Source organism: Arvicanthis niloticus, chromosome 7, assembly GCF_011762505.2.
Source record: "Arvicanthis niloticus isolate mArvNil1 chromosome 7, mArvNil1.pat.X, whole genome shotgun sequence".
Lineage (NCBI taxonomy): Eukaryota > Metazoa > Chordata > Mammalia > Rodentia > Muridae > Arvicanthis > Arvicanthis niloticus.
In genome coordinates this window covers 45,931,602-46,075,780 of record NC_047664.1, presented here as the reverse complement: position 1 = coordinate 46,075,780, position 144,179 = coordinate 45,931,602, and the positions used below count along the sequence as shown (strand labels likewise).

At 40.2% G+C, this 144,179-nt stretch overlaps 1 protein-coding gene across 10 annotated transcripts; it reads left to right on the top strand.

Annotated features, from left to right (window-relative positions):
- Nucleotides 1–87,898: 87,898 nt before the first annotated feature.
- On the top strand, nt 87,899–143,038 carry Bod1l1 (biorientation of chromosomes in cell division 1 like 1). Of its 10 annotated transcripts, XM_034508364.2 has the most exons (28): nt 87,899–88,250; nt 94,031–94,155; nt 98,367–98,557; nt 99,025–99,639; nt 100,261–100,410; nt 102,930–103,096; nt 104,760–104,871; nt 105,166–105,304; nt 107,701–107,773; nt 109,194–114,372; nt 114,850–115,158; nt 117,593–117,666; nt 118,596–118,680; nt 121,705–121,748; nt 123,039–123,099; nt 124,620–124,702; nt 125,729–125,801; nt 127,210–127,289; nt 130,955–131,033; nt 131,374–131,450; nt 132,254–132,326; nt 132,412–132,446; nt 133,751–133,796; nt 135,456–135,505; nt 135,614–135,695; nt 136,233–136,401; nt 138,695–138,835; nt 141,851–143,038. In XM_034508364.2, exons 1-28 carry the CDS (start codon nt 88,014–88,016, stop codon nt 141,966–141,968), a joined length of 8,667 nt encoding a protein of 2,888 aa, XP_034364255.1. In that variant the 5' UTR covers nt 87,899–88,013; the 3' UTR covers nt 141,969–143,038. The 10 variants fall into 10 exon arrangements, with proteins under 10 accessions (XP_034364255.1, XP_076794548.1, XP_034364256.1 ...); XM_076938433.1 differs by lacking the exon at nt 114,850–115,158 and having other exon boundaries at nt 117,602–117,666; XM_034508365.2 differs by lacking the exon at nt 114,850–115,158.
- Nucleotides 143,039–144,179: the final 1,141 nt, after the last annotated feature.

The window sequence follows — 144,179 nt, the reverse complement described above, 5'->3', positions numbered from 1 at the left end:
AATAATCCCCAGCATCTTGCCCATAAATGTCTTGCAGCTGCATGTAAATTTATAGTTATCTCCACATGAAATTCTACATGCATATATATATATATATATATATATATATATACCACTGTCAGACATGTTGATGCAAGACTGTATTTCTTTTTGAGAGCTGAGGCAGGAAGATCACGAAAAATTTGAGAACAGCCTGGGGCTACATTGCGAGACTCTGTTTCAAACAAACCAAAATAACTTTAAATTTAAAATAAATTAAAAATAAAAATATAAAGACAAGAAAAAGCCTTAAAAATAGTATTCCATATGTTGTCAGAAAGCTAAAGTCTCTACTGATACATGCCACCCCTTGTCATATTGATTATCTTTATGTAATTCATTGATTCTAGTTTTCTCTAATAATCTTAGAATTTATTTCAAATTATATTGATTTAATTTTGTATTACATAATTTTTGCTAAATTAAACATTTGGTAAAAAAATAAATAAATAAATAGCCACTTTAGACTCCCCAGTTACATCCAGGACATCACAGATTTATACAACTCTGTAAATCCAGAGATTTACAGATTCCACTTCCAGTCATGGTTCCTCCAGCAAGCTTCTCCTTATGACTAAACAGTCCATGTATCTCGTACATGGTCCACACACAAATACACATACACACACACACACACACACACACACACACGAGTCATTTGTTTTTTTGGACTACCACTCCAACCCTAATACATTGTCTTTTGATCATGCCTTAAAGTTACTCCTCCCTTCTGCTCCATTTGTAATTCTTTACTTATCCCATGGATGGCTTTGATCACCATGTACTTATGCAAAGTCTGCAAAGTGACCGTGGATATGACCCACATACTATCTGGATAAGATATCCACTAGAAACATAGATAATCCTCCTTATGGCTCAGAGGACCTAATGCTGGTGTCTGGCAGATGCAACTTCTCCAGTATGCTGATAATGCCCCAGCCTATGTTAAATTGTTTTCCAGGAACATGAAGAGGTAGGGGCAATCAATGACTCAACATCCCCATACATCTGGACAACAATAAGAGCCATGCCAACTCCAAAGCGCATGATGGACTTATCTATTGCAAATGCATCAACTTCTCCCTCTAACCAAATCAACTTCCCCCTTCTTTATCTAGTGTGCTATAAAATGTTCTCAATAAATTGTATGCACATTTTCTAGGAAATTTTAAACTACAAAAGAAATTCTAGGGATTCTCTGAAAAAGGCGATTTTAAACTGGGACTGAGGAGCAGGGCCATCTGAACTGGTTGACAGTGGTAAATCTGTCATAGGTAGTAGATGAGGTGCTGGGAGTCCTCGGGATATTGCAGCTGCTGCTGTTCCATTTCTCACTGCTGTAGAACTAAAATGGGATGCTGCAATATCTCAAGTATTTCAGATGTTCAGGAAAAACAATTTCAACAACTATGAAAGTGGATGGTTTCTTCTGGGAGAATTTATTGATTGACTGAAGAAATACAGTAAAAGGTTGAAGATGATCAATCACACATACAAACCAAAGTATAAAGACCTTGGAATGCCTTTGGGGTAATATAGCAGAAGATTTCTCTTATTGTAAGTCAGAAGACAAAACAAATACAACTAAAGATAACACCCAAAATTTAAGTACATTGGCACAAAAACTTCAGACAAGTCAACTGTGACTCAGACAAGGCTGCCCCACTGATGTCAGAGCTCCAATTTAAAAAGCCTGTGGGAGAAGGAAACTGGTTAGAATACATTGTATGAATTTTTTATTTAAAAGGAAGGAAGGGAGGAAGGAAGGAAATAAGGAGAGAAGAAAGTGTCACCAAACCTTTAACAGGTTCAGATTATAGTGTTCCCCAGCTAAGAATACTTAGCCTTGTAAGAGTGTAAAGTCACATCCTCTGAAGGAGTTGTAAGACCTTGTTCACACACATTAGCTTTTGCTCATTACATACATATAGGACAGAATGCCTGAGGGTACTGGATCAAACTGGCTATGCCTAAAAATCTAAAGTTAGACCAAGTATTTAAGTCCACTCTTTACACAATAGATTTATGGAGGATTGGGATGATTTCAAGGCTCCATAAAGGTCTTGCATCATATTATGAGTGCATGAAATGTTTCAAATAAATGAGAAAGATTTGAACATTGTTGCTTTCCCAATATTAATAATGGAGATGTCTACTATAAAGCATGATGTCACATATTGAGAAGTGTAACCAACTGTATGGTTGAAAGACCAAATATGGACCAAGAAATCTAACAAGAGGAAACTTACCATACCCCATGAGTACAGAGTTCTCAACAACGATGTCACCTTTGAAGAAGAAATTTTATGCTTATGGTAGAGTTATTAACCAAGTTAATAATATACAAAATAGAACTAGCAAAGGAAGAAAGTAAACTGGAAGTTTTTCATAGGTAAAAGAAAAGTTTCCTTATGGAGAATTTAAATGTAGTATTTAGTATGTTGGTGTATTATGATATATAATATATAAAATGGTCTTGTTCCCATTTCTGGCAGAGAATTCCTAAGCACATTGTAATTTATGTCCTTGGTAATAGGAATGAGCAGAGGATCTTCTTTTGGTCATGCTATAGTTTGTCAGTCATACCTGACTTTATGCTAATGATGTGTTTCCTAATGAACACTTTCAGGACGAGGTACAGCTTTGCAAAGGAACCAACCTAATAATTGGAAGGTTGGGACTTGAAAGCTTTCTTTCCCAAACTTCAGTAATGTGAGTGGGATTTGGACCTGGATTAATCACCACTGGACAATAATTTAATTAACCATGCTAATGTAGTGGTCATTCCATTAAAACACTGAAAAGTGGAGCTTGGCTTCCCAGTTGATAAATTCATGAACATATTGAAAAGGTCAGATGTCCAGAGAGGATGAAAACAACTTTCTCTTATACTCACTCTGCATCTAGTTACTCAACTGCAGGTGTCAGATTGACTGTACTGAGGACTACCTAGACAAATAATAAAGGAGTGTGAGTGTGTGTGTGTGTGTGTGTGTGTGTGTGTGTGTGTGCACGCGCACGCATGCGCATCTAGAGAAGAAGGATGTGTGAGCTGGAGGACTGAGTAAAGAAGATCACCATCCAGTCAAATGAGATCTATATCTTTATCTGTACCATATCTACATCCACAATCTATAGATAGATAAATAGAGATATAGATAGATAGATAGATAGATAGATAGATAGATAGATAGAAAGAAAGAAAGAAAGAAAGAAAGATAGATAGAGAGAAAGAGAGAGGCAGATTGGTAGAATGACACTGTTTTAAGTACTTCTGCTTTAAGGTATATGTATATATTATACAGTAATTTAGATATATAGATATCTATTTAGATATGTAGACTATGATAGATGGGAGAGAGACAGACAGATACAGAGATGGAAAGACAGATAACAGACAGGTCTTATTGTTTGAGGTTTTCTGGAGAACCCTGACTAATGGAACATTTTCTCTATTCAGTGGCTCTTGAAAATAAGCTAGTAACAAGGAAATTACTTTCCAGAGTTCTCAGAGCCATTCCACAAGATAATCAAACCAGAAAAAGTTATGGGAACTACCAACTATATGGAATAGGGTTGCAATTGGCATCTGAAGTGAGAGTACTTTTGTTGAGAAGACCCCAGACACTCAAATACTGATAGAATTAAACCAAATCACAGGCAATCAAGTTGGTGTACAAAGATTGAAAGACTCAGTTTATGCAGAAAATTAAAGTCTACACATTTTGGAATTAGAAATGAACTGTGAATGAAAACTAGATCTTAATGTTCAAGTTGTTAAATTAAGTTGCTAATTGAAAGAATTAAGTAATTACCATGTTAGTTGGGTGATGTAGAAATAAATCTTTAATTAAGGCAAGGGGGTTCTTTTACTTAATTCTTCTGAAAAATAACTTTATAGATAGATATATTATAAAATATATGGCTGTGCATAAAACAATGTATATTCAGAAAGGTTTGATTTGTCATTATTTGCATTGAGCAAGAAGTACAGGACACATAGTCTCTGAGCCTACACATGCAATGTCAAGTTGATGTGTCAACCAGAAATCCCCTAAGACAGTGACTATGATCCATGGTTTTGCAAAAATTTACACAGGAAGTTTTTACATAAATATAAAATGAACATTTAGGCTGACCTATTCCCCAGTGTGATGAACAATACCTTTGAAATTTATAATTCTGTATCATCTGATTTGTAGTACTTCAAAATACTCACTCACTTGCTTTTAAAAATAGAAAAGTTTATAGTTTAGGGGGACAAAGGAGAACCAATACATTTGAGCTAATCATAAAATCATGGTGCCTCTTAAAGTGTCAGCTTACACTAGTATACTTTTCTTTGTACCATGACCTCTGTATCCGTTGCTCTCTGTATACCCCGTCTTCTGCTTCCATGGCCCTCTTCTTTATGCTTGGCCTTCTTTCACACCTGACCGGACATGCCCTCTGTGTCCAGTGCCCCTTTTGCCTCTGATCTTTCATGGCCTTCACTATGTCTCAAACTCCTGCCCAATCAAATTGAACCTCTTTGCAAGATCTCTTGGGTCCCTTTTGTTTTCCAACTTCCTTCCTTATGATAAAACCAACAATTCTTGTTTTAATGGGTAGGTGAAGTGATTTCAACTACTTATAAGTGATATGTTGGGGAAGGGAGAGATGGATTAAGCTTTGCTTCATACATGTCAAAGATATTTATGACATTTGACACCTCATCATTAGCTCTTGCCTATCCATAGTTGTTACTGATTTAAAAAAAAATTAAAGCCTCCTCTTCACTAGCTAAGGGCTAACCTAGTATATCAATCATCCGCTTTTACTCAAGTTAGAGAAAGAAGGCTGTCCCCACTACTCACCTCTGTTAGGGACAGAAGAGCAGTGTAGGAATACTATCCTTGTACAGCCTAGCTTACAATGACAGGGCACACTTGCCTCTCATTTGCCATTCTATTGGAAGGAAAGTCTTCCCGTGAGCCCTCTTTTCCCCATTTCTAACATGTGACAAGGTATTTGGAGTCTTGGGGGATAAGCAGGAGACTAGTGCCTCTAAATCAACAAGGACACATCATTCACATGATTGATTCGCCATCCTTAACACTATTGCGCACTCTGGGTGTGGTCCACAAGGCCCCAACTCGATACACAAAACATTTGCATCACCATGCTGCTCTCCTAGATCATCTGTAACTACTCAGGCACTGAATCACAGCCTCCTCTCAGAGATGTGCAGTAATGAAGGAAGAATAAAATCATTGTGTGAGTCAGAGAACAGAGCTTCCAAAGACTTGTTTTGCCAAAATAAAAGATTCAGAACTTAGACTCTTTCCATTAGTCATTTGGGGTCATTGGAGGGTTTCAGGGTTTTTTTATTATTATTATTTTTATTTTTATTTTATGTACATTGGTTTTTGCCTACACATATGCCTGTGGGAGGGTGTCAGATCTCCTAGAATTGAAGTTACAGACAGTTGCAAGCTACCATATGGGTGCTGGGAATTGAACAAAAATGAACTCTAGAAGAGCAGTCAGCACTCTTAACTGCTAACCCATCTCTATAGCTCCATTGGAGGATTTTACATAAAAATGGGATAATATAATTTTCAAAGGTATTTTGTTTGTTGTGAGGGGTACTTTCACAGAGTAGCGATGAAGAATCGAAGTGGGGGATAAAAATGAATGACTATTTTAACCATGGCAAGTATTGTAACGGGTTTGGGGAGTGAAAATCAGAGGCTGGGCAGATGCAGGAGTGAATACTCACAATCTGGGATGTCAAAGTAGCTACACAGTGGCAATGGAAAGAATAATTCTCAGTGCTCATAGACAAGTTGTGAATGTTATCAACTGGGTAAAGGCACTGGTTAAAATGAAAGCAAAATGCTCAAAACACACAAAAGGGGGGGTATTTAATACATGTCACTCTTTCTTACTTTCCTTCTTTAGTTCTGCCAACACTCTACAAAGTGGCAAAAGGTGGGCATAAGAAGTAGAAACCATGAGAGAAATCTGAAGGATGGATATGATGAAGGTCATGCTGATTTGAGAAACATAGCATTTTACCTCGGTGCACACAGAGACATTAATTAGTCATGGCTCCCTTCTAAGGATTTTATATGTGAGCTGAAAGAGCTTCTCTACCTAGTAGCCAATACCAATTCAATGGCTTGGTTTTCAAGTTAAACTTATTTTTGTCTTTAAAAAGCAAGAACATGAATAGAAGGTATTACTGAACTATGTCCTCAATGGAAAGAGAAAAAAAAAAAAAAAAAAGACCGATTTCTTGTCTTCAGTTTTTCCTCTTATCATTATAATTGACCACAAATTTCAAAGTAATTGAAGCAAACCTTCCAATTGGGAATCAAGAAATTTTAGATCATTTTTGTGTCTCTGACACAATAACCAAGCAATGTGAGTTTATGGCCACTTTAAAGTGAGCTGACACTATGAATTGATTCTAAGATATTACAGCTAATAAATCTATATGTTCATCTGAAGCCAGTTCTGAATAGGAAGAAGACAAAAACAATCTTGTCATTAAAAAAAAAAACATTAAACAAAGCTGCATTCAAAATCCTCTTTGCTCTTTTGAACCTTCTACAAGCATATTTTGGCCTGTATTGGTAATGGAATTCACCTGGCCACTGCTCAGGGAACCTCCAAGAACATTTTTTTTTATTTTGAATTGCCAGAAAAGAAAAAGAAACTGCAACTTAATAACACTAGAAGCTGATTGTATCATTCCCCAGAAGGCCTGTAAAATTCTCAGGAGCATTCCCAATAGCAGATGAGAGGAAACAGGAATCATATCAGTTGAGTAATTTTTCCAAGAATGCAGATCACCCCAAGTCTGTCTTTCCTGCTTCAAGATCACTTCACCAGAGAACACATGGACATTCTTAGAGTCAAATAGAAAGTCTCTATTACCAGGCAGCAGCTATACAGAAAACTTGCCAATCTGCGGAACCTCAAGCCTTACCAGTTTTTGTCTTAAACACACACACACACACCACATCTTATTTGACACACCTTTGTTGGCAAGAACAACGAACAAGAAACAAAACTACAGAAGTCAAAAGGCAAAGTTAGAATACACTTAGGGACTTTCTTGGATCCTGAAACTATGGAGTTAGGTTTTGATTAACTAAATCAAACTAAGCTTTTCCCATTTTGTCAGGTATTGGAGATTACATACTAAGCTCTAAGGTCAGAATGATGCCTCCAACATGGTGTCAATCATGATAAGTAAGGTCTGGGGACCTATTACAAAATAGTATAAATAAACTTAAACTATAGAGGCACTTAGGCCTCAGGAATAAAGCAGTTAGACCATAGGCAGGATTAAGCATTATTAAATATATAAAGGTTTAAATGCATCATAAAGAGTCTTTCTTTTTTAGTATAAAAGCCAGTGGGTCAGGTGGTACACCATGAAGTGTTGCCATCCTGATAAGACATGGCCACTGCAATTATGAACATTCAGGGCCCTACATCTGCTCATGGGAGCTATTGACTGTTAACAATTGTTGGTGGAGGGAGAGGAGTGTCATTTTCTTCAATTGTGCAACCATTAGGGGACTAGCTGGAAAGGAGCAGTTTAGAAAGAAAGGGAAGGAAAAAAAGAAAAAATGGGAAAGGAGAGAAGGGGAAAGAAGAAAAGGGAAGAGAAGGGAAGAAAAGAGAGCTAACAGAGAGTAGTAATGGTGAATACACTCAGAATAGATTGTATATATTTGTGTGACACAAAAAAAAAGTATTTTTTAAATCTTTCTGTTTTGTTGTTCTGCTTTCCAATGTGGAGGCTTCATCCCCAGAAGGCTGTTCCTCTATGGGGACGTCAAAGACACCAGCAGCAGCACCAGCTTCAGCGTTGCTTACAGCTAGCAATCTGAGTGCTGCTCTCTATCCACCAGTAACCAAAGCAAACTTCAGCCTTTCTAGAATCCCATTGCATCCTTGAACTAATAATCACTGCAAAAAGACAAGGCAAGGCCAGATCATTACCAACCCCACCAGAAATACAAAGAGATGGAGGAGAGTTCCCAGAAGGGTGGAATGTCCAATAGGATACACACTTCTGAAGCTGGCTGAAAACTTGTTTTTAATTTGGGATGTTTACAGATCTTGTGTTCATGAAGATCATACACCACTTCAAAAAATTTTTCTTATCTAAAATATCTTAACAAAATCAAAATCTCAAAGACTGAGAAGAAATAGGGTCTTGACTAGGACCCATCATGGAAAAACAAATACTGGGCTCAGCATTCTAGAAAGAACACTTGGGAAGGCTCAGGAACATGAAGCAGGGTGGGAAATCGGAGTCATTCTCACACACAGTCACAATGTCTTTGTTTTGGTTTTTGCTGAGTTGCATTCCCATAACACAATCCCCTACATAATCATATCTGATTCTCCCAACAGTCAATGATGAAAGGCACTATTATAAAGATTTGATGGTACTTTCTTCAGGTCAGCCTCCCACAATGTAACTGCGAACCCATCCACTGAGCAACCAAGAATCTACAAAGAATTCCTGGCAACTTTCAAAAGCACCTCAGCTATTCGGGAGGTAGGAAAGCAACCTTCCTAAGTCTTCCTATCCTTTCATGGTATACTTTAGGAAGAAATAACGTATCTCCTTACAGCTTCCCTCCCTCCACAAGCATCTACAACGGAATCTCCTTGCAGAACACAAAATGATCTCACCAAGAGGTTTTTTTTTTCTCCTCCTAAGTGCACTGAGCCCTCACACGTGAGTGTCTGACTTGTCCTTTGTAACCAACCAAATTTGATGAAGTTTACATGACACATTTCAGGCTTACAGCCTGCTGCCAAGCATCAGTAAGGACACATTGGAGAATGAAAATATTCAGCCCTTGAAATCAAATCCATGCCGGAATAGCTTTAATCCTGTCTAGTAAATTGTTTGGTGTGCAGTATATGTTAAATTTTTTTCTTTCTTCATCTTGTAGTTAGTTCAGTTCAAATGTAATGTAGTGGAAAGAAACCTGAACTACAAGCCAGAAAATTTGTATTCCAGTCCTCCATCTGGCACTAGCTTACTCTGTGACCTTGTTAAGAAGACATAGCTTCAATGTTCCTTGGTTTTGTCATTCTGAGACCAGTAGTGCTAGGAGAACCTATCTCCAGGCTATCATGGGGATTAAATAAATGAATGCTCATGAATTCACTGTGAAAGTATAAAGAGCTACACAAATATTAGAGATCACACTGGGCCATACCCCTCATCAATAACCTCCAGGACAGCCTTTGGAGAGCATGAATATTGGCAGAAAGAAATGCAAAGTGGCTGTTTCATTTGACAAGGTGACTGCTAAGCCACGGGCATTGACAAGCATGAAGAGCATGGAGGTCAAAGACTAAGGAAAAATTTTCACACAGCAGAAGACTTTTGTCAGAAGAACTGAGAAAACCACCAGCTCTCATCAGCATCCTTGAAGCATGCTAATGCACTGAGCAACACTTGAAAGTAATTTGGAAAAGTTATTGTAAACCAGAGACCTAGAAGCTTGGACTTGGAAGAGAACCTTAGAAGTCCTAAGTCCAAATGTTTTATTGTCTAGTTAAGGAAACTGAGGCCAATGCCACAAAGCTAAATTCAAATCCAGAGTTCTTTCTGTGATGTTAAGTATGTCCTTGTATACATATATATGAAATTACAAAGCCTCAAAAATCTCAGAACACAATTAACTATACTGCCCAGAGAGCCTGTCTTAGCTTGGGGTTTTCCTGCTGTGAACAGACACCATGACCATAAAGGACAACATTTAATTGGGGCTGGCTTAGAGGGTCAGTGGTGCAGTCCACTATTATCAAGACAGAAGCATGGCAGCTTCCAGGCAGGCAAGGCACAGAAGGAGCCGAGAGTTCTACATCTCAATTTGACGGTATCTAGGAGAAAACTTACTCTTCCACACTGGGCAGAACTTCAAGCCCACTCCCACAGTGACACATTTCCTCCAACAGGGCCACACCTACTCCAACAAGCCACACCTTCTAATAATTGCCACTCCCTGGGCAAAGCATATTCAAACAACCACAGAACCTCAAACTGAATGTTGTACCTCCATGAAATTTGGAAACGGGGAGGAAAAAACAAGAAGAGCTGAATATTCCACAGACAATTTATGAAATCAGCATAGCATCTGAAGCATTGCAGATGAAACACATCAAATACACAAAGGAGTAGAACATTTCATGCTGTATTGCCTGTATTATATCTCTCAAGGTCTCCAGGAAATTTCATAGTTTCCCTATTTACCTAAAAGAGGACAGGATTTTCTGAAAATAATAAACTTATGATTTTAACTTTCTTACTATACTTTTCACATGACCCTGTAATATTTTCCCCCACTCTTGGAAACAAGAGATTTGTCACTGAAGAGGTGTTGCAAGAATAAGGGAGACCATTGAATGTGGGCTGTGACTCACTGAGGTGTGATTTCTACTTGTTCTTGGTTGGATACTGACATTGTACTAAAATTAGAGACTGTTATCACTGAAACAAACATAGCTCAAAGAAAGTGCTCAAGCCCAAACATAAGTGCACACAACTAGGTTTGAACCCAAGCCCTTGTCTTTCCCCCTATAACCTACAATAAACACAATGAAAGGGGAGGGTGTGTGTGTGTGTGCGCGCGCGCGCACAAACACTGAAGGCTGGAGATTGACCTCTGATGCCTTCTCACTCTCTTACTTTTTGAGACATGGTTTCTCACTATGTAATCTGCAGATTACAAATTTGGCTAGAATAACTGGCTGAAGAACACTAGAAATCTTCCCATTGTAGCTGGACTTTGGCTACTCTCTGGGTTCTTCATTCCTCCACCATTCTCCACCCTTTTTCTACCCTTTCAAAACCCTAACACTAGATGGGAAAGAAAAAAAAGGATAGAGGGGAAGGGGGCAACATAATTGTTAGATTACATTCTGCTGATTAGTAGTGTCAAGTTTCTTGGGGCAAGTTTGATCTTCACTGGCAGGATATATACTTTTTTCTTCTTTCCTCTTTGTACAAGACTACTTAGCAAAGAGCAAACAACCAACAACCCACAAATAACTCCCGCCTCTTGGTGCCCTAGCATTTACATACCTGCTGAAAAATCTTGAGAATTTGTAACATCACACAACAGCCAAAACTATCTGCAGCTGAAAAAAGTCACACCCCTGCTAAAGCATGAGGCAAATTATAGTCACCTGCTGTAAAAATCTGAAGCAGTTCCGTATCCCACATCTGGGTTTAAAATGAAAATATATTCCCATAATACTTCTGTGGTTTTTCAAACAAACCAATATTCTCACTACAGACTATCTCTACCACCCACCTGAGTACTGGGGTGCCATGCAGATATATGCCACAGTGTGTAACTCTTACAAGCATTTTACCCAATAAGTTGTCTCCACAGGTCCCAGTGAACACTCTTCAAGCAGCTTTTAACCAGCCTCAATCCTGGGAAATAATAAAAAGACATCCAATAAATAAAGTATTCTTCAGTGCTTTCTGTTATAATTTTAATTTTTCCCTCCAAAATAATATGCACATTCTAACCTAGATTCCTTATAAAATATGACATTATCCACTGTCTTAGTCAGGGTTTCTATCCCTGTACAAACATCATGACCAAGAAACAGAAACAAGTTGGGGAGGAAAGGGTTTATTCAGCTTACATTTCCACATTGCTGTTCATCACTAAAGGAAGTCAGGACTGGAACGCAAGCAGGTCAGGAAGCAGAAGCTGATGCAGAGGCCATGGAGGGATGTTACTTACTGGCTTGCTTCCGCTGACTTGCTCAGCTTGCTTTCTTATAGAACCCAAGACTGCCAGCCAAGGGATGGTACCACCCACAATGGACCCTCCCACTCTTGATCATTAATTGAGAAAATGCCTTACACTTGGATCTCATGGAGGCATTTCCTCAAGAGAGGCTCCTTTCTCTGTGATAACTCCAGCCTGTGTCAAGTTGACACACAAAACCAGCCAGTACATCCACAAACAATTAGTTGCCATTAGTTAAGATAAAACCAAAGAGCAGGATTAGTCCTTAATGTAATATAGCTGGTGTCTACATTAGAGAAGACACACAGACACAAAAAGAAGAGTAACTGACAATTAAGGTAGAGGTTAGAAAGGCACCACCAATCTTTCCCTGGACTGTAGAGGGTCCACAACAGAAGCAGGGGGGAAGTGGACCTGGTCATTCCCTACAGCTGAGCCATGAAGACTCCATCCCAGCTGCCCTAAAGCACTCAGCTTGTTGTACTTTGGTATATCAACAGGAATACTCCAAGAAAAGCAAAACATAGGATGCGGGAAATTAAGTGCAAGGAGAAAGAAGGCAAAGCAGCCCAGCCAGAGGGCTCCAAACTCCTCTCTGACAGGCTAGGCATTCATACGCTGTTTTGAGAAGTGGTCTTTCTTTTTTGTCACGTGGCTCTGGGCTAGAAAACAGCAGGAAAGACAACTTTATAACTAACCTGGCATCACAAAATAATTAGCAAAGTAGCACAAGGTGCTCCTGGAAGGTGATTCAGTCCCACTGCTGTTCAGCCTGAAAGAACAGCATGGAGCAGCCAGTCTGGAAGTGCACTGCTTCGAGAGGAGATGATTGCATTTGGGAGCAGATATTACTACACATTGTTCTTCACAGCAATGGACTTTTTTGCACCTGGTACAGACATATTTGGCTCCCAGAGAACAGCTGCAGATGTGGAATGAAGGTCGCATCCATCCAAATGAGTGAGGATGATTACTCCAGTCCAGGTCCAGTCAGACAGCTACCAGAAAAGAGTGTTGTTTCGCATGCACACTAGACCCACTCTATGAGCATAGAGAATGCAAAAAGCCAAGGTCTTCTCTCCAAATATGCCAACTAAGGTACTAACATTTGACCTTCTACTCCTCATTGACTCTAGTGATCAAAGTTCTCATTCCTTAATGTAAACCCAAATGTACCTGGTTTCTACAGATACATGGAAACAAGGATTCATCCTATTAGCATTCTTTCCATTTTTACCTTCTAAACACTGACACTGTGTGTAGGAATAAGATAAGACAAAGAGGTAAAACGATCCTCACTATCATTCATTGGCTGCTTTGACCTTCCAGGACCAATCTTAACACTTAGATAAATTGTCTTTTAGTCCTTGCCAAACCCCATGGTCCATTATTACTACTAAACTACAGATATGTAAGTTAACATTCAGAATATTTACATGAAAAGGACCCACTGCAAGTCAGGGGCAAGGTGAGATTCAAGTAACCAACTGCTACTTGCCTTTCTCATCTGCACTGTCTCACGCTGTGCTGTCCACTCTATTTCACCTTTGAAATGAGAAGAAAAAAAAATCCTCAAATGGGCTCCCAGTTATGAGTGAATCACAGTAGACCTATAATCATTTCTCTCTGCCTTCCTCAGCACAGGCTAGGATTCATAAACCATAAGATGCCATCTTAGTCACTTTTCTATTGCTGTAACAAGACACCATTACCAAGACAACCTATAGAAGAAATAGTTTATTGGGGCTTACAGTTTCAGAGGGTGAGTATATGACCATCATAGTGGAAGAGCGTGGCAACAGGCAAGTAAGCATGGTGCTGGGACAGTAGCATCTTGAGGCAACAACCACAGCAGAGAGAGAAAGGTAACTGGGAATGGCATGGGCTTTTGAAGACTCAAAGCCCATTGAAGACTCAAAGCCCACTCTCAGTTCCAAACCTCTTCCAACAAGGCCACACCTCCTAATTGTTCCCAAACAGTTCCACCAATTGAAGACCAAGTATTCAAACACATGAGCCTATAGGGCTCACTCCCATTCAAGCCACTTGAATGGAACTTGCTTCATGAAGAAAGTTTCTCAAACAAGTTTCTCATTTACTCTCTTCCATTTTACTTAGCTGGTTTAAGATGTTGATACAGCAATGTGACTATAGCGAATGATGACATATCATACATGTGAAAACTGTCTAAGATTACCTTAAATTTTATCCCTGACAAAAATACAGCAATGTGAAGTGATAGATGATATCATTAGCTTGACTGTGAGAATCACTTCAAATGGTCTATAGACATAAAAGAATCACATTACAATGGTAAATATATGTGATTTTTATCTTTCAGTTATGCCTTATTAAAGTTAGAAGAGATGGAGGGAAAGAAAGAGGAAAAGAGGAAGAGAAGGAGCAAGAAAGGAAGAATGAAAGGAAAGAAGGAAGTAAAAACATAAGTTAGGATTAACAAAACACTTTAAAGACAAAGAAAAAGGGGTGGATGGTACAGAAGTCAGGCAGGATAAGCAAACCATTGGTTTTAAAATGAGGTGGTTTCCTAAGAGGAAGCACAGAATGAAATGGATTCTATACTGTTTGTGGGAACAGGGTAGGGGCAAAAGAAGTCACAAGAAACCATGGTAATTAAAGCAATACAATCACAGCAGATTCATTCTTTCCTTGATGTGTGAACATCTGTGACCTACAGGGAAAAAAATCAATCCAGAGCTTTGAACAAAAAGTAACACATTTAAGATTGTTGAAGATCATTCCCCTCCCCTTGGGGAACAAATAAAATGTCTCACTTGCCCACTTTTAAATTAAAAATGGAAACTATTAAAGACTGAGAAGGTGTGGGAGGTGTAAAGATAAAAGCAGAGTGTACATGGTCAATGCCCAGTATAAACGTGCACAGAAATACAGCAGTAGTACCCACTAATTTCTACAATTAACATACAAAAGAAAAGAGTGGAGGAAGGGAGAAGGTAGAAAGGGAAGTGAGAGTTCTTCCATTCCATGCCACAAATATTTAAGCAAATTATGGCATAACCACAAATCAGAAAACCATTTTCTATTAAAATCTATTTCTATTAAAAAATCACATTCTCAAGAATTTTTAATGCCATATATAATGCTGACAAGAGAAAGTTAAGCATTAAAGCAGAAAGCAAAGATGCCACTGTTACAAAAGCAAATTTTGTTAAAATAAGTGTAATTCTATGTGTTTGAATAGAATAGAGGTAGGGAGAAAATTTTCTCACACTGGTAAGGGGTAGTTGATTGTACCTGAGTGGATTGCCCACACTCATGATCATAGAGGCAGCACTAATTGGACTCTGGGGATTAACAATAACAAATATATTTAAAGGTAAATATGAAATTGGAAGAGCGATGAGGTGAGGGCACTGGAGAAGATGTAAATAAAAAAAAAGGAGAAAATGGTATATGGACATGATCAAATACACTGTACATAGGGCCAGAGATAAGGCTTTAGCAGAAAGACACTCTCCACCTCGCCTAAGGACCTGAGTTCCATCCCTGGGTCCTATGTGGTGTAAAGAGAAAGCTGACTCATGCAAATTATTGTCTGATATCCATGGGTGCACCATGGCATGTGGACTTCCATACACATATACATAATAAATACTACATGTCCTAAAATATAAAATAACATGTAAATGTATGAATTTTTCAGAAGATAAATGAAAATATAAAAAGAATGGTTATCTGTGTATAAATGAATAGTTGATCTTTTTTTTAATTTTTTATAGTTTTAGATATTTTACAAAACTCATGTAATATTTTATACAATGAAAATTAGTTGATGTTTTTAGGTGAATTGGACAAACTTTAAGAATATTAAGTGGTGAAGAGGATGGTAGGGGGCTAAAGAGATGGCTCAGCGGTTAAGAACACTGACTGTTCTTCCTAAGGTCCTGAGTTCAATTCCCAGCAACCACATGGTGGCTCACAACCATCTATAATAGGATCTGATGCCTTCTTCTGGTGTGTCTGAAGACAGCTACAATGTACTCTTAAATAAAATAAATAAATCTTTAAAAAGAAAAAAAAGAGGATGGTAGGGTTGTGTGAAGAAGATACAGGCTCAGGATTTAGTTCCCTGCACACAAAACATAGAAGTAAAAATAAATGAAAATACTGGATGAGTGAGTCACAGGAAGAAAGTTCCCGTTCTGGTTCTGCTTCAGATCTCTTTCTCAGTCTATATATTGGTATCATCTGTTTGTCCAAGAGATGCTCATAATATCTAGGTTTGCTGTTCCCATTATGCATCATGGCTAATTTGTAAATATAGGAAGAAGTGTGGAAAACAATGAAAGGTGGAGCCATGGATACATATCAGTGAGCAAAGTAACTGCTGCTAAAACAGGAAGACCTGAGTTTAGATTCCCAGTACCGATGTAAATGCTGAGGAGTTGAGACAAGCAGATCCCAAAGGCCTGCTGGCCAGTCAGTCTAATGAAATCAATGAACAAAAGACTCAGTAAGAGCCCTATCTCAAAAGATAAAGCCAACAATGATGTGTTAGATACACAACCTCTAGCCAACAAATGTGTACACATAGCAAGTATACAAACACACACACACACACACATCATGGTGGTGAGAAAAGGGTGGAGATGGGAAGGAAGAGGATGTAGAAGAAGAGGAGGGGAGGGGAGGAGAGGGGGAGAGGAGAAGAGAAGAGAAGGGAAGGGAAACCAAGAGAAGAACCAGACCATACCAGCAGGTGTGAACTAAGAAGGTTTGGAACAACATGAAGTTGACTTGAAGGACTCCCAATGCTAGGCAAGCTCTGTACCCTTTTATCCTTAGAATCTGCACAGATCTTCTGTTGCTTTAATAATTAAACCTTGAAATATCTCAGAGTGATTTCCCCACACCCATCCACCAGGATAGAAATTAATCTCTATGCCAAAGCAGGAACAATACAGAAATGTAATGAAATCAAACTGAGATCCACATCTAGTGCCCCAAGCCAAAAACGACTCACCCTGAAAATAAAGCAATTATTTGTGGTATCTGCCCATTTCACCTTTAGCCCTCAGATTTGGTGGAAAACAATTCAGTTAAAGATGGTACTGATTAACTCCATCCCCCAAACACTCCCATGTGCTTTCACTCTGGACCCCTGGCATTAGAAACTCGTGAACAAAACTTGTCTCCTGTCTGAGCTACTAGGACCTCAATATCTCCAGAGACGGAATGTGAAAAACAGAAATTTTCACTCTGCTAATAAAATTGGGATTTTCATTTTCAACTTTTTGAAACACAGAACACTCAATCATGACCTTACATCTCAGAAGATCATGCTGAAGCCCAGAGTGTTTCATGGAAAATCAGAGTCCATCAGTAGCAGAGAGCTAGCTAGGTGTGGAAGGGCTTCACTGGGAGCCACAGAATCGAAGGACTACTCTCTCAAAAGGACATTTTCAATTTTTTTCTTGGAAGTAGCGTTGCAGTGTATAATCATATGTAACCTTGGAGTGGGAAAGGACAGCAGTGAACTTCTAACTTTACAAGCACACAGAGATTTACCGTGGTATACGGATGGTTCAAGATTGAATCTCCTAATCAGATTTTTCTTATTTCGGTGAAAAGCATTGATAAAACAGGCGAAAGATGTTGCTCTTGGACCAAATCACCTGAGTTTAAACTCTGCTTTAGTGTGTACTTTAAACCCAAAATTTGTCTTGCCTACAAGATGTGTAGGGATAAAGATGGAGCAGAGACTGAGGAAACAGCCAACGAATGACTGCCCCAACTAGAGGCTCATCCCATGTGAAACAGCCAACCCCTGTTTCAATTTGTTTGTCTTGGTGCTCTCAACTGCTTAATTGGGCAGGATGATGATGCTACATGCAGTCATTATAAAAATAACCATGCTACGATCCACAAACCCAAAGAAACTGGGTAAAAAGGAGGCCTCAAGGGAGGATGTGCAAATCTTGCTCAGAAGGGGAAACAAAATATGCATTGAAGGTGGATGGAGAAGAGGAGGAACTGGTAAGGAGGCAGGGTGAGGAGGGGAACAGAGAGGCCATGAGGTGGGGGAAGGAGCAAGAGAGGGCTGAGAATGAGAATGGAAATGTGGGTGGGGAGTATCTCTGAGACTAGCTGGAGGCCTGGGATGGGAGAGGATACTGGGAGTCTATGGGAATTACCCTAGCTGAGATTTCTACCAGAGAGGGGAAGTCACCACCTTCTGTACCAAGTCAGGAATTCCAGAGGACGTAGGGGGACATCAATCCACCCACAAAACTTTAAACCCAAAATTTGTCTTGCCTACAAGATGTGTAGGGATAAAGATGGAGCAGAGACTGAGGAAACAGCCAATGAATGACTGCCCCAACTAGAGGCTCATCCCATGTGAAACAGCCAACCCCTGACACTATTCATTAATGATACTCTGCTATGCTTCAGACAGAAAACTAGCACAACTGTCTCCTGAGAGGCTTCATCCAGCAGCTGATGAAAACAGATACAGAGATCCACACCCAAACGTCAGGCAGGGCTCAGGGAGTCTTGTGGAAAAGTGGGGGATAGAAGTGAGCAAGTCAGAGGGGTAAAGGACACCATAAGAAGACCCACAGGGTCAACTAACCTGGGACCATGGTTGGCTCACAGAACCTGGGCCACCAACCAGGGATCATGCAGGAGTTGAACGTAGACATCCTACACATTTGTAGAAAATGTGCAGCTTGGTCTTCATGTGGGTTCCCTAACAACTGGAGCAGAGGCTGTCTCAGGCTCTGTTCCCTGCCATTGAATCCCCTTCCTCCAACCTCGATTGCCTGGTTGGGCCTCAGTAGGAGAGAATGTGCCTAGTCCTGCTGGGACAAGATGTCCCAGAGTGGTGTGGGACTCAAGGGAGAGGGCTCCCTTTCTCTGAGAAGAAAAAGAGGGACAATGTGTGGAAGGATTTGTAAGAGTGGAACTGGGAGAAGAGGAGGGAGGGGGATTGTGATCAGTATATAAAGTAAATAAAAAATAATTACAAAAACAAATGATCAAATGTTTTTGGCTCAGGCATAGTCTTTGTCATTGTCTTAGAGGATCATCAGTCCTCTTCAATTAGACATGGGCCTGTGGTCTAAATGTTTGTGCTCCAACACAGTTTATAAATTGCATAACCCAATATAATGATGGTATTTAGAAGTGGGACATTGATGGGTATTTATAACACAAGGTTTGAACCTTTATCACTGAGATTAGTGCCCTGCCAAAGAAATCCAATGTAACTCGTTTACCCACTCTGCCTTTTAAGGTATATCACAATGTTGGTAATCTATGAAGAAGAAAGACATGTTCACCAAAATCCAACCATGCTTCTTCCCTAATCTTGGGCTTCTCAGCATCCAGAACTGTAATTTATAAATTTCTGCTGCTTATAAGTCACCCAATCAATGGCACTTGGGTAGAACATTGTAAAGCAACCAAGACAAGATATTTAAAATTTACTTCTCTTCCTACCCCAAAGAATTTGAGAAAGTAGGTGGATATAAGGGAAGAAAGCATTGGCATATGCAAACAAAATAAAATACTCCCTCTACCAGTCACATTAGTAGGCATCTGAGCCCAAAAGGCCTTTCAGCATGAGAATTAACAAAGGCAGTGTATTTCTACAATGGAATACTCTCTTTGGGTGAGGGAAGTATAAACAAAGGAGCAGTGAACTAGCAAACTGGACCACTCCACACACAGAAAGAAAGGTTTATTAAGGATCAAACTGCCAAGGCCATCTCTGGGGGGGGGGGGATAGAGAGAGCCAAAATGGCAGAAAAGCAAAAGGATTTTATATCATAGTCAGCAAGTGTGTGTGTGAGGGGGTGTCTTTGAGCTGATACAGGCTGTTCAGATTGCATATCCACAAACTGCCTATCCTTGCTCAAGGTAGTTGACTTCTGTTCAAACCAGGCAAAATTAGTTAAAGATGACTGAAATCAGAACTGTGAGGACTGTGGAAAAAACTGAGACTGTGGACTCAGGCAAGTTGTGACTGGTCCCACAATGGTCATCCTGAAAAAAGACAGGAATGTGGCATTGTTACAAAGGAAACCTGAATTAGGCTAAAATAGCACAACATCTAACCCTTGGACCCCAAGCCCTGGCAATAGGCCTGATCTCAAGGAAGGCAAGGTATTAATGATACTAGAAGACCCTAGTTGAAAACATTCACAAATAGACAGTTAGCATTCTCCTAGGGAGTCTCACTGGGGATACAAACAACTCTCAAGGGTAGGTCCATGCCCAGCAGTAGATGTCCAACACAAAAATAACTCAATGGCATTCTTAGAGGTTCTTTGCTTCATAATAGACATTAAGATGTTTTGTTTTCTTTAGCTTACAGGTTCTTTGTGTATATATTATGGTTTCTGATTTGTGTTTTAATGGGACTGTATGTGTGTATATGTGTGTGTTTGTGTGTTTGTGTGTGTGTGTATGTGTGTGCACGTGTGTGTGTGAATGTGTATGTCTCTGCATTCATGTATCTGTTTTTTGCACTTTTTCTTTGGCTCCCTTCCTTTTGTTAATTTATTTTGTCTTATTCTGGTTTTGTTGTTTCTATTTTATCTTATTTTATTTTATTGTTATTTGTTGATGCCTGCTTCATATTGGAATGAGAAAGAGAACAAAGGAGTGGGTGGAGAAGTAGGGAGGACCTGAGAGCTGCTGAGGGAGGGGAAACCATAATCAGAATGTATTCTATGGAAAAAAATTCATTTTCATTCTTTAAGGGATGTTAGAATTTGCCTACTTAAGGCATTTTATTCATGGTCCAAACAAAGTGTACACACTGAGAGCAGCACAATCTTCACAAAGCCCCTGGTTCTAGAGCTTCCTGAAGTCAGAAGTTCAGGATCACCTCCTAAACCAGTTCTTGATTCCTCTGCCCAGGTTTTATCTGGCTCCATCCATGTTTTCATGATGTAATTTCCACTGCTGTCCAGCCTCTGAGAAGGAAGCCTCAATCAAACTATTTTTATCTCTCTTAAGCCACCTGCACCTCTGAAAGCTTCAGGGAGAAATGGAATCTCCTCTTCAGTCCAGTATGCCTGAACACTCCCAGCACCTCCATAGTGGTGCTCTCACTGCTGGAGAAAACTCATAGCATCCATGAGAATCCAATTCCTATTGTCATTCTTCATGCAAAAAACCTCACCCAGGAGCAGTAAACAAATTATTTGGATGCATGCCTCCAACCCACCCTCTCACAACCTCCTCAGACATCACTAATTGATGCTGAGTATCTCTTCTTTAAAGAAGGGTAAGGTCTTGGTTGTGGGTAAGAAATAAAACCTGTTTGTTTCCCCAACATGTGTTCCAAATTCACAGAGGGATTTTCTTGGCTTTCTCTTTGGCTAGGAAGTGATCAATAACATTGACGATGCCTCTGCTTTAGTCATCACTACTCAGTGAAGACCTGAATAAACTGTCCACTTCTCCAAACAATAGGTCTTGTACTGGGAATTCTATGGCTTATCAGATTCAGCACCATATGGATATGAGTCTGTTGCTAAAAGAAAAATAGTCCTCCTTCTTTGGTTTTTTTTTAATTGTTTATATGTTTTTATCAGGGCCCTAATGTCAATAGAACACACTGATCATTAAGTAGCTCATTTTAGTGAATTTTAACAGGTAAACAGCCTCATGTAACTATCATCTTGAGCAAGACAGAGCATAGCTCACACAGTCATAGGCTCCCTTGCTGGGGAAATATTCCTTCGCATGGTGAAAGGCCAGAAAGAATTATTTATCTCTTTCCTTTATGCGGTTGGAGTCAGATTCATACTGGCTGGTAAAACATACTCCTTCAAGGCCCTACTCCAACTCCAGCTGTAAGCTATAAGTGTCTTGTAACATTCTATCTAAAACACAGAAAACTCTAGCCCCTTTTCTATCTATCCCTGTACTACTGAGTTTTATCTCCCTAAGCTCCCTTGACCTTCTAAATGTTTTCATATTTCTTATGTCCTTGTTCCTCCACTCATCTTATTTATTGAAGAGCCTGTTTTTCAGAATCCAGCCTGAAGGTTCTTTTATAACATTGCACATAAGTTTTATATATTGGGTATCTTGTAGAAAGTGATAAGCTCAAGAGACTGTTATGTGCCAATGCTATATTTTCTGTGTACTCGAAAATATTAAAGTATGTACCTTGAAATCCAGGTTTCTCACATTTTGGCATGTGAGAGATGTTCTACATAGTCTCTTCATAAAACTCCAAGTTTGCATCAAATTCATCAACCTAGAGAACAAGAAGGACCTTTTATAAATACTTTATAGGTTGTCCAGGCCTGGTGGCATACCCCAGATATTTGGAAGGCCAATGTCAGCAAAATTGCAAATTCATAGCCTGTCTTGGCAACAGAGTGAGTTCAAGGCCAGCCTAGCCAACTTATTGAAACCATCTCTCAGAACAAAAAGACAAAAGTCTAGTATTCATGAGATGCTGGAGTCAATTCTCAGTACCACAAAATAAGTAAATTATGTAAATAAATAATTTACATAATATGAAGCCCATGAATTTTGCATGTTTAGTTTATTGAACTATGAAAAATGTATATACCCATATACCACCATCCCAATCAAAGCCCAACTATCTTCATCATTCCAGAAAGTCCCAACTTTTCTAATCTAGTCAGTTGCATCTCCAAGAAATAATCACCTTTCTAATCTCTACTCCACAGTTCTTTGGAGTCCATTCTAAAATGTCATGGAAATGAAACTGTCCAGGGAGTCCTCTTTTGTTTCTAGGACATTCCCTCAGTGTCACAATTTGTGGTTGATTTGTGTTTTATTACTATTTTTTCTTTTATATTGCTGAAAGGTATTCCATTGTATAAAAACAGAGTAAGTAGTTTATTCTTCTGTGGACAGCTATTTGGGCTGCTTTTAGTTTGAGGCTTTTACTTCTAAAGCTACTAAAAAACATCTTCATAAAATTGTATGTTATAATGGTACTTATAATAGTCACAGGTCATTTAAATGTCCAGAATTAAACTAGTATATGATAGAATAATACTAAGTATCATATAATTTATATATATATATACTTAATTATATAATACTTAGTATATAAGAATATAAACTAAGGATACTATACAATAGAAAGTATGTAATCATTCAAAATTATGTTTGCTAGCAACTTTGTGGAATGGAAAGCATTTGTAGTAGAAGGCTAAAGGTGGATAGTAGAATAAAAAACTTCTTTTGCAATAGCATATGATCAACTGTGGTAACTATATGCCTAAAAATACATGTTGTGTGTACATATTAATGAAACACACTAGTATATTAATGAAAAAATTAATGTGACAAAGAGTTATGAACTGTAGCCTACTATTAATAAAGCAGAGTCATTTGCAGATGATGGAGAATATGCCACGTTCTGTTGTTCTAGATATTTGTCAATCTCTCTACCTAAGCAAGTTGGAAATAAATCATTTGTTGATGCTGCCATGTGCTATGCAGCACATTTTGACAGGACAAGTATGAACGACATCAAACTTGATTGTTCTGGAAGAAGACAGACTAGGAATAATGGGAAGTAAATAGAAATGAGGACCCCTCTTGCTGACGCATCTCCATTCTCTCTTCAGTGGCTCTCATCCTACTTAGCTTCGCCCAGATTGTTTCAATAATGTAACCACTAGTCTCACCTGTATTCCCTTCTTCTGTACCATTGGCAATGTGGCCTTTCAAGTCACTCTCTAACCAAGGACCTCACTGTGTATGGCTCCTCCTGTCTACAGAGTGATGCCCATACTATACTGCATCCTTCAAATAACATCAAAGGCAAAACTAAAAGATTATATTTAAAACACAAAGAATCTGTACAATGTTTTTATAGATATTATTTCTACACCTTTTTTGCAAGCCTGAGAGGAGTTGCTAAATAAGAAATGTAGACAGACTAATCATGTAAATGTGCACATGAATACCTAGAGCCAATAGACACAATAGTTTTGCCAGGGAGTATTCTCCATAGGGGATTAAATTGCTGTTTCTCTTAGGTTTAGTATTACATATTCTCAATTTATTTCAAGATATGCAAAGGATAATGATGTCTTTTAAATAATACATTAAAAACAGATGGGCCGCTGGAGAAAGGAAGCCAGTTTAGGAGCAAGCAAGACAGAGAATTTGGGTGTTTTCCCCACAACTATATCAAAGGACCCTTTTACATTTTTCATCCCGAGATTAGGCTCCTACCCAGCCTACTAGGACTACCTAATCCACAGCTTTCTGGGACAGCCATTTGTTAGTGACCTTACCAACTTGATTGAATTTAACTTCTTTTAAAAATAAATGAGCAAACTTTCCTTTTTGAAACCTCTAATGTCCAGGCAAAATAACTTGTCTCTTGCTTTGGAGTTTATACCCTGTTAAGTAATTATAGTTGCTAAGACAGCTGTCCCTGCATCCTTATTGATCAAGGTTTTGATCATATTTAGTTCTTAATCTTTCATCATGGAAGCTTTTTCATCATAGCCTTTTAATTAGGCATTCTTGTTGCTGGATTTTGAACTAGTTCCATGGTAATAAATCAATTTAGAACTATTTTTAAAGTGCTGCAAATGAGTAGAAGAATGCACAGGAGTTGTATATTTCAGACAGAGAGAAGTGGACTTAAAAATGAGCCTGTTGTTCCAGGTATGACTTTTACCTGCATGGGAGTTTGTATCTAATAAATTTCACAGAAATTGCACTAAGGTGGATTGATTCATTTCTCCTTTGATATTTCTCTCATTTCATAGAAGCAAAAACAAATCATATTTTTTGAGATACTTGTTCCAGTTGAATGATATGGACAGCACAATTTTCACTGCAGGGGAGGCTGTGTTTGGATATAAGGACTTCCTGGAAGAAAAAAAAAGGATAAAGGAAAGACCAGCTAAGGATTGTGGTACCTCCATCCCTGGAGATTTCTAGAACTAATATGCAAGCCAGAGTACTATAAGAAACATAGCATAATCTCTGTTAATAGCAAACAGTCATCAATTTAAGAAGCAATTTTGAAAATTTGGTCATATCTGCTAATAAAAGAAGCTGATTCTTTTAAAATATGAAGGCCAGGTCTAAAGAGGTGACTCTGTTGGCACCTATGTAACAAGCTGGGTGTTTCTGCTGCAAACACCTGTGACCACAGTTTGAAGGGCAGTGCCAACCAGAGGTTTCAGTAGACTTTGCAAAGAGTCTCAGGGGAACAGGTAGAGAATGATGGAGAGGAGCATAGGACGCACCAGCCTTTGCATACCCCATATGTACATGCACATGCATTCATGTACACACAGGCATATGCAATAAAAAAAATAAGTAAATAAATATTCAAAACTATGGAAGCCATGCCTGGGATCCATGGAAAATCATCATGTTAAATTAACAATGTTTATGTTCTCCTATTTTACATTTAATAATTCAATTAATTGGTTTTTTTCAAATTTTACTTATGTTTAATGGGTGCAAGGTTGTATATTATAAAGTGGATATACTCAATAGACAGATAAATAAAATAAAATTTGTTCTTGTCTCCTGAAACAAAGCTGTGGGGAGAATTTAATTGTGAAATCCCTTTTGGCAATTAAAAACTGATATTAATACAACATGCATGATTCAAGAAAAATGGCAATGCAGACATCAGGACTCCAGCCCCAAACTCCCAATCTAATTTAACTCCTCTTGCTTGATCCTGTCCTCACCCCCCTTATTTTATATAGCTCCTTATTTCGGACTCATAGCTTTCTATTTCTACTCTTCTGATTATCTAGGTCCATGATTGGATACCAGCCATATGTCCCGTCCTGCAGGCCCTGATGACTGGTTCAAAGAATGTCACCCTGAGTCTGCATCAAAGAAGGTATCATTCATTGTCTTCAGTCAAGTCTTACTTGTAATAATACTGAAGATCTATAGTGCAGAAAAAAAGGGGCTTGCTCTTACAGGGTGGGGCAGAATAAGAAACATAGCATAAAACCATGTGGAATGGTAGAAAAAAATCACAAAACAAGTATACAAGTTCATGGAACAATGAACAGACTGGCTTAGTTTATTCAAAGAGGAGGAAAGAATGTGGTACTTATTGAGACAGTACTGGTGCTGTCTGAAAAATCATTTCATTGATTGATCCCCACAGTCACCTGAGCTAGAAAGACGACAGCCTCTTTCATTATAATAAAACTAATATGAATCACATAACCAATGTGAATCACAGGCCAGTATCTTATCCATTATCACAGGCTAATGAGCAGCTGTCAGAATTTTAGCCCCAGCTTTCTGTCTCCATATCCAGAGTGCCTTCTGCTCAGAGCTCCATGATCAAGTGCACAACATTCTCAGTGAACGTGAGTGTGAGATTTGTGGGAAAGGTAGAATTGACAGGTACACTAGACTGAAGGAAAGCGACTAGCTTTGCCAAGTTGGCAAGTTGTCCTTGTCTGACATGTGCTATGAGTTTGTTTGTTTGTTTGTTTGTTTGCATCCTAAATGCTGCCCACCTCCTGATCCCTCCTCACACAGTTCCTCCCCCATGTCCCCTTCCTTTTGCACTGAGAGGGCCAACCTCTTTCAGTATCCCCTCCCCCACATGGTACAACAAGTCTTTGCAGGATTAGGCTCATCCTCTACCACTGAGGCCAGACATGGTATCCCTCTGCTACGTATGTGCTGGGGGAGCCTCAGACCAGCTCATGTATGATCACTTCCCTGGCTCTTTAACAGAATAAAGGGGACAACGCACAGCACAGGGGACAAATGTCACCTATACACTAAGGTGTATATACCACATTCTAGAACAAGGAACTGGGAACTAGGGCTGTAGAGCCACGTTGACCTTCTTCTTTGAGGAGAGTAAAGTGGCTGAGTCTCTGGGAGATCCCAGAGGTCCAGGTTAATTGGCACCGTTGATCTTCCTGTGGAGTTACCATTTCCTTCCGTTCCTTCAATCCTTCCCCTAACTCTTTCATAGGGGTTCCTGATCTCCATCCAGTGTTTGGCTGTATCTACATCAGTCTCTGTCAACTGCAGACAACTGCAGTAACTTTCAGGTAGAGCCCCTGAAAGAATAGTCATGCTAGGTTCCTGTCTTCAAGCACAACATAACATCAGTAATAATGTCAGGGATTGGTGCCCACTCATGGGATGGATCCCAAGATGGGCTGGTTACTGGTTGGCCATCCCTTTAGTCTCTTCCCATTTTTGTCCCTGTATTTCTTTTACATAGGACCATTTTGGGTCAAAAGTTTTGTAGATGGGTTGGTGGCCTCATGCCTTCACTGGGGGTCCTGTCTGTCTACTGGAGATTGTTTCTTCAGGTTCCATGGATAGAACTAGAAAATATCATTCTGAGTGAGGTAACCCAGACCTGAAAGGATATGCATGGTATGTACTTATTGATGAGTAGATATTAGCCAAATGTTCAGAATACCCACAATATACTCCACAGACTCAAAGAAGTAAAACAAGAAAAAAGAGCCAAGTGAGAGTGCTTGAATCACACTTAAAAGGAAAACAAAACAGTCAAGGAGGCAGTGGAAAGGAGGGATACGGGTGGGAGAGAGGAGGGCAAGGGGAATAGGGAAACAGATATGGGGATAGACAGGAGAGAGTTGAGAGGCCCAGAAAAAATGAATGGAAATAAGCAGCTACCAGGAGTAGGGGGTGGAAGGTGCTGGTAGAGGGAATCTCTAGGAAGTCCCAGAGATCCGGGATGAGGGAGGCTCCCAGGAGTCAATACAGGTGACCATAACCAAAAAACCTAACAGTGGTGATATGGAACCTAAAGAAACATGTTCTATGTTAAGAGACAGAAGACAATTAACTCTTTCATCAACAAATCCAAACCACAAGAAGGAAGACCCCTCTACTTCAAAGAATCTTAGACCCTAGCAGCAGATTCCTAATAGGCTTTCTCTTTTCTCTGATGTCTTTTCTATGTTTACTTCCTTGTTAACTCCGTTCTGATTGCTTCTTTATAAAAAAAAAAAAATACCCCTCACACACACAATTAATTGTTTCTACAAAGTCTCACATTATTTTATTTGTATCCTTTTTTCGATATAAGGTCACAGCATCCCAAGAGAAAAGATATGCCCCCTCCTTCTCCTTATAGTGTTGATGTAGGTGTATACAGTCAGGTTAATAAGATGGAAGGGTGAGCCTGTTGGATGTCTCTAAAGAAACGAGTTACTCTTGAATAAATGTCCCCTGCATTCTCAGAATGCTGCTCTGTTGTGATACCTGGAAATGTGACAGCCATGTTACAAACATGAAAGAGGTAGGCAAAACAAAGCATCTCTGCCAATTTGAAAATGCTGTTCTTGCCTGGCTGGTGATGGGTGGAAAGGAAGATGGTGCTGGAACCCTTTGTGTGGCAGTGGCTTTGCAAAAGAGTTCTAGCAACTAAGAAGTTATGAAATGGGAGTTTGCACTAAGAGAAAACCAGATAGGGAAAAACAAACAAACAAACAAACAAAAGCTCATTTTTTTGTAATGAACAGGTAGTATTAGACATCTTTGGAAATAAAAGGAAAAGGGTGGAATTCTTCGAGAATTTTGTTTGCAAATTTGCAATGTGTTGCCTCTCAGAAAGTGGACCTCAGTGTTCATCACTTCCCTGGCTCTGTAACAGGAAAAAGGTGATAAGACACAGCACAGGAGACAAATGTCACCCGTATATTTAGAAATTACAATCTAGAGCAGGGAACTGAGAACAAAGGCTGTAGAGCCAGCCACGTTGACCTTCTGCTTCTTTGTAGAGAATAAAGTTCTACTGAAACACAGCCAAGTCTATCTGTTTATCTATTGTCTGTGGCTGCTTTCATGCTGAAAGGTCAGAACTGAGTAATTTCAGCAGAGACTGTGAGGCTAGGAAAAACACTACTTTATATCTAGTTCTTTTAAAGAAAGCTTGTTGAGCCCAGGTCTTGACAGACTGAAAACATACCCAACGGTCATATCATATATAAAAATGACAAACATGGACTAAAAGAACTCTGAACCATAGCCTGTAGCAACCAGCCTTGGAAGATAGATGTTATCCCTAGCAACAGGGCCAGGAAGCCAAATAATAACCTTCAAATATCACAAGACATCCAAGACTTGATTAATAACTGGCAGCTTCCTAAATGTTTCCCTTTTTCCCAACTTAGGACCAACCAAAGGACACAATTACTCACACCTAACCAATCACATAGGATGCCCCACTTCTACTCAGCTTACTCCACCATCCCCAAAGCACAGCCTCCAGTCAAAGGTACGTCTGCACCCTTTCCCCCTTTCTTCCAATATCAAAGCTTCCTTTTTGCCCTTGAGTTTGCGCCAAAAGATAAGTGCCAGTAGCTAACTTTTTAAAGATTTATTTCATTTTTATTTGTGGGAGGATGGTGGGGTGGGTCTATATACATGCCACATGTGTAGTGCCCAAGAGGGTTATACACAGGTGTTGCATTTACTGGAGCACAAATTATAGACAATTGTGAACAGGAACCCATGGCAGCTGGGGATGAAGCTCAAGTGTCCAGAAGAGCAGTAAATTCTCTTAACCACTGAGCCATCTCTCCAGTCCCATAAATAAAAATTCTAACAACAACAACAAAGTTTAAAAGAGTGGAGTTGTTGCTTACCAGTAAATCAAAAACCACATATATTCTGTGGCTGAGATCATTGTCATGCCTGAAACATGTACAAAACACAGAAGATGTTCTAAAGACAGACTCATAGATTGTATCTGGGCCAGGTAACTAGTAATTGTTTGGTATTTATTAGTTAGTAATCATTAAATTTGCTTATTATCCAGAAAAAAAAATGGCTTTTCCCCAAATTAACATGTTCTCCTTTTTAAGGCACAACAATAAGCTACATTTCAAAACACAGGCAAGCCATTTATTTGGAAATCCAACACCATAAATAATACTATTCTAACTTTATAGTTGGTGTGTGCTATTGTTTGGTTAACAAATCTCATCCACTGGCTCATATTTTAAATTTCTAGTCTCCAGCTGCTTGTGAGAGGCTGCAAAAACATTAGGAGATAGACCTAAGCTAGGGGAAGTGCATAATGAGAAACATGTCCTTGGAAATATATTATCTGTGGGCCCTTCCCATTGTACTCTCTGGTTATTGTCAGCTGGGTTGTGAACAGTCCCACGGCACACACCTACTACCAACATGTTTGCCCAAAGGGTCCAGGCAACAATGACTCCTTTGAAACCTTGAACCAAAATAAATGTTTCCTCCCCTTAAGTTGTTGTGTTGAGTTTCTGGTCATAGTAATGAAAAACGTTAAGTAATACTGAAAATTGTACAAGAGAAGTAGGGTGATGATTAAATGTGACTGTGTTGTTCTGTAGACTATGGGACTGATTTGTAGGAGGGATTTGGAAGACTTTGGATAAGTAGAATTAAAAAGACCTAAAACACCATATGCATAGTTTAATGAGTGATTCAAGTGGAATCCACAACTATGCCAGAAGGAATATTAAATAGTGAAACCCAGGTTCATAATTTTTAGATGGAAATGAACTTATAGGAATTGTACCAGAGACCATTCATGTTATATCCTAGCAAGGATTTTCTATAAATTTTGTTCATCTTCTGAAAGTATGAGATGCTGAGTTTAAAGGTGATGAACTAGACAATTTAGTAGAGGAAACACTAAGACAGCAGAACATTTAAGCTTTTGAAATGCTTGTTGCAAGCCAGTTTTAGCTGGATTTAAAATGATAAACAGAATTGAAATGAAAAGCAAAAGGATTTTTACAAACATTCAGTCTGGTCAGAAAAGGGTCAGGGAATAGTGTGGAAAAGGAAGGTGTGGTTGTTAAGGAGATTAGAGCAAAGCACAAGGAAAGGAGAGATGAAAGAATCTTGGGACTTGGTTGTCACCTGTTCTATCTGAAAAAGTCTATTGAGAAATACTGTTTTAAAAATACGATAGAGAACTGAGCAAGACATGTAACATCACACACTGGCCTCCAAAAGTCAGTCTCTCTCTCTCTCTCTCTCTCTCTCTCTCTCTCTCTCTCTCTCTCTCTCTCTCTCTCTGCGTGTGTATACCCCCAAAAGTCCACATGTGTGTATGTGCACAAATGCACACACAGAAACAAGCATTTTGCACTGGGCAAATAGTAAAGATGAATTATATTGACACTACCCACTGAGGCTCCAGAGTCCAAATTGTACACTAATTTGAAAGATCTCCCTTTAAAAAGAGAGAATCACAGGGATGTCCTGGTCATACAGGGTCACCTAGGAAAGAGTCGCTGGTTTGTGCTGTTCAGACACTTAGAGATAACTACAACCAAGATTGAGGGAGACTCGGTGACTATGTTAAGGATGATGACAGACACTGGCATCATCCTCATCAAGCTTGGTTTGCTGACATGAACAATGAAGAGTGAGAGGATCATAGAAGCTTCCACTGATATATTTAAGGAAAGCCTTTGGAACCAGGAAATGTACACCAGAATGAGATTCTCTGAAAGGAGCCATGAAAGAGCAAAGGGTGAGGCTTTGTATATGAAGTCTAGTCACAATGCAACCAAGGATATTGGATAAACAAAGACCATGGAATGTCTGCTGAGAAAAGCCACAAGCAATGAGTGAGAACAGTCCAACAGAAAGGCTGTGTAGGAAATAGATAACAAGACCACAGGGGCAGGGCTGTTCAGGCCTAAAGGAATTCAGCTTGTAATACTTTATACCAAGACACTGAACATGGACCTACAAAATGTAGTGGTTTTCTTGCTGGACTTTGGTCTTGCTTTAGTCTGACACTTCTTTACTGTCCTTCTGTTCTTTGATTTTGGAATAGAAATGTTGATTCTGTGTTGATTATGTTAGAAGTACATAATTACCTTTTGTAATTTTACCTAGCATGGTGGTGCACACCTTTAATTTTAGCACAGGCAGATCTCTGTGAGTTTAAAACTAGTCTATACTATGTCACAAGGTCTAGGCCAGCTAAGGATATATAATGAGATCCTATCAAAAAAAAAAGTTAATAGTTAAGAGGAGTTAGTTCACAGCTAAATTGCCTTGAGTCTTAGATATTTTAGACTTGTGAACAATGCTGACATTAAGACCTGAAGACTCTTATAAATGAACTGAATCCTCTTCACACTATGAGCTACCTATAAACCCTTAGGAGCCAGGATGTGATGCTAAGTTTGACTATGAAAGGCATTGCTATAGGTTCATGTTTTGGCTGCCAGTCACTCCCATGTACTGTTTTTTTAGGAATGTCACTCCTGTGTGTCTCTATGTCACTCCTGTGTGTCTCTATACACACCTTCTCCCTAATTCTGCTAGCCCATTTCTCCTTTGAGGCCTGTGGCTTCTTTCTATTCATCTGACTCTAGTGCAAAAAAAAATTTTCCCTTTGTAATAAATTATAGTAGTGACTGGGTATCCTCAGAGTATCTGTTCTAGTACACACACCTTTATCAAAATCCACAATGCTCAGATCCCTATATCAATGGTGTAATGTTTGCATATAAAGTATGAACATCCTCCCAAATACCTTAAATCATTTTTATATTATGTAGATTAACGAATACAATGTAGATGCTATGCAAAAAAGCTGCTGTGCTGTGTTGTGTATAGGATAAATGACACTGGGAGAATGTGCATGCTCAGTACAAACACACTTTTCATTTCATATGTATTTCCTACCCCCAGTTGGCTGAATCTGTAGAAGCAGAATCTGTGGGCAGGGAAGGTCAACTATCTTGCCTTGACTTTACTTTATAACAATACTGGATTCCAGCCCAACTCTCAAAGAGTCTAAAATATCTACCACCCTTTCTCATTAGTTTATTTTATTTCTTAGGCTGCCCATTTATATGGAGATTTGTAGACCATAATTCTATCCTCCTCTAAAACTGTTTCTTGCTGGAAGTCCCCAGACACTGTCTGTACCCCCATTCTTCTCTCTGAGTCATACTTATTATCAAACAAAGCAATTACTTTCATGAACGTTCCACACTTCCCATCTATATCAGTTTCTTAAGGCTGTTGTTATGAAGTTCTACAAGGCTAGTGACTTTTAAACGACAAGATTTTATTGTCCCAGAGTTCTGGAGGTATCTTAGTTAGGGTTTCCATTGCTGTTAAGCAACACCATAACCAAGGCAACTCTTAAAAAGAATGTTTAATTGGGGCTGATTTACAGGCTCAGAGGTTTAGTTCATTATCATCAAGGCATAAGCCTGGCAGCATCCAGCCAGGTATGGCGATGGAGGAGCTGAGAGTTCTACAATTTGTTCTGAGGGTTAACAGGAGAAGACTGGTTCCCACTTGGCTAGGAGGAGGAAAGGTCTCGAAGCCCACCCCCTCAGTGGCACACTTCCTCCAGAAAGGTCACACCTATTCCAACAACACCACACCTACTCCAACAAGGCCATTCCTCCTAATGGTGCCACTCCCTGGGCCAATTCACAACAGAAGGGGTATAAGTACAAATCAATATACAGGCAAGCTGGCTTGTTCTGCTGGCTTTGAGAAGTCCTGCATCCCATTACTCTCTCCCAATTTGTGGAGATTGGTGGAAATCCTTGGTGTTCATTGACATGTCAATACATCTCTCTTCAGGCTGGCAAGATTAATTCAGGGGGCAAAAGTGCCTGCCATTAAGCCTGATGACCTCACTTTTATCCCTGGAAGCCATTTAGTCATAACTAGTCAAAGCACAGAGATTAAAGAACTACTGAGAATGGGATATCTGCACCACACACTCTGAAGCCCAGGGAATGTTGAAAACAAGACAGAAAAAAAGATGATAAGAGGTGGAAGATGAGGAACAGTTCTAAGAATCGGTCCTCTGGATATGATGCAGCATTGCAATCAGAAACAAAGCAGTTGGACCCGCCCACTATGACATGAAAGTAGGAGGGGGACTAGTTAGGAAGAAGGGATGAAAAGGCAATGGGGCCATACGTGATCTCAACAGCTGATAAAGATAGGAAATAAATTTAAAAAAAAAAAAACTTTAAACTAATAAGAAAAGTAAGATCTGGAGCTGGGGATGTAGCAGAGTTGGGAGAGCACTTGCTAGCACAGAACTCTTGGCTTGATCCCCAGAACGTCACACAACTAAACATAATGCAGTACAATTCTAGCAATTCTAGCACTTTGGACAGAGGAGGATGAGAAGTTCAAGGTCACCCTTGAGTACTTAGGGAGTGTGTAGTCAACCTGGATATATATGAAATACTGTCTCAACCAACAGCCATAGCAAAATTATTAACCATACCTACCTTCTTTCGCCCTAGACTTTACATGTGTAAAATGATATTATTAATAAGCATACATTATTGTATCTTTGTTGCATTTATTATGCTAAATGCTTAACTTGATGCCTACCTGGAAGCTAAATTGTGCCTTCTCCCCAAACAAAACATTAATATACAAATCCTCAGAATGTGGCTGCATTCGGAGAGAGGTTTAAACCAGAACATAGCAGTGGGCCACAGTTCAGTGTGACTGCTGTCCTTACAAACGAAGAAAAATTGGACACACACAGAGAAACAAGAAAAGTGCTTATGTGGGGGAGGACTCCATATGGATACACTGAGAAAACAGCCCTCCAAGTGCAAACAAGGAAAGCCACTGACAAGTCCAGAACTGCCAGCAGCTTATCTTAGTCCCGCCATCTTCAGAACTGTGAGCAAATAAATGTCTGTTACTTAAGCCAGGTCTGTGGCCTTTTGTTCTGGCAGTCCTAACAAGCTAACAAAAGGGCTGACATCTATTGAGTTTTGGGTTATATTTACCTGTTGGTGTTGCCTTTAGCCTTGTGGGTACAGCTTTCTCCAAATCTGTGGAGCAACCAGTGCAGCTCCTGGTTGCACGTATATACTAAGCACTTGAAATGTGGTATAGCAAACCGAGATGAGTTGTAGCTATGAAATATACACAAAGTTACTAGAGAGAAAAGCATAAATATCTCCTAAACAACTTTTTTGACTGCTGCTGAAATTATGGTTGCTGGGTGTACTGAGTCGCATCAGCCATATTATTACATGAAATTCATATGTTTCTTCTTTCCTTTCTCATGAGGCTAACAGAGAATTTAAACTTGCATACCTGGCATCCTATTCCTAGTGGTTAGCACTAAACTAAAGCCTTTAACGGGCAGTCACCACCACAGCGCTACTCTTGCTCTCTAACACCAAGAGAAGCGTTCTCTTTGCCAGCCATGGGAGAACCTTCTAACACGTGTTGACATAGCTCAAGAAATAGAAGAATTAAAGTCTAGCACATCTGGGGTAAGAACCAAGTCCAGGGCTGACTTGCTTGTGATGAGAGACTTGTGCCAGTTTTCTGGGCCTCCATACATTCTCACCTATAAGATGGGAGCAGTAAACAGGACTTGAAAACAATGATAGAGAAAAATGTTCACTCTTGTCCTGAGCACACAATGAGTGCATTCTCCAAACTGAATGTTTGCGTCTCCACCAAATTCATGTATTGAATCCTAAGAATGATAGAACAATGTTAAGACATGACGACTTTAATATATGAGCTACCTATTTCAGGTGTTTCTGTTATAGAAGCCTGAACAAGTTATGACAGTGCACACCAAATGGCAACTGGCAACAGCTCCTATTGCTGCCATAAAATACACAAAGGGTCCCATCTTCTTTGATGATGCTATAAGTGTTGCCTTCTGTATTAGTCATGGTTTTCTAGAGTCATAGAACTTATGTAATTTCTCTATATATTAAGGGGATGTGTTGTAATGACTTTCAGTCTGCAGTACAACTAATCCAACAATGGGCAACTGTGAATGGAAAGTCCAAGAATCTAGTAGTTGTTCAGATGCATGAGGCTAGTTGTTTTAGCTGGTCTTCTATATAAGCTGGAATCCTGGAGGAGTAGGTTTCAACAGATGTGCTGGCAAGTAGGTACAAGTAGGCAAAGAAGGGTGAGCCTTCCTTCATTCATAATCCTTATGTACGCCTCCAGCAAAAGGTGTGGCCTAGATTTAAGGTGTGTACCACTTCGACTGGATTTTTAACTTGCTCTGTCCCAGACTGGCCTTGAAATCAGACATCTGCTTGCCTCAGTCTCCTGAGATTAAAGGCACGTACTACCTTGCCAGGGCCTAAGCTTTTCATGCCTCAAAATCTGGATAAAAAGCGTATATCATCCCATGTCAAGACCCAGGTCAGAAGCCCATGTCTTCCAGCCTCAAGATCTGGATCACAAGTGTGTCCTCCATTTCTGGATTGCAGTTCATTCCAGATCTAGGCAAGTTAACAACCAGGAATAGCCATCACACTATCCCATAGATAGAACACGTGAGTGCCCCATGCTGGAGCCACCAGCAAACAAAAAGCAAACCAAAGAGCAGCAAAAATCTGTTCTGACTGATTTGATGTCAACTTGACACAAATTAAATTCTGAGAGAGAATTTAATGTCTGAGAGAAGGGACCATCAATTAAGGAAATACTTTTATAAGATCGGGCTATAGGCAAACAAACCAGTGGGTCATTTTTTTTTTTTCAATTAATGATTGTTGGGGGAGGGCCCAGCCTTATTAAAGCAGTGCCAGCCCTGGGCTGGTGGTCCTGGGTTCTATAAGAAAGCAAGCTAAGGAAACCATGAGAAGCAAGCCAGTAAAGGGCGCTCTCCATGGCCTCTGCATCAGCTCCCTTCCTGCATTGTTTGAGTTCCTGTTCTGACTTCCTTCGATGATGAACAGTGCCATGGAAGTGTAAGCCAAATTAACCCTTTCCTCCCCAAGTTGCTTTGGTCATGATGTTTCATCACAGTAACAGTAACCCTAACTAAGACATTATCCTTTGTTCTGCTGCAGAAATGGCTCCAACTTGTCTGAAATGACTTCTTTATATCACCTTGACCTTCAGCATCCTAACTCCTCTGGCTTTCTTTGCTATACTGCAGTCTTCTTTTAAAACCTCAGTGTCTTTCATGGAAGGCCTGCCTGGAGTCCTACTTCCCTGATAGAACTGCCCCCTAGGAACCATCTGTTCCTTCTTTGTAACATCTGGAGATACAGTCCAGTCCCCTGCCCATCCCCAATTGCTTCCTCTATGTTGCTGAACAAAGCCTCTGACAGATAGAATCTTCATGGAATGAGGCAAAGAGAACATAAAGCTCCTGCCAGGAGTGGTGATGTGATGGGTGAATGCCAAGGCTCTGTCTGCTTAGGAAGTCATTTGATGTACTAAATTTTGACAAAGCAGGAAAGCCTTTACAACTTGGATTTCAAATCTCACAGAGCTAGTGTTGGCAGAAACAAACTGTAGCCATCTAGACGTTAGAAAGTGCTGCCTACAAATGTATCCTTGGGTGCTGTAGATGAGGATGTTCACTGGAGTGCAGGTTAGTGATGCTCACTGTGGATGAAAGTTGGAGCCCTTGACCATGTAGCCTCAGTCAGCCCAGGTGACTTCCTAACCACGCAACTTTGGACTAGCTACTCAAACCTTTCCAGACCTTCATTTCCTTCTGTCCAAAACTTGGAGTCTTACAAGCTAACATTAGTTAAGGTCTTACTTTAGGCTAGAAGCTGTGCCAAGTATTTTATGTGGACTATATACTAGAACTGAACATATTTTCAAAAACAAAGCTGCGGATTCAGGGATTCAGAACTTGACTGATATCTTCGGGATGTCTTTATTCCCCTAAAATTTATATCCCAATACCCAAAGCAATAAGATTAGGACCTGATAGTTTGGGGAAGATGATAAGCCAATGGAGCAAATATCAGAAACAAGATTAATCCCTATATAAATGAAGCACAACAGGGAAGCAGGTAGGCCAACTGCACATCTTCACCTGTCCCTCATCTCCTCGAAGTCCAATCCCCAGCCTCATCTCCAGTTCTGTGGCAGACCATCTCCTGCAGCCTTGCCTTCCTCTCTGGCCCCATTTCCATCAGTTAGGCCTTAGTCTCCAACTTCCTTCCTCCAACCCATAACATTATTCCAGCCCCAAACACCAACATGCATTCTCCAGGAACCAGCCAGCTAACCTGCTAGGGTAGTGTGTAGGCTGGTCGTGATCTTCACCTCTACATGTTCTCTTTAAAATCCAATCCTCCAGTCTCATCTCCAGCTCTGTAGCAGACCACTTGCCGCAGCCTTGCCTCCATCCCTTCCCACAACTCCAGTGGATCCCACAAATCTCCCACACCAACCTTCCTTCCCCATACTCACCTCTTTATCCCAGTCCCTAAATACAGCCAGCATTACCTAGGAACCTGGCAAGGAAAGCAAGCAACCTAACTGTGGGTCTTTACCTCTCTTGCCTTTTCTCTAAATCCACCACCCCAATCTCAACTCCAACTCTATAGCAGACTATCTACTATGGCCTCCCCCCACCCTCTGACTGCATTCCCAGGGCAACATACAACTACCTTACCCCTCTAAGAATCAGAGAAAGCAACAGAAATAATGGGACAAAATACACCACCCAACCAAGCAAGCCCAGATATCAGCACCTAGAATTTCAGTCTTCCCAATCTCATATGACAAGACACAACATAAGAACACACTCTGTAATAGCATGGACATTGTCCCTCCACTACAGCCCAGCAACACTACTACTGTAGGCCCTGAGAAATGTACATAGCTGAAGTACAAGACAGGGATGTTAAAAATAGCCTTTATAAATATGATAAAGGAAATGAATAAATTCTTTAAAGAAATCTAGAAAAACACAAACAAACAATAGAAGAAAATGAATAAAACTGTTCAGGAACTAAAAGTGGAAAATAGTCAACTAAGAAAACCCAAACAGAGGGAAAGCTGGAAATGTAAATTTTCAGAACCTTAACAGGAACCACAGAGGCAAGCTTCATCAACAGAATACAAGAGATGGATCTCAGGTATCGATGACACTACAAAAGATATGAGTACCTCAGTCAAAGAAATTGTCAAATCTAAAAAACTGCTGGCATAAAAATCCATAAAACTCTGGAACAATATGAAAAGGACAAATCTAAAAATAATAGGTATAAAGGAAAGAGAAAAAATAAACTAAAAGCATAGAAGATATTTTCAACAAAATCAAGGAAGAAAACTTCCCTAACCTAAAGAACAATATGCACATCAAGGTACGAGAAACATAGAGAACAGCAAACACACTGGACCAGAAAAGAGAGTCCTCCCAGCGCATAGTAACCAAAAATCTAAATGTACAGAACAAGAGAAAAATAATATTAAATAATATTTTAAAAACCAAGGGGGGAAGAAACCAAGTAACATATAAATACAGACCTATTAGAATAACACCTGGCTTCTCAGTGTTGACTCTAAAACCAGAAAGTCTTGGACAGATGTGCACAGACTCTAAGAGACCACAAATGCCAGCCCAGACTACTGTACCCAGCAAACCTTTCACAGATCTTGAAAGGATAATTTTCAGCTTCATATAGAAATTCATACACACACCCATGATAGTTAAAACAATTGTGAATAATAAAAGAACCACTAGAGATATCACCATCCCCCATTTCAAGTTGTGTTGCAGAGATAGAGTAATAAAAAGAACAGGATATTGGTGCAAAACCAAACATTTGATCAATGGAATTGAATTGAAGATCCAGACACAAATCTACACCCCTGTAGATACCTGATTTAAAAAAAGAAAAAACAAATACACACCAAGAAAAAAAGGCAGCATCGTCAACAAATAGTGCTCATCAAACTGTATGGCTGCATGTCTAAGAATCAAAATTGATCCATACACATCACCCTGCTTGAAAGTCAACTCCAAAGGGATCAAAAACTTCAATGTAAGACTAGATATATTAAGCCTGATAAGAGAGAAAGATTAGAATAGCCTTGACCTCATTGGCACAAAAAATTACTTTCAGAACAGAACTGTTAGCACAGTCACTAAGATCAGCAATTAAATGGAACCTCATGAGACTGAAAAGCTTCTGCACAGCAAGGGAAACCATCATTTGGACAAAGTGGTAGCATACAGAAGGGAATATTTTTTTTTTTACAAACTACATATTTGATACAGGGTCAATATCCAAAATACATAAAGAACTCAAAAACCAGACTTTAAGAAAACAAATAACCCAATGAAATAATGGGTATAGACTTTAAGAAAACAAATAACCCAATGAAATAATGGGGTATAGATCTAAACAGACATCTTCAAATAGGAAACATAAACAGCTCAGAAACATTAAAGAAATGTTCAACATCCTTAGCCATCAGCGAAATGCAACTCAACACTGCTTTGAGATTTTATATTAACATTCACCAGAATGGCTAAGATCTATAAAACAAGTGACAGCTCATGTGGTGAGGATGTGGAGTAAGGGAAACACTCCTTCATTGCTGGTGGGTCTACAAACTTGTACAGCCACTATGGTAATCAGTGTGTCAGTTCTATTGGGGTTTGTGAATCAAACTACCTCAAGATCCAGCTATGACATTCTTAGGAATATACCCAAAGGGCATGTCATTCTTACCCTACAGGTCCTTTGTGTCTATATTATGGCTTCCACTGTAGTGGTTTCATGTAATTCCTGAGTGTATGAACAGGTATCTCTGCATCTGTATCTGTTTCTTGTGCTTTTTCTTGGGTTCTTTTCCTTCTGTTTGTTTTGTCCTATTCCAGTGTGTCAGATTTGTTTTGTTTTGTCATACTATATTTTTTATTATTATTATTATTATTATTATTATTATTATTATTATTATTATTGTCCCTTAGAAGACTGGTTTTTTTCTAATGAAAGACAGGAAGGGGTAGATCCAGATGCAAAGAGAAGTAGAGAGATGTTGGGAGGAGTAGAGGAAGGGAATATCATAATTAGAGTATACTATGTGAGAAAAAGTCTATTCTCAATAAACAGAAAAATATAATAAATGGAACCGAAGGGGGATGTCTCACTTATCCCACCGTTTCAGGATACAGCAAGGTATGATATATAAACCAGAGCCTAAATTGTCCAGCACCTAGACCTTGGACATCTGTGTCTCCTAAACTTTAACAAATACATTTCTCAGGAATTGTTGTTTTGTTAGGTATGTGTGCATGCCTTGGGTAGATGCATGTGCAGGTGTCCATGAAGAGAAGCACTGGATCCCTGTAAAGCTGGAGTTACAGGAGGCTGTGAGCCATCGGGTGGATTTGGCCAAGAGTAAAACTGTATCTCAAAACAAAACAGTCAAGAGTCTAACTGGGGACCAAAAGGTGAAAACAGTAGAGAATGGGTAGCAAACACACAACAACACAGAAGCAGCTTTGGGGCGGGGTAGTAGAAAAGCTTAGACTATTTCCAGGTGCATTTAAGAAAAAAAGTGACTTTAATTTAAAGGATTGTGTGGTGGCTTGAATATTCTTGGCCCAGGGAGTAGCACTGTTTGGAGGTGTGGCTTGTTTGTTTGTTTGTTTGTTTGTTTGTTTGTTTGTTTTTCAAGACAGGGTTTCTCTGTGTAGCCCTGGCTGCCCTGGAACTCACTCTGTAGACCAGGCTGGCCTCGAACTCAGAGATAGCGCCTGCCTCTGCCTCCCAAGTGCTGGGATTAAAGACGTGAGCCACCACTGCCCGGTTTGGAGGTGTGGCCTTGTTAAAGGAAGTGGGTGTCACTGTAGGGGTGGGCTTTTGGAGATTTGACCTAGCTTCCTGGAAGCCGGTCTTCTATTTGCCTTCAGAACAAGATGTTAAACTCTTCAGCTCCTCCTGCACCATGCCTGCCTGGGCACTGCCATGCTCCTGCCTTGATGATAATAAACTAAACCTCTGAACCTGTAATCCTGCCCCAATTACACGTTATCCTTATAAGAGTTGCCTTGGTCGCAGTGTCTCTTCACAGCAGTAAGACGCAACTAAGACAGATTGTTACATGTAATTCTCATGAGGGCCCAAAATGAAGAAAAGAAAGCCATAAAGAAGCTTCTGTCTTCCTAGAATGTATTTAAATGGCTTTGAATATGATAGTGTTATAAACTGGATAGTAAAGACTATCCCAATGATGTTTCAGAGAGGAAAGGGGATCCCACTGGAAACTAAAGGAGAGGCCATCCTTATGCAAAAATAGGGTTAAGTTTTTTTTTTTTTTTAATATATACATATATAGCTAGTGTTTTCTGGAAACTAAAACCTTCACATCATGAAATGAGATATTTGACTGAAGAAACATTTAAACAAATTGTAAAAGGTGCAGTCTGGCTGTTCCTAAATATTTCTAGAAAAACATACAAGAAAAGAAAAATGATGTAAAGAAAGAACTTTTTCAACAAAAGAAAGGAAACATTTAAAGGTTGAGGAAGCCACAGCCTATCCATATTCAAAAGAATGAACAATGAAACACAGAATAAAGTTAGGGCCAAGCCACCTGTTAATTAACATTAATTTGGATTACCCAGGACCTATTGTCTAAAACAATGGACTATTCACTCTAAAGGTATATCAAAGATTGTTAGAGATGTCCCTTTTTTTCAGACCCTGAGTCCCAAGGCTTAGAAGACAGAATCAATTATAATTTTTTTTTTTAATTTTTAAAAAGAAAGAAACTTACTTAGCATGGGCTGCCTGGCTCCTTTTTAAAGCTCTGCTCTCATAATTCATACAACTCTTAGCCATGACAGCTGTGGCTCCCAAGTGCCAAGTATGGAAGGCACCTTAGCAAACCCTAGCAGCCTCCATGAGATGTATCTGCCAGGACAAAGAGCACATGGATATAAGGGTGTGGCCACTTGGAGGAAAATGAAGAGTGGTGGAATTACCTAGAACCTTGTTCAGAATTCAGGAAGAGAGCTGCCATAGAGATCAGCCCAGAATGGCGTACCAGGTCATTCTCAGCAGTCCCATATAGGCAGGACTTCCCGAAGTCACCCTAACAGGCCTTCAGTCATAGAGTGTTGAAGGCTGGGGGCTCACGTGTGACCTACCATCTCAATCTCTGTCCTGTGTCACCTATCACTGTGTTTTGGAAGCTTATAGCATATAATGTCACAGGTTTACAGCTAGTAGGAAAATTATTTTCTGGTGAATCACATCTTGAAAACCACACACATGTCCTATATCTAAATATCATATTTAGATGAGACTTTGAACTTTAACGTTGGTGCTGGGATAGGTGAGAACTTTGTAGGGGCAGGAGGTGTATTGGAATGAAATAAATGTATTTTTAATGTAAGACAGAAATTAATTTTGGATAAAGGCTACAGGACAGGAATCTATAGGGTGGATATTTATGTCCTCAATGTTCATATGTGAACACTATAGCCCTATGAGTTGGTTGTTTACTTGTCAGAAACAACTAAAAGGAACAGAGATTTTTTTTTTTTTTGGCTCAGTTTCTAAGGGTTACTTAGAAAGTTACTTGGCCCTGTGTGCTCCATCAAAACATTACCACAGCAGGAACACGTAGCAAAGAACCTTCACATCCTGATATACAGGAAGAGGCCAGGGCAGGATGTAATACCCAAGAACATGTTCTCTCTCACTCCACCCCCCCAACCCCCAGCCTCTACCCCAGGTGACCTTCTTCCTCCAACTAGACCTTACTTCTGTCTTTCACTCCTTCCTGATACTGCCATCAGATTAAGAATTTATTGAGGAATTAAGCTTTCATTACATCAGAGCCCTCCTCAATATCCCTGGAGATGTCATCACAGACACACTCTGAGGTATGCCCACTGACCCTGTGGATATTTCTTAATCCTATCATAGTTATCTGATCAAGATCAGCCATGGCACTCACCAAACTGATGGTATTAGAAGGTGGTATCTTTGAGAGATGATGAGATGATGGGGGTGGGGGGAAGGGCTGAGAAATGAAACCAGTGTCCTTATCAAAGATGACCAAGGGAGACCATTCACCTCTTCCAATAGTAAAGACCTAATGAGAAGAAATCATTAGTAAACCCCCTCAAAGCTGTCACATCTGCCTACTGCTTTACCTCCACCTTTCAAGCCTAGAGATCATAAAAAATAAATGTCTATTGTTTGCATGTCACATGTTCAGTGGTATTTGTAACAGCACCCAGAACAAACCAAGACACTGGTCCAGGGGAAACTGTGACTATTTTCACTGTTAGGCAACACATTTCTATAAACTGATCAGGTTTTTCATCTCCCAAAAGTGTGTAAGCACTGACTTGCTTCGACCCCACCAACTGTATAACCTTGACTAAACTGACACAGCTTAGCCTGTTTCTCTGGGGTCTGAATTCTACATAACAATCTTTATTCTGCAAGACTATTGGAGGACCCAGCTAGGATACTGGAAGCAAGAAGCTGTGAAAGTTGCTGTGCCCTGTGCAGAGATGAGATTGTTCCAATTTTTGCCGCCACCACTGGGTAATTTTCTGTCCCTTTCAATGGCAAGCAGCATAACTAGGTCTGACAGACTATAAGAAAGATAACCACCCTCTCTGTGGGCAAATGCACAGTGATGAGCCATTACTCTTTATCATGTTATCCTATAGGTCTAAGCTTTGTGTCTTTCAGACTCCAGGAGTGTCTGTCAGTCAGCTACATACGGGAAAAATCGACACCCAAGCAAGTGGGACAAATGCATTTAGCCAATCTGTCTGTCACTTCCATGTCCTGCCATACTTCAGGCTTTGGGAGGGGCACCCAGGTAGAAGGTATTTGCCACGACGATGAGCAATCTTGTGACCTTCACAAAACAATAGTGGTACAGAGATGGGGTGAGTAGAAAAAGAGGTGTGCATTTTAGAGATACACAGAAACATCCTTCTGACTGTTGCTTAAAGGTCACCTCCCAGAGACTTCTTTCTAGGTTTTGTTATCTAAAATAACCAAAGCCTTCCCATCCTTTCCAGCTGTATGCCACGATTTCCCTTTGTAAAGGGAAACATAGTAATTGTAACTAATCTTTTAGTGTGGTGGTGAGGATTAAATGCACAAGGAAATGTTTCAAATGGTGTATAACTCATTGTATTTAATAGTTGTCACATTTATCAATGTTATTGCTAGTGTTTATTCATCTAATAATTATTTCGTTGTGGCATGTGTAATGGCTGGAAAAAATGTAATCTTGGTTATCTTGGTTATCCATTTATGTACATGGTTATTATCTAACTTCCTCATTCAATTTCAGGAAGCACCTAAGCAACATTTTCATGAAGTACTTATTACATATTAGCTGGCAACCAAGTGCAGTGGCTTAAGTTGTAATCTCAACATTTGAGAGGCTAAGAAAGAAGTTCAAAACCTATCGGAGCTACCCAATGAGATCCTACTTCTAAAGAAGTGTGTGTGTGTGTGTGTGTGTGTGTGTGTGTGTGTGTGTGTGTGATTAATTATTTAATAAACAGGTAACCATCAACCATCACCCTCAGACTTATCCCGCATAGCTCAAGAACATTTGTGTAAGATGGTTTATTTGAATTTTGGGCCTAAAAAAATGATGACACTGAAAAGTGACCAAACTTATCTATAAAGGGATGAGGGTTTAGGTGGATATTAACGCTTAACATATTTTGTTTCTACACTGATTATTATGCATGATCGATTGATTTAGCCAGGCTGCTAATCATCTATTATGCAAGTATGTTCTAAATTCCTGCTCTGGACCTTACCATCTGCAGAAAAGGAGCTGCCTTTTACCCTGCATTATGTCGCACATTTGCCAGTTTCCATATGTCCACAGGAAAACAAGATTCAGCTCAGACTGAGGAAAACCTAGGAGCTACAAGCCCCCCAAAAAATCAGGGTCTGAGAATGTTAATGTCATTTCCACCACTGACACCTAATTTCCTCAGAGATGACCATTTTAGCCAGAATGAATTTGCCTAAGGCCAGGATATGTGGGTCCAGTTTTGTCACTCTGAAGATATGGCTTGCAGCTGTGTTTGTTCCAGTGAGCGTGTGAACAACCATTATCACGATCAGGATCTGTCATCCATGGCTTACTATTCATTTCCTAATTTGTCATCACATTTTGTTCAAGCTTGATGCTGACCCATTGCATTTAACGCCACATTCCGCAGGCAGGACAGATCTGCTGCTGTGTTTATTGGAGGAAGTCAACCATCTCTCCCCTTGTCTGCTGCAGTAACACAGGAGAGAGAGAAATGAAGGATTTTTTCCCCTCTTGTTGTCTAGGAGCCCTGATTTGGTGAAAGCATTTCCTTTTTCCCCATCCACAATTTCCTTTTTCCTTCTATCCACAATGCCAAGCTACCCCAAAGTGCTTAAAGCCCTAAGGCATTCAATACCCAAGCCATTATTCTGCTTTGCTTCCTCCGTAGCATAGTAACACACTCACATGCGCTAGTATACACACAAAGTATGAGGCAGTGGGCATTGTGTCACCTCATAGCAACTCCAGCTAGCTAAACCTCATTATTGATGTAAAATAAGGTAGGCAAATTTCATTGTCTCCATATTCCCTAATGATGCCTGAGATGAAAGACATGTTCAGCGACAACACAGTCCAGTGTCCCTACATTTCTATCATTTTCACCCAACATTCACCATTTATGATACATTGTTCAATTATCATTCTTGAAGCTGACATCCTAAATTTTAAATATAGTTATTTAAATAGGATATCTTGATGAACACACTGGTCCAAGACTTTCACCCCAGCACTTGGAAGGAAGGGATAGGCAGATCTTTGTGGAGTGTGAGGCCACCCTAGTCTACACATTGAGTTTCATAGCATCCAGGTCTGCATTGTAATATGCTATCTAAATACATAAATAAAATCTTGTCATTACCACACACACATATAGATCCAGAATAATTGCCTAGGAATACAATCATAAGCAAAGAAAAATAAAAATCCTAAAAATACTACAGCTAGAAACCATGTCTAACAAGGATGCAGCCAGGAACTTGTCTTCTGTTTAAATGGCAGTGTAGCATGTGTACAAAAATTCTGGAGTCCTGATTTCAACAAAGAAGACTCTTTCAGAATTGAGAAGGGACATGCTGTCTCCAAAATGATGATACCACTTAACAGAGATACCAGGAGCATCCAAGGTCACCTCTAAGAATTTTACTTTGGTAAAATATCTGGGTGGCTGATCCTTATGCTCACTGTTGCTAAAGGACCACTGTCTTCCTCCTCATCTCCTTGCCTGTGAATACAACCAGGAAGCCTGGCTAGGAAAGGGGATACTCAAAAATACATCCCCACTCACAGGCATAGAGTGCTCCAGTATTATTTTAAGAGATTGGTGCCTTTCCTGGCACTTCCCCAAGTCCACAGCTCTAGGAATCTCAGACCGTGGGTATCTGCGTTATCACTTTTTGTAAAGGAATCACTGCCTGTGTACAACAAAAGCAGCTTCCACTGTGTGTTTCTGCAGCTTTTGTGAAGGCCGTCCTTTTTTCCTTTCATGTCTTTATAGGCGTGTATGTGGAGCTGGGAGCAGGAGGACACCCTTGTGAGAAAGCAAGCACACAGCCTGCTGTCAGGAGAGGAATGACTGAGACACACAACGGACAAGCTGTCTTCTGCTGATTCATTGGCAGGTGAGGGCAGGAGACATTTAAATGCTTCGGCTTTGAGTGGAGTCTGGGCTTACAGTTCTCTCATTCTATCATTTTCAAGCAGCACAAGTACTCAGCCCCCTTGAGCACCCTCCTCATTCACAGAGGAGTCCTAATGACCTCCAGTCTACCCTGGTGTTGTCAGGACATAAGGACTTATGGAAGATATGGCACCAGGCACATCAATAAACATTCATCCATGACCAGCCTCTTCCTCTCTGACCTTTATTTCTCTTTTTCACTTTGGCATCATTCACAGAGGACCAAAATAAAAACCCTCTTTTTACTTGTTTGCTTGTTTGTTTTGCCTTCCAAACCCTGAGTCTTGTCTGCAAAATGGAAAAAAAATAAGCTGTGAATTTCCATAATTTACTTTTGTTTCCTATGACTTGATGATGGCAAGGATACATGGGAGTTGAGTGGAATGACAAGAAAGGGACAGGGTGAAGAGGGGAGGACTTTGTGCCAACAAGCCAAAACACCAGCCTCCTTTGTATAATCATTAGCTGACTGCTGGAAGCTCGTGTCCCCTAAAGAGCTGGGGGAAAGAGAGAGTGATGACGAGAATCTATCAAATGGGGTGCATTTGTGAACAGATTTGAATTAAAGAATTATTGGTCTCTTCCCTGGCTAAACTAGGGGGGTAGAAAGTGAGTGTAGGAAAAAAAAATAGAGAAACACTTCCCCCTGCTGCCTGGATGCTGGATAGCAGTATAGATATTAAAGAAAAGAGGAGTCACCGTTCCAGAAAAACATCCACTAACTGTTTGCAAAGAATACCTTCTGAGCAGACATTTAAACTTTGTGTAGTATGTTGTCCCTGTCCAAAAGCTTTTTTTTAACCTGTGAGGGTTGTAGAAATAATGATAAGATATTGTTACAAGGATTATGCTGTTTGCATGGTATTTTATTATTTATTTCATTATTTGAACAAAAAAGTGGTCCTTTATCAAAATGACATAACCACTATGAATTAAAACTCTTGTTTCTATCCATAATACTTTGAGTTGCAATTGTCTCCTACCTATGCCCCCCCCCGCCAGTATCCACACTGATGTTACCCTCTTATCTCTGCAGCATAGCCAAGCTTTGATTTCACTGAACTTTAGACACCAGTGCTCAGAATTAGAAGGGCTTGATGCCACTTGCCACCAAGCTTTCTCTCAAAAAGCCAAAGGAGACAGGAAAAGAAGTGTTCTGGTAAAGGCAGATTCAAACACTAACAACAATGATTTTTAGCTGCTTGGACACCACTGACGCAGGCACCTTCCGAAGATGGCACGTCTGCCAGCCCTTGATGCAACCTAGGTTTGGCGTATTGTATTCCAGAGAGATAGAAAACTGTCTTCCAATATAGAGAGTGTGCCAGCAAGCTTGCCAAGGTCAAGGAAAAATCCAATTACCCACAACAAACACTCATCATACAATCGAATTACACTAGTCAGAAAAACATTTGATCTTGCAACTGACTTTTCCAGAAAACTTACCTTTGAATCACTCTAAGCCACACGTCAGCATCCAGTTGACAAATTTCCTTCTGATGGCCCGCATCCTAAAATAGCAAGTCAGTAAGACTTGCCTGTCTACCCACATCCCTTTGGCTCCCTCCAGTGGCCAACTTCAGCCTTAGCTGTCAATTTCCACACACGGACTTCTTACCATTAAGAACCTACTTTGCTCTGCCTGAGGGCCTGTGTCTTGAACAGTCTAGCATAAAACAAAGACTCAAGGGGGGTTATGGTCCCCCAACAGCAACCCCAGAATGATAAATCACTGTATAAAACAGCTATTGTTTGTTCCTTGCTGACACTCAGCGCACTAAAAAGCCACACTCACTAACACACTGTGTTGGCTTCTCTCTGACTTCCTGGAATGGTCTGCTAGGACAAGCCAACTAAGAAACAAAACACGAAGTTCAAAATAGAACACACATACACTCGATAACCGTGATAAATACTAACTACGATAAAAAGAAAATTTCCCAAGAACCCTGGGGCTGAAGACAATTAACTAGCAAAAGACAAACTTGTAACTTATCCCTTTTGGGATAAGTTTGTCTCTGCCCACAAGGTATTAGCTAAGTTACTACTTTAATCAGGCCTCAGAAGGTCTGGAATCAAGCACTGCAGAGTGCAGATAGAGAAGCATTCAGCCTTTAATGGTGCAGGTTAGGGTCCTACAGCACTTTTAGCAGAAGCCTTTTTGAACTTGCTGGAAGCGGCAGCTTAGTGCTCAGCCCTGCAAACCAAGCCAAAACTGCTTGCATACTGAGTTGCAAAGGGAGGTTTACTGGTCCACAATGCAGCCCAGAGGGTAGGCAGCCAGCAAGCAGAGACTAGGGCGTGTGATTACTTATGGGCACCAGTAAATTCAAGAGCCTTTCTGAAGCCCTCCAGAAGCACAGAACAACTAGGGGGCTCTACAGTCCATGCTGAGAAAGCAAAACAAAGATTATCACTAATGCAAGGTTGCACTGTCACAAAGTGAGTCTGCATTCTCGACAATTATCCCCCCCCCCTTTTATTGGGTATTTTTTTATTTGCATTTCAAATGTTATTTCCTTTCCAGGTCTCTCCCCTCGGGAACCCCCTGTCCCATTCACCCTCCCCCTGGCTCTCCAACACCCGCCCTCCCACTCCCGCCTTCCCGCCCTGACAGAACTTCATTCAACTTGGGAACCCCCGCGACTCATGCCACTGCAGTATCCTCCAGCGTCCCCTACTGGGAGAGTCTAACACCACGCTTTTTTTTTTTTTTTTTTTTAATGCGGAATGGTTTGAGCATCCTTTAGTTCATCATAGTGCACATCTTGAAGGGCATATTTACAGCTGAGATGCAAACAATAGTAAACACTGCCCTCAGATACATCATTTACACTCAAATCGTTGTCGCAGAGTCTGTGAAACCAGACGATGTCTATCACACCTGATTTCCCTGTGTGCTTGGGTAACATGAAGAAAGAATCTCCATAGCTCAGTTCCCATTCTCTCTTCTGTAAAGTCCAAGTAATAAATGCGATCCCTAACTCACAAGATTCTTTTCCCCCTTCCAATACTTTAATACTTTTTTTTTTAACTCACTTTAGATCCGGATCAGACCACTCCCTCCTCTCTTTCCAGTCTCACCCTTTCTATCCCTCCCTCCACTGTCTTCTCCCCTTCTCCTCAGAGAAGCTCCCCCTTGGATACTATGCCATCCTGGGATATCTAGTCCCAGCAGGACTATACACACTCTCTCTCACTGAGACACAACCAGCAGTAGAGATTGAGGAAAGGGGATCCAATGGCGGGGAACAGAGACCTAGACAGGCCTGCTCCACTTCTTAGGAGACCCACATGAAGACCAAGCTGCACATTTGCTACAGATATGTAGAGGGTCTAAGTCCAGCTTCTACATGTTCCTTGGTTGGTGGCCAGCCCCCATGGTCTCAGGTTAGCTGACTCTAGATCTTCTTGTGGTGTCCTTGACCCCTCTGACTCGCTTTGTTCTGTTCCCCACGCTTCCACAAGATTCCCCAAGCTCTGCCTGATGTTTGTGGATCTCTGCATCTGCCTCTGTCTGCTGCTGCATAAAGCCTCTCAGGAAACAGCTATGCAGACAATTCCTGTCTGCAAGCATAGCAGACTGTCATTAATAGTGTCAGAGGCTGGCCGTCTCTCGTGGGATGAGTCTCAGGTTGGGGTAGTCATTGGTTGGCTGTTCTTCTCTCTCCCTCTGTTCCATCTTTATCGGGGCCCATTTTGTTGGCAAGACAAATTTGTGGGTAGACTGCAGTCCTCTTCCCTCCTCTGCAAGTCCTGCCTGGCTACAGGAGGTGGCCACTTCAGTCTCTATATCCCCCTCTGGTAGGAATCTCAGCTAGAGTCACTCCCATAGATTCCCTATATCCTCCCCTGTCCCAGGCCTCCAGCCAGTCACCAGAAATGCTCGCCCCATTTCATTCTCATTCTTAGCCCTCTCGCAACCCCACACACACCCCTGATAGCCACTCTGTTCCCCTCCTTGCCCCCTCTCCTACCCAATTCTTTCTTTCTACCCACCTCTGATGACTATTTAGTTTCCCTTTCTGAGTAAGAGTCCCAAATCTTCCCTTGAGACTTCCTTATCGCCTAGTTTCTTTGAGTCTGAACATACAGGATTCTAATAAAGTAAACAAATCCAATGCTTAATGCATTGTTCAAGTTTATTGAGTGTGAAATATATGCTCAAAACCTGTCACTTCCTTCTTTCTTTTCCAATCAATTCACATCCTTCTTCCATAATTAAAAACCAAATTATGAGCATGTCTGAACTGTTCAGCTCAAGACATTTCATCCTTGGATGTGGCCCAGTGCCCAAGGGGAAAAGGTGATTAGAAGGACACTTTGCCCTTAAAGGGCCTGAAGCACTGGGAACAATGAAGATCAAAACATGTTTCTCTTCAGAGAAAAATTCAAAGGGACAACTTTAAAATATTTATTTATTTTTATTTGTGTGTGAGAGAGTGAGGAGACAGAGAGGAGATAGATAGATAGAGAGATAGATAGATAGATAGATAGATAGATAGATAGATAGATAGATAGGAAGACTGCATCCTGAATACATGTATGTACATCCCATTGGTGCAAGTGCCCACAGAGGCCCCAAGAGAATGATGGCAGCCACAAAACTGTGGTTGCAGGCAGTTGTGAGCAGACTGATGTATGTGGGTGCTGGGAACTGAACCCCTGGGTCTTATGCAATAACAGGAAGTCCTCTTAGCCACTGAGTTATCTCTATGACCCAAGCCTGAGAATTTTTATTGATACACAATAAATAGGTTTTAAAAGGTATGAAAAGTAGTCTGATATCTACTATTCATTGAAAATTGTGTCAACTATTTCATATTTCATCTTCCTTGATAGGTAAAATTAATATTGTGAAAATGACCATTCTAGCAAAATCAATTTACAGATTCAACAAGATATTAGTCAAAAATCCCTATTCACTCTTCACAAAGATAGAAGAAAACAAGCCTAAAATTCATATGGAATCACAAAAGACTCTGGGTAGCAAATATGGAAACAAAACGTGGGACAGAAACTGAAGGAGGGGCCATCTGGAGACCATTCCACCTGGGTATCCATTCCATGTACAGTCACCTAAGCTAGACACTGATGTGGATGGCTGGAAGTGCATGCTGACAATAACCTGATATAGCTGTCTCCTTAGAGGTCTACCAGAGACTGACACATTCAGAGGACGATGCTCACAGCTAACTACTGATATAATCAAGGGTTTCCCAATGGAGAGGTTAGAGAGAAGACTGAAGGAACAGAAAGGGTTTGTGACCCCCATAAGGAGAGCAACAATACCAACCAACCAGAGCACCCCAGGGTCTAAACCCTGGGAGCACATAAGGAGGGACCCATGACTCCAGCTATATATATAGGGGAGGATGACCTTGTCGGGCATTGGTAGGGGAGGAGATTCTTGGTCCCGTGAAGGCTGAACACCGAGTGTGGGGGGGGGGGATGTGAGGGTGGGGAAGTGGGAGTGGGGGGGTAGGTGAGGGCACAGCCTCATAGAAGCATGAAGAGGGGGGATGGGATAGGAGGTTTCTGGGTGGAGGGGGGAAGTGGGGTAAAGGAATAAAATCTGAAATGTAAATATAATACCCAATTTTAAAAAAAAAATCCTGAGCAGCAGAAAGAATAATGATAGAGGGATAGCCATTCCAAATTTTGAGATATGTTATAGAGATATAATAATAGAAACAATAAAGTACTAACACAAAAACAGGTATGCAGGCCAGTGGAATAAAATAGAAGACCCAAACATTGATACACATAGATACAGCCATCTGGTATTTGACAAAGAGGCTGGAAACATACACTGGAGAGAAGAAAACATATTCAACAAATGATACTAAAAACATGGAATGTCCACATAGAGAAGAATAAAATGAACCTTATCTATCACCCAGGATAAAATTAACCCCACATGGATCAAAGCTCTCCATCTGAAACCTGAAATGTCAAAGCTGCTGGAAGGAAACAGAGTATACTACCAGATGCAGATGAAGGAAAGGATTTTCTGAATAGAACACCGTTTGCCCAGAAATGAAGCCCAAGATTGACAAATGAGACCTCATAATACTAAAAGGCTTCTGCACAGCTGAGGAAATGACCGAGTGAAGTAAAGTAAGAAAGTGAAGACCTGAAAAAACACAGAGCTGCAAAGACTCTGTCAGCCATGTGGCTGACAAAGTGCTGATATCCAGAATGCACAAAGAACTCAAAAAACAAAGAGTCAAGGGAACAAATGACTCAATTAAAAAATGGACAAGCAATCTGAGCAGAGAATTCTCAAAAGAAGAAACAAAAAGTGGCTAATAAATAAAAAGTGTTAATCATCTTTAGCAGTTAGGGAAATGCAAATTACAACTTAGAGATTTTATCTCATACCAGTCAGAATGGCTAAGGTTAACAAAACAACTGAAGCACTTAAAGAAATGTTCAACATTTTTAGCCATCATGGAAATGCAAATCAAAATGACCCTGAGATTCCACTTTACACCAATTGGAATGGCTAAGATCAAAAACTCAAGTGAAAGCACATGTTAGTGAGGATGTGAAGAAAGAGGAACACTCCTCCATTGCTGGTGGGATTGCAAGCTGGTACAACCACTCTGGAAATCAATCTGGAGGTTCCTCAGAAAGTTGGAAATAGTTCTATCTGAAAACCCAGCTATGCAACTCTTGGGCATACACCCAAAAAATGTTCCACCTTATTTATAATAGCCAGAAGCTGGAAACAATCCAGATGTCCCTCAACCAAAGAATGGATACAGAAAATGTGGTACATTTACATACTAGAATACTATTCAGCTATTAAAAACAAGAACATCATGAATTTTGCAGGCAAATGGATGGAACTAAAAAATATCACAGTGAGTGAGGTAAACTAGACCCAAAAGTACATACATGGCATGTACTAACTGATATTAGTGGTGGGTGGGGAGCACCTCTCAGAAGCAAAGGGAGGGGATGAGGTGAATAACTGGTGGAAGGTGAACCAAGAAGGGAGGCAACATTTGGAATGTAAATAAATAAAATAATTTTTAATCTTTCACCTAGGAGCACACTCCTAGGTGATCTGCTCCTGTGAAGACACCATATCCTGACCCATTGAAAAGGATTCACTACACTCAGAGCAGTTGGTAAGAACCCTCCCCCAAGACCTGAAGTCCCAGAGCTGCCTTTTGAAGCATGGCACACTCAGGACCCATCACACCCAAAACCTCAAATACCACTCCCCTTCCACACCTTCTGCCTGGTATTTTGCTGGAGCAGACTCCTAGCTGGTTTGCTCCCATGAAGACAGCATATCCTGACACATTGACATGGGTTCCTTCCAGTCTGAGCTGGTGCCCTGAGCAGACCTTGAGCACTGGCTCTGCAACCAATCCTACAACATCCAGAGGAAGCTGGACTCTCAGGAGCTCCAACACACCCAGGATCATAGGATCATAGAATCATAGAGACAGCTAGACTCTGAGGAGTTCTGACAGAACCAGAATAATAGGAGAGGCAGGCTCTAGTTAGAGACAGGGCAGGTAGCACTAGAGATAACCAGATGGCAAAAGGCAAGCTCAAGAACATAAGCAACAGAAACTAAGGTTACTTGGCATCATCACAACCAAGTTCTCCCAATATAGCAAGTTCTGGATACCCCATCACACCAGAAAAAGCAAGATTCTGATTTAAAATCAATTCCCATGATGATGATAGAGGACTTTAAGAAGGACATAAATAAAGTCCTTAAAGAAATACAGGAGAACACAGGTAAACAGGTAGAAGCCCTTAAAGAGAAAACACAAAAATCCCTTAAAGAATTACAAGAAAACACAACCAAACAGGTGAAGGAACTGAACAAAACTATACAGGATCTAAAATTGGAAGTAGAAACAATAAAGAAATCTCAAAGGGAGACTACCCTAGAGATAGAAAACCTAGGAAAGAGATCAGGAGTCATAGTCATCACCAACAGAATACAAGAGATAGAAGAGAGAATCTCAGGTGCAGAAGATACCATGGAAAACATTGACACAACTGTCAAAGAAAATGCAAAATGCAAAAAGCTCCTAACCCAAAATATCCAGGAAATCCAGGACACAATGAGAAGACCAAACCTAAGGATAATAGGTATAGAAGAGAGCAAAGATTCCCAACTTAAAGGGCCAATAAATATCTTCAAAAAAATAATAGAAAAAACTCCCCTAACCTAAAGAAAGATATGCTCATGACCATACAAGAAGCTACAGAACTCCAAATAGACTAAGCCAGAAAAGAAATTCCTCCAGTCACATAATAATCAAAACACCAAGTGCACAAAACAAAACAAAAAAAATTAAAAGCAGTAAGGGGGAAAGGTCAAGCAACATATTACACCAGACTTCTCACCAGAAACTATAAGGGCCAGAAGATCCTGGACAGATATCATACAGCCCCTAAGAGAACACAAATGCCTGCCTAGGCTACTATACCAAGCAAAACTTTCAATTACCATAGATGGAGAAACCAAGATATTCCATGATAAAACCAAATTTACACAATATCTTTCCACAAATCCAGCCCTACAAAGGATAATACAGGGAAAACTCCAACACAAGGAGGGAAATTATACCCTGGAAAAAGCAAGAAAGTAATCTTCCAACAAACCCAAAAGAAGATAGCTACACAAACATAATTCCACCTCTAATAACAAAAATAACAGGAAGCAACAATCACTTTTCCATAATATCTCTTGACATCAATGGACTCAATTCCCCAATAAAAAGACACACACTATCGGACTGGATACATGAACAGGACGAGAATTTTGCGGCATACAGGAAACACACCTCAGTGACAAAGACAGACACTACTTCAGAGTAAAAGGCTGGAAAGCAATTTTCCAAGCAAATGTCCCAAGAAGCAAGCTGGAGTAGCCATTCTAGTATCAAATAAAACCGACTTTCAACCAAAAGTTACCAAAAAAGATGAGGAATGACACTACATACTCATCAAAGGAAAAATCTACCAAGATGAATGCTCAATTCTGAGTATATATGCTCCAAATACAAGGGCACCCACATTCATAAAAGAAACCTTACTAAAGCTCAAAGCACACATTGCACCTCACATAATAATAGTGGGAGACTTCAACATCTCACTCTCAGCATTGGACAGATCATGGAAACAGAAACTAGACAAAGACACAGTGAAATTAACAGAAGTTATAAACAAATGGATTTAATAGATATCTATAGAACATTTCATACTAAAACAAAAGAATATACCTTCTTCTCAGAACCTCATGGTACCTTCTCCAAAATGTAACATATAATTGGTCACAAAATTGGACTCAACAGATACAAGAAGACTGAAATAATCTCATTTGTCCTATCAGATCAGCATGGGCTAAGGCTGGTCTTCAATAACAATAAAAACAATGGAAAGACCACATACACGTGGAAACTGAACAATGTTCTACTCAATGGTAACTTGGTCAAGAAAGAAAAAAAGACCAATCTCCCTTATGAATATCGATGCAAAAATACTCAATAAAATTCTTGCAAACCAAATCCAAGAACACATTAAAACAATTATCTATCATGATCAAGTAGGCTTTATCCCAGAAATGCAGGGATGGTTCAATATTTGGAAATCCATCAATGTAATCCACTATATAAACAAACTCAAAGGAAAAAAACACATGATCATCTCACTAGATGCTGAGAAAGCATTTGACAAAATTCAGTACCCATTCATGGTAAAAGTCCTGGAAAGATCAGGAATTCAAGACCCATACCTAAAAAGTAGTAAAAGCAATATACAGCAAACCAGTAGCCAACATCAAACTAAATGAAGAGAAACTTGAAGCAATCTCACAGAAATCAGTGACTAGACAAGGCTGCCCACTCTCTTCCTATGTATTTAATACAGTACTCCAAGTCCTATCCAGAGCAATTACACAACAGAAGCAAGTCAAAGTGATACAAAAGAAAAGGAAGAAGTCAAAATATCACTATTTGCAGATGATATATGATAGTATACTTAAGTGACCCCAAAACTTCCACCAGAGAACTTCAGCAAAGAGGCTGGATATAAAATTAATTCAAACAAATCAGTAGTCTTCTTCTACTCAAAGGATAAACAGGCTGAGAAAGACATTAGAGAAATAACACCCTTCATAATAGTCACAAATAATATAAAATACTTTGGTGTGAATCTAACCAAGCAAGTGAAAGATCTGTATGACAAGAACTTCTAGTCTCTGAAGAAAGAAATTGAAGAAGATCGCAGAAGATGGAAAGATCTCCCATGCTCATGGATTGGCAGGATTAATGTAAGAAAAATGACCATCTTGCCGAAAGCAATCTACAGATTCAATGCAATCCTCATCAAAATTCCAACTCAATTCTTCATAGAGTTATAAAGAGAAATTTGCAAATTCATTTGGAATAACAAAAACCCAGGATAGCAAAAACTATTCTCAACAATAAAAGAACTTTTAAAAAAGCATGTCTGAGACAAGTTGGGGGATCTGTGAACCTCATTCCCAGACATTTAAGGAAGCATTATAAAACATTTGTTTTAAGGAGAAAAACTCAGGACACAAGTGAAAGCTCTCTGTCTAATACCAAGATGTTGACATCCGGTCAGGGTCATCTGATATCATGAGTAACTAAAGAGACAAGACAGGTTACGTATATAACATTATAATGTATTATATTTGGAAGGACACTGTCACCATAGTGAGAAGTCAACTCACAGAGAATAAATATTTGCAAAGCATCTCAGACTTTGGAGCACTCAGCCCTAAATATGACATCTTCATCAAACCCCTCCCCTCAAGGCTCCAGGACCTATGTGAAAGAGCCAGAGGTGAGGACTGACTCCAGGGAAACTGTCTTCCGGACACAATAGACTGAAATAGGAATGAATTCACAAGACCTGCACACATTCAAACCAGACAAAATTCTGTCACTGTAAAAGAGATGCAAACATAAAATCCTATCCATAAACAAGAAGCTATTTCTGACTGATGTCTTTGAAGAAAAGGAAAACCAGTTTTCACCCATGAAGTGACACTGGGTAAATCCCCAATACTCCAGGGCAGGCCCCATTTTCAAGAATAGTTGGCCAATGCAAAAAGGATTTCATGGCTCTTCATGTGCTTTTGTTTTGTTTTGTTTTAATCTTATTGGGTTTCCACTTGTTAGTTTGTTTTCCTCTTTTTATTTTTTTTTTCTTTTTTGTATTTTCAAGGTTTATTTTGGTTTTGGTTTTTTTAGAAACATAGAGAGAAACAACATGAAGTTAGGTAGGCAGGAGTGGAGAGAATCCGGGAACAGTACGAAGAAGGGAAAGAATATGATCAAAGTATTTTGTACAAAAAATTAATAAAAATTTAAAATATTGAAAATAAGCAGGCAAAATATAGTTCCTGAAATTTTTAAATAAAATAAGTTAATAATATAATTTCAGAATCATATAGCTAAAAATCAATTAAGAAAAAATAACTTGGAAATTGACAAATAGGCTAGCGAAACAGTTCAGAGGATAAAGGTGCTTACCACTAAGACTGACAACCTGAGTTCCATCTCCAGGTCCCAGGCAGTGAAGGATAAAACTGACACCCACAAGCTGTTCTCTGACCTCCACATGTACATCATGGCATGTACATACACACACATATACACATTCGTGCATGCATGCATACAGAAGTAAATAAATAAGTTTTGAAAGAAAATTAATGAGGAAAGAGTTGAATGAATATTTTAGAATTCACCAACAGATGGCAGATACAAACAACCTTATATAACCACTGGAAATGGGGTTGGAGACAACAAGAAAATAACTCATCACAAATGTCATGATGACTATTATGAAATACAAAACTTTTTTTTTTTATGGAAAGGCTGTGAAAGATGTGGGCCCCTAACATGGTGCTGGTAGGAATGGGAAAAGCTGATGGGAGAATGTATGGAGAGTCCTGAAATCATATGACATGGAACGGTTCTGCAATACAGCACTTCCATCCTTGACTGAATTCCCTAATGCAGCAGCACTAGCAGTGATCAAACAGTAGGAGCCTAATTGCTTTCACCAAAGAATGACTTCATAAGTAAAATGTGGCCTATGAGTACGTCTTAGCTTAGTTTTAAAAACACCCTGACAGAAGCAACTTAGGGGTGAAATGGTTTGTTGTAGATCACAGTTCTAGGTTATGGAAGTCACAGAGAACTGACTAGACTGCATCCTCAGTCAAAGGCAGAGAGGAGGGCATGCAAACTTGTGCTCAGCTTGCCTTCTCTACTCTTAAACAATTCAGAATGCCATGCTATAAAACCCTGTCACTCACAGCGATTGCTCTTTCCACCTCAACATAATCAAGACAATCCCTCATAGAGCCTCTCTTCCCAGATGATTCTAGATTATATCAGGTTGACAAAACTAGTTATTATCATAGTGTATATAACAATATTACTATTCTTTCAAATACTGAGTAAGTCCATTTAACTAAGAATCCTAAAGCAGACAAATTAATAGAGTCAGAAACTAATGTAGTATTTGCCAGTGTCTAAGACAGTAACTGGAGTGTGTTCAATGTTTCAGGTGTACAAACTTTCATGTGGAAAAGATAAAAATAACGGTGGGTTTTACAAATTAATATAAAAATGCCTAATATCATTGATATGTGTATGCTTACAAATAGCAAGAGTTTCAATTTTCATAGTTTTGTCTTCTTAGATGTTCATTTGCTTCAAAATTAGCATACAGAATAATGGATTTAGTTAGCATGTTCACAAATGTAAATCATGTATTTAAACTCATCCTTTTATTAGGATCCCAGTACAACTCTTAAACAGTTAAGTCACCCCTGCAATGGCAGTGTTCATTGGTTCTTGGAGGCAGAGCGCTTGTGATAGTATTGCCCCGTAAAGACCCCATCTCTCAACGCCACTACACTGGCCATTAAGTTACCAACACATGACCTCAGAGAGTCACATTGGAAATGCATCAAAGGGCATCCTATTGCTGGATTGGCTTGGACAGTCTCTTTACTATTTTCCCAACATCTTCTATAGTAATTTCTTTAAAAAGCCTTAGAGAGAAGGTCAGTTCACAGCCAACCAAAGAATTGCTCAAACAATAGTAGAAGCTTATTTGTCTCCAGGAGGTTGAGAAGTTTCAAGAAGTTCCATATAAACACACTTGTCATCATCCTGATGCTCATTCTTCTACACGAATTTCACACTGCATTGGCTTTGACTTCTTCAAAGCAGGTCTGTGACCATAGTTGTAAATATGTGTCACATGTGTTCCCAACTGCCCTTTCCTAAACCTTGGAAGGCAGCTAAGCATCTATAGCACACATTCCTGGTAACCTGTAACATCCATTTCCACGCTGTTCTCCATGAGAGCTGCCACATGAAAGACAACTTACCATCCTGAACTATTTTGTTTGCCTTGTGTGCAACACTAAGTACAAGGACTTGTCAAGATTTTTTTTTAATGGAAAAAGAACTGGTATTTTTTCAGCATTTAAAATGCAGCATACCAAGTCTGAAGTGTTTTGTTTTAACACAGTACCTTTCTTTTCTTTTTTCTTTCTTTCTTTCTTCCTTTTTTTTTTTTTAGTATAGAATAGAGTTTATTAAGGGCATACGGAGGGGAGTTAAGAGAGTAGTAGGGGCAGAGAAAGGCAGAGAGAGAGAGAGAGAGAGAGAGAGAGAGAGAACAGAGGAGTAGAGGCCCTCCATGAACATGTGAAGAGAGGGGGAAGGGACAAAAGGACAGAGCAAGAGAGCAAGAGAGGAGTATGGGAGCATGTAGTACCTTTCAAAGTTTAACCAAAACACATTATGGAAGAAAAAGGTATAAACAGCAGTAAACAATCAAGATGAGGAGGAGGGCGACCTCATCGGAAGACCAGCAGTCCCAACTAACCCAGACCCCTGAGGTCTCTCAGACACTGAGTCACCAACCAGGCAGCATGTACAAGCTGGGCAGAGGCCTCAGACACATATACAGCAGAGAACTGCCTGGTCTGGCCTCTTTGGGAAAAGATGTGCCTAATCCTCAATAGACTTGAGCCCCAGGGAAGGGAGAAGCTTGGTGAGAGAGCATCCTCTTGGAGACAAGGGGGAGGAGAAATAGGATGAGGAATGTGAGAGGGAAGACTGGGAAGTGGGCAACAACTGGATTGTAAATAAAATTAATAATAATAATAATAATAATAATAATAATAATAATAATAATAATAATAAAGAAAAATGAGACAGACGCAAGCTTACTTTGGAAAGTAATGGCAATGCATAGATCATATCCAGCTCAGGCAAGTTAAAATCCAAGTTTGTCTACATGGCAGGTCACACTTCACCAACTGTGGCTAGTTATATAAATTTCATTGGAGGAAATAGACATATAACCAGCCATGTGTGACTACAGCACACACCTGTAATCACAGCTATAGAGACATGAAGGCAGGAGTATCCGGAGCTAAAACTTACCATCAGCTATACAAGAAATTCAAAAACTGCCTGGCTAGGAGACTGTCTCAAAAAAAAAAAAAAAAAAAAAAAAAAATCTGAGTTCTCCACTTAACCACTACAGAAAAATCATCCAGAGTCCAGAACAAGGAAAGAGATGCATTATCTCATCATGAGCAAGCTTTTAAAAACTAATAATGTAGAAAATGATTGCATGCCAAAAATGAATAAAAATAACTCTGATAGCCAAAAGAGGTGGCGGGGCGGGGGCGGGGGGGGGCGGGAAAGAAGGAATCTGTGGTCTGCAAGGCTAACAACTTACTGGCAGCTAACTCTGCAGATCTGCTTTCTCAAACACTAGCACATTCTGCTAATGGAATAAAAAAAAAAAAAAAAATGCCTCTCGAATCCCAAGTGAAGTGCACACAGGCATTCTCTGCAGAGCTGTGCTTTTCTGACTTTTCTTCCTGTCTCTTCCAAGGACCTCATTAGAAACAGACAGAAGGAAAAGAGGGCCATGCCTTACAAAGAGCTCTCCCAGGAAGGACTGAGAACAACCACTGTCAACTAAGCACATCAAGGCCACCAGTTTCAATCTAAAAATGGGGGGGTGGGGAGGGGGAAATACCCTCCCTCTCCACATCAACCATGCCTGGTAGCTAAGAAAGAACCCTGAACCTGATCTTACCTTGGGGGGGTGGGGAGTATGCAAATAATTCTTAAAATGTTGTTTGCTGCCTAAGCTCCTAAAGTAGAAGTCTCTTAAGTGACTGTGAAGGTTTAGGGTGCTAAGTACTGGCCTCCTCTCTGGTTCCTAAATAACAGGTACTGGTTTCTAAATAACAAGAGCCTACCAGACCAAGGAACACCAGGAAAATCACACTACACTACTACATGCTGCTAAGGCCAGGCAAGTACCTCATGACTCCCACTTTACATTGGGGGGGGGGAGCCTCTAAGGGCACCTGGCCAGTAGTTGTCCTCTCAAACTGTGTAAGTAGGTCGGTCAGGAGAGGAGTGAGTGGGTAACACCACTCACTCACATTCTGCATGTCCTGCAGAGGCCACATCACCCCTAGTTAGTGTGACTTACACAACTGATGGTATGACAAGATCCAGGAACCCACTGAACAGTCCTGACCAGGGACCAGGATCATCACACAATGAACTCAGTATAGGAGTGGAAAGAGACCACAAGACACTCACCAATCAAAGTAAGGTATGACACTAATTAGATCAAATTAATGTAATTACTAATAATGACAGTCATTATCCTTTACAAATTGGATTTTCCACATTTTATCTAATTGCTTATTCTCACCAATCCCGTAAGATACACTTTCATATCAACCTTGGTTACAAGTTGTAAACTGTATGTAACAGACTGAGTGCAGGACTTATCACTGCAAACAGAATCTAAAAATTTGCAGAAGGTAAGAAAACCTTAGTGTTCTGAGTGGTTGTGGCGATACTTGAACTTAGCTTTCCACCGAATTTGTCCTTAGTCCTAGAAATAATCATTCTAACAATCCTTAAGTCATGCCTAGGCAAAGGGAGTTTATTCTGACCCTTGGATAGAAAATAAGGACATTTTTATGAGCTAGGAGGTGGGCCCTGGGAATAACCTAGGGGAGGAGGTCAGAAGAGAATAGTGAGTAGGCATGACAGATCTTCTCTCACATATATTTGGCATATGTGAATCTATACTTATATAGTAAGAAGACCGAGGAGAGTTCTGGAATAAGATGGTTTGGTATTTATTACTTCTACTAGAGCACATCTGAGGGACCCATGCAAGTTCAGTTGGCAAAAAGAAATAGAGCAATGTCCAAGAAGAAAAATATAGAAACAGGAGTTGGGGTGTGTATTGCCTGTGTGGTCAAAATAGGGTATTGGACCTTGGCAGGGATGCTGTGCTCCTCTGTGAGCTGTGCCCCTGGGTTCTAAGCTCTAACTTGGGAAGTGTTGTTGCATGTATATGAAGTAGAGGAAATGACTTATTACAGTCTGTGACCTTGGAAACCCAATATTGTAGAAAATATCTTTTACCAGGAGCAATCCAAAAGAATAGTAACCAACCACTGTGCTGAGGAACTACTTTGAGGACTGGCATTAGTGGTGTACAGAACACAGGGCTTTACCAATTCAGTAAGGCTAGACGAACCCCTAGAATTATTCTTCACCTGCAGAACCCCAGTGGGAATTCTTGAGCACTTCATGAAAATGCTCCTGAACACAATAGGTCAGAACCACAGCTAATCTGAACAAGCACAAGACCGCAGACTCCTTCTGCATTTGCATGTACTCTCAAGGTGTAGGTTTATCCCAGGGCCTAACCATGAGAGACAACTGAGGCTCACAGAGGATTAATAAGAGAAGCTTAACAGCCCTTGGTGTTCACTGTTCTTGGCATGCTCCTAAAACAGGCTGATTCTTGGGCTGAAATCCAATCCAATTGAATCTGTCTTTTGGAGTGCAGCCCAGAAATTAACTATTTCTGAAAAAACTTCCCAAATTATTATAATATGTGGACAGGTTGTATTGAAAACTAGACTAAGGGAAGGGGAGAGAGAGACAGAGACAGAGACAAAGAGAGAATAAGCAGAGGGAGAGGGAAATGGAGAGGGAGAGGGAGGGACAGAGAGAGACAGACAGAGAGAAAGAGAGGGAGGGGGAGAGAGAGGGAAGGAGAGAGACAGAGAGAGAGACAGAGAGAGACAGAGAGAGAGAGCACAGAAGGACAGGGACAGGGAGAGATTCAGGGAGAGAGATTGGTAGGACCAATTGCTCTTGGTTTTCCCTTTTATTTATTCACTTTACATCCCAGTACCTCCTCATGCAGATCCTCCCCTGATTCTTCCCTTCCTTTCTCCTCTGAGAAAGTGAACTATCCTCTAGGTATCACTCCACCCCCACCCCACCTCTTGGCTCATCAAGTCACTGCAGGACTATGCACATTTTCTCCCACTGAGGCCAGACATGGTGGTCCAGTTAGGGGAACAGCATCCTCAGGTAGGTAGGCAACAGGTTCAGAGACAGCCCCCACTTCAGTTGTTGGAGACACACAGAAAAACAAACTGTACATCTGCTACACGTGTGCAGGGAGCCTAGGTCCAGCCCATGCTCTCTCTTTGTTTAGTGGTTGAGTCTCTGGGAGACCCAAGTGTCCAGGTTGGTTGTCTCTGTTGAGACAACAACAATCTCTTCCTGTGGAGTTCCTATCCTCTTTGTGTCCCTCAATTCTTCCCCAACTCTTCCATAAATGTCCCCGACCTCTATCCAGTGTTTGGCTCTGGGTATCTGCATCTCTTTTATTCTGCTGCTGGGTGGAGCCTCTCAAGTTAACAAGCTTAATAGAGTATCACCGATAACATCGGGAAATGATTCTTGCCCATGAGATGGGTCTTAATTTATGTTGGAATTTTTCTTTTGTTTCCCCCACACCCCCACTGGTTTCATTTTTTAAATTTTTATTTATTTATTTATTTACATCCCAAACACTGTTCCCTTCCTGGTTACTCCCTCACAGAGTTCCTCCCCCATCACCCCTCCCCTTCTCTTTTGAGAAGGCAGGCTTTTCCTCTGGTATTCCTTCACCCTGGTACATCAAGTCTCTGCTAGATTAGGCACATCCTCTCCCACTGAGGCCCAGCAAGGCAGCCATGGAGACTAAGCTGCATATCTGCTACACATGTGCTAGGGGCCTCGTTCCAACTGGTGTATATTCTTTGGGTGGTGGCTCAGTCTCTGAGAATTCCCAGAGGTTCAGGTTAGTTTACTCTGTGGTTCCTCCTGTAGGGTTCCCAATTCCTTCAATGCTTTCAATCCTTCCCCTAACTCTTTCATAAGTGTTCCTGACCTCTGTCCAATGTTTGGCTGTGGGTATCTAAATCTGTTTCAATCTCTTGCTGGGTAGAGCCTCTCAGAGGGCAGTTATACTAGGCTCCTGTCTGCAAGCATAGCAGAGTATCATTAATAATGTAAGGATTGGTGCTTGCCCATGGGATGGGTTTCCAGTTGGGCTGGCTATTGTTTGTCTTTTCCTTTAGTCCCAGCTCCAACCCTGCATTTATTTTATACAGGATAAATATGGAATGGAAAGTTTTGTGGGTGGGTTGGTGTCCTTATCCCTCAACAGGGGGTTCTGCCTGGCTACAGGAGGAGGCCTCTCCAGGTCCATGTACCCACTGTTAAGCATCTTTTTTTATATGAATTGCATTCAGTCTGTAGATTGATTTTGCTAAGATGGCCATTTTCAGTATATTAATCCTACCAATTCATGAGCATGGGTGATCTTTTCATCTTCTGATAGCTTCATCAATTTCTTTCTTCAGAGACTTGAAGCAAAGATTTTCTTTTAGGAGGAAAACTTAATAAACACTACCAAACCACAGTTTTAAAATAGGAGTACACTTTGGTCAGGGTCATAAATAGGCTAACTCCGATTTTCACTTCTTTCTCACCTTCTCCAAATCCACCTCCCCAGTCTTACCCATAGCTCTGTAGCAGAACACCTGCTGAGACTTCCCTTCCCCCACTGTCCCCATCCACAGGAACCAAACAAATCTTCCCCTCCTAACCTTCTTCCCTTTGCTCATTGTTTTATCCCAACTTGCTCCAAGCAACTCCAGCAAGCATTCCCAGGGAGACCTCAGGCCACTCTGACCAGGAGAGGAAGCAGGTTAACTACAGATCTTCATCTCTCCCTTCATCCCTCCAAGTCCAATCTCCCAGTCTCATCCCCAGCTCTGTAGCAGACCTTCTGCAGTGGCTTCTCCTCACTCCTTTATTTTTAGAGGTATAAGAAAATCTTGGTAAAACACCCTGCCTTCCTAAAATATCACTAAATAATGGCAGAGACAGAGTCTCAACTGGCCATCTCTTGTCACCAATGAAACTTCCAGTACAGGGAATGAATTGCATCTAATTGAGCTGTTGGTCGAAGGAGATCCCACGGGAATCTTCTAACACCTTAGGTTGTTGCCAAGACTATATTTAGATTCTCCACAAACTGACAGCAAAGCCCCATTGTTGAAAGCAACACCTACCCAACTCACTAAACATGGAGAAGTCAAGCTGGTACCTGCAAAACCATCACCCAACGTTCTAGAATCTTTGGTACAATAAGGTTTGCTGACAGAATAGAAACATAAATATCAACCCAGTCACAAACCTTTCATCTACAATGCTGACCCGTCTGCAATACATGCTAGGGCAATGGTGCCACAAAGCTTGTGGGAGTAACCAACCAATATATGATTGGATTTAAGGCCCACACCATAAAGTGGAACTCATACCCAAAACTGCTTTAGTGAACAAAAAAAACAGAGACTAGGTAGCCCGGGATCCTAGGGTAAAACAAAATATTATTGTTCTAAAAAATTAATATTAAAAATAGTAGCAATTAAATGGCTCTTAATGATTGTAGTGGTTTGAATATGCTTGGCCCAGAGAGTAGCACTATTAGGAGGTGTGGCTTGTTAGAGTGGGTGTGGCCTTGTTGGAGGAAGTATGTCACTGTGAGGGTAGGCTTTAAGACCATTCTTTTAGCTGCCTGAAAAACAGTCTTCTCCTGGATGCATGGAGATATGAGAAGAGGGGCGGGGGTGGAGGGAAGAATAAATTGATAAGCCTCTGACGCTGTGTCTTCACTGCATCCAGCTGGAATTCCAGGACATCAGAGGTTTGAGCAGGTCTGCTCAGCTTGCCTGATGAGTAGATGCACCAAGGCTGAGTATTCTGCAATAGATAATTTTTTGTTTGAATTCTAGAATCTAGTCTTCTGGCGGTCTGCCTCTCTCATGTCTAATCCATATAATTCTGGGAGTTTCTATGAGGGTGTGCTCCCACAATCTTCCCATTTTTGCCTCCCTGCTCTCAAATTCCCCAACACTAGGGAATCCAAACTTTCAGGCACCAAGGTCTTCCACTTCCACTGATGCCTAACCCCTTACCCCATTCCCTCTCCTCCAATTACTATGAGGGTGTGTTCCCACCATCCCCCCATTCCTGCCTCCTTGCTCTTGAATTCCCCCAACACTAGGGAATCCAAACTTTCAGGTACCAAGGCCCTCCACTTCCACTGATGCCTGGCAAGGCCACCCTCAACTACCTATACAGGTGGAACCATGAATCCCTCCCTTTGTGTTCTCAGGCTGGAGATTTTAGAATGGCTACTCCAGCTTGTTTCTTAGGACCACTTGCTTGAAAATTTGTTTTCCAGCCTTTTACTCTAAGGTAGAGTCTGTCTTTGTCACTGAGGTGGGTTTCCTGTATACAGCAAAATGCTGGGTCCTGTTTATATATCCAGTCCATTAGCCTATGTCTTTTAATTGGGGAATTGAATCCACTGATGATAAGAGATATTAAGGAACAGTGATTGTTGCTTCCTGTTATTTTTGTTATTAGAGATGGAATTATCTTTGTGTGGCTATCATCTTTTGGATTTGTTGGAAGAGGATTTCTTTCTTGCTCTTTCTAGGGTATAATTTCCTTCCTTGTATTGGAGCTTTCCTGCTATTATCCTTTGTAATGCTGGGTTTGTGAAAAGATATTGTGTAAATTTGGTTTTGTCATTGAATATCTTGGTTTCTCCATCTATGGTAATTGAGAGTTTTGCTGGGTATAGTAGCCTGGGCTGGCATTTGTGTTCTCTTAGGGTCTGTATAACATCTGTCCAGCATTTTCTAGCTTTTATAGTATCTGGTGAGAAGTCTGTTGGAATTCTGATAGGTCTGCCTTTATATGTTACTTGGCCTTTTTTCCTTACTGCATTTAATATTCTTTCTTTGTTTTGTGCACTTGGTGTTTTGATTATTATGTGACAGGATGTATTTCTTTTCTGGTCTAGTCTATTTGGCGTTCTATAGGCTTCTTGTATGTTTATGGGCATTTTGTTCCTTAGATTAGGGAAGTTTTCTTCTATAATTTTTTTGAAGATATTTATTGACCCTTTAAGTTGGGAATCTTTGCTCTCTTCTGTACCTATTATCCTTAGATTTGGTCTTCTCATTGTGTCCTGAATTTCCTGGATATTTTGTGTTAATAACTTCTTGCATTTTGCATTCTCTTTGACAGTTGTGTCAATATTTTCTATGGTATCTTCTGCACCTGAGATTCTCTCTTCTATCTCTTGTATTCTGTTGGTGATGCTTGCATCTATGATTCCTGATTTCTTTCTTAGGTTTTCTATCTCCAGGATAGTCTCCCTTTGTGATTTCTTTATCATTTCTACTTCCATTTTTATGTCCTGGATGGGTTTGTTCAATTCCTTCACCTGTTTGGTTGTGTTCTCTTGTAATTCTTTAAGGGATTTTTGTGTTTCCTCTTTAAGGACTTCTACCTGTTTACCTGTTTTCTCCCCAAATTCTTTGAGAGTGTTATTTATGTTCTTCTTAAAGTCCTCTATAATCATCATTAGAAGTTATTTCAAATCTGAATCTTGCTTTCCTAGTAATACGGGGAATTCAGGACTTTCTTGTGTGGGAGAACTAGGTTCTACTAATGCCAAGTACCCTGGGTTGCTGATGCTTATGTTCTTGCACTTGCCTTTTGCCATCTGGATCTCCTTAGTGCTACCTGCCCTGTCTCTGACTGGAGCCTGTCTTTCCTATTATCTTGGTTGTATCAGAACGGTGTGGGGTGGGTGTTACTACTGGGGTTAGAGCTGGGGCCCAAAATCTACACAGTGCTCAGGCACAGACAGGAAGGAACTAGAGCTCCGAGCCAGGAGTGACTTCCTGGGTCCTAGTGGGTCCCAGTTACTCCCTGTTTGGGGTGGGCATTGCTGTCTGCTTACCTAAGATACTGCCCGGGTTAGAGCTCCTGGGAGGCCTGCTTCCTCTGTGTTCTGTGAGATTGGGGGCAGAGCTGCCACCTGGGATCTGCTCAGTGCTCGGGGCCCAGACTGGAAGGCACTATCAGACATCGTTAAAAATAGTTTTCTGAATCTTACCTTCTAATTGTCCATTACTAGGTCACAGATTGGTGTGAAACGCACTTAACATAAACTCTATCCAATACCAAAAAAAAAAAAAAAGATTGACAATTTAGTGTTACATGTCTAATAACTACTTGTAAGTATATTTATACAATTTTTTTAAAAAATTAGGCCTCACCGACCCCCCCACCTCCCCATCCTTGAATCCCCCCCCCACTCAGTGTTCAGCCTTCATGGGACCAAGGATCTCTTCTCTTGACTATGCCTGACAAGGCCATCCTCCCCTACATATACAGATGGAGTCATGGGTCCCTCCCTATGTGCTCCCAGGCTGTTGGTTTAGACCCTGGGGAGCTCTGGTTGGTTGATATTGTTCCTCTCCTCATGGGGCCACAAACCCTTTCAGCTCCTTCAGTCTTCTCTCTAACTTCTCCATTGGGAAACCTGTGATCAGATCAGTGGTTAGCTGTGAGCATCTGCCTCTGAATATGTCAGACTCTGGCAAATCTCTAAGGAGACAGCTATATCAGGCTCCTGTCAGCATGCACTTCCTGACATCCACATCAGCATCTACCTTTGGTGACTGCACATGGGATGGATACCCAGGTGGAATGGTCTCCAGACGGCCCCTTCTTCAGTTTCTGTCCCACACTTTGTCTCCATATTTGCTCCCTTGAGTATTTTGTTACTCCTTCTAAGTAGGACCGAGGCATCCACACTTGGTCTTCTTTCTTCATGAGCTTCCTGTGGTCTGTGAGTTGAATCTTGGCTATTTCAAGCTTTTGGGCTAATATCCACTTATCAGTGAGTAAATACCATGTGTGTTCTTTTGTGATTAGGTTACCTTATTCAGGATAGTATTTTCTAGTTCCATCCATTTACCTAAGAATTTCTCAAAGTCATTATTTTTAATAGCTGAGTAATACTCCATTGTGTAAATGTACCACATTTTTTGTATCCATTCCTCTGTTGAAGGACATTTTGGTTCTTTCCAGCTTCTGGCTACTATAAATAAGGGGGTAGGTGGGGGCACATCCTCATAGAAGCAGGAGGAGGGGGGATGGGATAGGAGGTTCCTGGGTGGTGGGGGGAATGGGGTCAGGGGATAAAATCTGAAATGTAAATATAATATCCAATAAAAAATTCAAAAATAATTAAATAAATAAATAAATTTTTAAAAGAAGAAGTAGCCATAGTTTCTCCTTCCAAATCTCTCTTGCTCCCTCTTGAAACACACTATTTAACTCTTTGGGAATCATTCTTTAAATCTTTCTAGCAAAAAGGTCATTGCTTTTAAAAATTCCCGACTAACCAATGCATGGCATCCATGAAGTAAGTAAAAGCCTAATACAAAAAGAGTAACTCATCTATCTTGACGAATATCAGATTTATGTTGACGGTTGATGCATGCCAGCCTCAATTAATAGAAAATGCCAAGGTTCAGTTTGTTTACAAAGGGGTAAATATTGACAAATGTGAAATTCATCATCCCCCTCTTCATGCTGTGTGTTTCTTACACTCTTGTGTGACATGAATACCCTTCTGTTCCAATAACAATGCACATTCTGTACAAGCAACACTGTTTATATTAGCTAGGATCCCCTCAGAGAATGTGTTCCATATAATAACCAAATGATATCTAAAGACAAATGAACTGGAGCATATGCTGGGTCGGGGGGTGGGGGGAGGGGTGTCTCTTACTGGCTTGCTCAGTCTGCTTCTGTACAAAACCCAGGACCACCAACCCGGGGATAGCACCATCCATAATGAGATTCCCCGTCCCCACAAACCCCATCAATTAATACTTAAGAACGTGATCCACAGGCTTGCCTACAGCCTGGTATTACGGAGGCATTTTCTCAATTGAGGTTCTCTCCTCTTTGATGACTCTAGCTTGTGTTGAGTTGACATAAAACTAACCAATACATCACGTATGCCTAGGTGTATGTCGAGTTGACAAAAACTTTGTCAACTTTGACACACAAGCATATCACTTCAAATCATACCTTTTTTTCTCTTTTATTCTCACGATCACCTGTAAATATCACAATATAAAAACAGTACAATTCTCACGTCAGACATGGTGGTACACCCATGCACTCAGGAGATCTCTGAGTTTAAGCCAGCCTGGTCTGTAGAGCAAATTTCAGGACAGCCAGGGCTACAACAGAGAAGGAAAAAAAAAAAAAAAAAAGCGAGAGTGCAACTTTTAGAAGCCCTGCAGTTTTAACATCTTTGAACACTTGAAATTTCAATGTCTCTTTTTAAACAAAGTGTTTCAATTGTAGGCTCCTGTAAAATCAAAAGTCACATATTTTCTTATTCCAAGTGGGATGAATAGGACCACAGTTACAACAAAATTAAAGCAAAACTCCAAATTCAGCAGTGTAGATGACTCAATATCTGCTACCTATGCCTCATTTACAATCCTTCTGGTCTCCAGAGGATCAGCTTGTTTGCTTTAGGCCATCAGAACCTTTGTTTGCTAGCATTCAGATTTTTCCTTCTGCTATTCTTCCAACATCTGATTATTGTTTTTTTTCTTCTGTTCATTGCAATCTTGAACCTTTTCATTTAGAAGTACTATGACTGATCATAAATACACTAAAGATGTAAAGATAATTCCCTCTGGCCCAACAGAGTGGAAAGTGTCAGGGTGACATATAATGGCCTCAGAGGAAATCCTAAAATTTATCCCTCATCTTCTCTGTTTGAAAAGAACCTTATTACCACTGAAAAGAAAATAAGGAGTGATCACTCAGTGTCTTAACCCCCTTTGTGTTCCATAAATATACAGGATAAACCCAAAATGCAATGGAGCGAGACCCAAGTGAGCTATTTTCATAAGCAACACATAAATCTTAGGCTGAGGTTTCAACCTAAATGTTATATTACCATGCCTAATGAGTACACATTTCTGTGACTGTTATATGTTATATTTATATGATAAAAGTTCTCTAGCTCAAAAAGAGGGTTCCATTCCAACTAAATGGCCTTATATTTAATGTTCAATCTTACTTCAACTTCCTTTAAGTTTATAAGACTTGAGCAAATCTGTCAACTAAGTCAATTTAAAAACACATGATCCATCAAATAGGGTAGAAGTTTACATTTTTAAAGATGGAAAAAAAGGGGGACACTAAAAATTCAAAACAGGAAGCGTGTAAAGGAGGAAAAAACACAATTTGACACTCTAGCTAATCTTATATTTTATGATTATAATAATTCAAGTTGCATAACTTCAGAAAATTATAATCCTTGACTGCTGGGAGTCTTGTATGTTGTGTTGTGTCAAACTAGAAGCCATACTCAATAGAACTGGAGACAAAAGTGGGGAAACATAATTTAACTGGAATTTAGAAATAGCTAAGATAAGAAATGATGAAATGGCTAATTTGCCAGAAATGAAGGAGAGTTTAACAAACCATGTCAGTTTTTTTAAATATGTATAAAAGCAAAAATACTCCAAATATTTTCAGAGTTGTGTCAAACTAAAGATGAATTCTGAAGAACTTGTTTTCAGCCCTCTACTCACCTTTTCTGACATGGCTTCCTTCTTCATCACTCTCTCCTTCTACTCTGTTCTCCAGCAATCCCCATAGAAACAAAACTCTATTTCAAAGTAAAAATATTATTCTTACCTAGTTGTAGTCTTATCTACCCCTCACTGTTCACTTCCAATTCTCCTCCAGTTTTCCCTCTCATCTCCTGCCCAACTTCATGTCCTCCTTTTATAATTTAAAATTTTTAAACTTACTGAGTCCAATGAGTATACAGTGGTCATGGGGCATCCACTAGGGTATGTTGTTAGCATCTGTTTTTAAGAGAAAGAGAAGAGACCCTGATAGCTCTGAACAAAGATGCTCCTGAAAACTTTGCCCATGGGGTTTGATATTCCTGATGTGTGTGTGTGTGTGTGTGTGTGTGTGTGTGTGTGTGTGTGTGCTTATATGTGAGTATACGAGCATTCTTAGATAGTACAATACAGAATACATATCTTCAACTACATCAACAACTGAGAACCAAGAGTAGCTGAGCTGAGCATCCCTCTCGTAACATATCTAGTAACTATCATTCATTGGAATACTTTTATATTTAAACCTTCCAAAAATTGTCCAAGAGATTTGGAATTTGCCTTTATAATTTTCTAACTAACAAGCATACTACTGACACATTATGTACTGAAACTGTAACTGAAGATATTGTATCCTTTCAACAGCAATTTTTTGTGGCCCAGGCTTCTTTATTTCATTCAAAGTATGATTTTAAAATATTAACTATTCACTGCCCTCATTAAAAGGATTCACTCATAGTTCAAAACAATTCAAAATTTTAAAACTCTACCTTTTAGATAGGCAAATTTTAAATCTAGGACAAAATTCCACCATGGGGATACCATGACAGTAAGAATATTAACTAGGTCTAACCAATGGGATTACTATATTGCTATTGATCTTAGAAGTAGTAAAATGCAACACATTCCTAAACAGCAGTCAACACTTATACTTCCTATTGGTAGTAGACTTGTCAAATTCATGAAATGTTAGTGACTTTCATGAGTCTTTAAAATTAAGTTGTCTTAGCAATGTTTATTGCTTTGAAGAGACATTATGCAAAGAGATCACAGCAAACATTTAAAATCTCCAAATCCTTTCAACTTTGTTGACTGCAACACATGTCTTTCTCTTGGGCTGTTTCTACTCTCCATCAGCAGCTTTCCTTGGCAAGAATCTTCTCTGAAACTTCTTGAGCTGAGCCCCCAGAGTACAAATCACACTCAGCACCACTGTTTTCTAAGCTCCTACTAGTTTGGCCCATTTAGCCTTGTTTAGAATGTCCAATTGCTTTTCTAGTCCAGAGTCCCAAAATGTTCCATATTTGTCCAAACAAAAACATGGTCCAGCCTATAACAGAAATACATCACTTCCTATTATCAACTTCTGTCTTAGTTTGGGTTTCTATTGCTGTGAAAAGACACTATAACCACAACAACTCTTATAAAGGAAAACATTTAGTTGAGGCTTAAGAGAGACCCTGCTTAGTCCATTCTCATCATGCTGAGAAACATGGCAGCATACAGGCAGACATGGTGCTGGAGAAGAGCTGAGAGTTCTTCATCTAAATTGGCAGGCAGCAGGAAAAGATAGTGAAACACTGGGCCTGGTTTGAGCATCTGAAATCTCAAATCCCATCCACAGTGACATGCTTCCTCCAATAAGGCCATCCTTCCTAATAGTGCCACTCCTTGAAGTGGGAATTTCTGGTTTCCTTGGAGACTCAGTTGTATCATGTGATTTTTTTTTCTGGAAACTGTTTTATGAGAGGATGTTTTGAAGCAGACACATGGTGTTTTTCTGGAAGCTGTCTGGTGAAAGGCCATATGATGTTTGGAAAGAGTATAAGTATCACCCCAGAGATAGTGGACAATGCTCTGACATTGGTTCACTGTGCTGGTCTTCATTGTGCTTCATTGAAGCTGGTCCTCACTGATGATGCTATTGCATTGGCTCGCCTTGCTTTCTTTGATGATTTTTGCTTGTCCTGACTTCATAGAGAGAAACACACCAGAGAATTTCTGGTGATGTTCTGGTGATGTTGCTTTTTGCTGTTTCAGTAGATTCATGGAGACTCGTATTTTCTTTTAGATCTAGCTGCTGTGGCTTCATGTTTGGTGTGTTGTTAGTGAACTGGACTGCTGCCAACAAAGATTGAAATCTACCCAAAGAACTACTCCAAACAGGTCCATATCCCCCTTGTCCAATTAACAATTCTCCTCCCCTACCTTTGATTGGTGAGCTATAGGGAGGTTGAAGCATGTAAAAACCCTTATTAAAGGAGGTTTTGAAAAACATAAGCGTACAACTCCTTAAGAGCCTTTGGGGACCATTTTTATTCAAACCACTGTGAGGAGCCGCATTTGCCATTAAAAGATGGTGCAGGCTTCTGCTTCCTGGTTCTTCACGGAAGCTTTACTTGAGAATGCGCCTGCGCATGGCACGAAAACCGAGTATGACAATTGGATGAGAGATTTGAGCCAATGAGGGATCTGCAGATCTCCCAAAGCTCTATTTAAGCAGCGGGCTTTCTGAGCTCGGCGTCCTTCCCCTTTTCTCCATCTTGAAGAGCTGTTCAATAAATGCTGTCAGAAGAATCCTGAGTGTGGCGTGCTCCTTATCGGCGAGGCTGCACGCTACAAACCACCACAGAAGTCATAATCAAGGTTAATGCATATAGGGAAAAGTAGTATTTCTCAAGAGCTAGGGAATTTGTTACCTAAGAGACTATACCCTAAAACCCATGCCCCCCAATTTAAGTGAGTCTTTAAAGTATTCCCTAATACAGTTAACTGAGATTTGAAAAATAAAATATAAACAAAATTAATATCATATAAGTGATGTATCTGCTTTAAAACTGTTTTATGTTTTGTTCTCTTTTATTTCATTTTGAGACAAAGTCTAACTACATAACCCTGGTTGTCCTAAGATTCACTATGTAGAATGTAAATGGGTCTTATCGTAAACTCATAGAGACCTCCTGCCTCCGAGTGCTGGGGTTAAATGTGTGTGCCATCAAACCTAGCACTTCTGTGTTTTTTAACTGGGTTACCACAGTAGGTTGTCCAGTTGTCTTCCTTTGGTTTGACACCCCTGATGGTTCTCTTCTTCACCTCTAACACTGTCCTCCCTGTTTGACCTTTCCCATCCTCAATACCTTATCTCTATCTTTATTTACTCTATGTAATACTTTCTATCCCACTTTTAAGCACCCCACATATGTTGTCCTTTTTTAAGTTTCTTGGGTTCCCAGAGTACTCCAAAATGAGCACACAAAAAAGGAAAATGGAAAGACTGGAGCCTACATTATGAGAGATAGCATGAAGTATTTATCTTTGCCCACATTCATTGGACCTGAGGCTCCTGAACCATTCAGAACTACAGGCCCAGAACTATACAGTCCAAGGATGTCCATCAGAGGCCTACCACACCAGGACCATGGAGGTTCACCACTCCTCCCATTACTGACTACAACAAGAACATCCAGGGACCAAAACCATCCATATGGATAAAGGTCTTCAGAAGAAGACAATCAACAAGAGCCAGGACAGCATAACACCTCCAAAGCACAGCTATCCTACTACAGCAAGCCCTGTATATCCTAACACAATCAAAACACAAGAAAATGACCTTAAATCCCACTTTAAAAGATGATAGAGACCTTTAAAGAGAAAATCGATAAATCCCAAGAAAATACAATCAAACAGATAGAGGTCTTTAAAGAGGAAACAAATAAATCCCTTAAAGACACTCAGAAAAATACAATTAAATGTTGAGGACTGCTCTGCCTCACGCTTGGGGGCCAAAATGTCTCGGACCGCTCTATCAGTGTTGGAATCCGCACTGCCAAAAGCCTTGGGGGCTAAATTGTTCCAGCTCATACTGCCCCAAGCTGCTCCAGTCTGTGGGTCGGGGTTCAGCAAGAGAGAGAGTGAGGATGGACTTGAAGAATGGAGACCAGATAGAGTGTGATTCAATCTCAATTATTCTTCAGTCTCTCTTCTTCTCTCCAAGTACTTAGTTCCAAGTCCCAAGTTCCTAGCACCAAGTCTCAAGTCCTAAATCCCAATTCCAGTTGTAATAAGTCTCAAGTCCTTATTCCTGTTCTTTGTTGCTAGTCTCTTTCCCAGTTCCAAGTTACCTTCAAAGTTCTCTAGTCCAAGTTCCTTTCTTGTCTGCCTCACATTTCATATGTCTCACTTCTAAGTCACACCTTTAAGTCATGCCTTTAAGTCTTGTCTCTAAATCACACCCTTAAGTCATACCTTTAAGTCTCACACACCCAAGGGAAGATCCTGGGTATATAAAACAAGATGTTATCAGAGTGTGTTCAGCTGTTGTAGGCTGTTGTAAACAAGTATCTTGTCAGGGTATATGGCTCAAGATGGCTGCAAGGATGATAGCCGCCTTCTGTCGGCTCCGCACAATTAAACAGGCATAGAAATAAGTAAAACTGTGTAATACCTGAAAGTAGAAATAGAAGCAATAAAGAAAATACAAGCTGATGTAATTTTGGAGATGGAAAATGTAGGGAAGAGAACATGAACAACAGATGTAAGCATCACCAACAGACTACAGGAGATTTCAGCATAGAAGATACATGAGAAAAAAATGATACATCAGTCAAAGAAGATGTTAAAGCTAAAAGAAATTCCTGACACAAAACAACCAGGAAATCCGGGATACCATGAAAAAAAAAAAACATAACCCTAAGAATAATAGGAATAGAAGAAGGTAAAGAGTCCCATTTTTAAAGCCCAGAAAAATATTCTCAAAAAAAAAAAAAAATTGAAGAAAACTTTCTCAACCTAAAGAAAGAGATGCCTATAAACATACAAGAAGCTTATAGAACCCCATCTTAACTGGACAAGAAAGAAACATTCTGATCACATAATAATCAAATCACAAAATCTACAGAACAAAGAAAGAATATTAAGGTTACTAAGAGAAAAGGCCAGGTAACATATAAAGGCATGCCTATCAGAATGACACCTGACTTCTCAACAGAAACTCTAAAAGCTAGAGTCCTGTAGCCTCTAAAAAACCACAGGTGTCAACCTAGACTACTATACCCAGTAAAACTCTTAATCACCATAGAGGGAGAAAACACAATATTTCAAGACAAATCCAAATTCAAAAAATATCCATCTACAAATTCTGCCCTACCGAAAACATTAGAAGAAAAATGCCAACTAAAGAAGGATAACTACATCTAAGAAAACACAGGAAATAAGTAATTCCATCTAACAAAAACAAGGAACACACACATACCACCAACAACAACATCATCAAAATAGAAGGAAATAGCAATCACTTGTCATTACTGTCTCTTAACATCAGTGGACTCAAATCTCCAATAAAAAGACAGTCTAACAGAATGGATTCGAAAATAAGATTCATCATTCTGATGTATACAAGAAACACACCTGAGGCATAAAAAGATATTACCTCAGAGTAAATGGCTGAAAAAAAGTTTTCCAAGCAAATGGATGCAAAAAGCAAGCTAGAATACCCATTCTAATATCTAATAACATAGATTTTCAACCAAAACTAATCATGAGTCAGAGAAAGACACTTCATATTCATCAAAGGAAAAATATACAAACATGATATCTTTATTTTAAACATCCATGTCTCAAACACAAGGGCACCCAATTTTGTAAAAGAAACATTGCTAAAGCTTAAATTGTACATCTAATCCCACACATTAATAGTGCGAGACTTCAGCATCCCACTCTCAACAATTGACAGGACATCTAGACAAAAACTAAACAGAGAAACAATGAAACTAATAGATATTATGAATCAAATGGACCTAACAGACATCTATAGAATATTTCACCCAAACACAAAAGTATATACCTTCTTCTTAGCACCTTGTGGATCCTTCTTCAAAATTGACCATATAGTTGGTCACAAAGCAAGCCTCAATAGATACAAGAAAACTGAAATAGAGTCTCGTATCTTATCAGCCTATCATGGATTAAAACTAGACTTTTACAACAACAGAAACACTGGAAAGTCTACATGCTCTTGGAAATTGAACAACTCTCTACTCAATGATCTCTGGGTTAGGGAAGAAATAAAGAAATTTAAAACTTTCTAGAATTCAATGAAAATGAAGGCACAACACACTCAAATTTATGAGACACAATGTAAGCACTCCTAAGAGGAAAGTTCATAGCACTAAGTGCCTCCATAAAGAAATTAGAAAGTTCTCATATCAGCCATTTAAAAGTACACCTAAAAGCTCTTTAAAAAAAACAAAAAAAGGAGAAGGGGGATGAGGAAGAAGAATGGAAGGAAGAGGAAAAGGAAGAGGAAAAGGAGGAAGAGGAAGTGTAAGGCCCCACGAAGGGAGAACCTCACCCAAGCCTCAGGGATTCTTGGCCACCCAATAACTCACAAGACACCAAACTTGATGCAATCAGCAAGAGGTATATTTAGATCAGCATGCTGAGGTCAAGACCTCTCGCTTCTCTATCCGACCAGCAGACAGGAACGATGCAACTCGGAGTTCTTCTCAACACACTTTTATTCAGGATCCTTTACTATCCTCTCTTTATGGAAGCCCTTCTCTCCTCTCTTTTTCTGGATGTCCCTCTGTCCTCTCCTCTCTCTGGATGCCTTTCTGATCTCTCCTCTCTCTGGATGCCTTTCTACTATCTCTCTGGATGCCCTACTCCTATCTCTCTGTATGCCTTTCTCCTATCTCTCTGGATGCCCCTACTCTCCTCTCTTTCTGGAAGCTCTTCTGATCTAGCCCCTTAATGGCTGTCCTTTTTATACCCCTGCCTGTCCCAATCAGCACCTGCCACGTGGGCATACCTCATTGGTGCACCTCAAACAGCCTGATCCTGCATAGCAGTGAGTCTGCGCATTGTGGCTCAGTTAGGGGAAAACGCACGGGTGCGCAAACTGCCAAGAAGCAGCGCTCGAGTGCACCCGCTCCTCACAAAGACCCATGACCCACGCAGGGGCAGTGGGGTCTGGCCCCAGGGCTTTGGAGGCAGAGAAAATTTAAAGGAAAAAAACACAACACAGGGGGAGTGAAGGAGGGTTATTGGAGAGCACCTGTGGAAAGTCCCAGCCCATTATTTAGTTTGTGACAGGGTTCAAGGAACAGTCATGGGGAACATTTTGTATAGGCTAGTCTCTAAGAGCCTATTCATAATCAACCATCTATCTTGTGGTCAGCCAAGTTCCTGAAACACAGAGCTCATGACCAAGCTGATCTGCACATTTGGTTCTGCTCAGCCTGCTAAGAGTTTCTGAAAAATTTTAACCCTTTCAGAAGAGAAAGAGGAAGAAGAAGAGGAGGAAAGCAAGCACACATGTGCACCGAGGAGGAATAGATGGCAGGAAATAATAAAAATCAGGGATAAAGTCAATCAATTAGAAACAAAGAAAAGAGTACAAAAAAAATCAATAAAATCAAGAGCTGGTTCTTTGAGAAAGTCAACAAAATAGATAAACCCCTAGCACAACTAACCAAGAGACAGAAAAACAGTATCCAAATTAACAAAATCGGAAATGAAGAGGGTGACATAACAACAGACACTGAGGAAGTTCAAAGAATCATTAGGTCTTTCTTCAAAGGGTCGTACTCCACAAAATCGGAAATTCTTAAGGAAATGGATGGTTTTCTAGACAAATACCACTTACCAAAGTTATATCAAGACTAGGTAAACTGTTTAAACAACCCCATAGCCCTTAAAGAAATAGAAGCAGTCATTAAGTCTATCAACCAAAAAAGCTCAGGGCCAGATGGTTTTGCTGCAGAATTCTACAAAACTTTCAAAGAAGAGCTAATTCCAATACTCCTCAAACTATTCTACAATAGGAACAGAAGGAAAACAGCCAAACTCATTCTATGAGGCCATAGTTACACTGATACCTAAACCACACAAAGACTCAACAAAGAAAGAGAACTTCAGACTAATTTCTCTTATGAACATTGATGCAAAAATACCTAATACTTGAAAACTGAATCCAGGAACACATCAAAAACATCATCCACAAAGATCAAGTAGGCTTCATCCCAGGGGATGCAGGGATCCATCAATGCAATCCATCATATAAACAGACTGAAATTTAAAAATCACATGATTATCTTATCAGATACTGAAAAAGCCTTTGATAAAAATCCAACACCTCTTCATGTTAAGGGTATTAGAGAAATCGGGATACAGGGAACATACCTAATTATAATCTAAGCAACATACAGCAAGCCAAGAATCAACATTACATTAAATGGAGAGAAACTTACACCATTTCTACTAAAATCAGGGACAAGACAAGGCTGTCCGGTCTCTCCCTATCTATACAGTTCTTGAAGTTCTACCCAGAGCAATAAGACAACTGAAAGAGATCAAGAGGATATAAACTGGAAAGGAAGAAGTCAAAGTATCACTACTTGCGGATGATGTGATAGTATACATAAGCAACCTCCAAAATTCCACCAGAGAACTCCTACAGCTGAGAAACACCTTCAGCAAAGTGGCCGGATACAAAATTAACTCAAAGAAAGCAGTAGCCTTCTTTTATATAAATGATAAACAAACTAAGAGAGAAATTAAGGAAATAACATCCTTTACAATAGCCACAAATAATGTTAAATATCTTGGTGTAAGTGTAACCAAGCAAGTGAAAGATCTGCTTGACAAGAACTTGAAGTCCCTGAAGAAAGAAGTTTAAGGAGATACCAAAAGATGGAAAGATCTCCCATGCTCATGAATAGGTAGGATTAATATAGTGAAAAATGGCCATCTTAACAAAGGCAACATACAGATTCAATGCAATTCCCATAAAAATTCCAACACAATTTTTTATAGACCTTGAAAGAGACGTTCTCAACTTCATATGGAAAAAAACTGAGAATAGGCAAAACAATCCTCAGCAATAAAAGAACTTCAGGAAGACTGACCATCCCTAACGTCAAGCTGTACTACAGAGCAATGGTGATAAAACTGCATGGTATTGATACAGAAACAGACACATTGATTAATGAATCAAATCAAAGGCCCAGAAATAAACCCACACACCTATGGGCACTTGATTTTTGATAAAAAAAAAAAAAAAAAAAGTCAAATCCATACAATGGAGAAATGAAAACATCTTCAACAAATGGTGCTGGACTAACTGGATGTCTACATGTAGAAGAATTAAAATAAATCCATACTTATTACCCTGCACAAAACTCAAGTGGATCAAGGACCTCAACATAAAACTGGATACACTAAATCTCATAGAAAAGCAAGTAGGAAATGCCTTTAAACACATTGGTACAGGAGACAAATTCCTGCATAGACCACTAATGACACACGCTCTAAGATCAACAATTGACAAATGAGACCTTATAAAATTGCAAAGCTTTTGTAAGGCAATGGACACTGTCAGTAAGACAAATTGGCAGCCCACAGATTGGGAAAGGATCTTCACCAACCCTACATCTGACAGAAGACTAACATCCAAAATTTACAAAGAGCTCAAGAAGTTAAACACTCAAATAACCCAATTTTAAAAGGAGGTACAGAACTAAACAGATAATTCTCCACAGAGGAATCTCAAATGGCCAAGAAACACTTAAAGAAATGTTCAAAGTCCTTAGTCATCAGGGAAATACAAATCAAAACAGCTCTGAGGTTCCATCTTACACCCACCAGAATGGCTAAGATCAAAACCTCAAGAGTTAGCATATGCTGGTGAGGATGTGGAATAAGGGAGACACTCCTCCATTGCTGGTGGAAGTGAAAACTTGTAAACCACTTTGGAAATCAATTTGGTATCTTCTCAGAAAACTGGGACTCCTTTACCTTAAGACCCAGCTGTACCACCCCTGGGCGTATACCTAAAAGGTGCTCTAACATCTCACAAAGACACTTACTCAACTATGTTCATAGCAGCTTTATTCATAATAGCCAGAAACTGGAAACAACCTAGATGTCCCTTAACTGAAGAATGGACAAAGAAAATGTGGTACATCTACACAGTGGAATGCTATTTAGCTATTAAAAACAAAGACATCATGAGTTTTGCAGTCAAATTGATGGAACTAGAGAATATCATTCTCAGTAGGGTAACCCAGTTCCAAAAGGGCATGCATGGTATGTACTCATTTATAAGTAAATACTAGCCATAAAATACAGGTACCATGTTATACTACACAGACCCAAAGAAGCTAAACAAGAAGAAAGGCCCAAGCAAGGATGTTTAAATCTCACTTAGAAAGGGAAATAAAATAGTCATAACAGGCAGATGGAGTTATTAAGTGCTGATTACTCTGTCTAGGCAGATATAATCAGTCGACTATTCTGCAAGTGTGTCCTTTTCTGGACAGTAATTTGTCTGTAGATGGAGAGAGGCAATTCTTCTCTAGTGGCTGTCTCACCACAACTGGAGTAACTCCAAAGATGTTCAATTTCTTCTTAGGATTCAATACAGGAAGCTGTCAGGAGCAGACAGATCTCTAATCAAAATGAACATTAATACAGAAATGTTTGTAACGTCAATTCTGTGGATTTCTGACGTTTTGAAAACCAACTATCCATGTAAGGTAATCTGGACTGTTGTCTGTTAACTCCACTCAGCTATTTCTAAATAAAACATAGAAAACACCCTAACAATAAACTCCAAGCCATGAATTTGCTATAGTCCCTTAACTCACAGGCTAACCATCTCAAATCTGTTAAAAATTTTAAAGAAGGACTGGGTCTAAGCCTTGTATTCCTAAATGTGTTATACTGGTACAATGCCTATGCAGCACTAAGGTCTGTCAGATGATCCTGGGCCAGAAGGCTGAAGATCAGATGCTCCAATGTTTTGTAGTACAGGGAGTGTCCAGGTGTTCAGAGGTCTCTATAAATTGGCTAAGTTTTAGAAGCTATTCTTTGTGCTTCCCACAATTATAGTTAACTCAGTCATTCTAGATTTCTGATGGGGTTGAAAACTTATAGCCTCATAGCCAATCCTGGCTATTTACATTGAGAGAAAAGATTTGAGTGGATGGTCTTCAGCTGACATTCATTCTAAAGCCAAGGAAAAAGCCAGGTTCAGAACTAAGTGTTTTAGTTAGGATAGATGACAGAGGTTCTGGTTAGTCAACAAAGTGATGGATTGGGTATTAGGACTATCTTGTACCTCACTGGTACAAATTGGCATAATTATGCTCTAATTGTATTTTGAGAGAAAAGTTTTATCTTAACAGGAAGGGTGATATGTAGGAGGAGCTAAGGTGGGAGGAGTACTGAGAGGAAGAGAAGGAGTAAGGAGAGGAAGAGGAGAGAAGAAGCTAGGTGATGAGAGAGAGAAAGAGGGGGGAGATAGGGAGACAGATGTTCACGTATCTCCACCAGTCAAAGATAGTTGATATATCTAGGTTGGGTAGTGGGTTACACCTCTGATTGAGCATTACCAAACTTATAAAGCCTATGATTAACATTTTAAAAATAATGTATAAGTGAAAAAAGGAAAAGGGGGCATGAGATAGGGGTTTTCTAAGGGGGGGGGATGGGGAAAGGGGATGGCATCTGAAGTGTAAATAAAATATCCAATAAAAAATGAAAAAAAAAAAAGAGGCAGATGGAGGGAGGGAACTGGTTGGCAGGGGTGGAGGGAGAGGAGGGTTCAGGATCAGGTGTGGGAAAGTGTTGTGAACCACACTAGTCCCACATTCAGGCGCCAAAAAATGTTGCTGCCCAAGCAAAATGTTGAGGCCCGGGCTGCCCTGTGTTTGGCGACCACTGTATCCCGGCCCAAGCTGCCGCTCCGGTCTGCGGGTCGGGGTTCAGCAAGGAAGAGAGTGAGGACTCGAAGAATGGAGACCAGACATAGTGTGATTCAATCCCTTTTATTCTTCAGTCTCTCTTCCTGGTCCAAGTCCCAAGTCTAGTTGTACTCTCTAAAGAGTCTCCTAAAAGTGTCTGATTCTCTGCCATCTGCCTCTGCCTTTAATCTGTCTCACTTCTAAGCCATGCCTTTCGGTCACACCTTTTAATCATGCCCTTAGGTCTTGTCTTTAAATCTGATCTCTACACTTCTAAGTCACACTCTTAAGTTCCACACCTTTAATCTCACACACCCAAGGTATCTAAACCAAGATTATCGGAGTGTTCTCAGCTGTTGTAGGCTATTGTAATCCAAGTCTCATGTCAGGGTATATGGCTCAAGATGGCTGCAAAGCTGATAGCCGCTTTCTGCTAAAAGTTGGCCCCCAACAGGGAAGGACAGGAGAGATGGCTAGATGGCCATGAAAATGATTGGAGATCTGCAACTGACAGGAGTGAGGGGGGAGGGGAGGTATCTCCAGGCCAAGCCATGGCCTGAGACAAGGGAGGCACCCAAAAATCAACTCACCACATTGGGGATATGGAACCTGAAGAGGCCACCTCTTGTATCCAGAGAGGAACTCCAGTGGAGTGAGAAAGACACCAACCCACCCACAAAACTTTCAACCCAAAATTTATTCTGTCTGCAAGTAATACAGGCATGTGAGAGGGAACAAAAACGAAGGCAATGACCAACCAATAACCCACCCAACTTGAGACCCATCTGGTGGCCAAGCACCAATCCCTGACACTATTAATGGCTCTCTGATATGCTTGCAGACAGGAGTATGGTATCCTCTGAGAGGCTCCACTCAGCAGCTGACTTAGACAAATAGAGATATCCACAGCCAAACAATGGATGGAGCTTGGGGACTCTTATAGAAGAATAGGGGGAAGGATTGTGGGCCTGAAGGGGATAGGAACTCTACAGGAAGACCAACAGTCAACAAACTTGAACTCTTGGGACTCTTAAAGTCTGAATCACCAACCAAAGAACATACACAGGTTGGGCCTAGGTCTCCCCTTTCATGTGTAGCAGATGTGCAACTTGACCTTCATGTGGGTTCTGAACAACTGGAATGGGGGTCATCCCAAAAGCTGTTGCCTGTACATGGGATATGTTCTACTAGCTGGACTGCCTTGTGTAGATAAGTGGAAGAAGTGTCTAGCCTCAAAAAGACTTGAAGTGCCAGGATGGGGGCATATCCAGGGAGTCCCCCACCTGCTCACAGGAGAAGAGGAGGAGGGAGGGGGAAGAACTTTGGGAGGGGGTGACTGGGAGAGGGGCAATGAGGGGGATGTAAAGTAAGTAAGTTTAAAAGGGTTAAAATAAAAATATGTATTATCATTTCTAAAGAAACAATCTAGAGCAAACAAAGCAAGCAGGGTCACTGGCAAGAAAAACTACTTTAAACAGCTTTCTAAAAATAAAAACTGTAATGTGCCCCCTTCTCTTTTCTTCAGGTAATTGCAATATTCGGCCCTAGAATCTGTCCTCAAATAGAAAGAAAAAAGCCTTTGAAACAGGCCAACAATACAGATCAGTGACCTGGATTCTTTTCAATGTGTCCAGGATGTGTCAAGGCTATAACATTGCTTAAAGATACATTGTATCTGGTGTGTGTGAACACACACTGGAACACCTGTTTACAAGCATGCTACATCTAAGATTTCAATAAGTAAACCATCACATAGTTATAGAGTATCAATTTGTGGATAAGGTGGCTGGGAATGCTGAAAGTTCCTCCAGGTGGAAAGTTAGGCACTGCGTTGCTCATTAAAGGCCTTCTCCACGGTTCCTCATGGTGGCCCCAATAATGATCACTGTTCATCATCATCAGAGGAAGTCAGGACAGGAACTCATAAGCTAAGGCAAAGGCCAAGGAGGAGTAGCTTGCTCCCTCTGGTTTACTTAGCATACTTTCTTACAGAACCCAAGACCACCAGCCTAGGGGTAGCCTTCTCCAATGGACTGGACCTTCCTACATTAATTAATTAATTAATTAATTAATCCTACATTAATTAAGAAAATGTCCCACAGGCTTGCCTATAGCCAGATCTTAGAGAGGCATTTTTCTTAAGTATAGTGCTCTCCTCATAGATGACTCTAGTTTGTGTCAAGTTGAAATAAAACTAGCCCGAACACACAGTCCCAATCTTAGGTGTCATCCAAAGACTAAACGCCTTAACATGTGTACATGCTATGCCTGAGACACGACCTTATACAGGTTTCTCTCACTATTACCGTAATGTGTAGCAAAACCCTCGTAGCTAAAACCCCACCTTAAGAGACAGAAATGGGAGGTTGGTAGGCTAGAGCAAGAGAGACAGACACACCAGAAGAATAGGGTGGGTAGGTGGAACAGAAAAGCGAAAACCCTGAAGTGCCATTCTGGAAAGAAAACTGATGGAATCTTAGTCTTCGGAAAGTTCGCCAGCAGTCCCATGGCTGCTTCGCACGGCGGAGGGCTTGGCAGCCAAAACAGTAAAACTAAACCAACGCCTCACTCTTGCCTACTCTGAGCTGAAGCTACAGGTGGAGAGCTAGCGGGCACACGCTCCAAAGCAGCTCTGAGCTGTTCGGCTTCCCAACGACAACCGCCACCACAACTTGTTCCCTTCCATCTCAACCTCGCGATGGCGCTCACGCCTCCAGGAGGCTGGAATTGGCCTATCGCGGCCACCGTAGCCAGACTTTCATTGCCTCTGTCACCGCCTTTTCCTCCTTTCCCTCAGTTCCTTTTCACTTCCGGGGTTGCTCTAGATCCGCTGGTTCCGTAACAACATCCCGTTGGCTTCCCTCAGGCGGCGGGACCTGTGTAGCCGCCTCCCCCGGAGCGCCTGTCCGCCTGGGCTCGCGCGCTCCCCGGCTCGGGCCGCCATGGCCACCAACCCGCAGCCGCAGCCTCCGCCGCCCGCGCCTCCGCCACCGCCACCGCAGCCACAGCCTCCGCCGCCGCCGCCGGGCCCTGGATCTGGCCCCGGAGCGAGCGGGCCGGGAGGCGCGGGTGCTGGCTCTGGAGACCCGCAGCTCGTTGCCATGATCGTAAACCACCTCAAGAGCCAGGGGCTCTTCGACCAGTTCCGCAGGGACTGCCTAGCGGATGTGGACACCAAGGTACGGGGCTGGAGCGGCGGGCGGCGCGGGGAGTGGGGTCCCGCGTGCTCGGAGGGGCGACTTCCCCGGGCCGGACCCTCGGGGCTGTCTTGCACACAGGGCTTCTTTCGCAGCCGCTTTATCTGTCTGTCTTGTCTGTCTGTCTTAGACCTGCAGCGGTGTGCCATGCACTCTGCAAGGCTTGGAATGTTCATTCATTCCCCTGCCCTTGTGTTCTTTTCTCAGGCTAGTGTTCTTGAATGCCTACTATGTGCCAGGCACTGCTTGACCTCAGCAGTTAATACCGCTGTGGTAAGCAAGACTAAGTCGCCGTTCTTAGGAAGATTGGTTTGGAAGCACTAAGGCAAACCGGACTTGGTTTAGTGTTCATTCTTATTTCCCGTGGTCTATTTACTTTTTTTTTTTTTTCATCTAAGTTGTTTTTTTTTTTTTTTCCTACCAAAAGTTTCTTCGGCTTGAAAACGCCACAAATTTAGCGTTTGCAGATATCGTAAAATAGTAAAGAAATGGTTTGCAACGTGTTTTGCTGGCTGTTGAGGGGCGGGTGAACTTGCAAAGGTAGGGAGGCAAACCTGGGCAGAGAAAAGAAGTGGGTTGGGAGACGGGGCTTGTCGTTTGATCTTTTGCAATGGCTGCCTGTTTTAGTAGTTAGGTCAAGTCAGTTTCCTAAGGTGAGAGAGGGACAGGGGGAGGGGGAGAGGGAGAGGTATAGCATATGTAGCTAGCCGTTCAGTTGGAAACTCATGGAGAAGAAATGACAGCAACTTGCTGAAGTATAAGAAGGAAGCGGGCAGGGGGTATGCGTTAGGAGACTGAGAATGGTGAGGCAACGGTCAGCAGAACGGTTCCCTAACCAAAACGTAGAAGGAAGCAGGCACCTGACACAGAAGGGTGCTTTAAGCAGATAAGCTGTCATCTTGGCAGCGAGCCAAGGATACAGGACCAAGCAGTCAGTGAAGTTGGTGAAAAGCTAGGAGAGTGTGTCTGGAAGCGGGCGAAGAGAGAGGTATTGGTTCCTCTTGTGGGGTTTTGTTGCTTTCATTTGGTTTTGTTTAGGGGGTTGTGTATGTGTTTATTTTTGCTTCAATGTGGGTTGGGCTATTGGCTTGGAGTTGTGATGATGGAAGGTTTTTTTCAGACTGGCAGGTCTGAATGAAGAACCTAGTTTCTTTAAAAGCGGGGTGTTTGCAGCATCTGCATATCCTTTGGCTTTGAGTTCACCTATACACAGTTCTGCCATCTCCTCTATAATAATTCCTCCTAAGAACCTGAGGATATTTTATACAAGGACTCTGGTCCTGGGCCCATTCCTTAGCCTTTCCAAAATGTAGGTTTTATTCTCAGGGACTTCAATTAATTGGGCGTGTATAGGAAGTATAATCTTACCTTGCTTAGGGACTATTACAGCCATATTATAAGGTTATTGCTGTTGCCTTTTGAAAAATATTTTAAGAGGAAAATATTAGACATGGTCAGGTAAATATTTCCCCATATAAAGCTAGTTTTTTGTAAGCAACAAGTGGATATTACATTTTGATGTTGTTAAAAATCTGTGTATTTGTGTTGTCACTGTGTGTGTTATGTATAATAAATTTAATGTTTTAATATTTTGATGGCAGGTGCTGCAGGTTTTACAATTCAACCTTTTATTTATCCCATCTCCATTAAATATCCTTGCTCAAACTTCAAAAAGTAGATTATTAAAATGTTTCTTGGGGGAAAGAAGAAAAGTTAGTCTGACAGTGTGAGGAAAGCTAGGCCTTTCTCTTCGCATATGCACGCTACCGTGCTGTTTTCAATAGTTGTTGGCTGTAGGCAGTCTTATGTGGTTCATGTGCTGTGTATAGAGAGTTGAGGTACCACAGAATGTTCTTCTCTAGATAGGAAAGCTTGAAGATAGGAGTGGAACAGAGAAGACACTGTCTTCCCAGAGAGCAGCACAGTGGGACACAGTTGCCGAATCTCCCTAGAAGCATTCTCCTCCCTACCACTGTTTCTATCCTCCCACCCCAGTCTTCCTCTCCTTTAGATAACAGTTGTGTTGTTTTTAACTTAAAACATGTATAATTAAGTCACATTTCTATTTTTTCAAATATGTAAAATGCAAAAGGATACTACTTAGGAATGTAGCATCTATAACAATACAATGAGTAGGGCAAAATAGAGGCAATATTCCCTATTCATATAAAGGACTGACACTTTAATGGAACTCTTGAGTCTCGACTAACTCTTCTAGGAAGTATGGCATTCTTCACAACTGAACATGAAAGACTGCTCTGCTTTCTACCTGAAAGTCTTCCCTGTGGTATGCAGGCTATGAACAGTCAGTGGATTATGTCTGTCACATACATGTGTGACAGTCTCAGGTGCTGTCTAAGAACAGCCTTCCATTCAGTGTATACACACCAGGGCGAGATGTACCAGTGTCTAGTTCCACTCCTGGAGCCATAAAATATAACTCTCCTGGTAGTCCTGCAGTCATCAATGGTCCTGAAGCAAGATTATTTCTGTGGAAGACAGATTGACTATCATTCTTGCAGAAGTGGTAACCTCGGACAGCTCTAAAATCCAGCTACTCCACTAAAGCTGCTCCTTCTAGACAACTAGTCATCAGGTGTCTGACTAAAGCTGTGTGGCTTGAAAACCATTCTGTCCTGGTTTTTTTTTTTTTTTATTGATTACCAACTGGAGAATGAAGAGGGACAATCAAGAGGCCCAGCATTCAGTCCTAGACAAGAATCTAATGGGCCAAGAAAACTCGACCTCTTTTTTGATGACTGGTAATGGTAGCTTTGGATACTTTCTCAGCTATGAATGGCTTCTGGTCAATTAGTTCATGGATCAAATAAGTATTCACTGTTCAAATCTTATGTACCAGACATGTTCTAGAAACTGGAAGTACAACAGTAAACCGGAGTCCTGCTGCTTCACAGTTTATCCTAACAGACATAAAAAAGTAATTAGTGAGGCCGGGCGGTGGTGGCGCACGCCTTTAATCCCAGCACGTGGGAGGCAGAGGCAGGCGGATTTCTGAGTTCGAGGCCAGCCTCGTCTACAGAGTGAGTTCCAGGACAGCCAGGGCTACACAGAGAAACCCTGTCTCGAAAAACCAAAAAAAAAAAAAAAAAAAAAAAAGTAGTGTATAATCAGCTCTGTACAAAAGAATAAAGCGAGAAAAGCATGAGAAGGCTTACTGCTTTGTTCTGTGTAAGGTTTCAATTAAGATAATATTTGGGCTATCTTTGAAGGAATTGAAAAAAGAAAACCAAAAAAAAAAAAAAATGTATGGATGCCTTCCAACCCTAGAGCAGAGGAAGAGCCAAAGACCTGAGGCAGAACTGCTAAGAGAGGAAAGTGTTCCCCACATACACATCTAGTGTGTTGTAGATTAATTGTTTAGGGTTTTTCTAGTAGTGAGAAGTTAGTAAATTTTGAGGATAAGTTAATGATCTGACTTGTATTTTAAATGAGATAATGAATTCTTGATCTACTTTGGACTACAAATGTTTTGTAACCCTAAGTTTTAGAAGATTTAATGTACTCTCCTGGAAGATAGACATGAGTTAGGCATGGGCAGGCAGGAATATCAGGATGTGAGAAGCCTTGGACCACGGGTGGAAAAGATAGTAGGTAGGAAATGGGTCTGAATGTCCTCTGATGTGTCTGCTAGAGTCTGCAGACTTTGCTGACTAAAAGAACTTGTTGACTTTAAATCTAAGTCAGGACCTTGCCATATAGCACAAGCTGGCCTTGAACTCATGTAGATTTTGACATTGCTATCCTCCTGCCACAGCCTTGCAAATGCTGATTACAGACATGGACCATCATGCTCTGCTAGTGAAAAAACACATAAATAAGAAACATTTTTTCTTTGGGGGGAGTTGAAATTTGAATTATTTTGAGGGGACTAAATAAAAAGCTAAATGTATTTAAGTCTAATAAATGCTTGTTAAAAGAAGAAATGCATGCTATGAATGTTAGAAAGAAATTTTCACGACTATTTAGAGTAAGTGAAAGGGGGCATGAATAAATAATTGGATAATTTTCCTGGGGAAGAGAAAGAAGCAAAAGTTGAAAATTGGAAGTGATGGAAGAGCATCTCATAAGGGTAGGGCCTTCAGTTCAGTGAGAGGTAGTTACCTAGTTATCAAAGGTCAGTGTGTCAGTCACTGACATATCAACCAGTGTGGACAAGAGCATGCAAAACTTGAGTGCCCTACAAGAATTGCTGAGTAGTAGTATGTATAGAAGATGGCAGAGAGTGAACGAATGGTGTATCGTAAGTGCACTTTGGGGCCAGAGTGACCTCCTGATTGGAATGAGCTCTAAGGTGAGAAGTTTGTCAGGTGGACTAGTAGAGAGAATGGTTACTGGGATAGCTGCTCTATTTTCCTTAAAATCCTTACAGGTCACTCACCTATATTGAAGGGGGAAAAAGACAGATAAACAAAGATAACTTTGAATGACTAGGTGAGGGGACTGATGTAGGTAAGGACCCTTTTTGTGTTTTATTTATTGTGTTTTGTTTGGGGACATGGTTTCTCTGTGTTGCCCTGACTGTCCTGGAACTCAGAGATCCACCCACCTCTGCCTGCTGAGTGCTGAGGATTAATGCATACACCACTGCAGCACAGCTAAATAGTCCGACTTTGTAAATTTGGTTTTCTTTTGTTTTTCAAGACAGAGTGTAGCCCCAGCTGTCCTGTGACTCATTCTGTAGAGCAGGCTGGCCTTGAACTCAGATCACTTGCCTCCCAAGTGCTGGGACTAAAGATGTGTGCACTGCTGCCCTCACTACTAGTTCTTAACTAGAGAAGACTTGATCTCCTTTTGTCTTCCTCTGCTTTTTTCTTCTTCTTTGTTTGTTTGCTTGGTGGGGCGAGAACTAGGGAGCTAGGGTTTCTAAGCCTTAGACAATGTGGACCTTTTAGGCTGGTTACTTGTAGGTTCTGCTCTGTGTGTAGTATTCAGTAGCATTTCCTGCCCTCTTTCCTCAGGAATAATTTGAAGTGCTTTAGACATTGCCAGATTCCCCTTGAGGAAAGAGAGGTTAAAGTCACTCCTGCTTGAATACTACTTTTACCCTAGATTTAGTGTATAGTTCAGTGGTCTCTCAATGAGTAATTTCTCTTGAGTCTGTAACTTCTCCCTCATATCTTGCCACTTTTCCAGGTGACTTTTGTGTCTACTTATACACAGCTGTTGAACCACTGTGTTCATATGTGTAATGAATTCCCATTCTGAGACTTTCTTGTGCAAGCACGAAGTCCCAGTCTGTTTCCAGCTCATTTCTGTTGCCCTTGGGCTCTTTTTCTATAACTACCTTAACTGCCAATATATGAGTTTTCCTAATACTTTTAACATTATATTCTTTTTCTAGTCCAGTGATTCTTTTCTTTTGTTGTTGGCTCTATCCACAAAGGTCATTCTCATCTGTTGTTACATCATGCAACTTTGAAACTAGTTTTTGCTGTAGGTCATATGCCACATTCTTTTTCAGGACTTCTTTCCTCCCTTTCTTTGTTTCCAGGCCTCTAACATTAGTGTTTGTGTTTTGTTTTTGGGTGGGTTTTTTTTTTCTTTTGTCTTCTTTATCTTAACTCTATTTACAAACAACTTGCCTTTGACAAAACAAGCAGTATTTGTAAGTTATAACTGTAAAACTTTCCATCAAACCTTAGGACTATTAAATATGTTAAAATTATTAAACTGATTTTCAATATTGTATGAATTTCTAACATTCATGGGCTTTTTGTTTTGTTTTGTTTTGTTTTTTCTAGCCTGCCTATCAGAATCTGAGGCAGAGAGTTGACAACTTCGTTGCAAACCACTTGGCAACTCATACATGGAGTCCACACCTCAACAAGAACCAACTGAGAAATAATATCCGACAGCAAGTTCTGAAGTAAGTCTGAGTTAGGGGCACAGGCTAGCTTTCAAATGATGCTGTTTACTTTGTCTGAAAGCAAACTGAAATACATTCTCCTCATGTCAGCAATTTTGGAAGTTTAATGTGACTTAGTCCAGTTTAATTTTGGAGTATGACCTCATCATTTCATATTTGTTTTATAAATTTTGACTCTTCTTGTAGACTTATAGTGGTATTTGAGAAAAGAAATATTATGACTTAAAGAAAAATCTCTATGTAAATATTAATAAATGTAAATGCTAAAATGTCCTAGATAATTACATTAATGACTGTTTTCTTGTCTAACAAGTAGAAAATGGCACAGCTCAGACATTAAAAAAAAAAAATCCCTTGATTGTAAGTATTGTCTTTTAATATACATAGCATGTAGATAAATGAAAGTATTTTGATCTGTTCAGTCATTTTTACATCAGCATAAGACACAACGAATAAAAGCTGAAGTATTTAGAAAGTCTGGAATATTTACTTTTTAAAAAAGGACAAATTTGATTTACAGTCTCCTGCTTGTTTTTTAATATAAATATTTGCTAAGACAAAAAAAGTCTTTCTATCTCAGTTGTTTAAAGAGTGCCTATTCTTCCTGCTTTGACAAATATTTATACTCAAGAACATTTATAAAGTGTGGCTTTAAACAGGTGAGCAATCTAACTCAAGCCTATGTAGTATGAGAGTTCTAAGCCACAGGAAACCCCAGAAATACAAATGCACTAAAAAGTTCATTTAGCCCCAGGCAATGCTAGAAACCCAGAGCCAGGGAGCTTAGACTGTGTCTCCTTGTACAGAAGAAAAGGAAATAGCACTAGGTTTCTTGTCTGTGTTTTAAAAGCTGTTTGAGAACCGTGAAAGAGTCTGGGTGAGATCAAACGATGCCATCAGAAGGCTGCTTAACAATAATACCTCTTGGTAAAAAGTCAAAGCTGTTTCCTGAAAAGATGATACTAGAAGGAGTCTATTGAGCCAAGAAGGCTCCTTATTTCCACAAAGGCCTTCAGTAGAACAGCAAGCAGAATAGCACAGGAATGGGAGCTGGGGTGCAGCTGTCGTGCCCAACTCACATTTATATGCAATGTTGCTAATAATCCAGGGCTCTCTTCCAACACTTTCTAGTTGCTGGCCTTCTACAAATGATTGCATTGCTTCATTACCTGTTTAGAAGGCTCTTGTATCCTTCTCGAGAGAAGGGTATCTTTCTTTTCACAGTGCTGATCCAGTCCACAGGATCCAACAAATCTTGCACTATTTTATTGTTCAATGTTGAGAGTCTCAAGAACAGTTTTCTGGAGTTTTATTTATACTTTAGTGTACAAAATCTCTAAGACAAGGAAACTGTCATTTTTAAAAATCAATCACTTATAACCCTAGCACAATAAAAGACATCTTGACCACAGTTTCATGCCTGGTAAAAGGTAAGGAAGCCAAAGACTGTGGCAGCGGTGAGGGTGAGTGAACACTGCAAGACTAGAGACTGAGAAGGGGAACCAACCTCTGTATTCTGGTAGCTCACCAGCCACTCTTCCTGAGACTTCTGCATATTGTCTCCTTGTTACCCTGTGGGTATGCAGGTCAAAGAAAATCTCCTTCAGTGGAATCTAGGGATTCAACTCAGGTCATTGGACTTGTACTGCAAGAGGTTTTAACCACTGAGACATCTTGCTTGCCCCATTTGCAAGGCTTTATATTAGAAATAGTAGCATATTGAAGTTTTCCTTAGAGAAAGATTTTGTTGCAGTTGATTTATTTGTTTATGATTTTTTGAGACAGGGTATCTCACTGTGTAGCTCTAGCCATCCTAAAAGTCTTTCTGTAGACAGGGCTAGAAACTTAGATATCCACCTGCCTTTGCTTTACGAGTTGGTGTGCAACTATGCCCGGCTTAGTGAAGGATTCTTTAGTTGTATGCAAACTAAGACTGTGTGGATGGACTAGCCCTTTAAATGATTGCGATCCCAAGCAGGTTTTCACACACACTTGAAAAAGTACTCAGCTGACTTCAACCATTGCAGTTGCCATTTCTGTAGAACAAATGGCCTACTATCAGCAACTTGAAGTAGATGAACTTAGCAGCTGATATTTTTATTCAGGAGGAAGGAAATTTTTATTGTTTATGTATTCATGCTGTAAAATCTGAAAATGCTGGATAGCTTTCAGTAATAATTTGGACAGAATTTTAAAAGAGAAAGAAACGGTTTAGTCTTACTTATGTATTTACTTTTTTCCCCAGTAGTAGGAGTAGAATATAGGTCTTCATACATAAAAAATAAGCACTCTATCACTGAGGTACTTTAAAAAAAAAAAAATAGGGTCTCAGTATGTAGCCATGAGTCTCATATGTAGTCTAGGGCTGGGCTTGAACTAGAATGCTGGAATTACAGGCATTTACCACCTTGCCTGGATTCAGCCCTTTTTTTGTTTTATTTTGAGGAAAATAGTCTCCAAATTTGTGCAGAATGGCCTTGAACTCTTAACCTAAAATTTCCCTGTTGCTCAGACTGGTCATAAATTTGTGATTATCCTGCCTCAGCCTCCTACAGACATGCACTAACCGGGTCTGCAGGTAAGTAAATCTAACCAGGAATGTATCTGTTGTCAGCATTTGACATGGACCTAGGGCTGAGACTTTCCTCTCTGAGGTGGCAGCTAGGGAATACCCCAAGGCAGTGAGTCTACAAAGCAGTGGACCAGTAGCTATAGACCTGATTTTTACATAAGATCTTTCTCCATGGGAAGGAAGACTACATTTAAGAGTATTTTTGTTTACAGGACAAGAAGCCAAAATATAGGCAAACAGAGAAGGCAACTGAAGTACTATTTTTTGATTCAATGGGTTTTATACTTTAATTTTATACCTTTGGACTTAATGCCTTACAGCAAAACTTTTTAGATTCTTTCTGCTACATTTGCAACTCATCTTTAAAGGGGACAAAAAAGAGCTTTAAGATGCAGCAGTGTTTTCAGGATTTGTATTCTTTTCTTTAATTTTGTAACTTGGAAAAGCAGGTAACCTACTTTGTTGCATGTCAGCTCATTTTTCTTTATGTCCCACATAAATAGAATTATGTTATCACATGGCTTCAAAGTGCCTCAGGAATTGAAAATCCAGTCCACCCTTACTTCAGACAGGTACACTCAGAAACAGCATTTGACAGTGTAAAGATCAACACCTCCTCACCCATTCTATCCAGAAAGATGGGGGCCAAGAAGCAGGAGGCAACTAGTGCTTCAGTCTCCAAACACTGTCCCAGGTACTTTGATTCCTCCTGGCACATTCTAAGAAGAAATGTGATCTTAAATCTATTTTCCCCAGATGTCGTTTTACACAGGTGGTACTTACATGTTCTTGTCACTCCTCTGTCTGCCCTCTGATGTTCCTTAGACTTACAGTCCCTTTCCTCGATTCCTCTTCTATACACATCAAGACTCAGCTCAATGTCTTCTCTTGGTGGAATGTTCCAACCTTATTGTGGACATAGCCAATAATTCCTTACTCTTCTCTTTTCACAATACATTGTATGTGTTCATGCCTAGCCTGTTGTATTTTAATTGTATCTGTATCTTTAACCAGCACAGAGCCCTGGTCTGGTTTGTAGCTGTCTGGTGGCCAGCATGGTGCATTTTATGTAGAAGACATTCATAACCTACCTCTTTAAATGATTAAATCATCCTATTTTATTGCAAGAAGGTAATAAAAAGAAAGCCAGACATCTGTAGTTTTATTTTTGTTTTCCTTGTTTTTTGTTTATCAATTTGATGAAATTATATTTTGTGTATATTCTTCACCTTAACTAGAAACTCTAAGACTTACAAAAAGTTTATATTCTCTATTTTTTTAAAGAAGAAAACGTTTCAGAGTCAGGAGATTTACTAGGCTTGGAACTCATCTCTGATGTGGTCCTCTTACATTCCAGGGATGGAGGGTGAGAGAGGCACCACCTCCCTCATGCTCTGCAGTACTGGAGCTACTCCAGGGGCCTTTCTGTGTTTTAATCTTTCTACTGACAATGTATTGGTGGACAGTTTACAAGTGTCTTTGCAGTATAGCATGCCTAAAACCACTACTGTATTACCTTTCCCAAGTAGAGTATTGAAGATTGACCACATATATAATAGATACTGTTTTCTTTAAAATAACTTGCACAAAAAAATGTAAAATTAATTCTTTACCTTTCTGTGAATTGCTTGTATTTCAGATCAGGAATGCTGGAGTCTGGTATTGACCGAATTATTTCTCAGGTTGTGGATCCAAAGATCAACCACACATTCAGGCCTCAGGTAGAAAAAGCTGTGCATGAGTTTCTGGCCACACTGAATCACAAAGAAGAAGCAGCTGGCAGCACAGCTCCTGATGATGAGAAGCCAGAGTCTTCTCTCATTACCCAAGGTATGTTGTTTTACTCTTGTCGGTTCCCAGGCTCTTCTTGTTCTGATTGCCTGGATAGAGATGCTTGATTTCTGATACACTGCTCCACTTGGCTGCTCCAGTGAAATTATATGTACTTTCAATATTGCTCAGGTTCCCCAACTGACATGACATTTCTATTTTGAAATTCATTTCAAAAAAATATTGTAATTGTGCCCACTTGCTATAAGAGAGAATGTAACTAAAATAGTAAAGACATTCTTCTCACAACTGGAATGTTCTCAGATGTGTTGGCATCTTTCCTATTAGACACTATGAACTTGGGAGATAGAAATGTTTGAGTATGTGTACTAGGATTGTACCTGAAAAGTCTACAGGAACATGCATTTCTGCTCAGCTTTTAACAGTGGTTTGTAGTGTCAATGAAGTAGAGGGATGTACTTTTTCATAAATTTATTCAATCTTCCAATTTATTCTTCTCCTTGAAGGTGCTCCTGCTCCTGGGCCCAGTGCTACTGTAGCCAGTGATGCCATGTCAATCTTGGAAACCATAACTTCTCTTAACCAAGAAGCCAATGCTGCCAGAGCTTCAACAGAAATGTCAAATGCCAAGGCCAGTGAGAGAATGTCCAGGAAACTCTCATCTCAGCCAAGCACTGACATTAGCACAGAGAAGGAGAAAGGCTCAGAGGATGGGTCTGAGAAAGAAAAGGCTACCCCTGATTCTGGAGGAGATGGGCTAGAAACTGTTCCCAAGTCAGAAGAACCTAGTGATCTCCCTTGTCCAGTGGAAGAAACGAAAAATCATATGAAAGAGAACAATAGCTTACTGTTACTAAGCAAGGATGCTCAGCAAGAAAACAGTGACCCAAAAATTAAATCAATGGACAAAGGAGAAAAGAAGCCCGATGGTAATGAGAAAGGAGAAAGAAAAAAAGAAAAGAAGGAAAAGACTGAAAAAAAAATTGATCACTCTAAAAGGAGTGAAGATACACAGAAAACAAAAGATGAGAGACAAGCAAAGGACAAAGAAATGGAAAGCACAAAGCTTCCTTCTGAAAAGAGCAACAGCAGATCCAGGGCTGTCGAGGGGACAAAGGAAGGTACATGCCCAAGGCCACATGGTTTCAAGAGCAGATTGTTCCTTACAGGAAGAGGGACAGTGTCACAATTGGCTTTTTGTTGTAATGATTTGTTTTGGTGTTTTCATGTCAAAACTTGAAAACTTGCAAAATAATAAAAGTAATAAGCTGTGCATGGTGGCACACAGCAGTAATCTCAGCACTGGACATGGCTGTTGCAGGGTTAGCCTGAGCCAAATCATTCTGCCCTGTTTGGGCTGGTTGGAAGACAGGAAATAAATATAATTTCTTTCCTATACTATGTGTCTGTTCACCAAGAAAATTAACAGAAAAGCTATAAACTTTGTAATTTGTATTTTTTTTCACACTGTTCCAAGCAATTTAAATTGTATATGCAAATCTTCAAAATACTAGGTAGTAATAATAATAAAGTTACTTAAAATCTATATTTGTATATAGCCTTATATTACAAATTAAGTTATTGTTGCAAGTGACTATTTTACCTTTGTATTTTTTTTGATATAACTGCTTTTCTGATGGCTAAATTTCCTGTTTAAATCAGGAAAATTTTAATATCGAGTGCTTAGGCTTTAAATACATTCTTGTAATAAGTTGTTTATTTTGCTTCTTTTTTTCTTAAAGATTGTTCTTTGGTAGATTCTGATGTGGATGGTCTCACTGATATCACAGTTAGTTCTGTCCACACCAGTGACCTTTCATCTTTTGAAGAAGACACAGAAGAGGAAGTTGTCATGTCTGAGAGCATGGAAGAAGGAGAGATTACATCAGAGGGTAAGAGTAATGCATTTTTGTCAATGTTCCTGGGACATTTCTGTTAAGCTTTATTTGTATTCTGTTCTAATAGCTACATCTGACTGTGTGGTATAGCTAGAGGCTGCTACCTTATGATTGCAAGATTCTGATTGAGCTGCAGGGCTGTCTGTCTAATTATCTTTGTACATGTTACCAGCCCTCAACAAGCCTACTTTTCCATGACCAATTCCATCATTTGATGTTATTGCAAAATTGAGAAGAGACAGTGCACATCGAGCTTCTTTTGTTTATGTGTGAATTAAACTTGGTGGAATACAAGCTAGAAGGATGCTCTCACTTCTACCACCAGTTAGAAATGTGAGGGTCCTAAAGAGCTCCTAAAAGGCCTAACAGAGTACATCAAAAGCAGGTACATTACACTAGTCAGGTATGTTGGTGTGTACTTAGAATCCCAGCACTTGGAAGGGGAAGGCAAGAGAATAACTGTTACCTGGGTTTAGATAGGGGCTTCTAGGCTATCCTGCTAGTGTAGTACTCTGCCTCAAATAACAACAAATACTGGTCTACTCAATATGGTTGATCCAGATAAGGAACACAGTCAAATCAGAGAAGGGGTGGTGTGCACAGGGTCAAGTTTAGAAACATTCCAAACAGGAGCCCTCTGTATGTCGTCTGGAATTGTGGTCAACTTGACATCCATTTCTATAATCAAGATAGACTATGATAAACCAAAGAAGTTCACTAGAACTTTGATGTGAAATTCTTATCTGGCTCAAGGATATAGTCATAATGACCTGCCTGCCCTTGTGCCTCTAGCCCTCAGAGGTCTTGCTGCAGGACCAAATCCTGTTTCTCCATCTTAACAATAGTAGACTTCGATTTGACCATAAGAGAATCAGGAAAGCAGAAACACATCAGTCAAGTACAGTATCATAAGAGCCCAAAGATGACCTCTCAGAAGCTTAGGGCAAATTTCAGACCTCTGGGCAAAGCTGAAATCATTATTATACAGTTTGCTTGTCAGCCAACCTTTCCTAAGTGCTTACTGGGTTCCAGAGTCTGCGGTAATGTCTTTCTGTGTCTTAACTTCTGCAGCCCTAGAAAGGAAGCACAACAAAGGGAACAAAGTCTTGCCGTAGAAACAATCCAAAGTCACATAGCCACTGAGCACAGGGCAGAATTCAGAGCTGAGTCAGCATGTAGCCCCAACATGATCCAGCTCTTTGCCCTCACATATTTTCACCAGTAGGCAGCATCCTTTACATTTTCTGCTCGCTTTGGATAGGAAGTCTAGGAAGAAACTCAGAGGGGCCCTTTTAACTCCACTGATACTTTTCTTAGCTCTTTATGTCTTTAAATTCTATGTATATGTCCAGGAGAAACAAAGTTACATATTCAGAATAGGAGCAGCAATGTACGCTAGCTATGATGGTGGTTCTTACTGTCCAGCCCGTGTGGGAAGGCTAGTCTCCATCCTGTGACTTCTGTACTATTTCTATTCTTCTGATGCTTTGGAGTCTGCTGGGGGGCTTCCTTGGTTGGGGCTAGATTTTATGTGTACATGCTCAAATATAAGAAGTTCACAAAGAACAATAAATAATAAGAAGTGAAAGCATTCCTTTTTTCCTGCCTTTCTCCTGTGTCAAATGGAAAGATTGCCTTCCTAATGTAGAGGTGTTAGTGTAAGGTGTGTGTGATTGATTCCTGCTTTTCCCCTGAGCATGTAAGTAGGCATTAAGTGCTCAGGTGTGAGCTGGTTGTGGTGGTTGTACACCTTTAATCCCAACACTTGAGAAGCAGAGGCAAGTGGATATTTGTAAATTGGAGTCCAGCCTGGTTCACATATTGAGTTCCAGGACAACCAGAGAAAATAGTGAGACTTTCTCTCAGAAAACTAAAAAATAATAAGAGTTCAAGTGTGCTTTAAAGTATAGTTCAAGTGAATTTCCTCAACAGTGATAAAAGCATTCATATCAAGTCCAAGAATTATTTGTCAAAACACATTGTTTAAATTAACTGATGGGAGGAATAGTAGGTTAAGATGGTTCCAGCAGCTTCAACTAAGTGGGCTTCTGAATTAATAAATAAACCAAATGGTAATTGATAAAAGGAGACTTAGGCTTAGACTGGCAGAAACCATCTACCAACCTCTGAGTGGATGCTTTCCATCAGATCATAAGCAGGTAAAGGCCCAGCAGTAGTACAGCCAGTGTGTACTTGACTTCCATGTTGCGGCTACAAAACTACCCTGCTCCGGGGCAGAGTGGAGCCTCTGCCTCTTCAGTTCTGAGCCTGGCCTGCTTCTGCCCTACTCTGTGGAGCTTTCCTCTCTGCTTCTTTTTACTTTTAATAATTCAAATGGTCTGCCTCTATGTGTGAGGTGAACTAGTTTTTTAAAATGTTTCTGGATTTTCTCATACGGACAACCCCTTTGGACCTTTAAATGCATTTGAAGTATATTAGTATCCTTTGCTGCATATATGACATGTTGTTGTTGCTTGTTGACAGAGGCACTTTTTATATTTGCTTCCTTCCAGATGAAGAGAAAAACAAGCAGAATAAAACAAAAGTTCAAGCTAGTGATTCTGGTGATGGAAAAGCCAGAAGTGTACGGCATGCTTATGTTCACAAACCTTATCTTTACTCAAAGTACTACAGTGATTCTGATGACGAACTCACAGTGGAGCAAAGGCGGCAGTCCATTGTAAGTCCAGTTGACCCCTTGCTGATTTAGCTGTGGTTCTAACCTCCCTAATGCTGCAGCCCTTTAAACACTCCTAATGTTGTAGTGATTCCGTTACCATAAAATTATTTTCTTGTGCCCTCAACTGTAATTTTGCTACTGTTATGAATTATAATTGCTGAAGTGCAGGATATCTGATTTGCAGCCTCTGAAAGTGTTGGTCAACCCTTAAAGAGGTCACAGCCCACAGGTTGAGAACAATTGTGATTTAGTCTGCTACAACAGATTGTCAAAATGTAACTGGTAGTTTGTACAAGGTACTAATATGCATGCACACAGCAGACATGGTCTTGCCCTCAGGGAGCTTGCCATGGAACTATATAGAATAGACACAAAGGTGCATCATTGTTACTGAGGAAGTGAAACAATGTAACAGGCGCTTCATAAATGGCTTGTGAAACTGCTTGTATCCATGTGACTCATTTCATGCAGAGTTACAGTGTGTAACTAGTATCATATTGAAGAAAATGCAGTCCACCAATTTTCCAGGTTTGAAAATGCTTCTTATCAAGTACCATTCAATTATTGAATGCTTTTTAAACAAAATTCATTAGTTTTTAAATGGCTTACAATTTAAGGAACATAAAAATATAAAAAGTTTCTTATGTCATGATTAGGGAATTTATAGAAATACCTATTGAAGAAAACACTATAAAATGTGATTGTTAGCTAGCTTTCCTTCCAGGCTTATTTCTTAAAGAGGATATTGGTTAGGAGCTGTGCACCTCCTTGGGTTTTTTAACTGGATCTTTGAAAGTTTGACTTTGAGCCCTGAGCCAGAAAGGGATGGTTAGAATAATAAGATGATTGTGAATTCTCTCTAGTTGAGATTCTGCCAGCAGAAACTTTTAAGGCCACAATTTAGGCTCAGGATTGTAGCCACCAAGTCAGATTGGCTGTAGAATTTACCTGTCACTTGAAGTTCTGAAGACTTACCCATTTATGCTGATATTTATGTTTCTATAACTTTTTTCTCCCTCTTTTAGTTATAACTACTTGTTACATCACCTTTTCTTAGATCATGCCTTTTCTTCTTTAAACCAATAGCTTTCTAAAATAATAATTAAGAGTTTTCCTATCTGTGCCTTCTATCATCTGGTAGCTTCCAAAACAGAGTAGTCATAACTGTACCTAGGCACACACAGTTAAATGTTAAATGTCTGCTTCCCCCCCCCCCCCGCTTTTTTTTTTTTTTTTAAGATTTAGGTGTGTGTTTTACCTGTATGTATGTGTATCCCTAGTGCCTGAAGAGGTTAGAAAGTGTTGGATCCCGTGGAAGTGGAGTTAGTGATGGTTGTTAGCTATCATGTGGCTGCTGGGAACAGCCTGGGTCATTCATCTAAGAGACCAGTACATGCTCTTAACCACTGAACTATCTTTGTAACCTGATATGTGTGCACTTTTGTCTATTCTATTGATGTGTAAAAGCATCAGAAGAGCAAACTAAAACTTTGTTGGTGGGAGCAACTTTGAGTACTAGAGGTTTACAAACCAAGGCCTCACTCAATATTTGCTGAGCTGGATCAATGCCTCAGAAATGTACTCTTGGCTCTTTTCTCACATATTTTCTTTCAGAGTGTCTTTGCTTCTACCTGATAATATATAGGCAATTTTATGGTTTTAGGCCAAAGAAAAAGAAGAGAGACTTTTAAGAAGACGAATCAATAGAGAAAAACTTGAAGAAAAACGAAAACAGAAAGCAGAAAAGACAAAGTCTTCTAAAGTGAAGAGCCAAGGTATAGCAGATATTACTGTTATCTGAGAGTATCTTATACACACCATCATTTTCTCGTCAGTCTCGTATTGCTTGTGACATATGCACATAAAAAAGTGATATATGTTCCTAAGTGTGGAAGAATTTATTCTGCAGTAATGGTGGAGTGGATTTCAGATAGAAGTAGCTAAGTATTTCTGGTGATGATAATGCAGCTAGCCTATACCTCACATCTTTGCTTTTAACTGTAATGAAAAGTAAATATAGTACTGTGACAGAACTATACTGAAATAAAGCTTCTTTATTTATTTTCTAGGCAAAAGTAGTGTGGACCTAGACGACTCATCAACCAAGACTTTGGAACCCAAAGCCCCAAGAATTAAAGAAGTACTTAAAGAACGTAAAGTTTTAGAGAAGAAAGTAGCCTTAAGCAAAAGAAGAAAAAAAGATTCAAGGTGCATTTTTACCTGCTATGTTCTGATTGTCACATTAGTGGTGTGTTTTCAGAACAGCTTTGAAAGTGGGCGTAGGCTGTCTTAAAAAGTCCCAACATTGGAAAGGCAGAGGCAGTGGGATCTCTGTGACTTTGAGGCCATTCTGAAATGCACAGAGAGTTCTGGGACAGCCAAGGCTATAGACAGAGACCCTATCTCCCCATTATTTTTTAAATAATAATTTTAAAAAGGTCCTTTTTACTTAATCTCTGCATTTTGATGGGTTGTGAGTTTCTGTGTTAACTATCATCATTTGTACAAAGAGACATCTCTGTTGAGGTACTGAGAACTGTACTAATCTATAGGTGTAGAAATAGCTCTGGAACTCTGACCTTGAGCTCATACTGATCCTTCTGCCTTGGCTTCTCCAGTGCTGGAATTAAAGGTGTGTGCCATCACACCTGGCTTTTTTAGAGACAGAAATTTTAGGGTAGTTTGATTTTATATCTATTCAGCAAAATAAAGGTAGTATGTTCATCCCTGGGTTCCATGAGTTCTCTAATCATGCACTTTAAATGTCATTAGTATTTAATATTAGTTTAACTAATACATAAATTAGTCAAATTTACAGTACAAGGCATGTGTCTTTTCTTGTGGATCAGGCCTTAATTGCAACCAGAACCTGATTAGTTACGCCCATAACTTTCATGCCACTATTGCACCCCTGAGCATATCTTACCATTCTGGTGGTTATTGGAGCTCATAGGGTCCACGGCTCTGTAGGATTGTTGATGACTCCCTCTATCCCCAGGAACCTGCTTAATACCTTCTGGCACTTTGAAATTTACCCAACAGGGAAAAAGCTTTCAGAATAGTGCCAGCTTGATTTCTCCATGTCCTGTGACCAAAGTCTGTGGTGTCTTCAGCAGTAGAATCTTACCATCAAGTTATAGTTGCAACCAAGATTGGTGCTGATAGGTAGTATTGTTGTGGGAATGTCTGAGACCCCTTCCCAACCAACAACTTGAGGAGAAGCATCTCACACAGAGCATTGGGTCTTTATTTGGCCACCTATGGCTTCTAGGGGAAGCATTATCCTCTGTGTGCCCAGGGATAGAACTCAGGCCACCTGTCTTGACAGCAAGCAGCTTTACTTAATGGGCTGTCTTGCTGACCTTGTCATTTTTAATAGAAAAGCAGGAACTGATGCACCATGGGAATGATTTGTACCACAACAGAAGAACAAATTTAAAAAAAACAACAATCTGTCAGGAAAAAAAAAGAAAAGAAAGTAGTCGTAGAAAGTCTCACATTGATTGTAGATGTTACTATGTATTTATGAAGGCCTTGCCTTGGAGTTTGTTGTTTTTATCATCTTTTATTGTGTTAATAGCTATAGCATTTTAGAGTTCATTTTTAATAATTTTGTGAAAATCTGACAGAAGTTTTAAATTGTATCCAAAAAAGTACATACATAAACAGGTTTTCCTATTTCAGAGTTGAGTTTCTGGGCTCTTGGAAGTACTTCTAGAAGTATCTTGTCTGGGCCTATGTAACCAGTTAGTAACAGAGATTGCATCTGTTCACCAGGCTTTTCAGCATCTATTTTTAACATCACCCCATGATTTTCTCTTCACATAAAGTTGGGGTTTTGTTTTGTTTTTTAAGCACTGTATTTTCATTGCTACAATTATTTATTGAGGAATTACAAAGGCAAATTCTTGAAAGTAGCTATGATGTAATGTGAACTGTAGTCTACAGTTTTACTGTTCCATTAAATTACAATTCTTTTCTTAAACTTACTTAGTTTTATTTTATGTGCATGTGTATTTGTCTACATGTATTTATGTGTATCACATATGTGCAGAAGCCTGTGGAGGCCAGGAGATGGTTCTGGATAGTCTTGAACTAGAGTTACAAACGGTTGTGAGCTGCCATGTGGGTGCTGGGACCTGAACTCAGGTCTTCTAGAAAAGCAGCGGATGATTTTAGTGGTTGAGCCCTCTCTCCAGCCCATCATTACAAATATATAGAGAGAGAGTCATAAACTTGAAGATAAGTGAATTTACAGAATTTAGAGAGAGGAGTCAGTTCTCAAGCTTATTGTATGCTATTCATATAGCTCTGAGTCAAAGAGCCTTACTTTTTCAAAAGATGGTGAGGCATTCAAATGTCTGCATGGTGAGTACAGTGTTCGCAGGGCAGCACATTAGGAGTTGTTCTTGAAACATGTTTTCCTTGAGCACCAGGAGTGCTCATGCCACACTTGGACTGTGCTCTCTGATGACTAAAATACAGTTAGATTGAAGTGTCATCAGCCTCCACATGAAGTGAGTAGTAAAGAAAAGAGTTTCAACTCTCTTGTGACATTCTTAGATTCAGATTGGAAGTTCATATTTGATTTATTCCCCTCTCAGGAATGTTGATGAAAATTCCAAAAAGAAACCTCAGGCTGAGGAAGAATCCAAAGAAGCCCTCAAAACAAGTGAGGTATGTCTTAGTGAAACCCTTGTCAGAGCCCTTTAGTTAGATGTGGGTTGTTCAATATTCCTTTCCACAAGACAGCATAATATGATCTTTTTGATACTATGTCTTAAAAACCATTCCGCTTGGCATTTGTAGCCTCATCCCATTCGGCCTGAATTCCTTGTTGTAATGAGTTGATGCATATGATTTAGTTTGGTGTAGAGAGTGAGTTCTCTTCCTTTACCCTCTTCACTCTGTTTCTTATATAAAGCAATAACAAAGTTATTAAGAAGAAGAAAGAGAAAACTAAAATTGCCCCTATTTTATCTCTTTGGTTTCTACATGTATAGATATTCTAACAAAAAAATTTTTTGAGACTTTGCTCACTTTTGTGTTACCTCATAATGTACATAATTATTTAACAATTAATTAGTTTACTGAATGAATACATTCTCAATTACTTAAGTATTAGCTTGTATTTGACACTAAGGTTGTGTCCAAAATGTGTACATTTTAAATTGTGAAAATACATGCAATGAATGTATTTCTGTGTTGGGTTATTGGGATAGAGATCCTTAACTGAATTTAAGTCTTTATTTGTATGAATATATTTATAATCCTATAGCTAACTCATCATTATGTTCCTGAGATAGAGACATTAATAGCTTAGTAATTGTTAATAGCCAGTAAATTTCTTTATTCAGAAACTAGTGTCATATTTAGACATAGTCCTGATATGTTGCTATATACATTTAAATATTTAACTTTCCTTTGTGATAGTTTTTTTGTGGAAATTATCTCATGAAGTCTCACACATGTTACTGTACTAAATGCCAAAACTGAGGTGGAGAGTAAAGTTCAGGTACTGTGCATACTCCCTAGCATCTTCCCAGAACATATGAACATACATGTATGTACATGCTTATGTCACATACATATGTTTACAGTGTTACTCATTTACTATATACATTTGAGATTTTATAAATAGAATATTGCACAAATAGTCTAAATTCATATGACTTCTGTAAGTGATTTGGGTTTCTAAATTTTAAAATAAAATAAGCCTTTACTTATCCACCAGCATGTACATTTTTATACTGAAAAGAACACTAGGTTGTACGCTAGTTAGCTTACACTTATTAAGAACTGTTGGGTATTAGTGAGCTATAGTCATTTATAGTATTGAAGACTTCCTAAAGGCATGAACCAGTTAGATGAAATAACTGCTCTGTAAAACTGGGAAGAATATAAAACACAGAGTGTGATCACCTAGACACTTACATTGCACTGAATTTCAGCTTCTTGGTGCCTGATACGTACTATGGGCTACCTCATCCATGGAGTGGAAGAGCCTCAGATGTTGCAGAGCTCACATAGTAACTAGACCCAAATGTTACGTTTGTATCTAAACTGTGTTTCCTAAGTACCCTTTGTTTTCCAACAGCACTGTGAAAAAGAAAAGGCCCCCTCCAAGGACCTGAAGCACATTCATGGAAAAGGTGAATCAAGTAGGCCTGCCAGGAGGCTTTCAGAGTCTCTGCATTCTGCTGATGAAAACAAGACTGAATCAAAAGTAGAAAGAGAATATAAGCGACGGACATCCACCCCTGTTGTATTGGAAGGAGCTCAGGAAGAAACAGATACTAGAGATGGAAGAAAGCAACCAGAACGCTCAGAAATTAATGTGGAAGAAACCCAGAAGCAGAAAAGCACCCTTAAAAATGAAAAGTATCAAAAGAAAGATGATCCTGAAACACACAGGAAAGGCCTACCTAAAAAAGAGGCAAAGTCTGCCAAGGAGAGACCTGAGAAAGAGAAAGCTCAATCAGAAGAAAAATCATCGTCAAAACACAAACACAAAGGTGACAGTGTGCATAAAATGGGTGACGAGACTGAACTTCACTCTTCTGAGAAGAGTGAAACAGAGGAAAGTGTTCGGAAGCAAAGCCAACAAACAAAACTTTCTTCAGATGATAAAACTGAACGTAAGAGTAAACACAGGAATGAAAGGAAATTGTCAGTATTGGGTAGAGATGGGAAGCCAGTTTCTGAATACACTATCAAAACAGATGAGCACACACGTAAAGATAACAGAAAGGAGAAGCACCTGTCATCTGAAAAAAACAAGGCCGAGCACAAATCAAGAAGGTCAAGTGACTCTAAACTTCAGAAAGATGTTCTAAGCTCCAAACAACACAATGTTACCTTGCAGAAAAGAAGCGAGAGCTGTTCCGAAGATAAGTGTGAGACAGACCCCACTAATGCCGACAGCGTAAAGCCAGAAGAGCTTCTTCATAAAGAGAGGCGACGAACAAAGAGCTTGTTGGAAGAGAAGCTTGTGTTAAAGTCTAAATCAAAGGGTCAAGGCAAACAAATTAAAGCTGCTGAAACAGAATCACAGGAATGTGCCACAAAACAGATGACAACTCCAAAGCCTGATAAGGAAAAGAACACAGAAGACAATGATACAGAAAGGCAGCGCAAGTCCAAAGTTGAAGACAGAACTTCTGAAGAACCTGTCATTGAAACTGCATTAGAGAATGCTGTACCTTCAGCACATAGTGCACAGAAGGACTCTGGGCACAGGGCTAAGTTAGCATCAACTAAAGAGAAGCATAAGACAGATAAAGACTCAACCTCCTCTAAACTTGAGAGGAAGGTCTCAGATGGACACAGAAGCAGAAGCTTAAAGCACAGTAATAAAGATGTGAAAAAGAAAGAAGAAAATAAGCCAGATGACAAGAATGCTAAAGAAGTTGACAGCAGTAATGAAAAAGGCAGAGGGAATGGCCCAGTTACAGAAAAAAAATTAAGTAGAAGGCTGTGTGAAAACCGAAGAGGAAGCACGTCACAGGAAATGGCCAAGGAAGATAAGTTAGCAGCAAACATGCCAGGCACTGCTAGTAGTTCTTCTCTGCAGAGACCAAAAAAAAGCACAGAAACCACATCAATCCCTGAACAAGAGCCAATGGAAATTGATTCTGAGGCAGCTGTTGAAAATGTGTCTGAACTTTCTAAAACTGAGGACATCAGTAGTAATAGTTCTCAGCAAGACACTGACTTTGAAAATGTTACAAAACATAAAGCCACTGCTGGAGTTTTAAAGGATGAGTTAAGAACTTCCATGATAGATTCAAAACCAGCAGCAGCTGTGACTTGTAAATCAGGGCGTGGACTAGCAGTAATGAGCAATTCTGAAAAGCATGCTGACCATAAAAGTACCTTGACCAAGAAAGTGCATAGCCAAAGTAGTACATCAAAAACAACTCCTAGGGAGAGAGAGCCAGTGCAGCGAGGAGCCCATGAAGGAAGTGTAGTCTCTGAAGTGAGTCGGAAGGTGCTTTTTAGGGCCCTATCAGAAAACGAGAGGGGACAGAAGAATTTGAAAGGCATGTCTAAAACCACTGAAGAATGTGGCACTCACAGAAATGCTTCTCTTGAATACTCTACAGACTCAGACCTTTTGTCATCCTCAGGCTCTGTGACTGTTGTTCCTCAGAAAGAATCTCACGATTCAAATACAATTCCTGTAGTTGACACAGAGGCCATTTCAGAAGGTGGTGGAGCTAGTACCTCCCTTGTAAATCATTCTGATATCCCTAACCAAAATTTGACTGTTAAGAAGTCAGAAGTCCATAAGACAAATGGCAGCAAAGAAGGTAATGATGGCTTCACAGTAGATATGCCAACAAAAGCAAGTGGCAGTAGCAAAAGGCACCTTTCTGAAGATAGCCAGGCCACGTCGTTACATAGTAAAGAAGGCAAAATAAGTATACCTCTTGCTGGCAAGTCAACTGAAGTGATTGGGGAAAATAAGAACATTAGCAAACAAAGGAGCCTGATAGGCACAGCTAAGAAAGAGAGTGATCTGAACGTAGATCCTGATGGAAAGCAAGACAGTGCAGCAGGCGAGCATGTCGTAGACCTGAGTACAAGAAAGGAGGCTGAAACAATGAGACGTAAGCATAATAAAGATCCAGATGAAAGTAAAAAAATACCAACTGATGTTGAACGGAAGACTGAAAACAGTGAAGTAGATACCAGTGCTAGGCGTGATTCTGCCCCTGTGCCGCAGCAAAGGCATGGGAAAATGGAGAAGGGGACAGCTGGATCTGGCAGACGAGACAAAGCTTTTATTTCTACTAGTACTGAAGGGACAGACAAAGGAATCATGTTAAACACAGTCAAGGCTGGAGATGCCACCACTACTTCATCAGAAACGGGAGAGAAGGGGATGGCCTTACCTTGCACCAGTATTGAGGCAGATGAAGGCTTCATGATGGGTACATGCCCTAGAAACCATCCCCTCCAGGTTGGGGCAGAAGCCAATGAATGCACTGTTTTTGCTGCAGCTGAAGAGGGTAAGGGTGTTGTCACAGAAGGATTTGCTGAAAGTGAGATTTTGCTTACAAGCTCCAAGGAAGGAGAAAGTGGAGAATGTGCTGTGGCCGAGTCAGAAGACAGAATAGCAGGTCCCTTGGCTGCTCATACAGATCAAGCTGAAGCCAATGTGAACAGTATTACAACAGAGGAAAAAGATGATGCAGTAACCAGTGCAGGCTCTGAGGAAAAGTGTGGCGGTTCTTCCTGTGCAGTCGAGGGGACAGCTGCTTTTATTGGTGAAGTAGAAAGTGATGGAGCCGTTACGAGTGCTGGAACAGAAATAACAGCAGGATCTGTGAGCAGTGAAGATGTTGATGGGTCCCAAGAAAATAGGATACAAGTTGGTCCTAAGAAAGAAACAGAAGGTACTGTGACATGTACTGAAGCCAAAGGAAGAAATGATAACTTCATTTGCTTGGTAACTGGAGTAGGAGCCCAAGACCAACATGTAGTTACAGGTGCAGATGTGGTCCAAGTAAATGATGATAAACTCCAAGAGGCAAGTGCCAACCAGGAAGGAGATGGTTCTGGAACTGATGGTACAGAAGGTGAGAGTGCAGTCACCAGCACAGGCATTACAGAAGAAGATGGGGAAGCATCAGCAAATTGCACAGGCTCAGAAGACAATAGGGAAGGCTGTGCCATAAGTTCTGAAACAGAAGAAAATGCAGAGAGTGCCATGGACAGCACAGAAGCCAAAGACATTACTAATGCACCTTTGGTGGGTGCTGGTCCCTGTGATGATGAAGGCATTGTGACCAGCACAGGTGCAAAAGAAGAGGATGATGAGGACGAGGGTGTCGTGACTAGTACTGGAAGAGGAAACGAAACTGGGCATGCTTCAGCTTGCACAGGGATAGAAGAAAGTGAAGGAATGTTGGTTTGTGAGAGTGGAGAGGGGGGTGGTCCAATTGGCCCTACGATGGACCATGTGGATGCTGAGGCTGGGGCAGCAACTATGAATACAAATGACAGTAGTGTTGATAGTATGAGTGGTGCAGAGAAGAAAATCAAAGACACCGACATCTGCTCCAGTGCCAAAGGAATTGTGGAAAGCAGCGTAACCAGTGCCTTTTCAGGAAACAATGACAGGCCACCAGCTCTAGGTGGGAGTGAGGGTCCTATGGCTAGTGCAACTTTTCACCACAATGATAGTCAGCTTACCAGGAACGAAACAGTAGAAGATACAACTACTTCCACTGGCTTGGTGAGGGGCAGTGATGATATTCTTGTATCTGGTATAGTTCCAGAATGTGAAGTTGGCCATATGTCACCCAGGGAAAATGAAGAGTGTGATGGCCTTATGGCATCTACAGCCAGTTGTGATGTTTCCAACAAGGAAAGCTTAGCTGGGAGTAAAAGTCAGGGCAATGGCTTGATAATTTCTACAAGTACCAATGATTGCACCCCTCAGATAAGTGCGGTCATAGATGTGAGAGGAGGGCATTCGTGTACTCTGAGCACTGAAGAAAATAGGGACAACACCAGAGCGCACATGGGAGGATTTGAGGCTCCTATGCCCAGTGCAATTTCAGGTGAAAAGAGCCAGCTCACTGCTAGCAGAAGTGAAGAAAAGGACGAGTGTGCCATGATTTCCACAAGCATAGGGGAAGAATTCGAAGTTCCTATTTCTAGTGCTGTTACTGTCACATGTGCTGAAAGGCAACAGCCAGTTGCAGCAGTTGAGGAAAGCACTACAGGTCCAGCCTTGGTAAGCACCGAGGACTTTGAGGTGCCTATGCCCAGTGCTCCCACTGAAACTGAAATTCCTCTTGCTTCAACCAGCAAGGAAGAGAAGGATGAATGTGCTCTCATTTCAACCAGCATAGCAGAAGAGTGTGAAGCCTCTGTTTCTGGTGTAAGTGGAAATGTGCCATCTGTTACAGATGGGAATGCAGTCATCTCTACAAGTTCAGTGGAAGACTGTGAAGGCTCTGTGTCTAGTGCTGTCCCTCAGGAGTCCATCTGTCCCTCAGTTGTACCAGTAGAGGAGACAGGTGACACTGCCATGATTTCCACAAGTACCTCTGAAGGACGAGAAGCAGTCATGGTTGGTACTATCCCTACAGATGAAGACCAGGCCACCACTGTAAAAGGGGAAGATTTGGGCGATGCCGCCATTATCTCCACCAGCACGGCAGAGTGTGTACTGACGTGCACTAGCCTAAGCAGACATGAAGAGAATCAGCAAGCCACACACAACCCAGAAGGCAATGGTGGACATTTAGCTACAAAGCAAAGTAAGTGTGAACTACCCATGCCCAGCCTCATGGCTGAGAGTAATTGTAAGTGCCCATTCACGATGGGTACAGGAGTAGGTCCTTTAACGGCAGTAAGCACCAGGGGGGAGCATGACAGGCTGCTAGTCTGTGAGCCCTCAGCAGTACAAGGCCAGCCAGGCATTGCTTTGTGCATAGGAGAGGAAGAAAGTCGTGGCATGGACTGCCCTGGTCAAGACCTCAATGCAAAAGAAAGGAATACGTTGCTGAGCTCTGTTCAGAGGGAGAGCAAAAGTGCAGAGGCAGAGGCAGCACGGGACAGTAGCACAGCCAGGGGTATAGCGAGAAAGGACTCGGAGAGGAATGCAAACTCACTGTCTGAGACAAACTGTCCGAGAGGACCAGAACAGAACTCTGTTGAGGACTCCTCTGGCAGTATTCACTGTCTGGCAGCAGTAAATACTGGTGCTAAAACTGATGCTATGCTGCCCATCACAGATGCTGCATTGGAGTATCCTGACCAGCAGAAACCTGAGAACAACTTGAAAACTACCACCAAATGTATTACAGGCCAAGAGTCAAAAATGTCTTCTTCCCACACAGCAGTCCTTCCAACTGTCTGCCATGTAGCTCCATCTGCTTCAAAACAGGAGGGAGGCTTGCCTACAAAAAATGATCACTGTAGCACATGGACTAGTGAAGGGTCTGCTGAGAAAATGGGACATGTTGCTGGTGCAAGGCAGTCATTCCACAGGGAAGGAAACCTTGATGTCACTCGTCCTCCTGAGGATAATGGGTGTGGCATAGGTGAGAGTTCATTTAGAATTGTCTGCTCTAACAGAGGTAACTTTATGACAAATCCTGTGTCTTAAACATTAAAACTGGACCCATTGCTCATGGGTCAGTATAGAAGAGGCAGGAGGCTAAGGGGGGCCACATAAAGATGTTGATTTTCATGACTGCCAAGTTTCTGAGCTTCATCCTTCTTCAGATTTGTTTGTGTGTACTTTAGTTGGTTGGTTGAGGATTGAACCCCAGACCTCTCACTGTAAAGCTGAGTTTCGGACATTTCCAGCTCCTATTTTTATTAACTGAGTTGGCAATTCAAGTAAGATGCATTAATTTCAAGTTTAGAGTATTTGGTGGGGAGGGGATGCTTCTTCATCAAACGTACTATTCTTGTGGAAATCAGTAATCTCTTTCAGAGGTATAGTGCAGTGACCATACTATCCAGTTTCAGGTGCTGTGTACAGTTACTGCTGTGCAGATAATCAGTGGGGGAAGAGAGCTGTGAATCCTGCCTCACTGACTCAAGTGTGACAAGAGTTTGGGATGAGGTGAAGAGCAACGTATTATACAAACTCAGTGTCTGAGTTAGAATTGAAGGAGCCAATAGATTTTGATTCATTTCCATTTTAGCTTTATAAACTATGGCATCCTTAACATTTAAAGAGGAACCAACTTTACTTACACTTAGCCTAGCTTCAGAAAGCTGCAGCTAGTAGACTCAGCCCTGTTTGTTACGCAGCATTAACAAATGCCCTAAGGAGTCTTCTCCAGAGAAGAACACACCAACTGGTTGTCTAGCACCAAATAGCCCTGAAAATACACATAAGTAATGTCATATATGCTGAGCAGGTTATATGTTTAGACATATGTGTGTGTGTGTGTGTGTGTGTGTGTGTGTGTGTATATGTGTAGGTTATATGTTTAGAAGTTGTGTGTGTGTGTGTAGGTTATATGTTTAGAAGTTTGTGTGTGTGTGTAGGTTATATGTTTAGAAGTTGTGTGTATGTGTGTATGTAGATTATATGTTTAGAAGTTGTGTGTGTGTGTGTATGTAGGTTATATGTTTTAGAAGTTTTGTATGTGTGTATGTATAGGATATATGTTTTAGAAGTTTGTGTGTGTGTGTGTGTGTGTGTATAGGTTATATGTTTTAGAAGTTTTGTATGTGTGTGTGTATGTATAGGATATATGTTTTAGAAGTGTGTGTGTGTGTAGGTTATATGTTTAGAAGTTGTATGTATGTGTGGGTGTAGGTTATATGTTTTAGAAGGTTTTTTTTTGTGTGTGTGTGTATAGGATATATGTTTTAGAAGTTTGTGTGTGTGTGTAGGTTATATGTTCAGAAGTTGTGTGTATGTACACCCATGTGCATGTGCTCATGTATATATGTATACACATAAACACATAACAGCAATTAATGAAAAGAGAGGACATGAATTTAAAAGAGCAAAGAGGAGTCTATGGCAGTTTGGAGGGAGGAAAGGGAAGGGGAAAATGATATAATCTCAAGAATAAAAGGGACTGGAGAGATGGCTCAGCTTAAGAGCACTGACTGCTCTTTTAGAAGACCCAGGTTCAATTCCCCGTACCCACAGGCAGGTCACCACTAACTCCAGTTCCACAGGATCTGACACTCTCTCAGAGATGTATATACAGACAGAACAATGTACATAAATATAAATAAATATTTTTTAAATCAAAAAATTAGGAAGAAAAATATTCTGAGGGTTGAAATAAGTAACTTACCTTTCCCATTACATTTAGCCTAGAATGAATTGAATACTCCAATGGTTTGTGTGAATCCGTTACACTACATTCTTCTATTGCTCTGTCTCCTGGAAGAGCAAATAGAGGCCATTTAACAAGAAAAACCTTTCAGGCTCTTGGGAAAATGAAGGCGCTTGCTTTTCTTTATTAGCTTCTGTGTGAGACAGGTGAAGGTAATAAGCCACAGCTACAAAGGATGTGATAAAGTTGCTACCTGAGAAGATTTCGTTGTCTCTGCATCTGCCTGACAGGTTTTAATTCTGTGTGCAGTTTCACTGTGTCAGGAAGCAAAGTGAGTCTACTATACATCACCTTGATCAGCTATTTATAAATCAAAGGTTCAGAATGTTGCTTAGATATTTTTAGAGACAAATTTACTGGAGCTGACTATAGAACATTACTAGGAAGTAAGATAAGTCCACAAATAATTTATTTTATCTCTCTTTCTGGACAGCTTACCTTTTTATGCAAATACGAAGGAATTCCATTCCCCACAGATCAGCAAATGGCCTCTGTTTTTTTTTCCAGCCCCTTTCCCCACAGTGTACTTCTTTTTGCTGCTTTTTTGCTTACAGTGAAATAAGTCAGCAAATGTAGGTGGCTCTGACTACCAGATAACGTGCCATTTTTTTCTGTGTGAGATGTATCTTTGCATTCCATTTTAAAATTATGTTAAAACTTTGAGTTTCATTAGGCAATGAAGAATCACCACCAAAGGGTATAAAAGGACTGGAACTGTCAGCTGGCTTAACAACTGAGGTAAGACCAGGCACATGGTGATGTTGTCAGTGTATGGGGTGAAAAGCAAAGAACTTCAGTAATCTTAGTAAAAAGTACTGTTGTCAATTCCATCTTCTCAAGCAGACATGGAGCCGCCTTCAGTCTCTCTGTCACCCATGTTTAATTTGCTGTCAACAAAACATGACTTTCTGTTCCCATAGCTACCACCCATGCCTCAGTGACTTTAGTGGCTTCCCATTAGACCTGAACTTCTGAACTGCACTTTTTATGGTTTATGTTGCCATGTCCAGTATCTTTAAAAATGGAAATTGGATCTTGTCATAGTTCTGCTTAACTTTTCCATGGTTTCATGGTTTGAATAAAATTGTTAGTTGTGATAGATCTGTACCATATACAATTTAGACTCTTGTTTCCTATTTCTAGACTGATTCCTCAGTACTGCCAACAGTATGAGGAGCTGCCAGTGCAGGGAGGTTACCAACAATGCAGAGAGAACTTACCCCAAAAGAGCATTGGACAGGCAAAAAGGAGAATTTGCAAAAGGACATTGGTGCAGATTTCTAAAAGTACAGCTGAAGTTTATTGGAAGAGAAAGAAGAGAAAACCTAGGCAAAGAGAGAGAGGATAGAAGCTACTGTGGTACTCCAGGCTCCCCGCTGTAACACTTCATTCTGGCTAAGGAACAAGCTTAATCAGGAAGGACCACATGTACTGTGCTAAGCTAAAGGTTTAACCTTTCTCTGTAAGAAGCACTGAAGGGTGAAATGTGAAATTGGACTGATTTCCCCTGTTTTGTTTTTAAATGTTGACATGCTCATTTTTCAGTTCATGGGAAATTTTTAAATTTTTAAATTCCATCTGGATGCTGAGGGAGGAGGCATCTAATTTACCAGAGTTGCCAGCTAGGCTCACCTCGCTTATTTTTGTGGTGCTTTGGATTTTCATAGATATCTGTGAGTTCAGAGGAAGATACAAATCATGGAGTTGTAGCAGCACCCGAGAACCCATGTGTTGGAAGGCCGAGTGGGGCAGGTAGGCTGCCTCTAGCAGTCATTCACACTGTCTGTTCTTCACAATGTCTATCTCTGCATCGATTTTATCTTTCATTGCAGCTTGAAAGTTGGTGGCTGGTTTAGAGTAAAACACTGGCAGACTATGAATTTGCCTCTCACTTTTTAAAATACTTCAGAGAAAATTCATTTTTCTATTTTGTTGTTGTTGTTGTTGTTAAGATTTATTTAAGTTTTTTGTTTATTTGGGTGGGTAGGTGTGCACATGAGTGTTTGCAGGTGACCTGGGAAGCCAGAGCTGTCAGATCTCCTGCAACTGGTGTTAGAGGCAGTTGTAAGTCACTTTATATGTGCACTGGGAGCTGAACTTTGATCTTCTGCAAGAGCAGTACACCCTCATAACTGCTGAATTCTCCCTTGAGCCCTGTATTCCTTCATTTTTAACATACCCCCTTTCACATCCTGTTTTATATAGGGGTTATTGTTTAAATCTGACATCTCCAAATAATCATGGAAAAAGGAAAACTGTTTGGGTGCAAGTGCTTCAATCCCTGCGTGTTTCTCCGTGCCCTTGCTGCCCTCCCAGGGATGCTGCAGCCTGTTTGCAACAACCAGTCATGTGCCCTAAACCCTAGCTTGCCGGCTTTTGCCCTAGTAACAGTACAAAACCACTCTTAGCTTGCATCACCTCATTCAGTCTACAACATTCTCTATTGTCAGCCGTAAAACATTTAAGAGAAAATCTCAGAATTAGAAAGGATTAGGGCACCAGCTTTCAAATGTTTTAGTCTCAAGACCACTGTATACTCTGGACAGTTGTGAAGGACTCCAGGGCCAAAATTGTCAGTTTGAATGTAGAATGTCCCCACAAGCTCATCAACTTGAACTTTTGGTCTGTAGATGGTAGTGCTGTTTGGGAAGGTTATAGAGCCTTCAGGAGGCAGAACCTTACTGGAGGAAAAGGTTTAGAAAGCCTAGCTGTTCTTCATTCTTACTCTGCTTCCTGAGTGTGGAAGCAATGTGACCAGCCACTTTGTGTTCTGCCAACATGCCTTCTCTGCCACAGTGGACTATGCACCTCTGGAATTGTAAGCCAGAGTAAACTTTCTTCATTCCTTGTCAGCATGCTTCATCACAAAAATGAGAAAGTAACTAAAACACACACTAAGACTGCTAAGATGTTATTTGCCTTATGAGTTCGTGATTGTGCTAGGGAGTTTTCAATTGGCCCTGCATCTGCTAAGCTCACGGTTAACTAAAAGGGCACTAAACTCCAACAGTGGCTAAAAGTGTAGTTCGGTTCAGCAATAAGTAAGGCACTTGCCTAGCATGTGGGAAGCCCTTGGTTTTAATCACCACCACCACCAAAAAAAAAAAAATCTCCAGACAAAATTCACTATAAATCTATGGTTTACTTAATTCTTATACTATGATTTTTAAAAAGAAAGGAAGAAAAGGATGAAAATAGCATCTGAGTAGGTGGAGGCAGAAAGGAGGCACTCCCTTTGGCTCAACCAGTCTAAGAACCATCAGGGTAAGGAGATAAGACTAAGAAGAATTGCAAGAGTAGAAATTTATTTTCTTCTTAGCCATACATTAAGAAGAAAAGAACTGCTCTGTCAGGGTATAGCTCAGTGGTCAATTGTGCCATATCATATAGAAGGCTCTACGTTTAATCTTCAGTACCATAATGGGGGAAGGTACCAAAAACTTTTTACTTTTAAGGTTTTAACTCTCTCCTCTCTCCCTTCCTTCCTGTCCTGCCCCCGCCCCCCCACCCTTCTCCAGTGTTAAATATCTTGCAAGTCAAGTGGCATAGCCAGGGTCATTTGGATGACAAACAACTAAAACCCTACAAATACTACCTTTAAGTTAATGTATAGCTTCCAGAGCTGAGATGAGGCAAGGCAGGATCAAGGAGCATCTGGTGCAGGCACAGCCAGTAAAACCTGAGTCTCAGCTCTTACACTCATCCTCCTGTAGATTGCCTTCTCAAGCATGGCCTTGAGGAAAATGCCTTTGTACTAGTTCAGACCAGAATCCTAAGGAATATATTAAACCAAATGCTCTATTTCTGATATTGATTAGTGTTGTATACCAGAGTCCGGGTTCCTGCAGAAGATGCTAGAGTGGCAGCAATGCTGTAGTTAGCTCTTTAAATTATTTCTCCAACAAAACATTAGGTTAGGTGCTATGGGAACCAACTTCCATGCCATGAGTAAGGTGCAATAAAAGCAGATCATTCAGATTCAAGGAATACTCCATATAATCCACATCATGACTGCTATCTGGGAAGTTAGAAGAAGGGGCATAACTGAGGACCTTTCTGGACAAAAACATCTGAAATGACCTCGGAGCCTTCTACACAGAAATTCATAGTCCTCCAGACCACACCAACATGCCCAGTCATTCATGCTGAAGTTAAATAATCCAAAATATGGATCCATTGGTTAAATGGCTATGGGTCTTAAATACTGTACAATGTTACTGTCAAGAAGGAGATGTTTGTGCATTCTCAATCTTTGGTTCCCATATCTACTTTTAGACTGTTTTACTGTGTTTAGGTACAATTCAATAAGAGATCTATTTACATAGAAGGAGGCTGTTTAAAAGAAAAATGTATATTCTGTCATTTTTGAGGAGAAACAGTAGGCTTTGTACTTCAAGTTCCAAAGAATATAAACAGACCATTGCTGTTTGAGGAGAAAGGATCTAACCTTTCATCTGTTGGCATTATTTTTAAATGAGCCAGTGTTTAGTAGATAACATTTAAGATCTTCCACCTTTTCCTTAGCTACAGATTATTGAAATAGTTAAATCACTGCAGTGACTTAATGGGCTACAGACATTATTGTAAAAATCCAAGCTGTTTTTCTGGTAATACGCAGAACACAGGTTGTAAAAAATGATTGGTCAGAGTTTTACGATTCACAAAAATAGAGGTCACTTGAGATTGTCTTGTTCAACTCCTCTGCTCTGGAAAGCTTTAAATGTGCTGCTCTACATTTCAAACTGTTGTTTCCTTCTCTCTCGTGTTTTTGAACAGTTGAACCACAGATGGAAGCTTTACTGATGAATGAATCACTAAATGTAAGTAGCTGTAATAGTTTGGTTTTTGATGATGGTTTGTGTTTTTCATTTAAGGATGAATAGAGAAGAGATAACCAGTGTCTGAGGAGTTGTGTGTACAGGAGGCCATGTGGAAGCATGCTCTCCACTCAAGTTCAGCAGCTTTTTCTTGACCTTTTCCAGTCACCTACACCCTGATACAGAACTCTGAGCTTTCTGGTTTTTATTATAATAGAATTGCAAATTCAATTGTAATATCTTAAATTTCTTGTCACTGTAGACAAAATAATTTGAGAGTTAGACTTCACATTAGAAGGCTTGTTTAATTAGACTGAACTGTGATTTCAGTAAACACTTTTCCCCAGGTGTGATTCACCTAATTGCTTTGAATCCTTGACAGTTTTGTTTTTGTGTTGCCTCAGTGTATCTATAGGGAACCTAACACCAGGGGTGAACATTTTTATAAAATGCTCACAAATCTCCGTTATCTGTGTTTTCCTGTGTCCTGGAAGAAAAGGGCAAGCTGTCTCTCCTGTTGCCAGACACTGTGGGGTCAAAGTCCTTGGCACAATTTATTGAACTATCCAGTTCTATATCTAGACACTCACAGACTATGCTGAAAAGAAAAGAAGCACCTATAGTGGGGCTCTATTTTGCCCTCTAAGTTGAAACCTACAGCACCAGATGGTGTGTGCCACCAAGTCCCCAGTAGAGTGCACCCTCCAGTAGTCATGAGGGATGTAAAATGTTGTAGGACATAAGACTTTGTATAGTTTAAAGTATGATTCCAAATACGTAATTTTATGACAGAAATACTTAAGGGTTTTGTTGTTTGGGATTTTCTAACTTTTTGAAACAGAGTCTCTCTATATAACCTGTCGCTTCATATGTAGACCATCTGGCCTCAACCTTACAGCAAGCCTTCTGCCTCAGCCTCCCCAGTGCTAGGATGGCAGATGTGTGCGCTACACCAAGCTCGGGAGGTTTTATAGCTCAAGAAGAAAACTTGGAAGAGTTCTTTAAATGAAAGAGAATTGTGGAACATGAACTTTTTTTTTTTTTTTCTTATTTTGCTTTTTCCAAAGTCATTTTAAAGACAAGGAGAATAAACACTGAAGCATAACTTAGTAGGTCAGAATTTTCTTCACAAAGCAGGCCCTCTGTACCCTTGAGCTTCTGGGTAAACTGAAGAGAACATGCCCCCTAGTCCTGACAGCATTGTTGTAAACAGCCAGGTACACATGTGCCTTTTTACCTGCCTTTAGGTTTATGTGAGACTATCCAGAAACAACCTTTTTATTGTATATTTAGGTTGAAAATTCAGAGTCAAGAATCAATGAAGAAATTCATTATGAATCTCGAAACAAAGAAGGTAAGTGAGTGAATTCTATTGTGACTTTAGTGTTCATTATAATTACTATTTCTTGACAGTCTTCTGTGTACGATGCTCTACTCTTACTTCACAGATGTTCTTAAGTAGTTTATGTAATCCAGTCAAGTGAACATTAAGGATTGCATTTGTAGTTATGGGAATAGCTGAGAGAGATTGAGTAATTTGGCTATACAGCTAAGTGGTATTTGACCTTAACTAACTATAAGAACTTTGCCAACAGCCTCACAGTGAGTTCATTCCAATGTTGGCACAAATTACAGTCTCATGTGATTTGTTCAGTAGAGATATATTCTCACAGTCTCAGTGTGATAATAGATCAGCACATCACATTCATGAGTCAGCCCTTGATATACATCACCTCTGAAGGTCACTAGCTCCAAAAAGAGAATTCTCTTCTCAACCAGCATGTGGAGTTTTCTTGGTTTCTGATCATTTTGTTGATGATGTAATCCAAGATTGGAAAAAGATCTGTATATCATACACTTAGTTCTAATATATGTCACCATATTTTGGACAATAGCAAAACAGTGACATTGATTGATAGACATGTGTGTACCCATCACCTCATTTATCATACCTTAAAATTTAGCAATTTGTCTTACTCATTTGTTAAAGTATTACAAATGTACTGAGTCCCTATAATAGGGCTGCCTTGTCACAATCTCTTTCTCTTTCATCCCATCTAAAGGGAACCACTATTCTGCATTAACTAGGTATGGTTTTAGTTTCATAAAGATACGTAGCATATGTTGCCTTGTTAAGGTGAATGGTAACCACATTTTACAAACCATTTCCACAGTATTTGCAATATGTTCTAAGGTTCTGTCCTCTTTATTTTATATAAGTCCAGTTACTTCATTGTAACGCCAGTTAGTGTTACATTGTACGATATGGCACAGTTATATTTTTTTTGCTTTGTTATGTGTGAATATTGTAAACTTTTTGCAGCTTTTTCCAATTATAGAGTACTGTTTTGCATGTCCCTGCTCCTCAAAAAATATGAGCAGTGTCCTGTGTCTCCAGATTTGCTTGGTTACAAGCACATTGTCAGTATACTGAATGCTAGCTTATCTTCAAGTGGCATAGTTGTCACTTCACACTTGCTTTGTGCCTGACCTCATTAGGCTGTGATGCTTGCTGATCTGATGGCTGTGGTGCAGTACGTCATGGGGATTCTTTGGACACCTAACACTGTTTGTGGGTACAAAGCTGAAGGAAAAAGGCCTTGAACTCTGCTGTGTAAGGTTGAGTTTTGTAGCACTGATCTTAATTCACATAACAGTGACAGACAGTGGACCTTCCCTATCGGCACTGTTCTAAGAATCCATCAAAAGTCATCTGACTGTTGTTCACAGTGCCTAGTGCATAGCTGCTACTCAAAGGGATGACTGACAGTTCCCCTGACTACATGTACAAACATCCGGATGTTTTACTTCAAAGATTTAATATGTTTTTTTTAAATATTGTTTTTGTTGTTGTATTTACCATTTCCGAAATAGGCTGTGGTAGAAAAGACAGCACGGAAGCTCTGAGCAGTTGCAGTGTTGAAGCAGATCCTGAAGAGGTGTGTTCCCTAGTTCACGTAAGCACTCATGTAGGGTTTTCACCTAACTTGAAAAAAGGTAGTAGAAAGGTTTTCTTCCTTTTTGATTTTTTTGGATTTTGATTGGTTATCTGAAAGTTTCCTGTGTGATTTGGTCGTATCTGCCTTCTTCCCTGTTCTCCATTTTCCTGTACTTTTCTACCCATCCAACTCTGTTGTCACTGTTCTTTTTTAAGCTCTTCAAGACCAATTTGTGTTGTAGTAATTATTTAAAAATGGCCTCTGGTCAAGACTATCTAAGCTGCGGCGGCTCCACCTAGCTCAACCACCATGTTCTGTGGCCAGAGGACACGTGCGCGCCACAGCTAGAAATGGCCAGCTAGAGACACCAGCTTTGCCACCCCCAAGACGCCATCGTGGGAGATGGCTCTGCCAATCTTCCATGCTGTCTCTGCAAGGCTGGGCAGTGCCAGGACCATCCCGCCAACCACACGGGCTTGGTACAGATGAGAGTCTAATACTTAGATTATCCAAAGGCTTATATATTTAGTAATGATCAATAATAAGATACCCTTACAATCAGAGGTGTAACCCAATACCCAACCTAGATATACCTTTGATTGCTACAGACAACCTCCTCTCTTGTTCTCCGTCTCTCTCTCAGCTCCTCCTCCTCCTTTTTCTCTTCTTCTCCCTTACTCCCCTTCCTCTCCTTACTCCTCCCACCTTAGCTCCTCCTACAAATTTGTGCTATTCAAATACTATTTCTTTATATAAATGAGGTGGATGTTAGAGTTGTGTGTATCATTTGTGCCTGCTTACTGTTGTAACACTTAGGACTGTGTCCCTGTTATGTGGTCAAAATGCATCCTTGTGCATTGTCTTTCACCAGCTGTGACTAGCTCAGTCTAAGCAGAAGTACCAGAGTTTCTAATACAGTTATCTTTTTAATTATTATTAATGTAATTATTTCCTATACATGATAGAAGCTAGTGCTGTGCATTTCTACTTTAACTGACTGGATCTGGATCCTGCTGCCTATAACATGGTTATTGTTAATTCCAGGTTGAAGAGGAAAAAAGGCACATATCTGAAAGAAACAGAAAGCAGGATTACTCCTCCTCAGAAGAAGAACTAGGTATTCATATGTGCTTCTGTTTTAGATGTCATCAGAAAACGTGGGGCAAGAAAATAATTCATAGATAGTAACTGTTTATTACTTCATAACATTTGAGGCTAATTGGAGACACCAATAGGATCTTTTCAGACTTGGATCCAGAAATGAAACTATTTCCTGCAGAAAACCCAACTTGTGGACATCTCACCAATCTCTATATTGGGGACCTATGACCAAGCCAGATGGCAGTGTATGCTGTGATTCTCTTATGGGCAGATAATGGGCAGAGATAGTGAGGCACTTTAGCCAAGACACATGGGATAATGCCTCTGCCTCATCCTGTTGATATCATGCCAGTAACAGCCATATGATAGAACTTTGTAAGAGTAGAAATGTTTCATTGTTACTGGCTACTAGCTACTAGAGGCTGTTGAGCATATGGATATGGTCAGTGTGGATGAAAGGCTGAATTCTTTTAATTAATACTTGTTTCAGTATGTTAGATAGTATGAACCGTAGGAATAAATCTAAATACATAATGACACAGCACCATGAAGTTTTCTGTCTTAATGCTGAGCCTGATACCATGGACCTGGAATCTCCGTTTTTCAAGAGACTGAGCAGCAGGACATAAGGTCTAAGCCTACTGGGTTACAGAGTAATACTGAAACACACGTTGCTAGTAGCTGCCATGTCAGACATTTCCTGACACAAAGTAGAAACTTATTAAATACAAGTGAATGAACATATAGAAAGAATACCTATTTTCTCCTTTTTAATCAGATACATATGGTTATTTTGTGGTAGTAAATTGAGTTCATATCTTATATTCAGATGCAATTCATGGTACTTTATTTATAGGCCTAGTTTATCTTCATAGTATCTAGTGACTAGAGGGTAAAGCTCTTAGAGGTTTACTTCATTTCCCCAAGCAAACCTGCTCCCACAGGCCAGGTCTTGGACTCAAGGCAGTGCCTCTTGGTTGGAATTCATTCAAGAAAGCAGAGTTGCATTGTCTCTGGGACTCCAAGTACCCAGCCCTTCCCTAGACTATGGATACCCTGTGAGCTTCTTGGTGGTTGTTTTGTTGTTTTTAAGGCAAGGTCTGGAGATGTAGCCAACACTGTTCCTGAACTCTTAGTGCTCCTGCATCCATTACTGAGATCTGGGGTAAACTATCCCAGGTTCTCAGAGTTAAGGTATCATCCTCTGATAACAGGTTTTGGTGTTGTGTTGTGTTGTGTTTTCTTTTGTTGTTTTATGCTCCCTTTCTTCAGCCAACAAGTCCCACAACATTTTAAAAATATTTAGAATAACTTTTGGCTTTAGTGTATTATAGACAACAAATGTCTACTGTCCTAAAATAGAACTGTATTTCAGTTTTAGTTACTTTTTGTTCTTTTGTGATTCTGTCCACACGGATTTACAGATGACAGCCCAGATGTCCTGGATTCCAGAATAGAAACAGCACACAGGCAGTATTCTGAGACTGAGCCACATGACACAAAGGTATTTTTCTACTTTTTGGTTTTACATTTGGAGGTAGCCTAGTTGCATCATTGTGAATATTTATAATTTTTATTCTGCTACATTAGGCTTCTGATAATAATCAGCTTGTTATAAAAGATATAATATAAAAGTTAGATATAATGCTTGTTTATTATTTTTGCTAAATGGTCTTACTTATTTCTCAAGGTTTTTAGATGTTTTCTTCTGGCTTGCAGTTTATCATAGAAGTATATGCACCAGTGGTAATGCATATTAATTACATATGCTGATGTGCTGCCTCTGACTACTTTCTGCTCCAAGTCCGGCAGCCCCAGATTGGCACTTCCCCATTGCTGCAGAGAAGCAGCCTGTGGCTACTTGCCTTCCCTCTGCTCCCCTTTCTGCTGGTCCCAGATGCGCACACTTCCTGCTGTGTACTTCTTGAGTGTTCTCTGAGCCATTTCTGAGACTGGCTACTCTTTATCTTCTCTGTCTCTCTTGCCCATGGTCTTTTTCTCCACCTAGTTCTATGCAAATATAAAAGCTGGCTAAATCAGTTTTCCTTGTGTCCACAAGAACTAGTGAACTTACTAAAAAGAAAGGACTTTTAACAGCCAAAGGAAAATTAGCATAGTGCCATGAATTTCAGTTGAGTTGTGCCTAGGAAATAAATAGGCTTTTAACTCATTCCACATTGCCCTGTTCATAACTAGGATCAAAAGATAATAAATACTCTTAAATGAAGAGAGAAGCAATTTGAAGAAACTTTTATTTCCTCTCAATTTCATGTAAATTTTTAAATAATTAATTTATTTAAATCTAATAGCTCAGAGAGAAAGCATGTGGTTAGAGTACATGGAACCCTGAGCTCCATCTTCAGTCCTTTACCATAGAAAAGCATCCATAGGTAATATTTTCTATATTTTCAGTGTGTTCTCACACAGAAGCTGTCTATGTTCAGAAGCTACTTAATATCCCATTTTACAGTAATAGTGATCTGTCACTAGGTAGGGAGTGACTATACTATTCCTAAAAGAGTTCATGAAGTAGGGATGTATCACTTTTAGAAGCAATAAAATCATAGTCCAATTGGTATGACAAAACTAAAAGAAGATAAAAATTGGATTTAGAAAAACACCAGGCACTGGAAAAGTGGAAAACAGAGAATAAAAATGAGTTCACACTTGTCATAAGGAGCTGGTAGAATTCTTGAGGGATCTAGTGCTTGCTCTGGAACAATCATCCCCTAACTGGAAATACATTGTGTCCCAGTCATGAAGACTGGGCAGCATCCTCAGACATCCGTGAGCCTGAGCAAACACCAGCTATCAAAGGCACACATCTGTCCTCCCAGCGTCCGGCATGTGCAAAGAGTCGAGGTCGGAAGTCACTCTATACATGAGCCTGCATATTAATGAGGTCAAAGTAAATAGCCTACTCTACAGACAGCTGTTAGGCTCTCTCAGGTGGTCAGACCTTCTGTATTCTAAACCTGTATCCTCCAAGACCAAAAGCATAAAAAACCACTAGAATACTTAAAAAAATGACAACTGTGTTTTAATTTTATTTTTTTAATTTAAAATTATTCTAAAATTTTCTGTGAATATTTAATGTAGAAACTAGTCCTGTTGTCTGCAGTCGTAGAGAGCTACATTGTCAGTCATGGCCTGTAATTCCATGTCTTGGTACTGGTCATGTAGTGCTTTGAAGGTCCCCAGGGAAAGCTGGGTGTTCCACAGGTGAGGTGACTTGGGAATGACCCCTGGGTTTCAGCTTCATGTGAGTAGATTTTACAGATAATCAGTTAAATGAACTTTCAGACTTTATTAGCCTAGTGTTAAATGTAGTGACCTTCCTTTCACACTGGATACCATAGGACTCCTACAAAGAGAACATTCATTGTATAATCACACACAAATAAAAACTGCCTGAGCTCACATTGCTATTGTTAGGAGATAACACAAGTTTCTTGTCATGCTCGTTACTAGTCAGGAAGAATCTGCTTCAAAGTAGGAAAAAAACACAAATGTTTGGAAAGACTGTGATGTGGTATGATACAGATGTGATTGTTTTGTTTGATACTTATTTAGGTCCCTGGAAAATGGGCCAGCAAGATGTGGATAAAGAGATAGATAGATGATAGAGATAGATAGATAGATAGATAGATAGATAGATAGATAGATAGATAGATAGATAGATAGAAAGAAAGAAAATAAGCTTATTAATTTCCCTAAATATTATTGTTTCTTTATGGTAGAAAACACTCAACATTGTATCTTCCAGTTTTTAATATAATATATTGCTAGTATCTGTAGTCATACTACTGTGTAGTAGAATACCAGAACCGAATTTCCTATTACTTAGCAGTCATTGGCCAATCAAAAGATATTTTCAAAAATGCATTGGAAATATACATACATACATACATACATACATACATCCCCATCTCTTTCCTACTCACTAGAAACTTTTTTTAACCCATCAAGTTCAATTTGTACTGCCCATATAGTTTTGGATGTGTGGCTTCCACTGAAGCATAATAGACCTACCAAGAGCAACAATTTAAAGAAAACTAACTCTCCCTCACCCGGCAGCTATCAGTTGCCAATAGTTCTTCAGCTAGGGTTGGGACTTCATACCTACCTCTCCTCTCCATGCTGGGATTTGATCTGGCCTCAGCTTGCAACATAGGCTTTGTGTGTCCTGTCAGAATCACTGTGAGTTTCTACATGCAGCTTCCCTGCTCTGTCCAAAGGACAGTTTTATTGTATTCACCTCTGGTTCTCACAGTATTTCTGCCTCTCATATCTCTGAGCCTTGGGGAAGAGGGAGGTAGTATATATAATGGTCCATTTTGGGCTGAGCAGTCTACAGTGTTTTATTTTCTGTACCTTGGCCAGTTGTGGGCCTTTGTGTTCTTCTGTATCTACTATAAATAGAAGCTACTGTAATGAGGGTTAAGAGATGCATTTATGGGTATAACATTAAATCATTTTAATCACAGTTTAATACAGTGTCCATTTAGCAGAAATAGTAGGAAAACTGGAAAAAACTAGGTTTGCTCTAATCACAAGTTCTTGGTCTAGCAAATAGTTCCAAGTCTGAGTTTTATTTTGCAGAGTGGGACTTTAATCAGAAAGTGGTTACACCTGTGAGCATATCATACTAGCCTAGTTGTTACTGTAGCTTTCAGGGTTCGCTTAATGTTATGTGCTCAAAACTTTCTTCAACTACTGGTGAGTAATCTAATTGCTAGGGAGTGCTACTCTAAATAAATTCAACTAGATCCCCAGATGTTCTTTTTGACATATTCCCTCTTACTCCTTCTCTATACCTCATTCCTCTACCACTCCATAAAGAAATGCAGTTTGTAGTAGTTCTTCCTTTGGAGTTTCTCTTAAAACCACAAAGTATATTTTGTAGGAAAAAACTAAAACTAAACCTAACCTTGGTATTTTGCACCTAAATCTGCTTTTCTGCCTTCTGCTTTTCTGCCTTCAGTTTTTGTTATCTTCTTTTAACAGTTTCAGTAACTGCAATAATGGTTAGATTTCTAAAAAAAACATTTATCAAACTATTCAAAGTGTCCAATAGGAAATTGGTACTGAGAGAAACTCAGGAAGTGTGAATGGATGCAGAATTAAGTTTGGAAGTGCAACCTCTGGTCTTGTTCAACTTCTCTACAGGAAGAGAACTCTGGAGATCTGGAGGAATTCTTCTCAGTTACTTCAAAGACAAACAGCAGCACTGCCCTGGAAGACAGAGGTGAGTGACAGCCCTCAGTTGGGGTGCCAGGGCCCAGGCCTCACAGCACCACACTGCTCCAAGCCTCACCTGCTGGAGCATCCTTTTGCCCATTTGCTCCTTTCATAGAGCGCAGAACCTTATGCTTACATTTGTAAAGTTGGGGATTATTTTTTTAAGTTTCATCCTCTTCTCAAAGTGTGTTCTTAGTTAACTATAATTGGGTTTATTGGTTTAATTATGGAAATATGCAAATGAAGTGTGCATGTGTGCGTGTGCGTCTGGAACAGTGCTGAGCCTCTGAAGCATGAGGAGAGTTTACCTGTCAGCAGCATGGCACTGAACTCTGCCTTCTCCTCAGATGAATGTAGCAGCAGTGAGGGTACCAGTGAAAGGACTGAGGCAAATGAAGATGACAGCAGCATCAAGTCACAGGAGGTGAGAACTGGTTTTCATATTTATTCTTTCAAAATAACTTCCAAATGTGCCGTGTGTCTCTTTGTGAGACTTTCATGAGTACTTTTGGTATGTTTTTAATGCAGCAGGACACTTTTAAACAGTATGCTTTATTAATGTCATTCTGATTAATTTTGTTCCCTTGGTCTCATTTCATCGAAGTATTTTTATAAAGCCTATTTATGTCATTATTAGATAGGGTCAGTCCAGCATTTTGCCAGGGGCAGTGTCAGATTCCTGGCCTTTCAGTTTAGCACTGCAGGAGGGAATGGGAACAGCTTCAGGAGGGAAAAGGAGACACTTGCTGAGGCAGACTCATGGCTTCGCAGGAGGTCACAGCTCCCAAGCCAGCCATGTCTGCTTCCAGCCCATTCAAGTTGACAAATAGCTTCTGTGTCAGAGAATGATAGTGGCCTGAGACAATCCTCTAAATCCCAAAATAGCCATTGCTAGTTTACCAGCTCTTTAACAGCTTCTTGTGAGAAATTCACTAGATTGATTGATTGATTGATTTGTTGGAGATAACAATTGACCACAAGTAGCTTAAACCAAATCCCAAACATAGTTCTTGTCTGGGACAAGCATTTGTTACTTGTATGGGACTCTGGATTCGTAGGACTGTCAGTACTCATTAAGCAAGGGGACTACAGTAAGAAGAAATAGAAATATATAAAATTGCACCAAAGCTGGGGTTCATTCCTATTATTAAGAGAACGCTGAATTTCAAGGGAGGGTAAATTATTTTTTTATTGATGGGTATTTTTTTTCCCTCATTTCCCTCTTAGGATGATCAGCCAATAATTAAAAGGAAAAGAGGAAGACCTCGCAAATACCCTGCAGAAACAGACCCTAAATCAAGTAGGTGTTAGGCACATCTTCTTTCACCATACACAAGATCTTTCTAAATTGACCTTCTAAGTAAATTTTTACTTTATTTTTTTAGAAGAAGACTCCAAAATAGAGACTGACATAACCACTGTAAGTAACTGTAAAAGCTGGGAAAAGAACCATTCAAATATTTACTCCTGATCTGTGAACAGCTCATGTTATAAACTACTTTGCATTATTTAAATATGTCAAAAGACTTTCTTAACATGTGGGCTAGCCATTCAGGAAATTCCTTGATTCGTAGTATTTTCCTATGGACAAAGTTCTGGTAGCTGTTCGTAAGCCAGTTCCATCCATACCTAGGAGTGGACTTATCTAAAAATTAGAAAGCCTTGGTTAAAATACAGAAAGAAATTAACTGTTTAATGTGGTTTTGAGTGGAAACTTTTCAAGGGAAGCTTCTGATGGCCTGTGATGCTTTGTGATTTTCTCTTGAATTGTATTTGTACTCAATTTGCACTGATTTTAGTGCAGGGGAACCATCATTGCTATTTGTATGGGTGTGGATATAGTATGTGCACATGTTCATGTGGGAACACACGTGTGTGAATGCATGTGTGTGCATGTACATGCATACATGAAGGCCAGAGGCCAACAGCAGGTGTCTTCCTTATAATTCTGCACTGTAGTTTTTGAGGCAGGGTTCCTCAGTTAACCTGTAACTCATGATGTAAATAGGTTGGCTGACCAGCGGAATACACCCATCTCTCCTGCCAACTCTGGGTTACAAACATGCATCTCTGCCTGCACTCAGCTTTTTATATGGGTTCTAGGATCCCAACATAGGCCCTCATGTCTGTAGAGCAGGCATGTTATTGACTCAGCCATTTCCCAATACTGCTACTTTATCCCGTTGAGTGTTCTTATCTTTGACTCTGGAGTACATACCCAGTGAAATCATTATATGAAGATTTCATTCCATGTACCTCGATGACAATGAGCAGTGACTTAGAAAACATCACTTTGGATTTAAACATTAGCTTTACCATGTACTCCAGACCTGTGACTCGTGGCCAGTCATGTAATCTTCAGGGACTGCTTCCTTGGCTCTGAAATGGTCAGTACTGTAGCACCAGAGTGCTTTTCTCATAATACTGTAAGGCTGCACAAGTGGAGAACCGCATATGAAATGGCTGGCTGACCTCAGGGAAGCCAACAACTTGATTCACGACTGTGGCATTCAGTCTCCAGAGTTGCACCAAGGTGGTGGGGAAGACTCATGTGTCAGAGATTGGTCAGAAGCATGGGCATGCACTCTTGCTAGCCTTGTTTGACTAGACACAGGAAATAGATCCCCATTATTCTCATTATGTAATAAAGGCCTTAAAATTTACTGGTTGTCTTACTGTATAATACTGACTAACTGTTCTTATTTTTTGCTCATTTAAACTTAGGTAGAGCAATCTCCACCTAGTGGGAAACTGAAAGTCAGCCAAGCAGGTATGTTCCAAGCATCCCTCTGCCTGTGGTCTAAGGAGGGGATGTTGTTTCATTGTTTCAGTTCATGTAAGATGTTTTTCCTACTTAAGCAGAGAATCTAGTGTGGCTGTTAGAGGAGATTTGTTTCTCAGTGAAATAAGTTGACTTTTAGTTTAGAAAGAAAGTTATATGTACTTACTGGGTTTTTTTTTTTTTTTTTTTTTTTTGGTTTTTTTTTTTGTTGTTGTTGTTTGTTTGTTTGAGTTTTTCTTTGTTTTTCGAGACAGGGTTTCTCTGTGTAGCCCTGGCTGTCCTGGAACTCACTCTGTAGACCAGGCTGGCCTTGAACTCAGAAATCTGCCTGCCTCTGCCTCCCAAGTGCTGGGACTAAAGGCGTGTGCCACCACTGCCTGGCCTTACTGGTTTTTCTTCAGTCTGCATTTCAGTCTGGGACACTGTCACTGCAGGACAAGGCGATAGAAAGGAAAATAGTAAGGCTGGAGATAAATGCAGTGCAGTGTCCAAGCTGTGCTTTGCTGTGCTTGTGTTAAGTTAAAACAGCACAAGTAGCTCTGGGGAGCACTGTTACCATGAAGGTAGAGGCTCATGACAACAACCTACTGTGCTCAGAGGAGTCATCATTTATAAGAGACCTGTGCACCTTACAAACTGAGATCCTTAAAAGATAGAATTATTTCAAGCATTTTGTCCTCACTCCAAAGAGAGAAAAAAAAATTCCAAAATGTTAATAATGTTGCCCATGGGGCTGGTAAGATGGCTCAGTGGTTAAGAGTATACCAATATGCTTATAATGTATTTTTTATTCTGGTTTCCATGGTGTGCGTGCATTTGGAGTGAAAAGTCCCTTAACAATAAAAACTAAAATACTACTCTGCTTATTAATTGTGTGACTGAACAAAGTATAGATACCTAGTTACTCACGCTCCATTTTTTCAACTGTAAACTGAAGTTGATATATTTATAGATCAATACTGACACTTAAAAGAAGCATCTCTAATCAAATACCTAAACTGCTTCAGAATCCAAAACCTTTCCAATATTGAGATGATAAAGTGGAAAGTTCTATAGCTGTCCTGTGCTGGTTTGCACTCAGGATACAGATGCACTAAAAATATTGTATAGTATTGCCTTCCAGTCATGCAAATGAGGTATAAATGAAATATAAGTGCATTTTATGTATGCTTTTTTAATATGTATGTGTGAGAGTAGGGCAGGATGCTGTATTTGTATGTACGCATGTCTGTACCTACGTGTGGAGACCAGAGGAAAAGCTCAGGTGTTATCCTCAGATATGCCATCTGCCTCCTTTGAGAAGGGGTCTCCTATCAGTTTGTAATCACCCCTAGACTGGCTGGCCATGAGCATTCCCCCCACCTCAACAGCATGTTCTATGGTTCTGAACTTTCAGAGAGAGTCCTCGTGCTTTCAAGGCAGGCATTTTGCTGACTGAGCTAGCTGCCTCCCCAAACTTCAAATTCTATGTTTACATGTTGTCACCTACCTAAGATCTTTCATTATGATGTTTCTGATAGTTCCAAATCTGGAAAAAAGAATGCCCTAAATAATGAATTATATAACAGTGTATTAACATTGGAATGATGACAGATAACAGGCTAAACCTACTGTTAAAATTTAATTTCTGGTTTGTCTTCTTAAAAGATGAGTCCAATAAAGAAACAACCAACTTACAAGAAAAAAGTACAAGCAATGTAAGTGCTAGTTTTGTTCTGTTTTGTTTTATCAAAACGTATCTTCTATAAGTAAACTTAATAATGATCTGCTAACCACCCTTTCAACTTTAATACTATTGTTTCTAGGATGATAGTGAAGAAAAATTAGCAAGTATGCGTCGGAGGGGAAGAAAGCCCAAACGCTCACTGACGTCATCAGATGATGCTGGTATGAGGCTGGCACGTTCTTCCCTACCCCCACCCTCTCTCTTTAGAAAACAGCAGGCCCTTTTAAAACAAAAACAAAAATAATACAAAACAGAGGATAAAAAACAAATAACCCAAGAATGGGTTACATAAGAATGTGCATCTGTACATTGTTAATTAGAGTCTTATTTCAAAATCATACTTTGTAACAATCTTTTTTGGATGAAGAAAAATCCAGCTGGGTGCAGCAAGAATTAATGTTGCATAAATGTGTGTGAAATGGCTCTAATCCCTGGCAGAAATGGCGCATCCCAGATGCTTTTCTGAGCACATGTGAAGTTTTTGCAAATGCTGGCTGTGAACTGCATAAGTAAACTATCCCAAATGTGTTTGAGATTAAGGTAAACAGTGTGAACTACAAGTACTAAAACCAAAAGGAAGTGGAAAACCACTTCTTCTGCTTCCAAGTTGCTAATATCCTAAGTTCTACTCCATGGCTGTCCTTTGGAAGTGTCTTTGGGAATTGTATAGTCCAGGTGTTACCCTTCTGTCTGAACAGAATCCTCAGAGCCAGAAAGAAAGCGCCAGAAATCAGTTTCTGAAACATCTGAGGACAAAAAAGATCAGGAGTCTGATGAGGAAGAGGAAGAAGAGGAGGAGGAGGAGGAAGAGGAGGAGGAGCCCTTGGGAGCCACCACAAGATCAGCCAGCAGATCAGAGGCACAGAGGTAACGGGCTCAACCAGGAGCCTCCAGAGCCTTCAGCAGCTGCTCTATCTGGAAGCAGCTCTTGGTGTCATGGGACTCTCTCAGAGCTGGTTTTTTCCCGTGTTCTCATCTTGACTGTCTCCACTCAGAGAGAATGTTTTTCTGTCTCAGTTGCTGAGGTTACTTCAGAGTATTTGACTGACTTAAGTGCATGTTTGATGAAATTAGTCAGTTCTCTCCAGACAGTTTTTAAGCATCTACTGTCTCAGTGTGTGCTGAGTCCTATGAAGGAACCCAAATGCCCACACACAGACATCACCTGTGCTGACCCTGAAGAACTGCCTGAACTTACATGTTCCCCTAAAGTATGTGCTCTCAAACCCTAATAGAGGTACAAACATTTGGGGGCTTACTAAATATGTGGTCTAAAGAGTTGGAAGAAGTCATGAGTTCTCTGCTTCTTCTAAGTTAATGTATGTGAAATCAAATGAAGTATTTTATTTAGGGTTGTCGATATTCTAAAAGACGGAAACTAGTTGGAGTATTTAGCTGCAAGAGTCCTCCCTAGACCCTCCCACGTTGCTGCACCTGTTAACAAGAGCAGTGCCCCTCCTCCACTAAGCACGCGGTGCTGCACGGCTCTCCCTAGCATTCACCAATATTTTCCATTTTCAGTGTCATTCATACACTGTTGATCTTAGCGTAAACTATAATTTCATTCTCCAAAGTTAATCAAAAAGGTCTGAGATATTTACTTTGAAAGTATTAACATTAACACCTGTCACCATAATATAATAGTAATATAGTATCATGTTTATAAAAAGATTTAAAATCAACCCATTTCTAAATCCTCCAAACACAGACAATATTAGCCTCTGGTGACATGATTTAATATTTCAGAAGAATCAGATTTTAAATGCAAAAGACAAAATCAAGGAGCTTTCATGACTAAAGTTACATAGTGTGGTGTTTGGGCTTTTGGAGGAGAGAAGTTGAAGAGGAAAGAATGTGTGAGACAAAGAAAGTGACTGAGACATGAGCCCTATTGAGAGAAAGTGAACACACCCTATGGGTGTACCACTAGAACCTTATGTACCTCTGGGACTCTTACACTGAAAATTCTGGGACTCCTTCAGTGTAGTGGGACTCAACTACAGAAAGCTCATTAGACCTCCTATATTCCAGAGAATATCTAAAACGTCACTAGCAGGCTTGCCTTTTAAAATAATAGCCAAAGTGTATTATATACATGAATGGCATCATTTATGATAAGGAAAATATATTTTTAAAAGAATAAGTCATTTAATGGTTATTTGAGTTACCAATGTTGTCAAATTCTTTAGGAGCATTTGATTTATCCACAGATTCTTTTCCATTTGGTTTAAATTTCTCAGCATTAGTTGGTTGATCCCAGGGCTCTAAGATCTTCATGGTTTCCTAGGTCCTCAGGGTTAGATGTGCACTCTGTGGTCCTCTTATATTGCTAACCGTGGGCACTTGAGCCAGAGCACCTCCTCCGTATTGGTCATGCTCTTGTGCATACCACGAGGGCAGGTGAAACTCTTCTTCCCTGGGCTTTTCCTCCTGTGCACTGTAGATGCTAGCCTCCCTGTGACTTCTGCTCCTTTGAAGTTCTACTCTTGGGGCCTCATAATAATTCTTTTTGCAGTTTCCAGGCCTTCTTCTTATCCTGAGCTTCCTTGATATTTTATTTGTGTTTGGGCTTTTGGAGGCTCTCTGATCTATATCCTCTCTTAGAAACAAATGTTCCACACCAGGTGTGGACCAAAAACCCAGAAGGGTTGTTCTGCTGATCTTATAGATATTGATATTTAGTATGCATCCAAACTGGAATTGCTTCAAATTTAATTACATATATACCATATACTGAATCAATCCTTTTTCTTCCTTTTATCTAGAAAGTCAGCTTTTCCCTTAATCTGATTTCTTTCTTGTATAACTGACTACTTGGCGCATTTGGTGCTGTGAGCCGAGCCTTCAGTGACCTTCGTCTCGTCTCCTTTTCTGTCTTGATGAGCTCTTTGGTTTCCTTGTCAGCCAATATATTTGCTATTTTTAGAGTCATCTTCTTGATTGTGGTAAAATATGCACAGGAAAAGCAAAGACAGTTTCCTGGAGGTAGAGTTTAGTCCTGGCTGACACCAAGGTCTTTACTAGCAATGATCATAGCCCCTTTGATCCTATGAGTCTCCATAGCTGTCTTGCCCATGCAAAATCTCTTCCTTTCTAGTAGCCCCCCTGGACTAGAGAATCCAGTGCTACCATTGCCCAGTGTCTCTATAATGTGTTTCAGAAAGAATCATAGCAAGCCATCTACACGTGCAACATCCAAACTTGGCATCCCAGAAACAGTTTCTCCTAGAAATCGCCAAAAGTTAGCAAAAGAGAAGTTATCTACCAGCGAAAAAGTTAGTAAATCTCCCCCATTAGGAAGGTAAGTCCCTGCCTGCCCTTCAAGTTGTGTACCTCCCAAGTAATGCTTTTCCTATTTTCTTAAGAATATCTGTTTCACCAAATAGCTGTCTTGGGGGATCATGGGTTTCCAGAAATAGGAAGGCTTAAAATAAGTGTCTTCAGTGGCTTTGCCACGTGGCCCAGCCACACAGGCTTGTCCTTGACTCTTGTGAGCCTTATTAACCAACTCTCATGTACAAAGACTGAAGTCAGGCATGTTTCTGCCCAAGTGATTGCATGTCTGAGTAGTTAATTCAGTCTGTACAATGTGGTGAAGCATGTCACAGCTTAGAGTCACTTCAGGCTTAAACTATGGTAGAGGTGACAGAAGCACTTTCAAACAGCCACCTGCAGCTTGCACCTTCCATCACAGCCGGGTTCACCTCTGCTTCCCACAGTCCTCCTCCTTTGCCTCTTCTGTGCTAAGGCAGTGGGTGCTCGCTGCCTGCCTTGGTGAGTCAAGTCCTTCCTTTCTTAAGCCCTCTCTTTCAGGGCCTCCTATCTACTGCAGCCCATTCTCATCTCCTTCCTATTGCATCTGCAGTTAGCACTACACAGTAAGAATGGCAGGTGGCAGTGGTGTAGGTAGCCTAATTTTGCTTCTCTCCCTGAACTATTAAGTTTCTTCCTTGAAGTTGGGAACTTGTCTTCCTCTTTGTATATGGTAACATTCATAAACAAAAGATGATTCCACAAATATAAATATTGTTTATTCATACTCTTACAGTGCTTGATCCTAATAGCACATTGTAATATGTACGTGTCTTCAGAAGGAAGGAAATTGTCTCGTTTCATCCTCATTGGATGAGATGAAATATTCATCCTTATTTTCTATGTGTCAGAGTATCAGAACAGTCTGGATGCATGTTTCTCAGAATTGAATGTGCAGAGGAATTACATGGTGGCATTGCCATTCGTGACTGTTAAGAGTTGGGTCTGCACTTCTGGCAGGCTTCTGGGTATAAGGAAAGGGCTTGGCTTGTCAGCCTAGCAAGCTCCCACAAGAGGAGAGAAGGAGCCTGACTCACGATTCTGCTTCCTGCTAACAGCTCACAGCATAACACTGGCTTCTGTTGCACAGCAGTTCTACAGTGAGTTAGTGGCCAGTGGCTTCCCATGACACAACTTGGGATGAATTATTAACAAATATTTCTTAGTAGTTCTCAGTTTATTCTTAGGTAACCTATAAGAACCATATCATCTGCAACACCATTCAACTCAGTGTGTTTCCTTTTCTGTCAGAAGAACAATAAGTATGCCGTTGCAGCAATAAAGTTGCATTTCTCTTTTTCCTGAAGCTTTAGTTATTTAATTTATCAATAAAATTGTGTCTGCATGTTTACCATATGATGAGCAGATATTAGAAGTATAGCTAGATAACATGTTTAATCTTTGCAACTACCCTGAAAAATGTCTTTTCTAATGACAGAAGTGAATGTGTATAAAACTTTCAGACTTTTAATAGCAACCCACAGTTATGTTTCACAATGCAACTGGTGCTCACATTTAAACTATTATAACAGACAAAGCACTCAATAGTAAAACTTTATAGGTATGGTGAATGGCATTTTCTGTTATCTTCTATTACAATTTTGCTTTAAAGTATTGGCTGTAGCCGGGCGGTGGTGGCACATGCCTTTAATCCCAGCACTTGGGAGGCAGAGGCAGGCAGATTTCTGAGTTCGAGGACAGCCAGGGCTACACAGAGAAACCCTGTCTCGAAAAACCAAAAAAAAAAAAAAAAAAAAGTATTGACTGTAATCTGCAGTCTACAAAGGCACAGTAGATAAGTTCTAGTGGCTAGTGCTGTGGTAAAAGTCTAAAGCACTGTATAGTTCCTAGGGAGGAGACTACATTAAAGCACTGTATAGTTCCTAGGGAGGAAACTGCATGCTCTTCTCGAAGTCTTCTCACAAGAGGGCTCTTGAACTGAAGTTGAAAAAAAATTGGTTAGATAGATCATATAGATAATTAGGAAAAAAAGACAGAATTGGGCATGTGGCTCAGTTGGTCCCTGGCACTGCAGAAACTGGACATGATGGTGCATGCATGCTAATATCACTTGGGGGTGGAAGATCAGAAGTTCAAACTCATCATGTACTGTATAGGGAGTTCAAGGCTTGCCTAGGCTAGCTGCATGACACTTTATCTCAAAAAGGAAGAAAAGGAAGGAAATCACTGGTTAAAATGTCGACAAGGATGCTGCTTGTTTGAGCATAGCAGTGCTTAGATTGCATTGCAGTCCAGAGTGCTGAAAGGAGAGAGCAGGCTATGTAAAAACTGCACTGCAGTCTGATTGGTTTGTCCTAGAACAATGGTTCTCAATCTGTGGTCTGCAGTTCCTTTGAAGGTCATGTATCAGATACACTGTGTGTCAGGTGTTTACATTATGATTCATGACAAAAGCAAAATTACAGTTACAAAGTAGCAATGAAATAATTTTTATAGTTGGAAGTCACCACAGCATGAGGAACTGTATTAAAGGGTCTCAGCATTGGGAAGGTTGAGAACCACTGTCCTAGAAACAGAAGAGAGCCAACAAGAGCTGTCTATGTCTGAGGATGGTGACATGACTGAATCAGTTACTATGCTCCTCTAAATCTTTGCCTCCTGTGCCAGCTGGCTTCTCTAATACTACTCTGAACATGATTTGACTGTGTCAGATGCTAGGTTACACTCCTGCTGTGTTTGTGTGGCTGTTTCCAGTGGGGTTTGTGTGTGTATCAGTAGAACAGGGATGTAGGAAAGGATGCTAACAAGGCCAAGATCAGGATCTCAGGATGGCAGGTCTGGCACAGAGTACAGGCCTCTGTGTGCCTCCTCCAGAGCACTGCCTGTGCTCTGTTCAAGTTTGCTGGTGAAGATCCAGACGTTCAAGAACGTCTGGTATTAAAGACTGGGGTTTTCCCTCCAGGGTACTGTTTTAAAGACTCCCAAGTTATTTGAAGCAACTGATTTTAACACTCCTCATTGCCTTGACTTTTGCTCAATACAGATCAAAGGCACAGCTCTCCCCTTCTGTCAAGCGTAAGAGAGAAGTCAGCCCTCCTGGAGCTCGAACAAGAGGCCAGCAGAAAGTAGATGAAAACCCTCTGAAAAAGGCAAAGCGGTAATGGTGGCTCTGGCTTTCTGAATAACAACCCAGTGGAGAGAAAATGGACAAGCCTTGCCCCGTGGGCTTTTTCTTTTTTAAAAAACAAGAAAGGATCTGCATGTGCTGTAACTTTCTAGGTTCGAGCTTGTTCATTTTATGTTTTAAACAGCGTTATATACCATTGTTCATGGACGGTATTATGTACATTCACTTCAGATAAAGAAAGATAAGTTTACTTTGTATCTGAACTCAGCAAAGTAGCTGTCTATTTTAACAGTGGAAATTGGGGTTTCCAATTTGACACGTCAAGAATGCAATCCTTCCAGCCCATCAGACACCAGGCTGCCCGTGGGATCTGTGTATAGTATATAAACATGTAAAAACAGGCTGTATTTTACTCAATGTATGATGCTAATCAATGAACACTTTATTTATTTTACAAAGAAATCTTATCTGTGAACTTTACTATATATCTGTTTATTTTATTTTATTATTTTTTTTTAATAAAAAGAGGGTTTTAAATGCTATGCAGTCATTAGTAGAAGAGTTCTAGAACTCCGAGTGCCCTGTAACTATCTGCATATGGCCTGGCAGGAAACAGAAATTCACGCATGCATCCAAGTAAAGTAGGTTAGCTGAAGAAAGGATTCCGCTGCTTCCGTCCACGGCCATGACTGTTTGTCTTTGGATTATCCTTGCCCCTGTGGCTGTACTGCCAGCCCCATAACGTAAGTTACCTGATTCAGGTAAAGTCTTTTTCTCTGTGTCCACCCCAAGCCTCTGCCACCATCGCCATACTGTCAGTAAAGAGAACTGCTTGAAGGTGAGATTACTCCAAGATATTCAGCTTCAGGATGTCATGTTTTATACAGTTATGTCAGGATAGAAACTGGTTTTATAGCCAGATTCTTTTTAAAACATGATTTAACTCACATAATGAACAAACTGTCTGACTTAAGTTTTTCATAAAAATAACGTTTTCTTAAGATTGGATCTGTTTCTTGCAATGATATGAAGAGTTGCCAAATGATTGAGGTTTTAAATGCTCTGTTCATACTCTTGTTTTATAATTAAAATTTACATTCATTATGTGTAGGTTTTTCATTGTTTGGGGTTATGGTTTTTTTGTCTTTTTTTTTCCTTTGTCTTTTTTTAAAATTTTGGTTTTATTGTTTTGGCTCTTGTAAGGTGGATATTCTTGTCATTTTGCATTGTTTCTTACTGAAATTTTATATATAAATTATAAAACGTTTCCCTAAAACTTGTGGCAAGAATTTTTTTCCCCATGTCTTAAAAGCCAATGTGATTAGGAGTGAGACTGAATCCCAACAATCCTGTTGCTAGAACAGCAGTGTTAAGTTGATTGGTTCATTAATAGTATACACCTGAACACAATCTCATTGTGAAGCCAACACTCACTAGATTAGAGAGCCCTGCAATGGACATGACCACAGAGAGAGTGAATTTTGTCTGTGAGGAAACACTGCCTCCTAGTAAATGTTAGGCAAACAGTGGAACCACATCATCCGTGCTCTGGTGAAGATGTCAGTCTGCTACTTCTTAGTAACTTCCAGTGTTTCTGAAGCCCAACTTGAGAAGAGAAATGACCTTGTGGAATAGGGAATAGTGTAAGTGGGAAGAAACAGTTTGCAGTCATGATTTGATGCTGATAGTATTTAGCAGAGTAGAGGAGCTCAAGAGAATCCTAGTTCACACAGTAGTCTCAGAACACTAAGGACTACCTGGCTCAGGAGCTAGAAAAGTGTGTCCACAGTTAGACCACTTGTGGCTGTTTTAGAAGATTCAAGTACCGTCACCACCATCCATACCTCCAGTTCTAGGGGATCTGATGTTTTCTCACCTCCAGCACGGAGAATGTTCATGGTGTACATGCATGCATGTATACATGTAAGCAAAACACTTGTACACATAAACATAAAAAACAGAAATACCCAACTCAAATGTTCTATGGCTCTCCTACAAACCCACTATAAAACACAGATGGTCTCCAGCTCTGTTTTCTGGGCTTATCATTGCCACCACCATACTTAGTCAGAAGCCTTGCTACCAGCTTCTCCATCACAGAGCCATAATCAGTCAAAGGCAGTGGAGTGCCCCATGCCTGAAGATGCCAGTGTGCTGTGGCCCATAGAAGACATCTCCTTGGTCTTGACTCATAACCTATCACTATTCTCCATCTCTGTTTCTGGCCTCTTTTCTCAGATTCTCC

Bases quoted from the DNA above. Each gene is read 5' to 3' on its own strand.
- Bod1l1 (XM_034508357.2), top strand. From the start codon at position 88,014: ATGGCCACCAACCCGCAGCCGCAGCCTCCGCCGCCCGCGCCTCCGCCA. The intron at 107,774-109,193 runs GTATGTCTTAGT...GTTTTCCAACAG, and splicing joins AAGCCCTCAAAACAAGTGAG to CACTGTGAAAAAGAAAAGGC. The intron at 131,451-132,253 runs GTGAGAACTGGT...TTTCCCTCTTAG, and splicing joins GCAGCATCAAGTCACAGGAG to GATGATCAGCCAATAATTAA.